Source organism: Lipophrys pholis (assembly GCF_963383615.2).
Source record: "Lipophrys pholis genome assembly, chromosome: 6".
In the NCBI taxonomy this organism is placed as follows: domain Eukaryota; kingdom Metazoa; phylum Chordata; class Actinopteri; order Blenniiformes; family Blenniidae; genus Lipophrys; species Lipophrys pholis.
In genome coordinates this window covers 21,408,317-21,552,495 of record NC_137629.1, presented here as the reverse complement: position 1 = coordinate 21,552,495, position 144,179 = coordinate 21,408,317, and the positions used below count along the sequence as shown (strand labels likewise).

At 41.6% G+C, this 144,179-nt stretch overlaps 3 protein-coding genes across 3 annotated transcripts in view; 1 reads left to right on the top strand and 2 right to left on the bottom strand.

The window, feature by feature from the left end:
* Nucleotides 1–122, bottom strand: part of mchr2b (melanin concentrating hormone receptor 2b) — a 4,442-nt gene extending 4,320 nt beyond the window's left edge. Inside the window, exon 1 of the mRNA XM_080465099.1 lies at nucleotides 1–122. This exon is cut by the window's left edge and continues 448 nt beyond it. The gene's annotated coding sequence lies outside the window, so the exon portion shown is untranslated.
* A 46,008-nt stretch (nucleotides 123–46,130) lies between these two features.
* Nucleotides 46,131–125,530, top strand: ctnna1 (catenin (cadherin-associated protein), alpha 1). The gene is made up of 18 exons (XM_080465809.1): nucleotides 46,131–46,510; nucleotides 48,132–48,249; nucleotides 49,141–49,336; nucleotides 57,921–58,087; nucleotides 58,818–58,937; nucleotides 60,775–61,044; nucleotides 68,861–69,064; nucleotides 90,843–90,923; nucleotides 91,172–91,324; nucleotides 97,297–97,389; nucleotides 98,727–98,883; nucleotides 99,582–99,782; nucleotides 102,135–102,286; nucleotides 105,594–105,704; nucleotides 107,801–107,982; nucleotides 111,955–112,060; nucleotides 122,986–123,120; nucleotides 123,905–125,530. Exons 2-18 carry the CDS (start codon nucleotides 48,145–48,147, stop codon nucleotides 124,193–124,195), a joined length of 2,724 nt encoding a protein of 907 aa, XP_080321935.1. The 5' UTR covers nucleotides 46,131–46,510; nucleotides 48,132–48,144; the 3' UTR covers nucleotides 124,196–125,530.
* Nucleotides 82,251–86,821, bottom strand: lrrtm2 (leucine rich repeat transmembrane neuronal 2). Its single transcript, XM_080466400.1, has 2 exons — nucleotides 86,056–86,821; nucleotides 82,251–85,355 (listed from the first exon to the last, which is right to left on the bottom strand). Exons 1-2 carry the CDS (start codon nucleotides 86,057–86,059, stop codon nucleotides 83,719–83,721), a joined length of 1,641 nt encoding a protein of 546 aa, XP_080322526.1. The 5' UTR covers nucleotides 86,060–86,821; the 3' UTR covers nucleotides 82,251–83,718.
* Nucleotides 125,531–144,179: the final 18,649 nt, after the last annotated feature.

Below are 144,179 nucleotides of genomic sequence, written 5' to 3'. Positions count from 1 at the left end.
GGGCGCGCCGTGCGCTCTGCTCTGCTGCCGGAGTCCGCTCTCCAAACTTGGGCGACCAACTTGCGCGCGCGTCTCTTTCTGCCTCTCTGTCTCTCCAAAAGCGCGTGTATCCTCTTGATTTGGACCAGACGCGGATCCCAACCCCCCCACACACCCCCACACACACCACCACACCCCCCTCCTCAAATGGACCGCGGCTGTGTTTTCAAACAGACAAAAGCAGAATCCAATAAAGGCAGATTATACGGGCATTGCAGCCTTCCCGGTCATGTTGATCTCTGAGGGCAAACTGTGATGTGACAATTCTCTGTGCGCATCTGCTTGCGGTTTTACCAGCCCGCTGAGCCTCGGTGTGCTGTAGTTCCCTCCCTTCAAACATCATTTGCTGCGTGGTCCTCTATAACAAGCAAATAGGTTAAAAAAAAAAAAAAATAAAAAAAAAAATAAAGCATTCTAAACTTACATCCTGACGGAAAAAAAACAAAACAAAAATAATGCAAAATATTTTTCAGACATATTCTGAAGCATCTTGATTAACACTAATTGGCACAAAGATGTTCACGTGTACTTAATTCCTGAAACTATTAAAAGCATTAGTTGCTTTTTGCCCACATTTATTTGCCCTGTCAGTATTATGCATTCAGTTCAATTGTGGAACTGAATGCATAATACTGACAGCATAATACTGACAGACAAAGAAAAAAACACATTACCTGGAAAAAAGTACATCAAAAGCCCTGAATGCTTTTTCAAATAATCTTGACAAATGGCAATTTAGATTCTAAAGATCTTTGTTGTCTCTTACACCATTCTCTTTCTGTTACATGCTTGCTCCCATTATTTACAATCACCAATTGACCCCACATGACCCCACACCAATTGATGCATGTTTCTGGACTGTGGGAGAAAGCCGCGGGTCATGAGGGAAACCCACACAGGGAGAACATGCAGACGCCACTCAGCAAGGCTTGAACCCACAACCTTGCTGTGAGGCGAGAGCACTAACCACTACACCACCGCTTTCTTATTCATTGGCGGGGAAAATTATTTGAGGACAAAATTTCAGCATGAGCATATTATAAGAGACATACTCAAATAGGCTCAGCTCCAACAGGCAGGAGCTGATCTGGCGTTTCAAGCTGCTCAGCCGAGAGGACTCCGCTGGGATCTCACTGCAGGTCACCGGGATTGGATCAAAGATTGAAGCTTCCTTCGCACTGGCTCCAGGTACTCTTTGTTCATTCCCTGCGATGCTCGCTCTCCGTGCGTCACGATGTATTCACACGGGCCTCGGCATCAAATAACTGTGTACGATCTCAGCGATTCTCTCTTGTCCAAATCACATTCCTCAGTGAGCTCCTTCCACCGAGCCCTGAAATGGTTTTTTCCAGAGCCGTGAGCTGTATTTAATAGTTCGTGATCTGCCATCTTCATGTCCTCAAATTATACCTTCTTAGAGGCAAAAGAACAAGTATAATTGGTGTCAGAGAGGTTTTAGGCAGAATCACTCCGAAGAGACAAAAGAGCAAGGAGAAAGTCTTTTGACTGAGCAGCTTCACATTCACACGCACCGAGGTCAACACATGCCAGCTTTTAAATTGGGGCTTTGCATTAGTTTTATTGTGGACATTTTCCCTTCAATGAAACCAAGGACAAATCCGTCTTTTTATTATTTTTTTAATGCATTACACTGACTGTCGATGGCTGCTCGTAGTCATGAGGGCAGCAAGTAATGATGGATGGATACTCATGCGTCGCAGAGGATGAATAAAGACTTTTCAAGTATTCCTTTAAAAAGCTTCTTTTCCACTGAATCAAATCTAAAACTTGAGTCGCCACTTCAGCATGTCAAATTTTCATATTGACCAGTACAATATTTCAGACATCAGCTAAACCATGAAACGCATAGTATCCTGAGTGACATTTATCAGTTATCAATCACTTTTAAGCTCACATTTGATTAGATTGCTCTCCCAGTATCAGGGCGAGGCCTAGGTAGTGTGTGTCTCCACATTATTTTTTTATCCTCAGAGTAAATTTAAATGGCACTGATGCTGATTAAGTCTAAATACTTTTTTTATCATCCTGATTGGTAGCATCTTAATTTACACTACTGTCTCTTAATACATTATGTGTTGAATATATAATGGCGGTTCCAATGTGCTCAACGTGTTGGTGTGGTGGTTGTTGGAAAGATTTGGGGTGCATAGTTGCGGTTAAATTGCCTGTAAGATGGATGTGAGTGTCTTGTGGTGGACTGGTGACCTGTCCAGGCCGCACCCTGCCTTTGTCTATAGTCACCTGGAATTGGCTCCGAAGTTGGATGGATGGGCAACTACTTGTCTGCCTTGTTCAACTGGCTGACCTTGACTCGAATCTGTGCGTGCTCCGACTGTTATTTCTGACTCTTGATTCACTTTATTTTTCCCCAAAAGTTCCCGCCTGAAGGCAATGCCCTCATTAAACCTCTGCGAGCCAGCTTTAGATGGTATGACTGTGTAAAGAGGAACTGACTTTGATGAATAAAATAAAGCAAAAGATGAAGTCGGAGCAGAAGCCGTGTCTCTCCATTTTTGATGTTCGGTCCAGCAGCCGCTGTGAGAGCGACGTGTTCATCCCATCGCGGCCGGGGACTTCTCTGTGAAGGATAACAATGTTGATGAAAGAGTAATGACACCAAACTGTACCACCGAGGACCCCGACGGCACCCACTCTTTAATTCCACTGACGGCACATTAAAACCCTCAGTTCTTGCCGAGCGTCACCCACAGCAACAGCTCACATGCCTTTGTGACAGTGACGTGACAATTAAGTTCCCAAAATGGCCTGTAAATGCCTTTTTGTCAGCGCGTCACATTGAGCAACCACAGCATATTTTCTTGTCATTTTCCTGCTGATTGCAACTTTGTGTAAGTAAATAACTTTGTGAACAAGCGCAGGGTATGAATTTAAAGTCATTTAGGTGAGCGACGTTGAAAATTAATGGTACGTGTTGCGTTCTAATAAGTGGGTTGAATTGTGAAAATACTGACATGAAAAAGTGTTTGTCGTGAGCGTTCGGACACAGTGGAGCTTCGCCGCAGCGTCTTCCTCCTTCCTGGCTTTTGAAAAGATTTGCCAGGTGGGTTGTTTTGTGGACTCTGGAAACTTGACACTGTTCTTTTGTTGATTCAACCCGCGTCAATTTTCTTTTATCCGTGTTTATTCTCAGACTGACTACAAGACGTCTGTACGGAGTGAGTGAGCGCTGCATCATCTGAGTTACAGGACAGAACTACTTGTTCTTCCTGCTGCTGAGGATTTACGACTTTAATGTTTTGACCTGTTGGAGCTGATCCCAACACACCCGAGGCAATGGCGGGGTGCAACTCGGAGAGGTCGCAGGTCAAACACGGAGACAGGCATGCGCACACCTTCCCTCAAATGCATGTTTTTGAACTTTAGGAGGAAATACAAGTACTGTACCTGGAAAACATGCGCAAGGTGAACCAGCAACCTCCATGCAGAAACTCCTGCGTGGCTGGATTTGATCTGGGGATACTTCTGCTGCGAGATGAAAGTGGCTCGGGATTATTATTTTTTTCAGCATTCTCTCTTCTACACCATGAGATCACATCCGTTCAGAAAGCTTATATAGGTTATTCAAAGCTGCAGCAGCGAAGAAAGACACAAATGTCACTGTTTCCCAAAGCTATCCAAACAAAGAGGAGACAAAGTGGCTCTACATTGGATAAACTGTTGTGATTCTGAAGTTCCCCAAAGCGCGAAGGGGTTAAGTTTGTGGCTTTTACAAATCTCCAAACCTTGGCAGCTCTTGTTTCTCCCCTTTGATAGCTGCCGCTGTGACTACTGATGCGGGGCGAGGTTAGTAGGGTCCTGCCTCCCATCTGCTCCCACGGCCAACAGTAGAAGATGGCGGCTGACCCGGTCAACTTCTGAGTGGGAGGGTGTGCACCTCTGTGAATGCAAAAAGGTGCACGGCTGAAAAAGAGCTGAGGAGTAAAGTGAAAGTCAAACAGGGAAGTAAATATGACTCAATGAAACGCACAATAAAGTAAGATATTTCTGGGTGGGGGAGAAAGTTTCAAAGCATCAATTAATTAGAATTTAAAAAGATATAATCAGAGTTTAGCATATGGATTGATTCATTGAAAACAGGGAGAGATTTCTTTTTCTTTTTTAAGGCATCAAAATCAATCCTTTCAACGACAACAAAAACGGAGAAGAAATAATGATGCAGATGTCAGAAACGGACAATCTTCACATGGCAGAGCAATTTACTGTATTTGATTTGTTTTTCTAAACCCCAAGTAATCGGGTAGGAATTAGCATGGCCCAGCCATGTAGACTAACGTGGATCCTCAGCATTGTGACACATGACGTTACCATTGAAAGCCCAGATGTCAATCTTGGATGGCATAAATGACTCTTCCGGTGTAAATGGTGGTTCGATACATGGGAAGTGTTTAGCGTTCCTGTAATGCTTCAGTAGTCTACATGATCGGCCACATTGACACTGTCACAGACCGTCAGCTTCCGCCACGCGAGGCCGTCACCTGGCTCAGCAGGGGGATTTACTGAAGGAGACTTTACAGGTGATCAAACCGCCAACCTTGGGACTGGAAGATGACCTATTCTCCCAATCTTAATGACAGCTGCCACAATGATATGTCAAAAGGAGAATTTACAAAGGAATCCAATCTTTGTCTGAGGGTGTGTGCCTGATGGTGTTAAGGAAGGACGGGTGGCACCAACAAGTATAAAAACACGGCTTTTTGTTGCTCTGCTCAGATACTGTGAACCCCTCACGGCTTCAGTCAGCGAGTTCATCACTCTGTGGGGTAAAATCATCCAGATCTGCCTGACATTTAAAGCAGGACTGAGATACATTGTAGAGGCAGTTCACTGCCCCACGGGGTAAATAAGAAATGTTAATGAGCACGGTGCATCTACGTGCACAACAGCGAGCTTACTCCAGGGTGGCAAGTGTGAACACTCCACGGTGCTCATGTTCCCAGGGTTGAGAAGCTTTAGCCTCAGAGCACACAGTGTGTTCATGAACACCATGGGTACAGTAAACTTCAGTAATAAGTCAAATCAATATAATGAATGTACCAGGAACACACTGAAAACCAAACAATATGCCAGAAGAGTGATAGAGAACAAAGGTGTAGACACTCACCGACTTCCAAAATAGAAATATATAGTCAGAACCCATTAGGCAATAGAGGCTAATGCTAAAGGCGCCATCGCCTCCATGGGGCGCCACAAGATCGGGAAAAAAATTATCTTCAATCAAATGAGAATCAAAGTAGTTATTAATATTACCTCTTGAAATAGAAATTCTCACATTGATTCAAAGGTAAAGCAATGCCCAGTATATTAATATACTTGTATGAGTAGGAATAACTACATTTGTAGTTTAGTCGATAGTTTAAAATCTGTTCTTGGGCGCCATATTGGGTCTGAATTCAGATGGAGCCAAGGTCAATCAGTCAGACCTTGACTGTGTGACCGTCACCAGACCCTTGCTGATAATCAATCCTCCAATTATAAAGAGGAACCTGAAACCACACCTATATGAGTTCAAGGGGAACATATAATACACCGTTGACTCAACGTACACAATAAAGTATGAATAAATGGCAGAAGAAAAGGCTTACAGATGCCAGGTGAAGATCGTATGAGTTGAAGCCAGAGTTGGCCTTCATTGAGAAGGATCAATCTCACATACATCCTTTGAGCAGGATCTTTATGAACAGTTGTATTCATTCCTGATCACAGGGTCTTAGACCGCCTGCCATACGTTAGCCCGCATTAACGAGATAACCTGCGCACAGCCCAAGGCCTGTAGGGGCTTATAAAAGCAGCAACAGATTGCATCATGTCCACATTACAGCTGCATCTGGGGGATCAGAAACAGATGCAGAACACAACAGTCAGAAACAGTAAAACTCATGAAGTTATCAGCAGACAGGGCATGAATATCAGCTGAATTTGTATTGCTAATAAAAAAAAGAAAAAAAAGAAGAAGCTTTTCCTGTCAGTAACAACCAGCTTTAATGATCTTCAACATATATATATCTATATATATAGATATATATATTTTTTTATTTTTAATTAACCAATCCACATAAAATCCACGTGACATGTACAATATTTAAAAATTATGACATGTCATTCCTTGAAAATAAAAGTTGATTTAGAACTGACATGACTCAAAAGGCATTTAAAACAATATATGAAAGAGCCTGTTTGAGATGGTCTGAGCCTGTCTGTATATTCATTTCTCTAAAACGCACCATTTATTAGATGTGTCGCTCTCATATACTTAGGGATTTGGAAAATGTCAAATGAAAACACTTTTCAGTCATTTTTAATTATTTTTTTTTTCCACGTGATTTCCTTGACTACATTGATTTTCTTAGTGCAGATGAGGCTCTAATGTCTTTTCAAAGCTTGAACATCCTCTGCGCATTTCTCTCATCATCTCTGATGCGATTTCATCACGATGAAGAGTATAATTGCAAGTGAACTTAAATCCTTTCACAGGAACACTAAGGATTAGATTTTCTAGTAGGGTCTGCACTCCATGTGTTCAGAGAGGAAAAAACAACAACTTGCTACCGCAGTAGGAAAAAAAAAGAGGAAACTGAGTGTTGCACTTGGCTGATGCTTTAACGGGTTAGTATAAAAGCCCATGAAGATAACGTAGCCATAATAACCACATTGTTTGGTTTAAAAACTCTGTACTACACATCAAAATGACAGCCAGACTGTAATATACATAAAAAAAACAACACACTTTAAAGTTGACATAAAGCCTGTGTCTGCAAACATGAGACATGAACCATTTCAATGATCATTGATGTTGTGTTTTGATCCTCATGTCTTCTTCCATCTCAACAAACTCTAAAGACAGACGAATACCTTTTCAATGAATTGCCCGAGCGAATCAATTTCAGTCACATCAAGACACGCTGGGAAAACAATGTACTTCGTGTCCATGGAGATTAGATTGGATATGAAACTGGAGATATTGAAAATGAAATGCTGCATGCATGTGGATAGTAAAACTAAAATAAGCGCCTGAAAACATTTTCCAAGAAGATCTTTAATTTAATGACGTGACATTCATCACGAGCTGTAATGAAATGAAAGAGTTGTCACAGTCATTGCTTTAATGCAATTTGTATTTAAACGTAAGACTGATTTCAATTGAAGAGAAACCCCAACTCTTCCACGTGAGTGACGGTAGAAAGACAAAAACTCCCTCTTTAGGAAGAAACCGTCGCAAAACCAGGTTCCGGGGTGGCAGTTTTCTGCAGGTCTAGTTGGGGGCAGGAGATAGAAAGAGAGGAAAGAAAAATACGTGTCAAATACATGTCATGGGAAAGACTTCCTGCAGCAAATCCTCAACACGCAGCTTAGTGTATCTTTCTCATGCAGATAGAGTCATTTGGAGGTTTCAGATATACATCTGCGCTGTGCTGCATGTTCAACCCAACCAAGTCTCAAAGTGTCTGTTGTTGTCACAACGGAACTGGACTCCAGAGAGAAAACATGAAGCCGATAAAGCGGAACAATAGGCGGCCCTGTCTGCTTCGCAGTTAACAGCATCACATGGCCGAGCTGTCATATGACTTTACAGGGCGATAAGATGAACGGATGCTCTTGGCTTTTGAAAATATTGGTTTGAAATAAAAAAATGATTTAATGAAAAATGATAGGTGAGACGACAGTGAGGGAAATCCGGGTCACTTGAGGAGGTTGGCGTGAGAGAGCCAACAAACAGGCTTAAGTGATGTTCGGCAGACGCAACAGAAGGTCCAGATGGGCGCGAGTTTTACTGCTGAATGTGTTTACACGAGTAAAAGAGGGACACAAAGAAATGAATTTGGTGAAAATGGCGCACAAGAAAAGCACATACAAGGTCTGTGTCAGTTTCTGCGGAACCAAGTCAATAAGACGACAAATTGGCTACTGGAACAAGAAAAAAAGAAAACTAATGAACTGCTACTACGAATGCAAAAAACGCGGAAACCTGTGGTTACTTTGAAGCCGACAATCAAGGCTAAAACATCTGGTGGCAGAGTGTTCTAACACCACCTACAATCACAACTAGAGGTCAATGAAATACAACAATCATGCAACGCAAGGTCAGTGTGTGTGTGTGTGTGTGTGTGTGTGTGTGTGTTGGTCTGTCCCGAGTGAGAGCGAAAGGCTTGTGGTTTCATGAAGGGTCACAGTCGCTGTCAACAGTCCTGCTCCTGCCACAGGACCTTGTGCATGTGCTGCCTTGCCCCATGTTGTTAACGCAGCTGACAAAAAGCTATGTGCCATGTTCTTTATGGATTTTTCCAAGGTTTTCGTAACAGAGGATCTGCTCATATCTTTTAATGTGAACTCTGCTGTGCGCACACTACCTACATCCTGTCCTTCTTTCTTTCGTCTCGTTCTCAAGCGTACATATTTCTATGTCGTTAAATAGCTCTGTAGCTCCACTACAATACATTGTTGTATATTTTGGTCACTACAATGCAGTTGTGACCAATTATTTCATTTGGCTCTGGGCTTCAGCGAGTGGCTGTGAATAACACAACAATGATGCAAGGAAGAAACACATCGTAGTAGAGAAAACGGTTTGAGATTGAGGCTTTATCTGATATGATTGTGGTTTCATTGTGGATGTATGTGTGTACTTTCTGCTGTCGGCACACACAGAAATAACCATGGTGAAGAGACGTTCGCTTTTCTATGTGAGGCGGCGCAATACGCGCAGAAATAATACCCGATGACACATTTATATAACTTTAAATTAATGTTCACTTTATCAAAACACTCATTTTAACGCAGAGTGCAATTTAATGTGCTGAAAACAAATGACAGTCATATAAAAGAGCAGTAGTGCAAAACCATAAGTGTTGACGGTGAATGTGGGGATTTATATATGGTTTCTTACAGAGAACTTTTTCCAAATAAAAGTCTTTTTTCAGATAGCACTGACAGTCCTCGGCAGCATATATGTACTGTGAGTTTAGACTTCATGACCGAGTTTCACTATAAGATGCGTAAAAATTGGAAGCTTTTCTCACAAAGATTATTTTTTTCTTTATCCAGGCTGCTTGGCAAAGTAGTTTCAGTCGCTTTGAGAGGAACAATCCTGACTTATTTCTCCCTGCAAATCCCACAACGGATGATGCTTCCTTGAAGGTCGATAGCTGTTTAACAGCGAGACCATCGCCTACAAAAGACACGAGTTGAATGTTAATGCTTTTTTTTATTTTGTTGTCCGTAGAGTTCACCATGTTAAACCCGATTCAAATAACGCAAAAGTTCACAATCAGTGTTATATTTCACGTTCCGTGTCCTGATAAGTTAAACAAGTTTCAGATGGTGTTATCAACATATTGCATTATTTTATCAGGGGTTTTATCAACTATTCTGATGCAAAATAACAAGAGTGGAACCAACAAATTAACAGCAATACTCACTTTATGAGTCCTTGTAGTTTCATGACTATGGAATATTTTTATTAAGAAATACACACGCACCTAAGTAGAGTAACTACTAGGTATGTCCACAATTTGAATAAATAATTCAATCTTTTTTATCTGTGTTTGTGCAGCCAATAAGTTTATACTTTTAAAAGAGTGAAATCCCTTGATATCTACATTTGTAACTATTTATATCCATTTTTGTCGGTCAGAGTATTTTATACTGGTAGATTGAAACACATGTCTGCTATTCATAATGTTACTAAATGTAGTTAAATGTCAACTTAAACAGAAATTAGTTTTTGAAGAAGATTCTTCTGTTTCAGCAACAGTAATTTAACTGTGGTAGAACAGCAATGTAATGGTTAGTGTTCAAATTCACAGTTGGAAGTCCAACACTGGGCAAACACAGAATTACAGAGAGCCACACACCCTTATATTCAATATCTACAGACTCTTCATCCTTTGAAAAAAAGAAAAAAAAGTTGTGTATTCACTTGTTTATTTTCTGTTCGTTTACATCTGATAAAATTTCCAAATTTTGAATGCATGTATTTTTCACAGTAGAAACACTGCAATGACAAAACTTGAGCTTTAAATCCCTGAAGTGCGAGACAGTGAATGTTTAGTACAAAAGACAATGCGGAGTCCCAGGCCAGGCTAAAGACATGTGATAAACACAGAGAGAAAGCCAAGAAGAGCCGAGAATGGATCAATGGCACAAATTCAGACACTGAGCTATCTGTTTTTTTTTTTTTTATTATTATTTATTTATTTATTTGTTTGGGGTGTGGGGTGGCGGGGTCAGCTGTGAAAAGACTCATTGTTCCTCAATGACTTCGTTGTATTTTATGTTGAATGTTCCTTTAGTGCCACCTCGAGACAATCCTGTGGAACAAATACGCAAAGTTGTCCACTTTTTATGACGTCATTAGTGTGAGCCTGATGTCATTAGCGTGAGCCCGATCTCTATCATATCATATAGGAATAACTTCCCCGTGGTGCCTCTTCCCACTCAAAATGTCCTTCTAATATATGAGTTACTTTGATTAAAGAGTCGATCAGATTATGATTCACTTGCAGCGGGGGCAGTTCTGTCAATATGACAGGCCAAAAGGTCGGCGGATGCCAGGAGTACTTTTCATCCCGTCGTTGGCGTTGCCAGACAGTTACTCAGCTCCAGCCCTGTACTACTTATTCTACTCCATGTTTGTTTGAGCCAGAAAACAAATGCACTTTGACAGGCGCTTCTCAGAAATGACTCTGCCAAGCATTGTTTTGTTCTCTGCCGGCTGCTGGATGACACAGAGCTTGTGGAATATCTTTGGACAATCATATGATCTCCTTCTGCATCTCCTCCAGGGCACTGGGCAGGATGAATTCACATAGGCAGTGAAGCTATTTCCTTTATAAAGCAGCCACACATTTCTTGATATCCTGCAAACACCTCACTTTACCGGAGTCTCATCGTCTACCCATTAACAATCAAAGCGGGGCTGTAGTCTCCTGCCAACTTTTGACAAAGTCTGGATTTACTGACACTTTGACTTTACAGTCCTATTCAACTGAAAATAGTAGTGTTTAGGCTGAAAATGCAAAAGAGCGTCAACACGGCATGCGTCTCTATTTAACCTCTCAGTGTTTGGATTTGACAGCAGTCTGATGCACTTCCTGTTTGACATGTAACACTTGTTAAAGCATTAGGAACATTCTGGAAATGAAAGCCCTATATTCTCTCTGGGAGGCTCATCCAATTATAGATCTGATGTGAAACAAGAACCAGGGGTACTTGCCAAGTTGTGATTTGTGGAAAAGAGGCTGCCTTTTAGCAATTTTCCAAATTGAAATTTGTCCATCCGTCCATCCATCCAACGGTCACTCCTCCAATCACCCGTGAATAAGACCCTTAAGAGATAGCTCTTCCTCTCGGCGAAAGTTTTTAAATGATCCTTGTGAGAGCGTGCTATCTTTCCCTGTGTCGTATGTTAGAGTCCCCTTGAGCAAGACACAGAAAGGCTCACTCAGTGGATCGATTGGTCATATTTGCACCATTGGTGTGTGAACGGGTGAAATTGTGCACAGTATATCCAACCCTTGTTCTAGTCAAGTGTCTCCATACTCCATTATGTTGTCATAATGCTATATAAATGGTTTGGGGCCTAACTGGTGATAATCTACTGCAATGACAATGAACCCAAAAAAGTTAGAATACAGAAGAATAAGCAGTTCTGAAACAGATGGCATGTCTCTCACTCTCAGCTCTGATGTTGAGGACAATAAAGAAATTCAAACAGGCTTAATCTGCAGAAGAACCTTTTTTAAGTCTGTCAAGATGGACGGATATCTCCATGCATCTGGACTGTAAATAAACTGCCATAACCTGATCAACCATCTGCATCTGTATTTGCGTCCACTGTCACACTGCCGTTCCAACTGCATAGTTATGTATTATGTGGCCGTAATTAAATTCACCGTTGGTATTGTTGGAGATAAAACAGGGGTCCAGAAGTTGCCAAAAATGTAGTCACTTACCCAATAACGGGTCATGTTTAGTTAACCCGTGTTTCATAAGGGTTTTAACATCTGGTTTTTAGATAAAAGTGGCATTATCTTTCAGTGACTCGGCTAGAACAGGCAAATTGTTACGAGCAATCAAGTCTGCGATCAAATCCCAAACAAACCTCCTGAGTCTGAGCTCTTTTCTGGCTGAGGTCAGGTGATTAATATTTTCTCCATTATTTGTTTTCAGTCTATCAGATGAGTTTTTGTTTTCCTTGACCCGAGCTTTCAATTTGTCAACAAGTCTCAGTCTGAGAGCGGATAAGAGCCTTATCTTTTGTCTTGCGCTTTCAAAAATATCTCAGTGTCGTTGTGTTATTATGTGTTGTTGGTCTTTGGTTCTGTTAAAGTAACTGAATTAGACTGTTGTTAGGATGATTGCGAGGTTTGAAAGAGATGGAGAGAATAAAGGAAACTCAATAGATTAGCAGGCATCAAGCGTATTGCTTTAAATAAGACATGATAACTCAAAAGAATAGGTGAAACTACACTGTATATAATGTTCATTAACATTACTTTGTCTATTCTTCTATCCTATGTATTGATAGTATATATGTTTCTTCACGGTGTATGTGTTTCTTCTTTGATGCAGCATCGTTCATCTTCTTCCCTCTCCTCTGCGTCGGTCTTTGAAGATCAAAAAGGAGAGAGTCGATTATCTTTTGTGATTCATCTATTGATGTTTCTTGTATTTCACTATTCCACATTGATAAATGCTTCAATAGTTTTTCGTTTCTGCAGGAAGAGCAGCAGCCTTGTGCTTGTTGTTAACTGGCATGAACTACTCAGGTGATGAAACCTAACAAAAACACTGTTTATTTCTTTAATGTAATGATGATTTGTTAGTTTTATTGCAGGCTAAAAAGATACGTAAGAATATGTTGATAGAATTCTAAAAAAAAGGGAAAAAATTGTCTGTATTTTTACAAATCGGAATACAAATAGTCTAAGAAACGGTTACATAAGACCTTATAAGCATATCTGAACATTTCTTTCTTACTTCATGCCAGGCAGCACAAAATGTTCTGAATGTTATATGTTGAACAGGCAATCGAGGTGTGAGAAAGCATACCTGGAAAGACAAAAACTTGAAATGAAGACATAACGCCACAGGCTTTTAACCACATGACTCGGGGTGGCGATAGCGCTGACAGTTGAGTGAGCAATCCTCCAATCTCAAGGCCCCAGTTCAGCCTGTTCACGTGTCGGTGTGTCCTCGAACAGGACACTGAACATCAAAGTGGCCCTGGCGGAGGGCGAGCACCTCGCATAGCAGCTTGGTTGCCGCTGAGATGTGAATATGTGTGGGTGATTTAATGTGATCAGCAGTGTGAAGTGCTTTGAGACTATGTCCTTTAGGAGAGGCCTTCATCACCATGGATGCTGACTGATATGGAGGAGGTCACCGCGTCACCCATCCTCCTTTCTGCAGTTCCACCTCAATATTTCCAACTTTTAAATACCCAAATACTATATTGATATCCATCCATTCATCTTGACATACTGCTTATTTGGACACTGGTTCACAGAGTGCTCGAGCCAATAGCACCTTAATTTGAATTCACCCTGGAGAGGTTGTCACTCTATCATCAGGCAATCAAAGAGACAGACAACCACAGACATTCACCTAAAGTGTGGGATGAAAACTATGATTTTACACTGAGAACTTGCAAACTCCACACATCGACGCCCACAAGGCAAACCCTGACTCGACTCAGTTCTCGCTGTTCTCTGTAACAGTAGCTGCACTCCTGAGTAGGTTTATATTTGAGAGGTTTGTGCAGAATGAGATTTGTTGCATTGGTGTGGGGAGGGAAAGAACCCCTCCTCCTGTCTACATATCCCCTTTCCTTCTGAATTATTCTTTTACCAAAGGAGGAAAAAAGAAAAATCTTCCTGCATAGTAATCAAATATACATTACAGCACACATCAGATGAATCTATTTTTTTATAATCTAAGTGAAGCAAAGATGCTCTTTCTTCAACACTGAAAGTGAAACTCGTGCAATTAACTGTAAACATACAAATCCCATGCCTAATACATTTAGATTAAAGATTTCATGTATTTCTGAAATAAAATTATCAATGGCAGGCCAATGGGCAATAAATGGCATTTGCTAAAGGTTGCTAGACCAACCTCAAAGATTCATCATGGTGTCCTGTCCCTAATCGAAAACATCCCCTGTTCGGCTCCTATGACAAATCTCACTTTAAAGATCTTCTCCGTCTGTGTTCTGCAGTCCCATGAATGGTTAGATGATTAGGATTTATTATCAGTTCCTTCATATCATGTCATGTGATTAAGTGTTTCTCCGAGCCTCGCGCCCACTTGATAAAATAATTACCACTATGTTCTGTTATGCTGATGATACACATATCTGTCTCTCTTTTCATTCCTAACACTCATCAAAACTACCCCGGAGCAATACTAATACTAATAATTTATTTTTTTTCCATTTATATAGACCCTCAGCCAAACAGAAATTCAACTTGATTGGAAAAGATATCTAAGGTATGTTATTACTGAAGCTTGAATGGTGATTTTTATTTTTTTCTGCCTAAAACGTTCCCCGAGGTAGGAAAAATTTTTTTTTATTGTAATTGATGCTTATCTAAATGAATATCCATGTAGTATTCCAAGCTTTGAATGATGTTCGCCAAACTTTCATCATGTTCCCCCCTTATTTTATTTTTTTTTTTTTTGCAAATCGTTCCTGTTTTATATCTCGGCCCACCACTGCTTCTCTTCTTTGGCTTCTGATTATTTCTGATTATTCTCAGTTAACTAATTAGGATCCATTTGCGGGGCTTTCTGGACACCTCGCAGCAAATATGTGCCAGAAACATTTCGCTGGAAGGGAAGCCTTTGGCAGAGCAAGGGCATACCTGTGTGATTTGTGATTAAGAGAAGTCTGTTTGAACATTCACAAAACCGTCCAAACTGCCACAGATTTATAGCGATGCTCTTTTCTTTTGCAAGTGTTGGTGCACAAACAAGAAAACCACAAAGTATATTAAGTCATAACCAACCAGTTTGACTTGCTAATAGGCATAAAGGTTTGTGTGGTCTTATGCTCACTGCTTGAGATTTAATCGGGAAAGGATAATTAATCTTGCCTTCTCATCAAGGATCGCAGAGAGAATAGATTGCGACTTGTTCACATGCCTTATGGAGCGAATTGATGCTTCAGCACAATGTTGGAGTTAAGCTGTAAACATGTATGACAGTGCTGGTTTCATGAAAGCCACATTTAATCCTACATTTTACTATCTATCATGATATATATATATATATACAGTATATAACAGTGTTGAACATCCTCGCCTCATAGGAATATATCCTGGTGTGAAAAATATTACCACAAAAATGATGATTTTCTCCAGGTACTCCTGTTTTATCCAGAATAACATGGAATCATGTTAATTGCCAACTGAAGGATATTCAAGTGTGTTTCTGTGATTGACTTTCTCATTGTTTCAGCTTGGAAAGGCGCCAGCTGCCCACAACTCTAACTTGGCTTAAGTGTGAGTTCAGGATGGAAGGATTGGTGGATTTACCACAGCCGCTGGAGCCCTTGTCTCTTAAAAGAACACATGTCATTTCACAAAAGTGTCTGATGACCTTGTTTGTCATGGGAGGATAGACGGTCCACATTCACAGATACGACCAATGGTGTCTGAGACACGTGTACACAATTCTGTACAACAATTATTAATCCATCTTTGGCAGCACAAACTGTTCTCAACATTACACACTGGATTTAGAGGACGCAACCAGGCCAGTAATGAGAGTCCCACTGCTGCTCCTCTCCTGATATAGAACAGCCAAATGTCAGCCACATAAAAGAGGAAACAGTAACTCACACTGAAATACAATTTTTCTTCTTGTACCAGAATTAAAGCTCTAAACTGTTTAGTACATAATGATTGTTTATGACCAGCAAAGACATAGTAAAGGCCACAGTAAACGATGATACCCATAATTTGATTTGAATAAATAGATCTAATTCGTATACAAAATGGCTAAGATGTTTTGTGCGTGTGGGGACAGTTTACTAGTGTGTACTCTCGGGGATTTTCATCGGTGAAGCCATTCCCGTTAAAGGACAAGCCAAGCAATAATAGGAGGACAGTGTGTGGTGATCATTTGGTGTCATGTCCAAATGTTTCCCAAAGTGAGAAAGCTACTGGAACACAGCATCTACCGATGGAAGTGCGCTGAAAAGATATCTGAAATGGGGAATCTCGGAGTGAGAAAAGCAAACAGATTTATTTCCGCTCATATAGGCATTCAATTTCATCTACAAAAGTGAGACAACAAACATCAACATACCAGCTACAGTATATGCAGGTACCTTCCCAAATACTCATAGCAACACTGGACAGGTTTAAGGCACAGTATGGGTCACCACGCTTTGCATCCATGCTATACTGCTTTAATAAACCGCATGTGCTGCTTATGGCCGGCTACACCCAAGACAGGCAGTCCATCAAAGGTCAAACCCAAAGAGACATGCAATCACAGACACTCAAAATAACAACCACGGGCAATTTAGAGCCATTAAAGAACCTCAATTGCATTTTTTCGCGCTGCTGAATAATACTAGAGTACCCTGAGATCCAAGCATGCACAAAGGGCCCCAAACCCTGACTCCAGCCACAGAAACATGACACATACATCTAAGTGCTAGGCACTACTCCACTGATACACAATACAACCAAACCCATTCCTACTCTTTCTATAACAACTTGCAATAATACCTTCAATGTACACTAAATGTTTACCACCAACATCACATTGTAATTGCATCTTAATAAATCACTGTGGAATCACCCTAACCCGATAGGCTTTGTTTTTGTTTAGTTTTTTGTTTTAATTCCAGATTTAGTTCTTTGAGTTATTTGACATTTCCCTCTTAGTTCCTGGACAAGTATCCTGGCGTATTATTACCTCTTACTCAGAGGTTCACACAGTGCTACTCCCCAGAACTCATTATTTCTAATGGGAGGAAACAGGGCGCCCTCTCTATCAACACTGTGTACTGTTTTCCTACATACATCCCACAGATGACCTGACCAGGATGCAACTTGCCTTCCCCTTATAGTCAGCTGAGATTAGCTCCAGCTCCTGTGACCTAGAATTGGATAAAGCCGTATAGAAGCGCGTTATACGGGTTGTTCTGTGTGGCCGAGGTCGTGAACGGAAACAGTCTTTGGGCATAACTTCTTTAGTGTGTGTTTACCTCCGGATGAAAAGCGTAGCCAGTGATTTTCATTGAATGTTCACCCAACTTCAGAGGAAGAATTCTAAAACAACATTCAGTTAAACATGCTTCTTGCGAGTGCATTAAAAGTAGAAAATGACAGTCTGTCCTTTTGTCGCGCTGCACTTCCAGAGTGCCAAATTGCTCGGCTGAACTTAAAAATGTCCGCTACACTTTTCATGTCATTTTGAGTTTCTAACGGCAGAGTTACTCCATTCTCGGGGCTTCACCCAGGGCACTAATGCTTTCTTTCTGACAGTCATCAAAGTGTTATTGGTGAGCATAAAATGCCTCCGTGCTGTGCATGCAGAGCAGCTTTATTGATGATAATGTGCAGAAGGTATGTATTTGTCAGTCAGCTTTCCAAAAATAAACAATAGTCAAACCGCTTATTTCCACCTCTGAAATGTTGGTTGAAAAAAAAAAACCAAACAAACAACAAAAATAACACGCACGATCTGTATGCCGTATGGGTCTTGCGGGGCCCCGGTGGGCTTTTTGAATTAGTGCTTGCCATCTACACAACAAGAGCTCTCTCACCTCTCTGTAGCATCGCAGGATTCATACGGCGTCTGTGGGGTTCCAGCGTATCAGTATGCAGCACACATCCCTGCAGGTCTGCAAATAACTCTGTGGCATGCCCCCCACCCACCCGCCCCTCCCCTTTGTTGATCTATACTTTATTGCTATATTTATGAGTAATACACTGGCTCCAACGCAGTCATTCCAATCATCTAGGGCTTGTGCAAATTTTTTTTTTTTTTCTCCCCACGAGCTGTAAAATTTAATGAATAATTTGAATAGGTGCTGATGCAGATGGAGCAAGTGGTCAAGGGGTTTGTTTGATTAGTTTTTTAAATATACTGTGTTGAAGTTACAAGCTAACATATACTGCCCTTGAATCTCACCAACATTATGAACCTTCCCACTATATCATCATCCTTTAAAATCAGAGATGAACATGTCAAACACAATGTAACTCAAGATAATGTTTCATCTCCCGCTGGCTTCACACAAGTGGAAACTAAGCGCAGAGCAACAACTATTGAATATAATCCTCTGTGGAGCTCAACGATTTCACCATGGAGATACAGAGAGGCACTGAGCTGATAGAGAGGGAGAAATCAATAATATAGTTTTTTACACCACAAGAGGTCAGTTTACCTGTGTGTCTGTAAAATGTCTCTTTTTGTTCTTTGAGACCTTCATTCGCCTTCAAATGTGACAATTTTCAGTCTTTCGTTTTGTATCTTGACGATTTAGGATTACACAGACAGGCGTTCTGACGCCAAAGGCCTGGTAGGATGATATTTGTTGTAACTGTTCAAAGCCCTAAATGTTGATCTGGAGGCCTCATTTTACACAGCTGACCTCCTGTCAGATACCAGGCTCGGCTGGCAGGGAAGGTTGTCTCAATTCCCCCCATTCTCTTTTGCCCCGTACATATGTCAAAGTGTTCTTGAGCATGACATCGAGTGTGTGTGATTCTGTGACGAAAAGTGCTAAGTGTTTTCACACTGCTGAAGCAGTGACAAAACAACGTGCTATTTATAAGTGAAGTACGCATAGAAAAACAAGTCTAACAAGGAACTTAAATCCAGGCTGGAGTTGATGTGTGAAAGTAAGGGTGTGTATTTGCTGCTTTTATACGTTCTCTGCTTGTGGCCTATAGGCTCTTACAGGTTCAGTTATTTCCAGCAGCAGACTTTACCGGTCAATAGATGTCATGTTAATGCCTTCATGTGAACTCTGCAATTACCTGGATGAACAGGAGAGATACACCGTTTGGCTGCTGCACTTGTATTGAAATTCAAGCCTACCATTTTCATCATTATGTGATTGAGGCTGCTATAAATGAAACCAATGTAGGATTTTTTTACAACATGTAATCTTTCAGACCAGGTCTAAAGAAAACACTCATGATGACATGATAAGGAGCTTTCATTTTGTGTCGGTGCAGATTTTATTGAAATAGAAGCAGCGGTCCTTGATGATGTCGTTTAAAGTACTGCATTTATCCATTTCCAGAAGTGTTTATTCAATCCCGCCCACTTTTCTTTCTTCAAAGACACACTCTCACTTTTACACCGCACAGAGGATTCCAGGGCCGCTGAATAAGCCCAGGTGCATGTTTTGAACTGTGTTTAAGAAGTGGCGCACCCACACAAGCACAGGGAGAACATGCAAAATCAATAAAGAAAAGCCCCCGGTGCAACCCGGAGTGTGACCTGTGACCCTCACTATGATGTGACTGCAGCACCACTGTACTGTGTGCAAGTTATTTTAGTTCTTGGATATGTTTAATCGATAATCCAGTTTGTGATAAATTCAGTCATTTAAAAATTCCCCCCCAAAAAATAAAAAAAATCACATTTTTGTTTGAATTGTTTTTTTATATATTAAAATTAATTGTAATCACTTTTATCATTTGTGCATTTGTTTAGCTTGTGTACAATTGGTTGTAATGGTCCTAATATATAATACCCCAATTTAAACTACAGTTTGCATCAGTTGGAACAATAAACACTAATGCTTTGAAACACTTTTTCTTAGTTCTTTATATCACATTGTGCGTTATTGTCAGGCACAACACTGAATTCTTGTACCCGTACCTTGATGTACCCATTTCTTGTCCCATACCCGAGACATAAAATCACCAAAACTGACTTTTGTCTTTGCACGACTTTATTTGAACCTGGAAAGCCCATGCCTGCACGGGGAGAACATGCAAACTCCACACAGAAAGGGCTGTGCCAACAATCAAGAGCTATAACAGCTTCATAACTTTACTCATATACGATATCAGAAATGTTGCTCGAGAGGTGAAATTGCACGAGGTAATAATGGCAGTTCAACAGACTGAAAACAAGCATGTTGGGTGAGCCAGTGTCACACTCCTGGTCCAAAAATACACCAGGCTAACTGTGTTTAGACCAAGTGACGTTGTAACATCACAGCATTTCTCTCCATATTGCTTGTGTTGTGCTGTATGCTTTAAAAACAAATAAAAAATTAAAAGGACGACATTCAGTGTTATTCTAAATTTTCCACTTCCAAAATTGATCTCAAACATGGTTTTCTTTCTCGCTTCAAGTGAATTTAGATGATCTGAAAACCAAACAGTTAACAACAGCACACTATCCATCTCCATGTCCCCATGGCAACTGCACAAACTCAATCTGCTCATGAAGTCCAAATGAGGCTGTTTTGTCAAATGTTACAATTCATTTTATCCAACAAACACAAATATACTGAAACTGCCTCGCCTGAACCAACATCAGTATTTTATAGTGTTTTAGGGGCACTATGACTTCATCTCTGCATTAATATTAAAGTGCTTTACACACAGTGTTTATCAAACGGGGCACAGCACACTTACTGTGATCAATGCTGTTTGTCATTTAAAAAACAAAAAGACCGGTAGCTTATGCTTGCCTTTAAACTGAAAAGGGTCTCTCTTCAGTTGGCTCTGCAGTAAAAGCTCTTTGGCACTGACTCAGTCACTTAATATGCATGTATTTCCACCTACTGGTCAAGAGATAACACTGCACGTCACTGTCCACCCCTCTACTTTTCAGCTCATGATACAAATCTAAATTACTGCTGCAAAAGAGAGATTCGGGCAGATAGTAGACATGCATGTAAAATTTGAGCATATTTATATAATGGATTGCAGTCAGTGGTGCATATCACAGGCAGCCTCAGGGGTTTATAGCGGTTATAAAAACAGGCTGGTTCAGGCTTCAGTTGATTTGTGTCTCTGTTCTCAGGTGTTCCTGCATGTAATTTGTCCAGGACATCCCTTTTTGATCCACGCTGCAAATTCTCTCTAAACAGGATGACACAGCACGCGAGCCATTCTTGCAGCGCATTTTAAATTAAGCTTGTCATCCAAAGCTTGCTTTGATGTTCAGCTATTGGGAATAAAACAGGTGGTGCCTCCCCCTCTTGTGGTTTGTTGCAATATTACATAGGTTTTGCAGTTGCAGGCGCCAAACAGTGCCCGGTCATTAGAGCCTTTAAGGCTGGAACTAAGCAGGAAGCCATGCCACCAGGATGTTCACTTCATGAGGGGAATACAGGTTCAGGGATAGTAACCACGTTCCATCTCTGCAAAACAATCATAGACACTCTGCTCCGTGAGTATAATGCAGAGTTATGTGACCGGCTGTGATTATGAAGACAATGCAAGGGGAGGAGAGAGAAAGAAATCAATGTCAGGATTGAAGTGGTTGCCTTATTTCCTTTGGAGCACAGTGTATTGCTGATTGAGCGTTCAGACCCATTCAGAACCAAGATTGCCTCTCCTCTTTATAGGCAGCTCCAGCCCGGATTGACTCTCGGTCTCATGATGCTGGTAAAAATAGCTTTATTCTCAACAGGCTAGATTTAATTTAGCAGACCCGTGTCTGCACAGTGGCAGCTGATGGGAAGAAGTGTATTCATACAGGAGGAGTAGATGGATTATAGATTTACTTCTGCATGGTTTTCGTAAAAAAAAAAAGAAAAAAAAAAGACAATTTTGCTGCCTCAGTCGTCACGACTGCAGAAAACAGCACAATAAACAGAGTATGTGGCTTCACACTGTTTGTGTGCATGCGTCTGCAACCTATGCATATATGTTCTCATTTGACAGTGAAAAACAGTGTTCAGAGTAGCAAATGTTTCCCCATGCGTTCAGAATTTTCTTCTTTAATCTCCTCCAAGGAAGCTCCGGGGCTTGGCTGCAAAGCATGGGTGCCTGTGTGAGTTATGGCATGCCAGCTCTTCTGGAGGCTTCAGAAGAATGGGTGAAAAGGAGGATTTCACCCAAGAAAGCTGATCACATCGCCGCGCGGAGCGAGAGAAGTCCTCCAAGATCCTTACCTGATGTTAAAAAGCTCTAATCTAGGGCAGACAAGCACCGTTCGCAGGGGAACATGGCTCCCAGGGTGACAGTGGAAATTCCATTTTAAAGGTGTACTTCTTGCCAGTGGAGCCGGGGTGCCTGGATCCATTCTTCTCAACCTCCCTGAAGGCTTTGAATTCACGCCTCTCTCGCGTTTTTCTTTTCCCCTCTGTGGTCGTGTGTGTTTTAACATGATTGTGCGCGCCGCACCCCTGCGTGTGCATTTGTGTGGGGATTGGGTGCGTGCACTTGTGCATCAGTCGGTTAAAGCCATGTGGGATGAAATCTATCATAGTCAGTGGAGCATTCTGATAAAGGCTTTGTGGGGGGAATTTCCGCCACGACAACAGCCCCATGCAAAGTCGTTTGTTTTCACTCGCTTTTTAATGAAAATTCTCCCCTGGCACTTCAGTTCGCGGGGTCTCGCTGCAGCGGTAACCTTTGCCGTTTATACTGTCAGCTGAATTGGCCAGTTCCATCCACAGGGAGGCCGAGTCGGCGAGAATTAGACACATTGAGAAGTTATTTAGCATGCTGAGATTCTGACCCGGGCGTCTATCTACCGACTGCCTTCACCCCCCCCCCCCCCCCCCCCCCCCCCCGGAGACACATCCTCCATATTCAATTTATATTTGTTCCATCCAGTTTTCATTTGGGTACTGATTGGCTTCCCCTCCACCATAATCACCAAATAATTTACCTTGTTGTTTATCAAGAGGCAGATAATGGAGAAGAAAAGAAATTCCAGTTTCAGCTTTGTTAGCACATCACAATCAAATGCACGGGTCGTTCGTTATACGAGGAGAAAAGAGGAAGACAACGCTGTTTATCCTTCACATATTTTTGAGATTCTGATCAGCCCTCTGTGCTCCTATGTCTAAATGGCTTCAAATACCCAAGGTCTGTCATTTATTTACAACAGCCTGGCGCATTACTGTAAATGGCATGTCTGCGAACAGCCATGGCGTCTTGTGCTCGCTACAGAGTGATCACAGCCCATTGCTTATGCATTTACAACCTCCAGGTAGAGGACACGATACACACCTGACACTAATTCACCGCAAATGGACCACGGTAAACACATTCTGCGGCGCTTCATGATTGTCTTGCGTCAGACGGTGATGGGCGATAAACCGCCTAAATGATTTTTGATGACATATTTGTTCCGACACTTTTTCATGCTTCACTTCTGACAGCGTCGAGAGGTGGATGGCAGGTTCAAAAAAGAGAGAGCGCTTGTCAGTAATGTACTCTGACCAGTCGTCTGTCAGCCACTTAATTTCTACTCATTTGAGGCCGGGTTCGATCTGCCGCTGACACACCGCCGATGCAAGGTAGCGCCTCGCGTACGCTGATGTGGAATTTCATTTTCCACGGTGAAAAGTTACAGCAGTCTGTAATTATTTTCAGAATGGTTAATCACGGCATGAGATAATGCAATTTGGTGCATAATTGCAGTTTTCATCAGTCAGCCAGAAAAACTGCTTCATGTCATACGTGCGCGCAGATCTTCTTTTATTGAACACACACAGAGACACACACACACACGCACACACACACACAAACACATCGGCACTAACAGAGCAAGCAGCATTTTCTTTCCGTAGGTTTAATATAGCACACTCATACCAGGCTCCCGACAGGTTTCACAGCGCATCATATTCTGTTGATTGAAGGCTCGGTGATATATTTTCAGATTTATGTAAGCCTTATATAACTGGAGTTGTTTTCAGTTTAAAAATATTCCACCTCATTATTTTATTCTACAAACGGGAAACGGTGTAATCACTTACTAGTCACCGTTTGTTACACAGGTTTCTCCCGCGAGCTTGAATGGAAGCCATTCCTTGAATCCAGCCGCAGATTCACATTGTCTTCACACTATTAGCACAAGCACTGACAACAGTATTACTGTTCTCCCACTCATCCCCCTGGCTATCATAGCTGTATTTGAACTCTGGGCCCCCGCTGCTCAACATTCCTGTCCACTCCGCCTTTAACAAATTTGCATTTCAGTGCCGTGCAGAGAGGAAGGTCAGAGGAAGAACATACTGTAAGCCTAGCAATGAGCAAACCAGTGTCAGAGATATTCCTTCGGCTCCTCATCCCTGTTGTCTTGCAGCTCTAATTGATTTGGGCCACTCCGTAGATGTCCACTGATTGTAATGAAATGGCAAATGTAGAATTCATTTTAGTATTAAAGTCAAAATTGCATAATCTCGCTATCGAAAACTTTTTGATATGATAAACCCGTTAAAGCACATATAGTCTATATACGGCAGGAAGAAACTTCCAAGGCTTATTAAAAGCCTGGTTACTTATTACCTCAGTTTATGCAGTCATTACAACATGCATTATTAATCACGCCTTGTTTCCACAAAACACAGGCCGAGTTAATAGCACTGCGTCATAATTAATACATGATGAGCTTGGAGACAACAGAGAAAGTGCATTTAGCCCGATGCCTCACTCCCGCTCACTTCATCAGATGTGTATGAATTCTAATCAACAGAAACACAGAAAATTGGAAAACCGAAAAGGCGAAATCAATTCCAATCAGCCAGACTCTAACCTAACGTTATCTCCAAGGCGCTGCTGCACTTGTGTTAACGGTGATACGGACTCTGTCTGCGTTACAGTGAGTATTAAACAGCACTTTTAGCTTGGCTGAACAGAAAAGCCAATCTCGGGATAAAGACTGCTACCTGGTGGCATTGATTGATAGTGATCACCATCCGCCGAGGTGTGTGTAGTACAACTAGCTCTGATTAATAACATGATGTTAAAGTAACATGTCATGCTAGGAGCTCCACCTTGAAATCCCTCCCAGTATGGATTGAACATGACAGGTCTTTGGACTGAGGGAGAAAATCAAATCATGCTGAAAAACCACCCCCCCCCCCCCCCCCCCCCCCCCCCCCACACACACACACACACACACGCACACAAACCCTGAGAGAAGATGCAGACTCTGCACAGAAACAATGCGGGTGAAACCTTTCTGCCTCGAGATCATAATTCAAACGACCTCCCGGCTATGAGAAAATTCCTCCCTGTCAATTTGGTCGCCGAGATCTGGGATTAAATTTGCGCAATAGAAACCGAACACAATGATCCAAGGATCAAATAAAAACAAGTTTCTGGTGAATAAGAATGAATCCAAAGAGGAAGAAAAACATCAGAGGCATTTTATCCAATTGTTATGTATGACGTATTTGGTTTGGGGTAGAACTAAAGTCCTCTGGAGGAGGATATTACAGAGCTGTGGCCTGATTGGTGAGTCAAGTTTGGAAGACCTTTTGTTTTTCTCTGGTAATTCTCAAGACAAAGTTCAATGTAGATAAGTCTGAATGAGTTTGAGAATTATTTGTTGTAATAAGATAAACTATATTTGGTGTGGTTTGAGCCGCCTCCCGGGTCAAATGTGTAAAATGTCAATAAAACAAGATGTCAATGATTTGCAAATCTTTTGAATGAACCATCATTCCAAAGATTCCTTCACATTCTATACATGTTGGATTCTGTAATCGTTTTTGACGTGTTTTTTTTCACAGATTGCTCAGCCTCTGAGACTGTAAAAAAAAAAAAGTTTTATAATCTCTCATGTTACTGTCCTGTTGGAAATTCCTTGCAAAAGGATCATCCAAACATTTTTCTTATATTAGTACACCTTTATTTTCCCTTTTGTTGGTCCCGTCCTAATTTTTCGGTAAGTGTTACTGTCATCTACCTAAATATTTTGTCATACTTTACCCATGTTGCCTGTGTCCTAATGTAAATATTAACTATGTTTTGTGACAGTTGCCCATCGTTGCACTTTGAGGGGGGGGGGTTTTCTGCATGTTACACATGCAAACCTTGGGTTTATGCATTTGCCTGGGCGATGTTGTGATGACAAAGGCAAACTGAGAGCTGCATCAGCAGTCATATAGCTATTAGTCTCAGTTAGCCCTTTGATAGGTTAAAGTACCTTCACTGATAAATCAGCCAACCAAGAATAAATGTGGAGTTCACATCTGAGGAGCGGTGCATTTTTCCAAACATTTGTAACATAAATTCAGTGTAATACCAATTAAAACTGAGAAGTGCATGGAGGTCATTCTTTTCAATACTTTGATGAATTTGTCCTCAGTGGGACAGTGTCAAAAAAAAAAAAAAAAAAGAAAAGAAAAATGTGACTTTCATTCTGAAAGCATAGCACGTGGTACAGATCAAAGTTGTATTGTGTTTTGGAAAAATCGTCATTAAAGCATGCAGCTGACCGTACCCCGGACAATTGCAGAACGCGTTACTTTTTGGACAACGCTTTGTAAAGACAACGTGAAATACTGTCAATGACATTTTGACGACACTTGGTTGTATTCCTGGAGTGAAGGTGAACCTGTGAGAATCCATTGCCATGCAGTCGTGAAGGAAGGCTGTCATTTTCCCTCCAAGCTGGCAAAAGGAGCTGAGGTGTGGGAGTGTGCAGCACACCTCGGGGCACTGCGCACACCACTAACAACTGGTTACAATACAACCTAAATCAGCAGCAGTTGGCGCCGATTTAACCTTCTGCTCGGCGAAAACCTCAGAACGAATGCCTTGCTTTTAGTTTTTATAAGCATTTTTGTGCATTTTCTAAGGATTAAAAGTTTAAACACCAGAGAAGGACAAAATTACAGGCACTATTAAATAACTTGAGAAGCTTTTGTCATTAGGAGCTTAAGAAGTGCCTCATCTTTTTGTACAGGGTGACATTTGCTGACGATTGAAGGACATTTATTCTGAAGAAATGTGCTGACTCACCAGCTTATAAAACACACACACACAAGCATGCAGTGCAGGTGTTTGTGCTGGAGCCGATTTCTCTTATTAAACTGCAATTAATAAAATACAAGGATCTCTACTGAATATATGCAATTTAGGATGTGACGAGACGTTTTATAGAAATTAAACTGAAGGTACCCGTGAATCTGCCAATTTCAAGCTCAGTTATCTCAGTTGTATTTAGCGCCATCCATCCATCCATCCATCCATTTTCTTCCGCTTATCCGGGGCCGGGTCGCGGGGGCAGCAGTCTAAGCAAGGAAGCCCAGACTTCCCTCGCCCCAGACACGTCCTCCAGCTCTTCCGGTGGGACCCCGAGGCGTTCCCAGGCCAGCCGAAAGACATAGTCTCTCCAGCGTGTCCTAGGTCTGCCCCGAGGCCTCCTACCGGAGGGACATGCCCGGAACACCTCCCGAGGGAGGCGTCCATGGGGCATCCGAAACAGATGCCCGAGCCACCTCAGCTGGCTCCTCTCGATGCGGAGGAGCAGCGGCTCTACTCCGAGCTCCTCCCTGGTGACTGAGCTCCTCACCCTATTTCTAAGGGTGCGCCCAGCCACCCTACGGAGGAAACTCATTTCAGCCGCTTGTATCCGGGATCTCGTTCTTTCGGTCATGACCCAAAGCTCATGACCATAGGTGAGGGTAGGAACGAAGATCGACTGGTAAATCGAGAGCCTCGCCTTTTGGCTTAGCTCCTTCTTCACCATGACGGACCGATACAGCGACCGCATAACTGCAGACGCTGCACCGATCCGCCTGTCGATCTCACGCTCCATCTTCCCCCCACTCGTGAACAAGACCCCGAGATACTTGAACTCCTCCACTTGGGACAAGGGCTCTCCACCGACCTGAAGGGGGCAAGCCACCTTTTTCCGGTCGAGAACCATGGCCTCGGATTTAGAGGTGCTGATCCTCATCCCAGTTGCGTCACACTCGGCTGCGAACCGCGCCAGTGCACGCTGAAGGTCCAGGTTTGATGAAGCCACCAGGACCACATCGTCTGCAAAAAGCAGAGACGAGATCCTGTGGTCCCCAAACCAGACCCCCTCCGGTCCCTGGCTGTGCCTAGAAATTCTGTCCATAAAAGTTATGAACAGAACCGGTGACAAAGGACAGCCCTGCCGGAGGCCAACGTGCACTGGGAACAGGTCCGACTTACTGCCGGCAATGCGAACCAAACTCCTGCTCCGGGCGTACAGGGACCGGACAGCCCTTAGCAAAGGGTCCCGGACTCCATACTCCCGGAGCACCCCCCACAGGACGTCCCGAGGGACACAGTCGAACGCCTTCTCCAGGTCCACAAAACACATGTGGACTGATTGGGCGAACTCCCATGAACCCTCGAGTAGCCGGTGGAGGGTATAGAGCTGGTCCAGTGTTCCACGACCTGGACGAAAACCGCATTGTTCCTCTTGGATCCGAGGTTCGACTAACGGCCGGATCCTCCTCTCCAGTACCCTGGAATAAACTTTCCCAGGGAGGCTGAGGAGTGTGATCCCCCTGTAGTTGGAACACACCCTCCGATCCCCCTTCTTAAAAAGAGGGACCACCACCCCGGTCTGCCACTCCAGAGGCACTGTCCCCGACCGCCACGCAATGTTGCAGAGACGTGTCAGCCACGACAGTCCCTGCACATCCAGAGACTTAAAGGGGACATATCATGCTAAATCCACTTTTTTAGCCCTTAAATGCATTTTGTTGTATATTTAGAGTGTTTAGAAGTACAGAAAAGTTCAAAGTAGTCTCTTCAGGTGCTCCGTTGATATCTTTATATTCTGTTTTGGTCATATTTTGCGATCGGTTTCGATTTTTCTATTCTCTATTACGTTTTTTGAACAATGACGTCACAGTATTCTCAGCGGAACTGCCAAATTAGGACATCGACATTTCGAGCAATCCGCCATTTTTGTTTCTCGCTGCGATTTTGTAGTCCAACCGAAGTTACGAGAGGATAAGTCGAAATGTTCGGTTGTTGGATGTAGTAACCCACAAGCTTCGTTACACCGTCTCCCACCATCAGAACCTTTTCGAAGTGCCTGGTTGAGTTTTATTTTTCACAGAAATGTACCCACATCTGTGGGTAAGGTCATTTTTGTGTGCGCGAATCACTTTAAGGATGACTGCTTCAACAACCTCCGCCAGTATAAAGAAGGATTTGCCGAAAGACTTCGTCTGATTGAGCGGTCAGTTCCTTCTATCTATGGAGACGACGAACAGAGCACTTCGGTAAGCTGTATATAACGCTAAAAAGTGTGATGATAAGACGTCCCTGTCATTGTTTTGTTAGCATTAGCAGTTGCACCGTCTTCATATGTTAGCGCTGTGTGCTCGTTTTAGATTATAATGTAACTTCTGTGTTAAATAGTCGTTGTAATACATGCAGTATTGTAGTAGTGGGCATGGATGGAGAAGTTAGTGTAAATATAGAAACACACCATTGCGTTACATCCATATGAAGACGTTGTTCTGTAGGTGCATCATCGTCATTTTCATCTCGCTCCGCCGGGTCCGACTCTGGCTCCAACATGTATGGCTGGATGGACAAATCTTCCGTTGTTGACATTTTGTAAATAATGTGTGAATATAAAGTTTCTGCGCCGCTAGATAATTGTATCTGTTCTATCAAACTACAAAGATGGCCGAACAGGGTGACGTTGAACCGAGTGTCACCTCTGCAACCTGGAGAGGAGGAGGGGTATGAAGTGTCTCATTTGCATTTGAAGAGACCGCCCCAAAACGAGTTGCTCTCAGAAGCGCATCAGAAAAGGGGTAGAAAAGGGGCCTGTGGAGCTATAATAATGAGGAATTCAGACCCAAGCATTGCAGTTTCGCGTTGTATAGACCACAACTGTATGATTTATATGTAAAAAGGAAGGATTTAAAAGCATGATATGTCTCCTTTAAGGAACTCAGGGCGAATCTCATCCACTCCCGGTGCCTTGCCACCGAGGAGCTTAGCAACTACCTCGGTGACTTCAGCCCGGGTAATGGACGAGTCTACCTCTGAGAACCCAGCCTCTGCTTCCTCAGCGGAAGACGTGATGGTGGGATTGAGGAGGTCCTCGAAGTATTCCTTCCACCGCCCGACGACATCTCCAGTTGAGGTCAACAGCTCCCCACCTCCACTGTAAACGGTGTTGGTGAAAAACTGCTTCCCCCTCCTGAGGCGCCGGACGGTTTGCCAGAATTTCCTCGGGGCCGACCGATAGTCCTCCTCCATGGCCTCCCCGAACTCCTCCCAGGCCCGAGTTTTTGCCTCCACCACGGCCCGGGCTGCGGCCCGCCTGGCCTGCCGGTACCCGTCAGCTGCCTCAGGAGTCCTATGAGCTAACAGCGCCCGATAGGACTCCTTCTTCAGCTTGACGACATCCCTTACTTCCGGTGTCCACCACCGGGTTCGGGGGTTGCCGCCACGACAGGCACCAGAGACCCTGCGACCACAGCTCCAAGTAGCAGCTTCAACAATGGAGGTGGAGAACATAGTCCACTCGGACTCAATGTCTCCAACCTCCCCCGGAATCCGTGAGAAGCTCTCCCGGAGGCGGGAGTTGAAGACTGCGCGGACAGAGGGCTCGGCCAGGCGTTCCCAACAGACCCTCGTGACACGTTTGGGCCTGCCGAGTCTGTCCGGCCTTCTCCCCGTCCAGCGCATCCAACTCACCACCAGGTGGTGATCAGTTGACAGCTCTGCCCCTCTCTTTACCCGAGTGTCCAAGACACGTGGCCGGAGGTCAGATGACACGACCACAAAGTCTATCATTGACCTCCAGCCTAGGGTGTCCTGGTGCCAAGTGCACTTATGGACACCCCTGTGCTCAAACATGGTGTTCGTTATGGCCAAACTGTGACTAGCACAGAAGTCCAATAACAGAACACCGCTCGGGTTCAGATGAGGGAGGCCGTTCCTCCCAATCACCCCTTTCCAGGTCACACTGTCGTTGCCCACGTGGGCATTGAAGTCCCCCAATAGAACAATGGAGTCTCCAGTTGGAGCACTATCCAGCACCCCTCCCAGGGACTCCAAGAAGGTCGGGTACTCTGTACTGCTGTTCGGTCCGTAGGCCGAGACAACAGTCAGAGACCTGTCCCCTACCCGAAGGCGTAGGGACGCAACCCTCTCGCTCACCGGGGTGAACTCCAACACATGGCGGCTGAGCTGTGGGGCAATAAGCAAGCCCACGCCAGCCCGCCGCCTCTCACCGCGGGCAACTCCAGAGAAGTGGAGTGTCCAGCCCCTGTCAAGGAGCTGGGTTCCAGAGTCCAAGCTGTGGGTGGAGGTGAGCCCGACTATATCTAGCCGGTATCTCTCTACCTCCCGCACAAGCTCAGGCTCCTTCCCCCCCAGCGAGGTGACGTTCCATGTCCCAAAAGCTAGGTTCCGTGTCCGGGGATCAGGTCGTCGAGGCCCCTGCCGTCGACTGCCACCCAATCCACATTGCACCCAACCCCTACGGTTGCCTCTGTGGGTGGTGAGCTCACAGGAGGAAGAGGAGGGACCCGCGTCATCCCTTCGGGCTGGGCCCGGCCGGGCCCCGCGGGCAAAGGCCCGGCCACCAGGCGCTCGCATGCGAGCCCCAACCCCAGGCCTGGCTCCAGGGTGAGGCCCCGGCTGCGCCTCGCCGGGCGACGTCACTTTCCTCTTTCGTTGTATTTTCATAGGGGGCTTGTTGAACTGCTTTTGGTCTGACTCGTCACCTAGGACCAGTTTGCCTTGGGAGACCCTACTGGGGGGCAAGCCCCCCGACAACATAGCTCCTAGGATCATTCGGGTACTCAAACTCCCCCACCGCGATAAGGTGGCAGTTCAAGGGGGAGAGCGCCATCCATAATGATGGAAACTGCATTTAGATGTCTGTGGGGTGGCAATGATTTATTTGAATTTGTTAGTATGTGACTCCACCATGAGCAGGTTGTTGAACGAACCTGTTGCCGAACAGTTATTCAGTCTTTATCACTGGAACTTCACCAACTCAGTCCAAATAACATCTTTTAGGCCACTGTCTGTGACTAAAAGAGAAAATACCATGTTGACTGTCATTTTAAGCGAGTACAGTGTTGTAATCAGGGCTGCCCTTGACTATAAACAGCCCCTAAGCAAAAGAAAATATAGGGCCTTCTTGGTCAACGGTGTCATTAATTGCAGATAAAGCGAAGAATATGAACAAACCTTCACTTCACATGCTCATTTTTAAACCATTTATGCTGAATGATCGTTCTGTCATCTTCTCCTTGCCTGCACTTATCTATGTTATGTCGACTATCAATCAACCGTTTGGGGTCCTGCAGTGTGGATGATGCTGTGTAACATTCGTAATTGGGGCTCTTTTTGTAAAGTGTGTGTGTGTGTGTGAGTGTGTGAGATGGTCTCAGCAGCCACCCACAGTGTCCCCGTCCTTCCTCCAATGTCAATGGGGATATTCTTCTCATTCAAGCAACACTTATTTGGATGAAGTGGATATAGAAGATGAATGTATCTTTAAACTGAGAACGCGTCCGTGTTTGTTTACTAGAAGGCAAAAAGTCACCAAAACAAGTTGTGAGACGTACTGTCTGTATTTTATACTCAAAGCTTTTCAACTCCACTTCACCCAAGTCCAAAACAGTACATAGTCATTGTGGAGAAACAGGGCAAGGTTAGTATTTATTTGGAGGGTTTTGGAGGATGGAATATTCGAAAACTCTGTTGTTGTGACCGAGGTTCTAACAAAAGCAGTGAACAAAATGCCAGTGTTAAGTACATTTTTCAATGGGAAATGTCTTCAGCGGGACTTTGTTTAGTTGCACGGATGCATAACCCCGGTGAAATTTGTAGTTTCACACCACACTGTAGAGGGTGAGCAACTGATATCAATGACTTGCACTCATGTCGGCCATCACTTTGTTCAAATGCAATCTGGTGCAAAGCAGCATATAAAGAAAAAATGAGTATAGATGGTTTCATAATCAGTTCTCTGTTGGCTGAAATGAGCATTACATGGCAGGGGAAGCAGACCTAGACATCTGTCGGGATAAATATTTCATGAGGAGAGCCTCCTTGTGGGCATACCCCCCTCCGATGGCGTATGAAACATTTACCACAATCAGTGAAATGAAGTTGAGAAATCACCAAGAAATTGTTTGAAGGTGCAAACTGTCGTCCTGCCTGTGAGAAAAGGGTCAAGCAAAGCTCTTTGACATACATGCGACAAGGGGGGGGGCGTGTGGGACTGCAATAAAGACGGCGGCTATGAATGTCATACATATTCCTCCAGCTTTCATCCCTCACTCCTCTTAACTCGGTTCATTCCTCATTTTATGTTTTCCTTTTCTTCTACTCCTCCAAACCCATTTTCCCCTTCTCTCTCCGCTGACGAAAAACACAGCTGGGTCACTCTTGTCGTCGCACTTGTTATTTTCATCTCTTCATGCTTCATGCTTAATGGCTTCATTGTACTTAAGAGATGACACATTTTTGGGATAAGCTGTATTGTATTTGTCACGGGCATGTTGTAGTTTTTTTTTTCATGATTTTTTTTTTTTTTTTTTTTTCAGGCTCATCTCCTGTCAGGAGATAACCTTGGCATGTTAAATGAAGCAACTACAGCTCCTTCCCAGATGAAATGGCAATGTGACAGAGTCTTTTATTATCTCTTTGTCTTCACAGGCATGTCAGTGCAATAGTCAGCTGTACTTTAACCCTGGGATTAGTCTCCACCACCATGCACTTTGTCTTACTGATGATGTGCTACTGCAGGGACCGTAGAAGTTCAGTCAACTGAAAGTGTCAAGTGACAAGGTGTGATTTATTTATTTATTTATTTTTTGTTTCCCTGCATAAATCCTTCCTCATTCGGTTTGTCCAAATCCAGGCACATTTAGTGCAGAGGATTTGAATTGTGTGCGAGGATGAGAATTCATTGCGTAGCTTGAACCACGCCCAGAAAACTTTCACGTCGCACGTGTTTGACTGACTATATATTTCTAAAACTTTATATTTCAGATACACACTTCAGAGTGTTTCCCTTCCTTTCACTTTTTTTTTATTTTTATAATCTTCTACACTGCTTTGCCCAATTCACGTGGGACCGGAACCCATCCCAGTTGACGCTGGGTGTAAACAGAGTTAATCACTGACAAATGCACACATTCACACAGAATTCAGAGTCACCAATGAACCTTAACCACATTTCTGACTGTGGGAGGAGACCAGACACTTTGACTCATAAGCAGAACATGCAAACTCCACATATAAATATCCATTCGAACAGGGAATATACTTGCCGTGAAGCACTTTCCCGTACCCACCTAATGTTTTGAAGAAAAAAAAAAAAACAATTCAGACTGAGATCTTTTTTTGATTAAAAGCCAATAAATGAAACAACCATTTTGCATGTTACAAGTGATGAGTAAAGAACCGTGGGCGGCATTGCAAAGTTTCCGCGCCGCTGTACAGCAGGAGACGTGCAATATCATAGACTGTGCCGGTTTTAATAAGGTCAGAGGAAAAGAAAGAGATATTAAAAAAAGATTGGTTTTACAGTACCATTGTTATTTCTGTACGGCTGTGGGGTCTGTGGGAACCAATGCAATGACAAAGTAATGCCATAATTTGCCCTGCAGTGAATGTTACTGAGCCCGTGTGACCTTCTGAGGCACAAGGCAGCAACAACCCACACGGTCACATGACAAATCCCAAAACACAGCTCCACAAATCCAAAACGAGAGTGTGCATTTCTTATGAAATAGTGTGTATTTCGTATGAAATACACATTGTATACCTCGGCCACCTTGCCATTTTTTTTTTTAGGAATCTTACCAGAAGATAAATCTCCTCATTAAAATCAGCATCTCAGATCTTGGACTGAGGGTTTTTTTTAATTTAGCACACCCTTGGCTTGCTATACACAAAGGGCAATTAAGCACAAAACGAAATCCATCCTCACCGACACTGAGTTTGCACAAAATCCACAAACGCTTTTCTGCAGGATGCTTCTGCTGTGTATTTTCTTACATTTCCACCTGCAGAGCACTTAATTTTTTGCACGCGCCTTCTTCCTTTTCGGTGTGAAATATACGGCGCGATCATTTATAAGGAGCGCATTCATGTAACAACAATATTTATTTATATGCCGCTCGTCTTCATTGTGTTGGTTGAATGCTCTGAGTAATCCCATCGCTTTTCTGGGATTGTTTGTGGCTTATAAAGACGTTTATTCTTTAAAGAAGTTTTTTTCACTGCACGAGCCCACCCTGGCATCATCTGAACCCTCTCGCTGTGTGCTCTTCACAGCAGATCGCAGCGTCTAAATGGAAGATTTAAAAGCAACAAATTTTTGAAATTGTGCTTTGTAGTGACAACAACGAAAAAAAAAAAATATCAAGCTGATTTTGTGTTGGAATAGAATTTATCTCCTGCTATGAAATATCGCGAAATTTTGATAACAGGCATGTGGGATTTCGCTGTTATTGGCAACATTGGTGTGTCAAAATAGAAATCCATAAACCTCTCTTGACAGTGCATTAAAATGGACACATCCTCATGATTGATTAGACATCCTGCTGACAGATACCCAGTGATTGTTTACTGAGGTGGACCCTGGCAACGACTGGGCGTTTATTGCTGTCTGGTCCAGCAGTATTTCAATGTTGCATCTCACTCCTCGGAGTCATCGGCACTCGGCTCCGAAGCAACCTCACACGCGCCTAAGCAAGCATCACTGGTTCGCTAGCGAGCTGCGGCACATCCCCGCTGTGTTTGCTTGTCATGCTCTCACTTCTGCAAACTGGTGTTTTCACTTGCAGGTATGGTGCGTTTGAATGGAGAGGAAGAAAATCAACCCTGGATAATTTGCGGGTAATTATCCATTCAATGTTCAGCATGTGCACTGAATTCCCTTTAGATTTGAGAGTACTCTTAGAGGGATTAAAAACTGCTGTTTGCCGTGTCAGTATTGGTAAAATGGGGAAAAAAAAAAACATGCAATGTGTAATCATTTCAAGCATTTATACCATGTGTACTTTTGATCCCGTATAAGATTTTTGCATGTCAGTCGCTCAACCAACCATCCTTCAGTTTTTTGTTCATTATTCAAAACAGCCACTTTCTTTGCAAGTATTGCCTCTTGAGTTTCCGAGCCCTGGAGGAAGACACCTTTTTGCTGCCATGAGGCGTCGCCTGAAATGTTTCACTCACTTCTGCACCTCATTAACCATTCAAATCACATCAGGTGAAATTGACTGACAAGAGCTCAAGACGGAGACGAAAACCACAAATAAACGACGACGCTGGTGACATCCACCCCCACCCGGGAGTCCTTACATCGGATAGAATCAATGTCACACCGACGCGGCATCGCTTTCCCCAGATGAATTTTCTGTGATGTGTGAGGATTTTATGCTTTCAATGACCCGTACTTTAAAGTGTAGCAAAAACAAGACATGGCCGAGTAGACAGAGACAGCCACATTTCTTCCCCCTTTTTACTCCCAAAGACGAATTCTGTGGATGAGGAGATGCTCTTTGAGATGGCAAGTAAACAAACAAAATGTTTTCGGGGTGATCAGCTCTGCTTCTGCTGGGGGGCGGGGGACGGGGGGGGGGCATTAAAACATGACATCAGCTGACTTATTATCAGAAGTGGGAGGAAGTGCCGACTGAATTACTACACTCCTGCTGTCGCATTCAGCAACGCGTGACTCAAGCTTTGAGAGTGGCGGGTGGTTTGATGGATTTTTATTAAAGTAAATACACGGTGAATGGGGCTGTGGGGGAGCTGTTATTCTCATCCAGCCACATGTACTCATTTCCTATAGCTCACTTGGACCCAATCAGGCCCTGATGATGTCATGGCTCTCTGCATCATTAATATTGAAAGGTCATTTCCCCTACTTGGAAGTTGTGTCTATCACATGCTGGATTCAATTTCCAATTTGCCACAAGGCTCCCGGGGTCATTCTTACTATATATCTGGGAGAAGACTACATCACAGTGTTATAAAATAAAAATAAAAAAATCCTCTCGAAAATTAACTTGCTGCTTTTTCCATCATTTCCCATAGAGCTTTAGACTCGGGTGGTTTTCGCTATAACAATCACATGATGGTTCTGATATAACAATCAAAAGATTTGATCTTTTTTTGTCAATAGAATAAATTGTAATGTTGAGAATGTCAGAAATATATTTTGACAAAAGAAATTCTATGCTGTCATGTGTCATTAAAGAAAAGAAAAACTAAAAAACTATTTCAGCCTTCGATATTAAGTGGAACTATGATTACTTGAGTCACAAACAAAAATTCAGTCGCATTCTCCTCTCTATAGGCGGCATAGGAGAAGCATAGACATATTTACATATAATCATCCATTCCTCTTTGATAGCGCTTCTTCTCTTTCAGAGCCGATCTCAATTAACCAAAGATGAATGCAGGGTACAAATATACACACAAATACAACACTTATTTTAGAGGAAACAGGATTACCTGGAGAAAACACAACCAAGGCCGTGACAACATAGAAACTTCCCAGAAAGACCGAGCAGAGCGAGCACTAACCACAACGGTGGCATGTGGCCCGCATGAAGGACTGTGCTGGGTGTATTTCAAAGACAAAAGCACACTTAAATGTTACAGATTAAAATACAAAAAAAACGAGTGGGACAGAGATTTCGTCAGGGAGCTTTAAAAGGATAAATGAATAGCATTGTACGAGCTATATTGCTGTCCTCAGTCGTCCCCTGTGCTAAACGTGCTCACATAACAAAGTGTGCATAAAATACTTTGAAGCTCACAGATATGGTTGGTTGAAACCCTCTGGAGAGCCTCTGTATGTGACTCATTACAGATTAGAGATGCATTATGTTTCATTTTGTGGCCTCCTCCACATTCTTCACCTTCCTTTTAGCCCGAATCCCCCTTGGAATCCTGGAAATTAGGCCAGCCGGTCCCGAGAGGATTTTGGAATAAAACCTGGTAACTGGAATAGTACCGTGTTCTGTGAATGACAAGTGTTTTTGTGGTTTATGGTGGTTTGCTCCTGGTAATTGCATTTCAGTCAGTAATCACTGTTTATGTAAAAAATTCTATTGCAAACAGCCTATCATCTCCTTATCTCTGGAACATAGCTCACATAGCGGATATTATGATAATATCTCACACACACACATACACAGAGAGGGAGAGAGAGAGCAGCTATTCTATTTTTAAATAAAGTCAGGTTACAATGGGTTTCGAATGACATGAAGACATTTTATTTATTGTAGAACCTGAATGCATGAAATTAGATTTAGATTCCATTTTATGAAATATATTAGCACATTCTGATTTTAATGGCAGCCACAAATTTTGGGAAATTGTAAAGAGGCAACAGAGGTAAATAAACCAGTATTTCACAACCAATCAGGTGATATGGCAACGCAAGTGACTGGGAATTAAGAAGGTTAAAGGGTATAAAATGGTAAACCAGTTATTAGAAAACTCAAAAATTGTGAAGATATTTTTATGGTCCATTTTAACACAACACTCCATGAATTTAAAGGTCTCTCAGTGACAATTGAGAGAAATATTTCTGCTTAAGGGATGAGAATAAAGGTTAATGCTGGATGTTTGAGCTCCCAGGCTTTACCGCATTAAGAAAAGACATTAACTTGTAATAGAAACCACTTGCATGAACACTTCTAGAAATCATTGTCTGGAGATGGAATTCACTCTGCAATCATGGGCAAGTTAAAGCTGCATCATGCAAAGAAGATAATGTGTGTGCACAAGCTTCCCAGAGCGAAGCCACATTTTATGTTGACTTAGGCTGAATTGGAAACAATTTTGCATTCTGATTTAAGCCTTCAGTGATTTTAGAACAACAGCTGGTCACGTCCTGAAAAGGCTTCGATATTTGAAACAGGCCATGCTTGACACTGTGCTGCCTGCAGTCCGCACTATTCACAAACATTTGAGCAGGGGTGTCAAACATAAGGCCCGTGGGTCAAAATCGGCCCACAAAAGAAAACATAGATTTTTTTTTTTTTTTAAAGAAATTTTATAGCAAAAGCGGACACAATACAATATTTAACCTGAGCTGAGATATTAGTGATTCTGCCATGAAAGTTAACAAACCATCATCAGCCCTAAATCCATCCTGTCAGGGTCAGCTTGTGAAAACATGCATAATGCAACAGCTCGGGGAGAAGTTTTTTTGAACACATCACTGTGTTTTGCACCAGAAGGTTTCCTTAAATTGGCTTTATGCTGAGATTGTAGTAACTCTCAATAGTAACTGTTTGGTTTTGCACACATATAGATATTTTCACCACGTATACTCCGCACCACAACAAAGAAATACTTAAAAGTTGAAATATAAAGGTTATTGTGGCAATATTTCACCGGTCTGGGCCACTCAAGATGAAATTGGGCTGTATGGTCTGTGTCCCATCATAACGATGTGTTTCTCGATGTGAGAGGCTCCCTGAAGATTTCATAAAAATATATGTAAATTAATTGTTTTTATTTTTGCTTTTTTTTGAATGCCAGACTCTCTTTCGACAAGACTCTTTTCTTATAGGTCAAGGTCGTCAATTGTGAAATTTAGATAAAATAAATGCTTCACTAGTTTATCAACTAAATGATGTATCATATCTTAGTATTGTCACTTGCAGGCTCCCTGTCACTCCAGGTGATAAATGCTGAGTTTGTAAATGCACCATCAAATCTAAATGAAGAGAAGTCTGATGAATAGGGTTTGCCTAAAGGCTGGATACAAGGATAGAAACAACAAAATGTTTTTTTGAAAGCATTAACACAGACCTGAAAAAGTTATAAACAGAATAAAAAGTTAAAGGAGTTATAAAAACGAAAACAGTTAACATGTCTAGAAGATTCAAATGGCTAAAACAAAACACACAAATATTCAAATGGTTAAAATCGCTGAAATCACAAGAAAATGGCCAATAAACATAATTTTTAAAAAAACACGTCACCTTCTAAATTATGTCATGAAAGTTAATAGATTATGCCTTTTATGAGCTCTGTTATCCACATTTTAATAGAATTTGTGGCTTCAAAATAAATATTTTGGTGGAAAGTGATAAAAATGACTCTTCCGGTCATGAATATTGACAGATCTCTGTTTAGACATTTACAGACTGCCATGAGAGGAGGGCAGGCCAAACAAAAGTCAGCATGGCCTTGGACCATTTCATTAAAAAATTTAAAGAAATATACATGAAGTAAATACTGAATAGTCTTATTCTCATGATCTGTTTTATTGTCTATGTTCTATTGATAGACAAATATTTGTTCATCTGTCTGGGTCCCAAAAATTAAAGGTGGACTTTTACCCGTTAGTTTCAAAAGCCACACTTGGTACACAAATGATATATTCTCAAAGGCAAGGGTTCACTTCCAGCGATGGGAAAGGTATCATTTAGTTACTTCCTACCCCTCTTTGAGGCCACAAAGAGGCAGAGAACAGAAACAAACAACAGCAAAAACAAAAAAAAGAGCCAATGGAGGTCCAGTACACACGGAGCTCAACACAATGACTGTGGATTGGCAGGAGTTGAGTCACGACCACAGTGACCTTCTGAATTGTCCATTCGGATTACCAATCAGCCCTCTGCTATCATGACATCATGCAAAACACCTCAGTGTAAACATGTCTGGTATGTCCTCCCGAGGGTTTTTTTTTGTTAATCCGCCTCAATAGTGTACGTTTGTTTTTCACCTCTACCGGGAAGCGAGTGCCGGCTATCAAAGCCGGATGACTTTGCTCTCCTCCCCTTTTGAGTGATGTCATGGAAGAGAGAGGCCTCGTTTCTAATCAGGAAGGTACAAGGTCTCATTGAGGAAGGGAAGGCCTGCAGATGACTTCATGCAGCTCCATGGACAGCTGTCAGGATGAGTCAGGTGAATGTGGGCCGGCTCAGAGTCGCTCTGTTCCTTATGTCAGGGAACAAAATCCTCCCGCCGTGAGGGAGCTTCCACATCATTCAACGTCAAAGTATGAGTTGCTCCTTTGACAGGAAGCTGTACCGATACAGTAACTCCCATATCCTCAGAACAATTCAGGGTTGCACAATATCATCTGCGGCTGTAATCGTGAGTGTTTCTTCTTATCAGTGTGGAGCAGTGCCAGGACTGCCATTCAATAAGACACTGTGTGCCTTGAATAGAAATGTCAAACTAATCTATAGTATCATAGAAAGTGCAGAGAAACGAGCAAAGAAAAATGTATAATTCTGCCATTTAGAAAAGAACATCTGACATTATATGAGCAAATGCAAAAATAATATACGTTTTCTATCTATTTTTCCCCCGTGCCAGACAGTACAGATTTGCATGTTTTCAATTATACATGCAGTGTGTGACAAACATGTGCACTTCCTCATAATGAGAAGGAATTATTTATGGCGCGCTGCGCTCTTATCGTTTGTCGGGCCCAACAGGTACAAAAAGATGAAGTTCAAGGACGCCAAAACTTGTCCTCCCAGCAAGCTGTTACTTGGACAAACATTCATCATTCAAGCACACAATTACACTTCATCTAATCCGTCTTCTGCACAGAGCATTAATTGGATAAACAAATCTCCGTTGCACTATGTATGTGGCACTTCCCTCTGTTCTCGGCTGAAATTAATATTGCAAACAAAACAGAGCTTTGCGGCATCTCTGTCCCTGGGAATCCAATGCCCCAATTTAATGCATGACCCCTGAAGTTTCCGCGTGGTCAAAACTCGATGGTGGGCACAGTTTTCTCTGCAAATTCTCATTGTGTTAAAAAAAGAAAGTAAACAAAAAGAAACCCTGTAAAGTATCTTTCCAGATGATATTTATATTCTGAGGCCTTCATTAGGAGCTTTGCGAGTAGATTTGTAGGCTCATTCTCTTCAGCACTGTAATTCACGCTGCACTGGTGGAGCTTCTTAATTAACACCTACTCAAGCCAACAAATAGAAGTGTTTTAGTTGCACTCGCCCGCAGAACAAAACACCATTGTTTTGTAGAGTTCTCGGTGTCCACTGCCTTGAATTGCTGATGAGCGACTCCTCTTATTCCAGGATTTTTCTTCTTTTTTCTTCACTGTGCAGTTGGAACCGCTACATAACTGTTGCTTTGTTATTTGTTGGTTTGCCTTTTGTACATAGATAGTTAGAGTTGGACAAGCGGCAGGAATTCACTGAACTTAATTCGCCACATTACAAGCGGCCAGTAACTCCATACAAGCAAGAATGCATGTGTGCGTATGCGTGTGCGTATGCGTGTGTGCGTGTTCCAGGTATTACCGATACCTTAATCTGCTAACACATTCTCTTAATGAGGTCGTGTCCTCCCTATGGGAAGAAAAGGCAATTTTGAACCCGACATGTTTCTCCCCAGGAGGAAACTATCCTCCCCTGAGTGTTTCCCTATACCTCAAAAGATCTCATGTCTGCATTTGCACTGCCAGTGGCTGCTCTGAATTTAACTTACTTTTATGTTCCCTTTCGTTAACCTGGAGTAACGCTGCGGCGCAAATAACACAGAAGAGCTGTTTTGAACTAAAAGTTGACCAGGAACTTTACGTAAAGGTGGATGGAAAGCCCCAGAGGATAGAGGAGAAGGACGGAAAGACAAGAAGATAGAGTGCTTGTGGGTGCGTTTATTATTTCTGTAATAATTCTAATCTGTTTACACTCATTATGGAGATTAGTCGTTTTCAGATAAGACTAATGTCACAGTTCAGTTGAGGTTATGCCAATTGGGGTCAGTCAGTAGCTGTGACTGAGTTTAAAGGAAGTCTGCTGAAGATACATGTGAGTCAATGTGATGTCGCCGTAATCCAAGAAAACATGTATATAAGTGAGACTGTGCAGTTTTAACAATGTTGTAGGTGTACGTGTGTCGCTATCCTGTGACGGAGATCTCATGATGTGATATCTGGTTTGACAGCAATTCATTGAATCAGACCTGACCACTGCTACCACAAATTGTACAATATGCAGTAACAACAGAATCATCCAGTATGTTAGCCTGGACTGCTGCTGGAAGCTGCTTTCCAGGCTAAGTGGCATCTGTGACAAAAATGCACCATGAATGGGAAAAACATATATATATATATATATATATATATATATATATATATATATATATATATATATATATATCAGTTGTGCTGTTTGGTAAGATGCATATATTTGTGCATGCCTCATAAGTTTCAGCCAGCAGCTGTTCTTCAAGAAAACCATCTGTCAATGTGTTCCTCCAGCTCTGGCCACCATGCTTTTATGGCGGTTCGAGCTGGAGGAACACATTAACAATCCACATTTAGCCGTCTTTGTTGTCTTCATCGCGGTAGCAGTTTCTTAGCTCTTCTCGGGTCCCTCAAAAGTTTCTCGGACACTGTCTTTATGCTTCTTATTTTATCATTTTCAGTTTAAATACTGCTTTCTGCTTTGATTTACTTGTGTTGTCGGTCAACTATGGTACTATGTAGTACTATATCGCTTAACTAGGAAAGCTAAAACTACACAGTGTATACCCGCCCTGAGGTTACATTAATGATAAGGTAAGGTTTAGGGTTAGAGGTAGTTTTTTTGCTTTAAGAGTACCTCGGCAAGAAATGATCAAAAGTTATCATAAAGTCCCCTGAAGGTTATTAATCCACTGTGTGTGTGCATGTGTTTCTAAACAGGGAAAGTGCTTCAGGAGTGGTCGTACCTAGCCTCTTTAGATAATCTATTTATGTCTTTCACACTTCATTACGTCGGAACCAAAAAAAAAACTTGGCTCCGGAATAAGTTTATCAAATGTCTCAGTGTTATCAGTCGCAGCTGCAACAAGCCAAAAAACGCGTGGCTGCAGCATACTAATCACAGCTTATACCGTTTGTCCTGACCTTGAAATTGGAAAATTCATAACATATACAAGCCTTTTCCTTGTTATCTGAATAAAAATCCTTATCCGCAACGTCAGTTTTGCTGTCGCGAGATGTTTGTCATACATTAATAAAATATGAGAAAACAATGCGCTTGTTGTGAATGAGATCCTGACGCTGCACAGGCTGACTTTGGAGCTCTTGTCTTTCTCCAGGGACTTGTGCTATTTGAATTTGTTAACATTTGAACCCATTGACAACGACAAATAAACAATAGACATAAACTTGGCTTTACAATGGGCGTGCGATAAATGTGAAATAATTCCTCAGACGGTCTGAAACCAATCTTCTGTGAAATTAATCAACAAATTAAAAGGAGAGACGCGGAATTACGTTTTCTGGAAAGTAGGACAACTGAATAAATACAAAAAATGTGTATCACTGGTCATGGGTTCAGGTACTTAGTTAAAAATAAATAAACGAATAAATAAACAGATAATAAATATGCAGTCTAATTACCAACTCTAGATTTAACATTTTTAATTTAGAAACTGCAATTTTAAGACATTCTGATTTAATCTGAGTTGTTTTAGGGAACATTTAAAAAAACAAAAAAGAAAGAACGGAGCAGATCAGTGCTAATCACCCAACTCTGCAGAAATCTAAATGAAGTCCGCCCACACTTTAAATTTTTTTTGTGTGAAGACACAAGTCAGCAGATTTTTCTTCATCGCCTCCTCCCATTCGATGAATGTTTTAAAGCGCGTTTTCGTTTCATATTTGTTGTTCGTCAAACGGTCACGTTTCAGGGTACACCAGGGTGTCGCGGTGCTTTGGTTAAACTGACTGAAGTGAGAGGCCCAGACTGTTTCACAGAGCAGCATTAGTATTTCATACTAAAACAGGCAATTATTGAGCTCATTAACTGATAATGCAGGCTGTGGGTTTGCATGTCAATAGAAAGCGGTGTGTCTTTGGTTTTTCCATCCCGCTTCCGTCAGAGCTCTATCTCGGCAACCCCATCAGGGTCTAATGCTAAGCTAATGAAATCTGAATATTTAACGAACAGTGAAATTCATCAAGTCAGTGCTTGCAAGGGCAAAGATATTCGCAAAAAAAGTTTCTTTAGTTCATTTAAGCAAGTGGAAAACGGATTTAGGGATGGCGTCTGTTAAGACTCTCACGGTCATCTAGGAATGGAGGTAAAGCTCTTTTCACTATTCATCTGAAATGGTTCACCAGTCTTAACTGGCGGAGTTACAAATAAGATTTCAATATTTGCACTGTTCAAAATCGTATCATTATTAATGTTTACTTCGTCGGAAGAATTCTCATATTCATGAATATTTATTATTAAAGTGGTAATTAACTCCTCCGAGTGTGCAGCTATAAAAAGATAGAATCAAACCAGTTCATTTACTGATTATGGTTTTTATTGCATCATAGAAAGCCAAATCAAATATATGCATATAACATATATACAGTAACTTAGTAAAATAAGGTCATACTTCACAGTGGGAACGTGGGAGGTTTTATTGGTCTGATGTTTCTGGACATTTCATCAGTTTTAGTGAAAGTTTGTCTTTTAATCAGTGCAGGAATAATTTTGTGCTCATACTCAAAGTCAAACATTATGACACTCATTGACACCGCTTCAGTGACAGAAACTTGTCATTTGTAATGATGAAGCTTTATAGAAACAGATGCAATAACTGCTGGGTGTGTCTAACAAAGAGAAAAAAGGAAATGTTCTTAAAGCGTTGACCCTGATTTCATCCTCTCCTGGTTGATGAATGTAAATATGAGACTTTCCTGAAGTCTGAAAGCAGCAACAAAATACGTCTGTAAACTGGTAAATGGGAGCTTCTCAAGTCATGACTATCCCACTTCTGAGCTTCATAAATAAAGGGAATGGATGGATTTAGACAGTGGGAAATATCATGTTTCTTTCTGGATCAAGAACATGAAATTATACAGATTTATTTGTTATACCACAAAGATCAAATCATTTGCAAATCATTTTTCCCCCACGCATGTATTGTGTAATACAGAGACACAGTGTGCAGACTAAACAAGCTTTTCCAGTGTGTTCTGTTGACTGCCAATATTTATCTGAAGCATCAAGACGCCACATGTCTCTTTTCTCTTTTTTTTTTTTTTGCCCTGCAAGTCCTTCCATGTCAGGAGCTGAGTGGAGGAAACTGCCTGCCTGCCTGCCTGCCTGCCTGCCTAGTGTCCCGCTACTCCAGCTCCGCGCGTGCACGCTGTAATTAAACCATATAAGGGCAGGTGCGTGCGGGAAGTGGCACGCCCGAATCAGGTCGTGGTTTCGACGGGCCTGCTGTGTCCTGTGGTCGCCCTGCCCCTCCTTCCCCCCTCCCCCTCCTCTCCTCCTCCGCTCAGCCTGCCAGGAAGTTCAGAAGCTCGGTCACCGCCCCGGCTCCAGCCCCCCCCCCCCCCCCCCCCCCCCCTCCTCCTCCTCCTCCTCCCTCATCCATTGTTAGTAGCCTGGTTCACATCGGAACGCTCAACAGAAAACTCTCCGCTCATCAAGAACCATCACAGCCACAACTTTTTTTTTTTTTCTTTTTGGGTTTTCCATTCTTTCTCCACTTCTGAGAGGAATTAACTCGCTCGGCGGTGAAGAGCGCTTCTTTCCCGGGACCGTGAGGTGAGGAACAGGGAGGAAAAGTTTTGGAGGAATTCCGTCATTCCTCCATTTTGAACTTTTAAACTTTAGCTTGTTGTCGGAGAGCTTGCGGGGACAACTTCGTTCGCACTTTATGGACGCACTCCGTTGTATGTCGACGATTTTGACACGGTTTCGACACTTTTGGTCTAAAGTTGTCCGTCGTGTTTGACGAGGGCCCGGCGTTTGTTTGTCGCTTAGCATTAGCATTAGCAAGCTGTGGGCAAACGGCTCGGCTGGCTCGGTGTCACCTGTGACCCACAAATGAGAGCAAATGAATACGCGTCGGAAACTGTTTAAATTCTCGTCACCCCGTCGCGAAGTTTGTTCGCTTGTTCCCAATTGCCGTTACTAACGTTGAGACGAGGTGACGGGGTGTGTTTATGAAGCTCGCTGTCGGAGGTTTTAAGTTGAGCTACTTAACCTGTGTTAGCATTGTTAGCACCCGATGCTAACCGACCAGGTGATCGACCCGCCCTGTCACTCCTTCACGGTCACTGTTTTCTTATACTTTATCCGGGGTCGTGTCCCGTTTAGGCAGAACTTTTCATCTCCATACAATTACAGGTGTTCGTTACGAGTAGACTCGAACCTGAGAGATTGCTTCCGATTACCTTTTGAGATGTCTGATTTAGGAGCTTGTTTTGCCACACCCAAACCGTGGGAGTAAAACCCAGTTTCACCCCTTCCTCTGCTTCTCCTGCTCCCTTGAATAATCCAGTTGTAGATCTTGTTTATAAACTAGTTTGCATGTAAATTTACCTCCACATGTCGACGTGTGGATTACCGTGAGCTAATCAACACTCTCAAGAAGGATCCGTTCCTCGGATTTACACTAATGCCATTTTGTATTTAGTTTGAGCCGGAGTAAAAATCATATCAAAACGAACACGTTTTAGAGTGATCAGTGCACTGGAGATGACAACAGTGAAATGAGTTATAACCTTGGCAGATCATCTGCAGCCAAGCGCACAAGCTGGCAATTCCTTTCGATTAAACCTTTAAAAAGTGGGATATGTCACAAGTGCAATCAATCAATATACAGACCAGAGGTGGTCTGAAGTTCAAATTGGTAGTAGATCGCATATTAAATGACGGTTAACTATAATATCAGGTTGTCATCATCCCTGTGTTCTCTCATTGCTTGTAATGTTCTCCCGACTTTGTTGACAATGTAGGCTAATGGCTCCTTCTGACAGTTTTCTCATCATACAGCTGACCAACTTTTCAGTTGAAACCCCTCAGCCCTCGGGGCTCACTGATTATCCCTGCCCCTCCATGTTTGAAAGCTAATCAATAGACTTGCAGTCAAGCCCAAAAGGAGAGATCGAAATGGGGCCACATTATTGCTATATTCTGCGAGGAATGGATCATTGCTGGCACTAACAAATGACTGCTTATATATATATATATATATATATATTATTCTGCAGACAATTTGAGACTGGTATACAAAAAAAAAAATAAAGCCCACCAATCTTGCATTTTGTATATTTTGTTCAATTTAAGAAACACTCTTTTGGAGCTGAAGAGTTGCTTACATTTTTACATAAATCTGTTGCAATGTTTTCTCTTTAACCATGTTGTTATGTCTTTCTCTTAGATAACTCGGCACCATGACAACCATCAACACAGCAAACATTAACTTCAAATGGGACCCAAAGAGCCTGGAGATCCGAACTCTGGCAGTGGAGAGGCTTTTGGAGCCACTGGTCACCCAGGTATATGAACACATTGCATTTACATGGTGCTATAGGATGGGATGCCGGTACTTATTAAATTAGGATCTCAACATTTCACCAGTTCAAGATTTTAATGTTTTGTGTTGGTGTTATTCAGCAATAAATGTTAAGAGTAAGATTTGTATCATATAATGGATAATAATGACCAGTCTGCGTGTGTTAAACTCATAATCCATGCACAAAATGTACACTTTTTCGGTTGATTATTTCTTTGTTGTAACAATATTTACGGGTAATTAGTCTTATACTATTGCAATGCCTGGTCATATTTCCACACTTGTAAGGAATATGCATTTATAGAATGGGCAGCAGAGATCAAGGTGCCATGATAAATTAAAAATAGAATAGAAAATACTTGAATAATTCCAGAGGGAAATTCTTATACAGCGTTGCTTGACACAAAATACAATATAACATATGGAATGTTAGACTATTGAATAAGTCTGAATAAAAATTAAGTAAATACTAATATGAGAAGTCTTGATCTCCATATGTCTTAGCATTGAGTTGTTCTTCAGTGACAGCATGTGCTGGGTTTCCATTGAAGCCGTGGTTGCTCCCACACATCACAGTGCTCTCACCAAAAGTGTTTACCTTGTTTTATCCACATTTTGACACTATGATGCAAGGGTGGTGGCATAATGGAGACTCATTTGGCACATTTTTCATGAAGGCAACCTGGCTAAACATCTGTGCTGCTCATTCCACAAATGCGCATTCTTCACAAATGTGAGGCACTTTAAAAAGGGAGTAAAGAGGCTATTTGACATTATAATGAGTAACAATCATTGGGGAAAGTCTCTGTTTTTCCCCCAAATACAACTAAAATCCTGAAGCATTCGTTTGTGTTGCTGAACATTCCCGCTACAGGTCACCACTTTGGTAAACTCCAGCAACAAAGGTCCATCCAACAAGAAGAAGGGGCGCTCCAAGAAGGCTCATGTTTTGGCCGCATCCGTAGAGACCGCCACGCAGAACTTCCTGGAGAAAGGAGAAAAGATTGCCAAAGAAAGTCAGTTCCTTAAGGATGAACTGACTGCTGCTGTGGAGGATGTCCGCAAGCAAGGTATATTGAAAATACATATTGCAGCAGTGTGTGACTTCTAGGCTGTACAGAGTGCTTCTTAAGATAGTATGGACGATAAATAAATCATAAGCTATGTACATATCATGTGCCCTAGTTGAAGACCTTGATATAAGAATATGATTTGAGCCTGATAGATTTCTTTTAGCTGTGGGCTTTATTTCAGGGATCCCATTAATAGACTTTTCATTTCGGCATTCAGACGGTTCACATTCATTTCACAGGAGATCCCATCATTGCCTTGCCTTCTACCTGGCTCCATTTTAATGATGTCTTAATGTAGGTGCCTTTAGCCCGCTGTGGGGTTGCTTGGCATGGATAGGGACTCGAGCATCGATGATCCTACCGCCTTCAGTTTTAATGTTATAGCATTTTTAAAAGATTATTTTTGTGCTTGTAATTATACTGCAGTTAGCCACAACCTTGTGTATGAAATGGAGCAGCCAAAACATGATCAAAGAGGATATTTGTAGTGTGACGTTCTGCTGGTTAACATGAATATGACCCGGGGGTATAGGACTTGGACAACCAATTTTTTAACTTGACTAATTTCCTCCTATTTTCATGGGCTCCAGAATGATTGGACAATTGCCACATGGTTTAATTGCCATGTTTGAGTCCTGTTCCCTTTGTTATGAAATGACAAATTACAGAGATTAAGAGGTCCAGAGTTAATTGTAAGTGAATTTTCATTTTGTGGCTTGGTACTTTCAATAAGCAGTTAAAGAGGTGTCGGCTGAAGTGATGGAGGGCATCATTAGGGCTGAAAAAATTAAACAGAACCTGTCAGGGTGACAGAAGAAGTTTTAAGAGTGGGAACAAAAAATGTGTAAAGATTTACAAAGTCAGTGATTGCTGCATTGTGTAGATTAGATTATGTGGTTAAGAAGGAAAAAAAACTGCCTCACAATATCCGGTCAAGATTATTCTCCAGAATTCGGATGCATCATTGTCCTGCCCCCTGTGGAGGCCAAGATGAATACAACAGTTTAGGCAAAATACAAACTCTGGGGATATTTAAGAACAGAAAGGCCAGATGAGATCTTGTTGGGAATCATTGGAAGAAGTCAGCCCAACTCTTTAGCAGGATTTTTTTGAGCAGAAAAAACAAACAAAGGTTTAGTTGAACCAGAATGAACAGAAGTGAAGAATGTTTGTCAGACATGGCGGAGGCATAGTTGGAACATATTGAGCTGCCAGTGCAGTTTGTGCTCTGCTGTTTATTGATATAGGGACTGAGAACAAATTCAGATGTTTAAGGAGCTGTACTTTCTGTTTAGCTTTAATCCAATGCAAAAAAATGATAGGGCAGCCTTTTTCAGCAGTGTCGATGCATAATGACCCAAAAAAAAGTGGCTTAGGAGCTTCCTAAAGCAAAGCAATGGACCATTTTAAATGCTCTGTTCAGTCACATGAGGTCCTCCAAATTGACCAAGCATTTCACTTCATAAAGACATGCAGAGTATTTAAATGTGTCTGTAGTAAAGCAACTAATAGGAAGAATGAGCATTCAGCTACAGCCGCTGGTTTCCAGACTGAAATGCAAATCCTTTACGTAAAGGACTGCTTCAATTATAGAAAGTCATCCTTGTATTTCTAATTGTGTTGAATTGTCCAATTATTTTTGACCCGGTGGAAAAAATAGCTTCTTGAAGAAATTTTTTTTTTTTAATTAATCCTTACTGCAACTCCTTCTTAAACTTAATGAATTAAATTTAAAAAAATAAGTTTCTCAAACGCATTTAGTTTCTTCTGAGATCTGTTGTGTAAGCAGTGGCCAATCATTGGCAATTTTGCCTCTCTGAAACACTTATTGATTTGACTGCATGACGGCTTCTGGAGTTTTCACTCACACACACCTGTGGTTGCAGAAAATCTTTGTCACTCTATAATGTGCAGTAATGTAACTAAAGTTTGCAGTCTATTTCTATAACAACTTGAAAACTAACTTGTTATATACTCGGAGACTTATGTGGTGAAAATGATTGAAGAATTGTATTGTTGGCTTCGGGGAATCGTCTGGCGTTTCTCTGGAAAGATAATCTACTTCATGGAGTACCAGTTCAGTTATATGGCAAAAATAACACGCATGCTGTACTCTCTCATGTTCCTGCTTTTTAATCGAAATGCTTCCCTTTTTAGCCACAGCCACGGAAATGAGAACAGCAGAGCGTACGAAGTGATGAAAAACGAGGGGGAAAAAAAGTTTGCCGATGTCGCTGATAATGTCAGATTTATTTAAATGACTATATCTACCTACCTGGTGGGAGTCCACTCACATACACTCCATTTCCAATTCAATTTCATGACTCCCACAAGTCTGGAGACAGAAATTCACTATCACATCACCAGCCAATGAAATTACTATTTGTCTTGCGATAGCAGGTTCCATAATCTAACAACCACATGAGCGAGTCTAATTTACTCCTTTCTGCTCTGTATATCTGTCTTTTGACACACTAGCAGACCACTGAGACCAGGGAGCTGCGACTGCGGGGTGGCTGTTATCACCGTCTGAAGTGACATCTGTGTCAGTGTGTCTTTTCTCCCCAGATGCCCAGCCAGCTAGACCCCCACCCCCGCCCACCCCTATGCTCGAGCTGTGCTCGAAGTAGTGTGTGTGAGGGGAGGGGAGGGGGGGGGGGGGGGGGGGGGGGGGGGGCACGGCACGGCACGGCACGGCACTGCTCAGTGCCCAGGAATGTTACTGTAGTTGTGGTAAGCTGTCACCGGGCTGGAATTCAGTGGCTGTTGTTAGCTGGTGCCTGGGCCTGGCTGTCAGCTATGCCATGCTGCTCACTGGAGCGTGCCTGGACTGATAATATGGCCATTGAGTAGGGTAAACCCCCCTCCTCCACTCTGGACTCGGAAGGCATTTTCCACCCAGCTGTGACTTACCAGCTGTTTGGGATGGGGGGGAAACTCCATGATGGTAAACGATGACTGTGCTTAAAATGCATGGTGAAGATGCTAGTGGATCAAATGTTTCTTTCTCCCTCAAATCTTTGAAGATTTAGTGCCTGTGCTGCTTTTCCATAACTTATTCAGTGAACTTTTCAGATATATTTTGTTTTAGTGACACACTAATGGCAATTCATCATACAAATTGGCAGACATTTCTTTTCTGCTTTGATGCTTTGTCTTTACTCAGCCATTTCTGTCTGCCCTTGTCCTTGTTCTTGCTGTCTTGCCCTTTTCCTCCCCCCTCGTCTGTGTCTTTGTTGTCCTGCTGTTCGGCAGCCTTATTGTGTGATATACATTTTAATCATGTCATCATGCACTTGGTGGGCTGCAGGTGAGCGTTAGATAGATGAAAGTTTATTAAAGGAGCTCTGATCACTATCTGCCCCCTGAAAATGGCCTTATTGATTTTGCTCACAGTGGGGAATAACAGCCTGCGACTGTGGACTGTTTGAGGTCTGTGTTGTCGATCATTTGCACAAACGGCTCTGGCTCTCCATCAGAGTGAAATGGAGACAATCTGCCAGAGATAGTTGTCTTTAGTTTTCTTAAATAAGCAGTGTGCCACTGAATTAGGAGCCCATCTCTGAATCTGAGAATTTTGTTACTAGAATCAATCCACCCAGGATGAAATGCCTCATTTTTAAGCTAAAAGCGATTTCATTTATTTATTTTTTCCCGTAGAGAAAGTTGCAGATTAATGTAAATGCTTGCTAGAGGGCAAATACTGAACTAAAGGTCAAGGGCAAATCCTTGTGTTTGGAAATTTGTCGGTAGGAGAGGGGTTGACATTAAAAGTTGGATTCCGAAATATACTATTATGGATGCCCTCAAACCAGACAAAGTACTTGATAAACTACATGACACAACATAGCTGCAGCTGCTTGGACGTGGACAGTATTTTCTGGTGCTTTTTAGTCAAGAAAATATATCATGTGGTCAAGATTTTTCATACACGTTATTTGATCTTTGGACAGTTTTGGAAATTTTGTGGTGTGATTGACCGTTACTGCTGATTAAGCACTGCTAAAGCCATAATCACTTCTGTGTCACACTTGGTTCACAGCTGTGTTTTGTGTCGACTCAAACATTGCCTGAATTAGATATACTGTAAATGAAGCTTTTTTTCCTTGGCAAAAAACCGTGCCTGTTTGGCTTGAATTCAATTTCTTTCAACACTTACCGAGAGTGTCTTTATATTGGGCTGTACACCTTATGAAGACCGCACATCTGAGCCAACTCTGCAGTATTGACGAAGCACGGACGGAGGCGATACGCTGACATGAGCAGAGCAGCTACTGCCTTGATTCTGAGGAGGAGAAACAATGTCAGCGTGGTTGTAAACTTCTAATTGCCAATTGAAGTGTGTATGTTAACATTTGATTTCTAGATGATTGCATTTATAAAAAAAAAAAAAGCCAAGTCTGTAGAAATGGACCAATTCATTTCTAAAAGGTAATTTCATTTGTCTGATTTCAAAAAGACAAAAACTACTTCATCCAAAATATGCTTCAGAGACTTCCAAACAACGTGCGGCTACACTCTGATCAGAACCAAATCTCTTGGGCTAATTCATATCTATTAAATATTGGCACGGACTTCTGTTAGTTCTTCAACACTTTTCAGAGTAACTGACTGTGCAATTTGAGGTAGTGATTGCTGAAGTGAACGCTCTTTCAACTCGCAGTCACTTGGGAATAGCTAGAGGATGAGTTGACTAGCACGACCTTAAAGTTACTCTACCAGAAAATAAAATAAAAAAATAAAAAAATTCTTCTCATAAAATTGAACACTCCTACACGGAGAATAAACCAATACTTGAAAACAAGACCTTTACCACTCGTTTCCACAAATTTCCAACCCACAGTTGCCTAAATCGAAATCTAAAATATCAACATTGGACCGATTCAATCCAGGAAAAAAGCCAGACTTTCTCAGAGACTATCCAAGTCACGAGGAGAGTCATAAATGTTGTGAAACTCAGTTAATTGTTTTTCCAGTGCGACCTGAGATCCCGTGAGATCAAGTGTCCAAACGTGATCTTGTGACACAGTGCCTCGGGAACTTTGGAGTTTCCCCGACCGCAAGATGTCAACACACCGGAGGATGAGCAACGAAATGTAAATGCTTAAAATACGTGTTTGAGTGTAATAACGGAACTTCCTTCAGTTAGGGTTAGTATAGTTTTGACAACCTATTAGAGATGTACATCACGTTGCTACTTTAGTTGATGATAAAAAAAAAAAAAGTGTTGATGCGTTATTGTTGAAGTTTCACTTGAGATTGCCAATATTTTCTAAAGATGGTGACATTTCGTCAAGCCTGTGGTAGTCCAGCATTATCTGACACTCACCTGGTCACCGAAGGTACGTTTTAGAGTCTGCAGCTTGTTGCCTCAGGCCATCACCTCTTGAAAATGTCTTGGTTTTGTTGCGTGTCGGTTGTAAAGACACCACCTGTATTGTTCAGTTTTATTGTACTTGGCAGCACTGATGGCAGTAAAACGAGGCGCAGTCATTGGTGTCAACAGTTTATGTTTTCAAGAACTCACACAGCCACATTTTGAATTTGAAATAATGTTCCCAGAATCTGGACTTACTTTCCAGCAATTTCGAAACATGTTTTCAACAACAACAAAAAAAAAGCCTAAGAACTTCTTATTTGGTTTGCAGATAAATTATGTGTGCATAAATGATCAATGTAGATATTTTGCTTCTGAAGTATGTTTTGATGATGAAATTTGATTGCGTGTAAACAAGCTACTAAACTGAGTTGACCTGAGAGAGCAGCAATATTCTGCTTTTCCATGTGCTTCTGCATGAACTTCCTTTTTTTTCAAAGCGCATCAATCAAACACCTGTTTCCCACAGTAAATATGCCGGTGACGTTCAGTAAGACGTTGTTATTCTGAGTGGCGCAGGTGGCATGTGTGCTCACAACATCTGGAGCTAGATTCAAAATGAGCCCTGCAAGTAAAAGAAGGCATAATTGCTGGAGTCAAAAATATTTAAGCTGAGGTAAAACCATGTGGTTATTCTGAGCTGGGTGACTCACTGTATGTAGAGAGGCAGCGGGAGAAAGGGGACTTGGTGAAGAGGAAAACAAGAAACTGAGGTGCTTGATTAGTTTGGGAATCAGCCGGTCTGAGCTGTCTCGTATTCGCCACCCTCTTGTTCAGCCTGTTGGGGAACTTATTGAATGCTTGTGGCCAAAACACTTGGACTACATTCCAGAGGTCTGAGCCAAGAATTTACTTCACCTTGTATCTAAATACAGCTTGCTTGTTATCTTGGAGTGAGAGAGTACACCAGTGCTTTGACTTTGAAAAGAAACACTGCACCACACTCTTTGCTCCACACCACCAGTTGATAGGATTTGTGTTTTTTCCAATACCTCGTCACAATATTTTGTTACAGCTCTACACATAACCCTTGCTGTTGTTGAAAGCACCTGCTGTTATCTAAACTCTTTCTGCGGTGCTGTGGTGTGTGTACCTTTTTGTTCTGTCATAATATTTTCAAGGAATGTAGCAGAACTTAAAAAAGCAGACGCTTTGATCTTTATCAAAATTAAATAGTCTTTTTGTAGAAACGAGATGATACAAGTCAGCTTTTACTTAAAAAATAATAAAATAAAAAATTTCGCTGTCGAAACTTCCAGTCAAACAACCGTTGGTGTCCTGGGAGATGTGCTTACCTCTGCATGCATGCGTCAAGTACAGCACTAGAATGTGTGCACAGCGGTGCGGGGAGCACAGCCATCCTGCAACACTCGCCTACGTAAATATGCAGGTCTCCTCTCTAAAGAAATGGGTTGATTAGGTTTGCTAGGCATATCGGCTTAACCAAAGCAGGATTTATTTCTTTTTGGCTGACTTTGTATTTGTAAGTTGAGCTTTTTCTTCAGGCAAAAACTTTTTAGCTCTTTTGTCTTATTGAATAGTCAATTTGTAAACATCGATCTGGTCTTTTTTGCAGCGTTCGCAGTTTTTCCTGAATGCATATAACATACAGCATAGAAAATCCAGCGAGGCTTTGAAAGCTCCTTCTTCTGTAACACTAATTTCATACCTACAGTTTTGAACTGTGGGAGGAAACCTACAACGGGGAACATGCAAACTCCTCACAGAAAGATGCCTAAGCAGGAGTGAAACCAGGAAGAGATTTGCATTAACATTTAACAAGTGACACAGATTGCTATTAGACATTCGCCTAGATTAATGCAGTGTCATATGTGTGACTGTGACGTCCATGTATCTTTACTGTCATTTTTCTTTCCTTTTTTTAATGTTAACTGCTTCGATAAACAGCCTCTCAAATAGCACTTTTATTTTCTTTAAAGCACTGCCGCAGAATGACTTAATCTGCTCTCTGTATGCACAGATTGTTATAGAAGAAAGTGTTTGGCAGGATGGTAACAACCAAGCAGACTATAAACTGCAAAATAATTTGTCTTTTCACAACACGTCATTGTTGTGAGAGAATAATTCATGTGGCTTGTCATTATCTAGTTTTTTTTTAATTATTTTTGCTTCAGTCTCTCTGCATCATATAAAAATAGATAAGTGTGTGTCTTTTTGTTGCCTCGGGCTCTTTAATGCAGTCGTGGTGGGTATGAGACCTTTTTGAGAATTTGAGTTTGCCTGCGACTCCACTGAAGTGAACTCTGGATTTACTGTCATGTTCATGATGCGGGTCTACAAAGTCTTTGTGTGGCCAGTCAGCTGTGCAAGCCCATCCAGCGGAGGACAAAGCCTGGTGCTGGGCAAACCAGACAGTGTGGCTTTTGTCATGGTTTTGACCTCTTTTCTTTGTAAGGGCTGCGTGTGCATGTCTGTGTGGCGGCACAAATACTCTGTGTGACACGTGCTGACCCTTCACAGGCGGGAAGAATACATCAGACTGCCGACTCTCCCACAAACTCATCTGAATCTCGGTGCCAACCTTCACTCGGACTCGGGAATGAAGTGATGCGAAATGCAGTGGTGAAATGTTGCAGTGACCTCCAACAGACACATTTGTGGCCAAATTTGGGGACGGTTGGGATTATTATCCACTTTACTATCAAATTTCACACAAATGTCTTGTAGGATAAAATAAAGTGCTGACATTTTATATTCAAAAGGTCAACGTGACTGTAACATCAGAATATTCTGCATAAAACATTTTCCGAGCCATTCTTCAACTCTCTAACTTAGGAGCAGAAGAGCACATTATGACCATATCTCATATTTTGTCAGCATGTTGATTGAGCACACTAGTCTGTGATGCTCACCTTGAGACTGTGATGTTTATGTAGATCCTCTGCTTGACTGACTTAAAAATGTATGTAAATGTTTTAGGAATAAAGTATTGCTTGAGTGATTAATGGATATTAGTAATTCAGGGGATTTATATGTCATGGTGTGTCAAATGTATGTATTTGATATTGTGGGGGGGAAATGAGTCGGCTGACCGCTGGTCACACATTTCATAGTAGTCCACAATCGATTTTCACGGCTTGTTATATATAAACGGCAAAGTAAAAGTTTGGTTTGTTCCCCCTTTTTTCTTTAAATTGTTCTTTGAAACTAATACAGATGTTTTGCTTTGTCATTCATTGCCAGGTGAGTCGATGCGACAGGCCTCAGGTGAATTTGCAGAAGACCCCTGCTCCTCTGTGAAGAGGGGCAACATGGTGCGTGCTGCCAGGGCCCTCCTTTCTGCAGTCACACATCTGCTGGTGCTGGCAGACATGTCTGATGTGTACAAGCTCCTGCTGCAGCTTAAGCTGGTGAGACATTTGCATTCTATACATTATAAATCAATGTGTGGATGATTCTACCTAGCTTGCTATCATTCTCTTAGGCTGCTATATAGACAGTTATCAAGGTATATCAGTATTTTTTTTGAATTTCAAAGCATTGCTTCAACAAAGCTAAAACAGAATAATTATAGAGTTTCCAGCGGATTGTTCTCACTCAAACATAAAGCAAAGCCAAGCTTGCTTTAATTTTTGTCTTCTCTCTTCCCTGCCACCTTGTCTTAGTAATTAGACTGCATGTCCAGGCTTGTTTAGGGACAAACGATAGATGGTGGTGTGAGCTTGAATGACGCCCCCCAGCCCCTCTATCAGAACCACCATTTTAATGAATGCATTTATTAACTCAAAGCTCCATGTGAAGATATCAAAACAGTGAAATGTGCCTTCATTTTTTATTTATTACAATTTGATATCTTTTCATCTCTGGGAACTTGAGATGATGAGAAGCAGCTTATTAAAATCACAGCTTGATTGATTGGCTTATTTTGATTGTAATTTTGAAAACTGCTCTTTGAAATCTGAAGGAGTGCAATCCTAGTGTGCAGTTCAACATTTTAATGCAAACATCTCTAATGAGTTGTAGGTTGGTGTTGTGCAAGCGGATCATTCACGTTGTGTAAATTGAACAACATGCATTAATGAGCTGTATTCCCGTTTGTCACTGTCTTTAGTAATGTCTGCTTCCCCCCCTGCATCTCAGGTGGAAGACGGTCTGGTCAAAGTGCGCGGTGCAGGAACGGAGCAGGACTTGGGAATCCAGTATAAGGCCTTGAAACCAGAAGTGGACAAGCTGAACATGATGGCTGCCAAGAGACAGCAGGTAATCTGCCGTTAGAGTGACAAGGTCAGGTCGTAGGTGCAGAGATATCCACTGGATTTAATTGACTTGGTAGAGGGAGGTCTTCAGCAACATGAATTGCTATTAGTGGTTTTGTTGCTCATCACAAAACAAGCTCTCCAACCCACACAGTTAATGTTAAGTTAAACGATGGGCTACAGCAGGCGAGACCGCCTTGCGCTTTCGTAAAGTAATTAGACACAGAAAGCATGAACAATCTCCTTATTACCAGTTGCAATGACGTTGGGTAAGAGGAAAGACCATAAAGGCTCGGCTCTAAATGTGACAAAACACATTTACTTGATGAAAGATATAAGACGGGAAACACTGGCTTTCCTCACTAAAGTCAAAGTGGTAGTAAACTGTGAGGGACATTACAACACATTGAGGTATCTGATTGAATTATGCATTTTCAGAATTTTGCAATAAGAAAATAATAAATCCAGATTTTTTAATTTGCAGTTTTTATCAGAACAGTCACCATGTAGGGTCAAGCAAGCAGTGGGTGGAGTTTAAAACGTTGTACACATATCACAGTGGCGTTTGATATCTTCATGCATTTCTGGTAAAATCGCTTGAGGTAAAAGAGGCATGTTCCAGATTGATGGAGATCTCTAATCAGGAATGCACACTGACCAGTTTAAGCTGAGATCTGAATTCGTCAATGTTGATGGTGGAGAGGCGACGCCATGCAAACATGCATGTACACCACAGGTGTGGTTGTGATTTGAAAATTGATTAATCTAAACACTTCCACTGGATGTTGAGTGAAGAAAGGACACGGAGTGCAGTTTTACATGATTATTGGCGATGACATTTATAAAGTCCCTTGAAGTAATTCTTTGACAGGAAACTGATAATTAAACATTTAACTCCTCAATTAGTAACAAACTGGTGTGTATTTAAAAATGGATGAGTTGCTGCATCAAACCAACACTTTCACCAGCATGAAGATTTGAAGGTTAACATGTCCCACGTGTGAAGCGAGCATCGAAGCATGTAAACAAAAGTGAACCATTGTCTGGAAGTCAAGTTATTGTGCACGACACTGCTTCTCCGGAGGTACAAATTTGACTCGGCTGCAGTTTTTATGAAAATGTTGTTTTCACACACGTCATAAAGTGTTTAAATAATGTAAGTGTGGCATTTCAGAGAGTCTGCTTGAGTTTCATTGGGCACCAACTCTTTGCTCTGTAAACACCTACATACCATCTTCAACTGCAGATTCCACCCTCCAGACAATTGTGCTGCACATTGACTCTGCTTCAGAAAAACAAGTGATCAATGAAAATGACAAAATGATCACTGATAATTTTGAGAGAAAATTGAGTTGTAATGACACTTTTTGTTAGGAATAGATAATGTTTAAAACGGGTGCAGGATCTAATGGGGATGAGTCGTGGTGGCAGAAACCCTGGGAGTGTTCCATTTGGAGGCCATCTTTCATTTTTGTCTATGCAAGCTGGGGTTTTTTTTTTAAGCCATAAATCTATGCCAGCGATCACTATCTCCTCTCCTCCCTCCTATGAGGATCTAATTGCAATACAATGCTGAGGTCTGAATAGTAACGCATTAAATTGCAAAGACACATTATAATGGCCTGATTATGACTGTGTTGTGTTACCGCAGGGGACAGAAATAAATCTGGGTCAACTAGAACAAACTCTGTCACACTTAGTGTCTCTGTAAGGGCATAACAAGCTCTTTCTGAATCTAATGTATACTCCCACCACGCCCCCCTGTAAGTATTCCATCTCCCGGTTTAACCCTGATTTTTTTATTTTTTTGTTCTGTCCTGCTTTCCACCTCATCCTGCCAGGAGCTAAAGGACGTCCACCACAAGGACCAAATGGCTGCTGCCCGCGGAGTGCTACAGAGGAACATCCCCATGCTGTACACAGCGTCCCGTGCCTGCCTGCAGCACCCTGACGTGGCGGCCTACAAGGCGAACCGTGACCTGATCTACAAGCAGCTCCAGCATGCAGTGTCTGGCATCTCCAATGCTGCTCAGGCCACTACCTCCGAAGACTCTGCGCTCAATCAGACAACAGGGGGTGGAGAGCTTGCCTTTGCCCTCAACAATTTTGATGTAAGTCAAATGAGTCGTTTCCAAGTCACCACTCATTTAATTTCTAATTTTATTTTATCATGCCACATATCAAAGTTATTTCCCAAATACCATATTAATGAATTGAAAGCATAATGTCTACTGAAAGTTTAAATTCTAGGTCCGAGAGAGAGAGAAAGGGAGAGAAAAATCCAAAACAAACACATTAAGGTCATGCTTGGAGATTTTGAGGTTTGATGCTATTTAGATGAACCCAACCCAGATGTAAGATGGCCACAACGTCTCCAGGGGGTTAAAGTGAGGTGAAATCAGGATGAGCTATGTGGTCAAATCAAGCAATGGCTTATGGGTACATTGAGTCTGTTCTTGCGTCACTACTGCCTCATTCTTGATTTGCTTCAAAGTCAAATGAAAGATATTTACTGAGCTGCAGCTTTCAGAGTTTACAAACACATGACATAAAATATATTACTGGTTTAACCTTTATGTAAATTTAAAAGCAGTGGGAAACACATTTGAATTTCATTAAATATCTTAAAAAATGCCAAGTTTGCTTTCTAAATGTGTTGAAATTCAAACTGCAAACACTCGTCATGTACCTCTCGCCCTTCGTGCCCTCCTTACTGTGATGTTTTGTTTTAATTGGTTTGAATCACTTCTTTAAGTTCTCTGGTGTTCAAACTCTATATTTGTAAAGTTTTAGATACTTTACTCTTTGAACTCAAACCAAATTCATGACAAGAATATTAAATATGGCCCGAAAAAAAACTTCACCAGAATATCCCACAATCACACACAATTCATAATATTGACATGAAACAACATTAAGATGACAGCTGGATAAAACAAAGAGCTCATCACCTTAATGCTACCTGTGGCGATAAATGCAAAGGTGACTTGCATTTTCCAATGTTGCTGACTTCTGTCAGACTTGCATGACTCCCAATATGCAGGCACTACTTTAACATTCTAGCAGATTCAAACAACACTTAACAGTCACAAATTGAACTTTGTAGAATTTAAAGTTTTCACTTGTGTTCTCGCAAGATGCATTACTCATCTTATTTAGTCATTTAGCAAGTAGCAATGTGTGACTTAATGTGTCGCTCCTGCTGTGCCACTGTTTATGCAAGTGATTGGTGCAATCTGCATGTTTTGCATGCCCGCGGCTATATGATGCACGATGTAGTTACTCAGTTTTAAGATGTATGGTTTGGGTCTTGGTTCAGGTCCCTTCAGTGCAGCATACAGGGGCACAACATCAATTAAATGTTTTTTTTTTAACAGGATGTGCAGTTGAGGCTTGTATATGTATGATTCCAACATGACATTGCAAAACGATGGATTGGTGAAACTGCCAGTCTATTACACAGCGCAGACACACTCACACAAACGACCTACAATCAGGAGTCGCCTATTAAACTTAGAAGTGTGGTTTCCAAGTTGAATTAACCTAAAAGTCATCTCTGTAAGTGACAAAGTGCCCAAATTGGCTAACATGAGATTTTATTTTATTTTTTTGTCAACGCCGTAGACATTCTTCATAGAGACTGTAGGCAAACAAAAGATACAGAGCGTGTGGTATTTACACTCTGTGTGAGCTCCATATGGACACCGTTAAGAGTCACACCATACATGCACCCATGTTTGCAGAGAAGTCGGGAGTCTGGCTGTGCATGAAGGCTCACATACGCTATAAATGCTCAATAATGCCAAGACATCGCCCCAGCAAACGGTACTCAACATACGACTACATGACCGGGCCCAACGAACACATGTACTGTTGCACTCAACATATGCTTATTGCAAAACATGGTTTTTCTGGTAGATGATGCAGGGCAATGGGAAGTTACTTGTTTTGTTTGCAAAGCACTTTGAGGGCTGTTAAAACGGTGGAAAAGTGCTTTATAATTGAAATCTATTCACCATTTACCATTTGTTTGATGTAGATAAGAGAGAAACAAATTGATCTGACTGAAGTTGATGACGGCTTGTCATCAGGCACTTGGTGTCCTACATGTTGATGCTATTTCACCTGTGCTACAGCCAAATACAACTTCAGCTTGTTATGGGGTTGTTTTGTGAAACACATTCTCATTTGGATTAAACTCAGGTGACTGAGTTTGCCAGTCAACAACAGTAAGCTGTCGGCACAAAAAGCTCTCCGTTTCTTTGTGATGTTACTGTGGTGACACGGGTTTGTTTTTGTATTTGTGCCACTGACTGCAGCTACAGGGGATATATTAGTTTGGCCTCAGATCACTCGACTTTGTCCTGCTCTGGATTTTTGGATGGAGCGTGGGTAAGCTATGAAAAGAATTTAATGTGCACAAAAAATTATGTACTGTAAGCTGTCACATGCCATCTGGTGCCACTAAACGGTGTTGCCCTGCACGTAATCAATATTGCTGGTACAAACCACATATCATCCAGAATTGCCTTCGCCTACACTCTTTAATAGGGTGAAGTTTGCCCTCAATAACTGTAGAAACAGTTTAGCTCCTTAGGAAATTCAGGCTTTTGACTAACAGATGTCTTTTTTCCTGTAGTAAGACATTTTACTGAAAGGGGTGCCATGCTTGACCTCATGTTTCTTGAAAAAGTTCTTTCAAATACTGTCAGGTAAAAGGCCGCTCAAACAGTCACCCCTGTCTGAAGTGCTCTTAAAGGGTTACTACACCATCTAATCCCGCCACAATCCTTTCAGCACACTTGAAAAATGCAGCAGGAGTAAAAGAGCAACATCTGCAGCATGAATAATAGACCGGAGAGTCTTGTCCATTTTGTCATGATTTAGAATGTGCTGGAGAATAGGGCAGAACCAGACCAAAGCATTCAAGCAGACACCCTGAGGCAAATTTCCAGAAGAAAATATAAGTTCTATGATCCCAACATAAGAAAAAAAAGAAAATAGCAAAATGTTATCATTTACTCGCAGATTTGTTTTAGATAAGCCATACCTGTTTAATTCAGACTCACAAGCCTTGGTTGTAGATCGACTGTCGAGACTTGGCAGGGAGCCTTTGCCTCTGCAAGAAGATCTCTAATCTAGTCTGACTGACATACAGGAGTTGATCAACTTTCATCTACATTATCTGAGGGTTTTAGTCCAACTAATGCAGTAACATTTTTTTTCCAGTATTTATGTAAAGGTGGTGCTCCACTATAGTTGGTTATTCTCTTGCAACTCAATGACAAACTTAAAATATCTTCTTTTTAAATGATAATATTGGGCTTTGCTAGTTTCATCCATCGATTGTACTGTTGTAGACTCCAGCTCTCCCACTGTCCATGATGTCTGCTCCACACACAGTCACTGCATGTGCCATTTGTTCCTTGACCCATCTTAGGTAGTTCATATCAGAATCGGAGTAAAACGGCAAACGGATGATTGACAGAGCGGAATTTATTGCTGATAAACAGTCTTGCCTGAACCTATTAAGTTAACGCAAGCATCTCCTATCGCTCAAATTTCTAGAAGTTTAAATTGTTTTCAAGTCATAAAAGTGGGTGTGCATGCTGGGAATGCAACCAGTGCGTTTTTAGACCAGAGCAAATGTACAGAAGTGGGCTTGCTGAGCAGACTTTACTTCTGCTGTTACATTTTGAAAATAGTTTATTCAGATACGATTACAGTACAGCACAGATAATGTTACACATGGTTGACGTGATCGCAATTGTCACTCAGTGTGACTTCTGCTCGTCCAGTAACAAAGGTTGTTGGCTAAAGTCAACCCTGTCATTTCTAAATCGACGCCTCACCTTTGAACCAAAGAAATATCAAAGAGTTTGAACTACCTGGACAAGTTTGTACATGATCTTGTTTGGATCCTGATTCCAAAAGGTTTCAGCCTATGACTAAGAACATTTCCCACGAAAACCGATAAGCCAGTCAAGTGTGAGCAATTTCCTTCCTCTGGGCTGTAATGCAGGCGGTAGTCATAGCTGATATTTAAAAATATCTTTACCGTCCTGTGTGGGCCAGACCTTAATGCTGTCTCATCACCATTTATACACGTACATCTATGATTACATTAGTGAAGTACAAAGTGGTCCACGGTGCCAAGTTCTTCTTTGATCTATCCTTTTTAATAGAGTTCCAATAGTGCACCACATGAATGCATTTAACATTTGAAAATTTGTCTTCTAGAGCATAGTCCAGATATCCTTTGAGAGTGACTGAGTGAAGTCTACCCCCCACTGTCTCAGTCCCGTGGGCAACACTTAATTTTCAGATTGTATTGAATTATTTCTTTTGATTTGATAGGCCTGACCAAAATTCCATAAAGATTAATGCTTTACAGTTGAAAACTGGCCCTTTTTTTTTTTTTTTTGTGTATAGGCCATCTTAATGAGTCAGCATCTTCGAGTAAGATTAATAAAAAATTTACTTGAATTAAGCTATTTTTTGTTGTTGTAGCAAACTGTGGTACTTTAGGCAGAACTCTTAAACTCTGCATCAAGTGAGCATTTCTTTTTAAAGCCGTCTCGCCTTGAGTATATTAAACCAGGCCGTTTATGCCCGTTGTGCCTATTTTTAGAACAGTAGTAGGATAATGGTTGGTGGAAGAGAAACTTTGTATGCGATATCACAGCTAACTTGACTCACTCCATTTTTTGTCTCTGCCTCTAGTGTTAAAATCCTATTTGGCGCATTTTAACTCTCCGGAATGAGCTGATTACTGGCCAATCAGAATATGGAAATTTATGTTAAGCTGTTAGAAAGTATAAAGGCGTCTCCTCCTAATGACAGATGATATGCTAAGTGATTAATCAGCATCAATCATGTGAGAACAATGCAGTCTCGTACATCTGTTGCTTCAGTGATCATTTTCCAGGTATTCATCCAGAAATCCTGTCTATTAAAAATAACATTCAGTCCTTTTTCCAAATACATCCTCTCTGATGCCCACTTTGAAGTGCAAGGCAAAATTAGCAAATGAGTCAACCCCCCCTTCTCATTCTCTCGCTCTCTCGCCGCTTCCTCCTCCATGTCTCTCTCTCGTGTGCCTGTTGCTATGGTGATATGACACGCAAGCAGAGGAGGTCAGATGAGACAGTATGGAGGGTGCTGGAGGTGGCTGTGATAGAGAGCGGGCTGCCTAATAAACCGCAACTCAAACAGCTGAATTGTTGAATATTTTGAAGCGGCAGCGCATCTGTAGGAGAGCCTAGTTCAATTGTCAAAGGTGAAGTTGGCTTGCTTTCTTCAGCTGTCTCAAATGTCATGGTGATACCTTCACCGTCCGCTGAGCCTCGCCAGCATGACAACGAGTGGTCTCTCTTAGCGAACTTGCCCCTCTGAAATAACATACTTACGAGGTCTCTCTCATCTTGTAGATATGAAGGGAGGACTGTGGGCTCCGATAGCATCTCTGATTCAGAGGAATGGTGACTTGAGCTATTAGGTAAAACTGTTTTACATAAAGGTTTTGGCAATATTGGCCAACCTCTGTGTTAATTTTAGCGGAGATAAACAGCATAGACTGAGAATTACAAGAGTGTAAGCTATGGCGACCAAACAGTGTACATTTCACCAATAAAGAACAACCTTTAATATCTGCGCTGCATCTGTTACTGAGTTTTGTTTTTGACATAAAATCTTGTCGGTGATTGTATGGTCATATTAAAAAAGTCCTGGAACCACTATAATGCCTCGTATATAAGCAGTGTTCTATTTTTTATTTCGTAAATAGATATCATGCACAGTTACTATAGTAAAGGAGTAGATTATAAATATAGCAACTTCATCTTCAAGTTCTTGATTAGGATGAATGATGGTCCAAAATCCCACTTGGGAATTATTCACAGTAAAGATTTACAGAGATTCCAACGCTTTGAATGGTCATCCAGCCTCATTTTCTTCACTGATTTAATGACATTAGTGTTGAACATACCTTGTGTATCACCCGTTTGTGCAATGTTTCCTGTTCGATGTAGAAGACAATTCCTTAATAATGAATAATTCCTTCTCTGCATTCAGTTGTACAGTTCGGCTTTGAAAAGAACAGTTCTTCATGTGGCAATGTGTGATTGCCACACGAAGATCGCCACAGGCATTATGAGGGAGAACAGAGTTTCAGAGCAGCTCGTTTTTAATGTATTTTTTAAAGGCTGCCTGAGGGCGTGTATTGGTGCTATCTATTAGCTTTAAAAATCAACAAACTGGGTAATTTTCCTAAACATTTGATCCCAACTTCTTATTGATACATAATTCCATATTCAGGGCCCGTCATTTGTCTGAAATTGATCTCACCCACTGCAAGGCAGTGATGATGCTGCTGCTGCTGCCTATTTTTGACTCATTCCAGCTTCATTCAGAGTCTTTTAAAAAGAACTCTCCTATTGCCTCTTCTGCTTTATCATTTTGACTGAATTGAGTTAATCACATGGTTGTGTCATGATTAGCAGTCGCAAGACTGTTGGTTCGATTGCTTGTCGTGCTTTTCTGTGTGGGGTGTGTATCAATGAAACTATCTGTGAATGTAAGAGACATTATAAGAAGTTGGTATGTCAGTGCTTATAAAGAAACTTTACCTTGGTCCCGCTCTCAAGTAACTACAGCAGTTTTTTTTTTTGTTTTTTTTTGAACCACCGTTTACTGCAGAAATCCTAGAAAAGGCAGTCTCCTTACAACTTCTGGAAAGTGTCTAAAATAACAGTATTTTTGAAAAATGTCTTGCCAAGCTTTTGAAGAAAGCCCCAGAAATACAAATGGCCTTCTGCACAAGGCAGATGCTGGAAACTGCTCCATTCTCATTTGACGTGGCTTGAGTGCAGCATTTGACACCGCAGATCATTGTGTCGTGATGAATGGATACATCCATGACACGAGAGCCATTTGAAGCACGTTTATGCCTCCCTCATTGGGTGATCTTGTCTTGTCTCAAGTTTAATTGACACGTGGGGTGGTCAAAGGTAAAATTTCAGAGCCAAGATGGGTTTGATTTTTCAAGCCTCCCGGTGGTCATGGCAGGCTCAATGTGCTGCTTTTTATCACAGTGCAGATGATGGTGAAATATTCTCGCCGTAGAGCCTCATAATGCCTCTGACCTTCCTTGTCCGGCTCAATGTTTGGCACACATGAAAGACTGGATATCTACAAATCATGCTTATCCAATTCTATGTGTATCATAAAACAAATCCGTGATTGAAGATGCAGACACCGCTTTTGTTTCGTATTTATCAAATCGCTTGAACGGGTAGTGACTTTAAAAAGTCACATTATGGGCTTCAGCAAGTCTATAGAAATCCTGCAGCTGGCTTTTTTTGCTTGAACATAGAAAGGAGATCACAGAACACCACTTTCATATTACGCCGGTTGATATTGGGTATTTCTAATTCTTTTCATAGTGAGAGGTAAAACTACATTTCACAGTTTCTCTCATATCTACCTGTGCACAGCCTGAGGTCTTCGGACAAGATCCTGCTGGCTGTGCCTGAATTTAAGATGGAGGGGACTGTGCTTTAACTCTTTCATGCTGGACTGATATTCCCCAAGAACTCAGACTTCACAAATCACCATTGCTTTAATCAATTTTTGAAGTAATTTTTCTGAGCAAGTCCTTCGATTTTGCCATATATGTTGTTCGAGTTAATTTTCAACCGTTTCAATTTTGTCTTTGTACAGCACACTAGTTTTTATCATACAAATATTGGGGCTGATGGTTCTTTGCTTTGGCTTTTTGAGCTGACCCGTCAGTCTGTCGAATCATCCATCCCCTTCTCTGCCAGATTTTCCTCTTTGGGCTTGGAGGAGGAGAGATTAGTGTAGCACGGTGACTCTTTGCATATTTTTGCTCCCTGTGTAATTTCCCCTCTTACCCTTTCCTTACAGAAACAAATCATCGTGGACCCCCTGGCATTCAGCGAGGAGCGCTTCCGTCCGTCCCTGGAGGAACGCCTGGAGAGCATTATCAGCGGTGCTGCCCTCATGGCCGACTCTTCATGCACACGTGATGACCGCAGGGAGCGGATCGTGGCCGAGTGCAACTCTGTGCGCCAAGCTCTTCAGGACCTTCTGTCTGAGTATATGGGCAATGTAGGTGTCTAATTTTCTTATTTCTTCTTTCCTGTGACACCTTCTTTAACTTTTCTCGAAGGTCAAAAAAGACACCACAGAATTAATTGGCTTACTTTTTTCTGTTAACTTGCTGCACATACTCTTTCAACTAAATCAGTTGCCTGCACAAGTCAGTGGAGAAAATGGTACGCGAGTTTGTCTTTGACGCCTACAATGTTGAAAAAGTTAAGTTCCTACACAATATTTACTTATGTGGTAAATTCTACTCAGTCCTAATCAGTAGTTACTTGAACTTGCCTCCAGGTAATGTGTGTGGGGAGAGGTAGTTTGCTGTTAGAAACAAAATGACTCCTAGATAGAGGAGATTGGGTATAAAGAAGAAAGCAGAAGATCTAGGTGGGAAGCTCAATCCAGGGCCCAAAATTTCCCTGGGGAGCCTTTAAGGGAAACTGAAGCCTTGGCACGCTGCTTAATTTCCTCTGTGACTTGTGCTGAAGTGGGAGCGCAGTGGTTTTGATGTGGACTGGCACATTGTTTGATCTGGTTGGACTTTAAGCTGCTGTGTTTTGGAGCTTCCTAAGCTGGATGTTGGCTGCTGCTGCTGTTGTGCTTTTATATGGTCAGTGAATCTCTGAAATGACATGGTCGGTTGGATACAGCTGGATGTCTCAATTTACACTTGTCATTTCAAGTCTTTGCATCGTGGTGAATTTCAGACGAGGTCTGAAACTCTAAAATTTTACCAAGCAATTTCTATTGGCCGGCCTACAAATTTGATGAGTCTGGATTCGTTTTGAAAGGCTTCATACGCATGACTCTATTCTACTCTTTTAGCTTTTTTAATATTAACTTATATAAGAACACAAATAAGATCTTCTCATAATTTATGAACCGCAGGCAATATGAGCGTTATCTCTCCTCCCAAATTCACACGGCTCCGTCACCCACACAGCTTAGTGTTCTCTCAGTCACACAGATCATTATGTAGTTAATCTGATCAGGGATCAGATAAATGCTACAACAGCTTAGTATGTCTCATATTTACACAAATGTGTGGAAATCACTGGGACTTTTTCCACTCGGTTTTAATGAGAGAGCACAGATACAAAAAAAAAAAAGAAAAGGTATCAGTTTTGTTGAAGCTATTATTAGGACGGAGGAGGCGGACAACAGGATCTATGCGATGATAGTTATTACAATAGAGGATCACTTCTCGAGAGGGCTTTTTTACTCGCATGCTATAGGAAAATAAAAGCTGATGTGTCTTGGTGACTGATGTCTTCACTCTAACACCAGGAATGAATCATCAGCTGTGTTCTGAGGTGTTTTTTTTTTTTATATATATATATTTCTTTACACTTTACTTTTTGGGAGTCTCATGGCTATCGACCTCCATTCAAAAAACTTACATGATAACTGAATGTGATCAGTTTATTTATTGAAGAGAGAGAAAAAAGAGCTCTTGTCTCAATAAAATCACTTCAAAGGTTACAACAACAATTGCTGCGTTATTTAAACACAGTGCTTTGTTGTGAGCACAAAATATGGCTGCAGGGCGAGTTGTCACACATTTCATCTTTTCCCACTATTCTGCCAATGCCATAAAAAATTTGGTGTCCCATGCTGACGGTAGATATCATAAATTTGGCCTGGAAAAAACAAAACCCGGTATTATCTGGTGGTTTTAGGACATAGATGAATGGCTTCAGCTGGTGATGAATTGTGTGACTGGAACATTTTTTCAATTCGATACCGATTCCAAATCCACTGAGATTTTACCTAGATATTTTTGTCACATGTGAGGCGGTTTGGAAGTAAAATCTCATTTTGAAGAAGCGGTGTTTATAGTGTAATGAAAGGATCAGTGACGTTTTGAAGGCGTTGTATCTCTTCTGCATGAAACTTCAGTTTAAACTACAGAAAAGCTTGAATGAGAATCCTGGCCTGTGGATAAAGACGCAAACATCTGAAGTTACAGAAGAAAGAGATTAAACAGTGTTTTGTTCGTTTCAAATTAACTTCTGGGTTGCTCATATATTGTAAGTAAAACTCAGAATCTGAGTGCATCTGTCTTGAAATTACAAACAGGACTTTGTTATATTAACATGTGCTCCATTGAAATGACCTTTTTGTGCGATCTGCAGCAGCCACAAAGCTCTTTCTCTTTTCTGTCTTTATGTTCAGATTTTTCTCTGCCTTGTATTCCCCCTGAGCCTCTTCCAAATCCTTGTTTTTTCATTCTTTGATGAGCCTCTCCTAAACCAGCTTCCCTAAATATCCTTGGTGTACCTGCACAGTTTCAGTGAGTCGGCTACCCAGAGAAATACCTTTGCTGCTGTACTGCCTTATTTATTACCATCTAACTTGAAGTTTATCTGTTTTTATGGCTTTGAGAGCAAAAATCATGAAGTGCTCAGCTTGTGCTTTTCATTTATGATGAGTATGGTAGTCCTGTTGCTATATCGAATGAAGAATCAGGCAGTGTAAGTTGTCGACTCAAAGTTTTGTTAGTGCGCAAATAGACTGCCAAGTTTTATTTAATTTTCTCCAACCACCAAATATTACCATGTTTTTTTTTTTTTTTTTTAAGTTGAGAAGTTTCACATCCACCACACAGCAGTTGGATGAGGACATTTACCATCAGACAATACTGGGCAATAGCCTAAGCCTGCCTGCTTAGTGATTGGGAAAATGGCCATTCTGTCTGTACACAAAAGTAGTCTGTCTTCTTGGCCCTTGGCCTAATGCTCTGTGCAATGTCTGTGAAATCTGTTAAGAAGGTTTTGAGGGATTCTACAAACAGACAAACAAAAGCACAGGACCAAAAGCACAACCTCTTGGCCAGAGATAACGGTGTTTCAACTCTGTACTAAAATATTTGACAAAACTAAATTGACATGCACTGCTTCTTAACTGCAGTGCTGCAGTGGATTATGGTAATACTGCAGGACTCGCTGACTCGGGGCAAATATTTGATGTCAAAAATGGCATAATAGATAAAGCCAGAGTTTTTGTTGGGTTTTCTATATGGAAGACACTAGACTGGAGAGTCTAGTAATCTCTTATGTTAGACTTTGTTTTGAACTGCTGTTACATCATCAGCTGAGATGGGTAATCTTTGTTAATCTGTTAACAGCAACAGTCAGTGACGGCTGACAATGGGGTTGACAACTGATCGCTTACAAAGCCCTTGTTGTGTGGTAAAACCTGTTTTCTCAGGGCTTTGCTAAACATAACAGTCATGTCTGTCAAATAAATGTACATGTTGTCCTGTCTCTATACCTTCACATTCATGCCTGGACACTAGACATGCTCCCCTCACTTTGTCCTTCCTGTCAGGTTATTTCAGGATGCAGACCATTCATGCAGCATCTCTGATTCGCTTTAAAACCACTTTTCTACTTGACTGGACTTCTGTGTCACTCAAAAAGCTCGGTCTGATTTGAGAACTTACAGGGCAACACATCTCATCCTCGCTGTGATGATGAGTGGACATGACAGGGATGGGACTACTCATTTGGCTAGACGAAGAAAACAGATGACTTGCATAATACATCATTGTCGATACTGTGCCTGGAATGGCCGTGTGTTGCCCATGAGAGCTGTGGCATGTAGTTAGTGAGGTGACGAAGGATGTGCCTTATACCAGTTGTAGACAGTGACAGGTAACCTGGCTGTGTCCGTTATCAATTGTGGCGGACTGTACAAACCCCCCAGTGGCCTGATGAGGATGTTTGGGTTGTCATTGTGCGGCAGAGCTGCAAAACTGCAGTGAAATGCGTGTTTGATGCAGGGAATTCAAAGCCCTCTTTGAGCAGATTATACACCAAAGGCCTATACTTAACAGATTTTAGAAATGAGTAATATGCTTCATGCAGCTTGGTGACCCTGGTTTTGGCTGTATATAATTCTCTCTCTAGATAGGGCAGTGCAAGTCATTAGCAGTATGTTGCCATTGCAGCATATGGGTTTACACTCATAGCTGAAGATGTTGGAAAGCGTCCTAACTCCTCCTCCTCTTCTACCCCTCATGTCTCTTCATTCCCTCCAGCTACATCTTGTGTTTACCCCCTTTCCATTTTCCTTCCTCTCCTTCTGACTGACAAAATTCTCATGTTTGAGGCCGTGATTTTCAAGGATTGCAATTTAGACTTTTCCCAAAGCCATTCGCTCACTAGTTCCTAACCCAGCATAATCTGTTTCTCAACAAGTTTGCACTAATTAAGTCTCCTGTTGCCACAAGCCTTCAGACAACTGAGATATGTAATCCAGTACTAAAGATACTGTATCTTTGCGTGTGTGTAGAATCCACAATGTTGGTCAGTCATTAAGATGGACTGTTTTGGACTAGAGAGGTCCAAATAGTTTGTGAAGTAAATGACAGAAACACAAAAACAAAACAAAAAACTGGAAGGGAACCAGATGTCCCAATTTTGTTTTGGTAATCCAACATGTGGGTAATTGATGACTGAAAGATTGGCTGTTGTTTGTGCCTTTTTGTTTCATATTTGACAAGTGACAAACTGGATGAACCACACAAGTATTGCATGCAATTAAAAATGGAAAGCTGCGAGAGAGACAAACCATTTGCTCCTTGTTTGTTTTGCCATAGCTGCTGGTGATTAAAACAAACAGAAAAAAAATTAGAAATGATCCATTTCCTTTAATTGTATATAGGTTTATTTAGTTAGACTACAAGTTTTGCTGCTGTTAAACATGATCCATCTGTGGGCGCCAACTTAAAAACTTCTCAATTATCCTTTTAAACGGTACAAAATAGAACTGAATAGCCGAATGTAGGTAGACCTGGACATTGCGGATCGTTGAAATCAAATGAAAATTATTAGACGATGCTTGTAATACAACTGCATTGTATTTACTTTAAAACTGGCACTTTCATTTGTTTCAGTGTACACAGTTCCTGCTGTTTTTTACTGTTGGCTAACAGGATGAATAAAAGTTACAAATGTGGCTTTATTGTTTAAAAACAAATGATGCAAAATGTCAACTTTTCTTTTTTTTTTAACTAGAACTTTCCACATTGGCAATTTTAACAGTAAGAGGTAAGATGTTGTGGTTGGTGTGTCGATCACTTATTTCAGGGGTACAATTTAAAGTTGCCACCGTCAGACTAAGCGAGTAGAGAAATACAAAAATTTGAACAGAAAAGTGTTTTATTAAAACCATGAAAAGTATTGACTCCTATAGAGGCCACCTATTTGTTAATAGGTGGCCCCTAACAGAAGATCCCCCCCCACATGGTCCCTCAATACAACTGTTTATCTGATGAAGCTGTGTTGAAATCTTTGTTTCTATGTTTCATTCGCGGCAATTTATTATTCTATCAAGTTGATTCAGTTCGGTCGTAACTGTTGCAATGAAATGCGTCGGTTAATTTGAACTCTTTAAAAATGTGCCACGCTCAAGTTAGTGGACAATATTGCTGGGTGAACATTAAACATTAAATACGTTTTTTTGGAAAACCTACAGTACATATCTGAGCGGTTTCTATGAGAACAGCTGAAATGTTGATGCGGCCCATTGATTAAAAATGCTGCAGTATACTATCTGCTGTTATCAGGAAAAAGAAAGCTGATGTTGCAAATTTCAAAGCAGAAATGTGCCAAATATTACCGAATACATAAATGTTGCTGTATATTTGAATGAGCACAAGTGTCCCCCCCCCCCCCCCCCCCTTAAATCCCTGGAATAGAGATTATACACACTGTCAATGATGATCATTTAACAAGTTCAGAGATGATCTCCTAAGCTGGTGAAGTGGAAACGTGGGCGGGGGTAATGTAGGCCCAGCACTGCCACATGTGACCTCAATTATTCCATATTGTCATGACAGTTTGGCATGGCACGTGTTGAGTGTAACTGCTTCTGCCATTTTTCATTAATAATGCATCCCTTGTTCCCAACATCTGTCGGGGGTTTGTTTCACGTCTGAGATTGATGTTCGGATGCTCTGACATATACAGCGACTGACATTTAAACTTCCTCAACTTGATATGATACATTATCATTTTCACCTGCATGAAAAGGCCATACCTCAGCGCCGCAGACGGACTGCTGCCTTTCACTTTGCCTGTGTGTTTCACTGTCTCAACAGTCCTTCCAGCTTGCGCTCCTGAGCATTTCCTCTTGCACTTTGCTTTCTTCTCGCTGAATCTTAATTCACATTTTCTTCTTTGCAGTCTTTCTATTTCTGTTTGTGTCCCTTTCTCTCTCGACAGCTCACTCTTTTGCTCACCCTTGCTGGCTTTTCTGCCTCAGGCATCCACAGTGAACGGCAGAATTTTGCTTTATCCCCATTTCTCTGTGTCTGCATAGCTGTTTCTCATTTTAAATAGATTTATTTTGGACTATCTACCGTCCTCACCTCATTAGCTATGTGTAACCCGCAACAAAATGTTGAATAGTTTAAATCTAAAAACAAGTTCACAGCTCCATCAATTGGCTTTTCACCTCAGTACTCATGCCCTGTCCAGCTTTATAAAACATTAGGCATGACGTCATCCCCATAGGCTCTAAATACATCATCTCTCCAGAGCTATAGAACTAACAGATACTGTAATGGATTTCTGTAATGTTATTTTCTGATTCAGCCAAACTAATGACAGCCACAGCTTGAGGCAACATGGTTTGAGGTTGTCCATCCACACAGTGCTTCCTTATGGACAGGATATGTAAGGTACACCCTGAAGGAATTTCTTCAGAATTGGGGAAAAAGTTGAAGTCTGTTCAGCGATGATCCAGATTAATTCGGTCAAAATGCCCTTTCACCATAAGAACATAAAAATAATGAGAATATGACAGCCATCATAACACAACATTGTTGTCAATGTCCATCTCGATCTTGGACACCTCTTTGTGTGAGGTAGCTGTTGTTGCTTTGACTCCAGACACAGTCCACTTCTTGTGAACCTCCTACATAACCTTTGGTGGGCTGTACTGGACAATCCTCTGAAGGCTGCAGCCATTCCTGGTGCTCGTGCACCTTTTACTGCCCTTTCCATGATTCTGCTTTGATTCAGCACTCGACAGCCATCTGTTTAAGGACTGATCTTCTTTGACTCACTGTCCTCATGTATGGTGACGGCGAGTGTCTTCTGGTCAAATGATAGGTCATCAGTCTTCCCCACAATTACCGCTGAATATACTCAACCTGATGAAAAGATCAATGGGTTACATACTGTACTCGAGACTCGACTTGTGCATGGTGCCTTAAAAAATGTATAGCATGTTTGCCTGGTTTTAACTTTTTGTTGATCCATTAAAATTTAAATGAAAAAGCCTCAAGGATTCTAGTTTACTTAAAAGAAACTGTAGCTTTGAGTTCAACCTGTGCATATAAACCTCAAGGACAATCGGTTACACAACAAAGAGGCAGCCATGGTAATTTATCAATGGTGTGAAAACAAGAAGTCACAAAGATGCACGACTTGAAGCAAGACCAATGTGAGGGGAGTTCACATTATCTCTTGGTATTCTCATCTAAATGCATAATTAAAACAAATTACATTCAATGCAATGTAACGGGGAAAAGATTTAGTGTCCCCGGGGCTTTTCCTATATTTACAGCCTCCATAAAACACTAGTCTGTCAGCAACAGCCCCTCAGGCAACATTTCCCAGACCTTGCCCTTGATGTTTTACTGGTAAATTTCAGACTTTTTGATTGGCAGATCCCCCCCACCACCATTTTTTAATTGTTTTATTATAGTCATGCCAAGTCTTGAGTCACTGTTTGTGAGATAGTGTGGTGAGTAAACGCCAATCCATACTTTCCGCATCTCCACTGGGTGCTTGTGTGAGTAGATCCACCAGTATCCCCGTCTGTACCTTTGCAATTTAAAATAATAATAAGATCGCCAGATGGCTTAGAACTCCTGGAAAGGCGTAGAATGCCGGCCACGACAAGTGGAGATATCTTCGGGCTTGTTATATTGTGTTACCTTCTGGAACGTACGAGGAAGTGAACCCAGAAGTGTAGTATGGATACAATCGTTGCACATATCAAGTTAAAGCGTTGTGCCGACACGCAATGCAGAAAATATGGATCACCCTTTAAGTGTGCCAGCAGCTGGATATTTCTTTCATGCAATTTCCATAAGAGGTACAGTGCAGTCAAATTTCATTTTCCAGTCCGTTATCAATACATTAAATGCACAAATCAATAATAGCAGCCCGTTTTTTTTTTTTTTTTTTCTGCTTGATGTCATTGCACCTTTTGGATCTGTTTATTGGGGTGATTAATCCGATAAGCAATTCTCCCACAGTCAGTGGCGCAAACGCCGTTCAACATGACGGACAGCAGGTTATGAATACTTAATTTGCAGGTGTGTTTAACCCGAGCGTTACTTTGACTTAAAGGCGAGGCAGACTGACTCAAAGTGGATTGAGCTGTGATGAATGTGTCATACTGCAAGGCAAACTGCATCAGTACATCCAGCAAATGCACACGCGTTTGCGCCTTTATTTTCATCAGACCTGCCAATAACTGTTTGTGTCTGGCAACACAGGAATACTTTGTTCACATATCTGATACTGACTCACTATGTAAGATTGGGATTTCTGTACTTATTTAAATAATTAACAAAACTAAATTACTCAGACTAGTGGTCCAGCAAAAAACCACAATACAACAACTTAATACACTCGCATTCAAACAAAGTGCAGAATACTTTGGACTGCTTTGTGCATGCGATAAACCTGAAGTATGTGCAGAAAACCCTCACAATCAAAGTACAGGCCGATTTCACACACAAAAATTCCTCCCTGGATTCCAACAAATGGCTCATTAGCTGTGAGAAACCATCATTAAACACTGATATTTGTCATCTGGTAGTTCTGGAAGACATTCACGAGTTGAATATTTGGTATGGTTCATTTATTGTCGATACAAAACTTGTTTGAACAGTTTGCCTTATGGCTCCACAGAAGACCGGCAACGATGTTGCTCTGATGTTTAATAGTGGTCGCTTATTAACTTTGCAGTTCATCAGGAAGAAGCACAAGTTAAATTGTTGCTAGATCTCTGGCTTTGACAGCTGATATTGGTCAGCAAGCTACATAATGAAGATATAACAGAGCTTTGGAACCAAGTTTTTAGCCTTCATGTGTTTATGCTCCAATGCTGTTCAGCTGAATAACTCCTCTCCTGCACTTTGTGGCATTAATCTTTTACGTTGTGCTAATTTGCGGTTGCTTTAAGGACTGTGTAGTTTGCAAATTCCATGTCTGTCTGTCCTGGATTTAATAGTACTCGTATCAACTGCTCCTAAATTGCATATACAAATATAGTTGTTTGCAATGCATAACAAATTGGGTCATGGTTTTAAAATTTATGCTGTGGTGTTCAGTAGATTTGTGCCTGAGCCCCCCCCGACTTTGACTTAGGAAAAAAAGCAACCTAAAAATATCTTGCACCAAGTACAAGACGTTGCTCTCACTTCTCGACATATTAACAGGAAGTTTCACCCATTTGCAAGTTTGTTCATTCAAACTGGGACTTTTGATCTGCAGGTCTTTCTATGTTTACACTCAGTGATCAGATAATGGCTTTAAATTTGTTTTGCTATTAATACATTAAAGGTGGTATTTGCTGATGAAAGTCCAGATCAATATGTCCTTCTAAGTAAGCATTTTGCTGCATTATTGGATGCTTCATAATGAAAATGTGAAGCATCCATAGGTACTGGGTCCTTGAACCCTGCAGGCTACTGAGGCCATGTAGTCTGTCTCATCAGTTTAGTGCCTCCCCCACTTGGGTACACTCTGCAGGTTAATTACTGGCACTTACTTTCTGTAGACCTCATCAGAAAAGAGCAGGTAAAATTGAAGTGGCTCATACAGATGAACGTCCTTGTTAGACTTCAGTTCTTTATGATGTCTGAAGGTTTTTTTTTTTTTTTTTAAACAAATGTGTTCGCTTCCTTATTTACATATCTGAACAGTCTCTGTTGTCCTTAAAAGAAACATTCTTTCTTGACGCCACACACAATTTTTGTTGAACATTTTTTTTTTTTTCAAATAATCTGTGAGTCATAAAGTTGATCCAGTCAATCCAGTGGACAATTTGTTTGGCAAAAGAGTCGGTCTGCAACTGCACATTAATTGATCAGAATATTCAACACAGAATAAAATCTATTCTTCCAGAATTTTTACTCTGCTTGTACAGATTATGTGTGAGGTTTTTAAGGAGCCGGTCAAACATTAGTTGTTTTTTTAATCCAATCAATGAGATCAGTCAAATTAATTATTAATTAGCCTGTTTTAATGACTCGTTGCTGCTCTGTAGTGGATTGTGGTTGTGCTGAGAGTAGGTTATCAGGAATGACACAAAGAAAATGATTTGACCATCCAGCTTAATACATAAATTACAACATAAGTTATGAGTCTGTTAACCTGTGAAACAGAGGGTAAGTTAAAAAGCATGTCGTTTTTTTTTTTTTAAATGTGATGCACAAAGGCGATCAGATCTATAACATCCCAATTATTTGAAAATAAATGAACCTAGAACCTCAGAGATGATTCCCATTTCAGCAAAGAACCTGAAACTTGCTATGTATAGCTATGATTTTATGTAATGGAGACTTAAAGCTTTAAAAACAACATTTAGTTAAATAGAATTATATCAAACATGTGTTCAATTGGTTAAAAAACTCAAATTAGCCTGCCAATTATTTCTGCTGTGCCCACTCTGCATCACGCCAGCTTTTAAAATATCCTTTTACTGCTCTCTGTTCTAAAACCCAATGGGCAATGAATGTCCTCTGACTCATTTTTTCAAATGTTTTTTCTTAATCTTACTTGATTGCTGGGACTGTTCGCTCATCTGTAGGTGTTACTGTGCTTGCATTGCTACCCTTGGATCTGATAAATCCAGTTTTAAGTAGTTTAAATCCTTTAGTTATTTTAATGTATTCAAATGTAAGCGTGTCTCCTTCAAGGTCAAATTGTCCATTTGTCGTTGAGCAAGAAATTGAACATTTAAGCAATCATCCCAAATAATATTGAGCTTCTGAAATAAATGTTGAACACAAACACAAAATGAAGTTAATTGGTTGTAATTGGTTATTCATTAAAAAAGTAGGGAGGAGATGTTATATTCTGTTTCTGGTATGTGAAATGTAGTCTCCGCATTTATTTTGTTTGAAATCTTAAAATTGTAATTTTAAAGAATTGCCTTTGATTCTTCAAACTCGGATGGGCAATTTCTCTCGATTTTAAGTTTTCAACAAGCCAAAATCCGAACATAACCTGGACAAATGGTAGAGGTTTTCATCTTCCTTTTCATTATGTAACCCGAAAAGTTGTTTTAAATATCAACCATATTAGAAAATGTATCTCATTGACATGTTAAGCAATTTCCTTCATTCATCGGGATTCCACCAATCCCTCATGCTTTGACACATTCATCTATACATATAAAATGAGACTCTTCCCTATACAAACGGGATATACATTGCAATATATCACAATGTTCTGATACATTAATTGGATTAATTTTGTTTGCCGAAAGATTTTTTTTGTTTTGTTTAGAACAAACCATGTATGTATTGAACCAAAATGTAATAAATGAGCAAAACAAGTTGTGGTCACCCATCAGTTAGCAAACACTTCATAGATTATAACCATTTTATTTAAAAAATATATGTTTTGAGGGGACAATGTTTTTTTTTTTTTTTTTTCAGTTTGGCACATCTTATCCACTATACAGATATGAAATTGTACATATTACAATACAAAAGGAAAATGGGAAGAAAAGCATTCATTTTGCACAAAGAAGTTGGGTAAGGGGATTGGTCCTTTTTTTTTTCTTTTTAGTTTTATTTGTTTTGTCTTTTTTTTTTTTTATCTTTTAATTATTTTTAGGCAGAGTTGGACAAGGGCCAGAGGATGACAAGAGGAAACAGAAACAATTTACAAAGAGCCAGAGTGCAAAGGGATGCATATTTCTACAAATTTTGTGGATTTTCAGTCACTTAAGTACAACCGTAGTCTTGAACAGTGAAATGTCAAATGATTGACACAACTTAATAGGAATTTCATAGACATCCCCATTCTCTGTGTTTTCAAAAATGAGGTCCCGCCATAATGTTTGCTGAATGACATTAAGAAATAGTCAACTCAATTTTGATTTTTGAACATGCAAAGACAGATTAGAAGGGCAAGTAGTAAAAAGCAGTGCGGCGCTGGAAAGAAACTAACCTGGAAAGTGGAGGTGCTTGGCTTTGGAAATATGATCACTATATGCAATGTTTAATAGAGTTCAAACAAAAAAGTGTAGCGATTTTTGGTTTACATAAGCACTTTCTTAAGTTGGTGTAGGCATCCTATGAGCATGTGCTGAACCACATTGACACACAAGCATTCTTTAAAAAAAAAAAAAAAAAAAAAAAATTTACGCCAATTTTGAGAGAGGGAGAGACAAATGGTACCTCGGACCTCCATTACTGGAGGCATCAGCAATTGACCTTCATCCAAATTGCTTAAAACCAGACAAGTCACTGAAAGGCGCTGTGCTTTCTGACGCATCTGGTTATCACGAGGACTGACTTTGATTAAAGCTAATTGCTAAAATTGAGAGGAGAAAAAAAAAAAAAAGAGGGAAAGGAATGTGATAAATCCACATATTCCAGTGTTCAATTCATTTTTCATTTTCAGTCGTCGGATGGCTAGTTCTGAAATTGTTGCTGCTGGGTAGTCACTGTGTATTTCAAGCCCAAGGTGCAGCCTTTCAGTCATTCCATTCGCCTCTACCTTTACTTGATCAAAAGACGTTCATTGGTTTTAATAAACTGAGGCATTATCTCATAGATGCCCCTCTTCATCGTCCCATCAATTCCTTCAATCCCTCTTTCTTTCACCCTGCCCCCACCTCCAAATTGAACACAAAGAAGTGCGAAGCTGCGGCAGCAGCTTTAGTCTGATGCTAATGCACATCCTCTCCCTGCTGCATACAAATGTGTCCTGACCCAGGCTCGCTGTTTGCTTATCACTGGATCTCCATTTGCTCTGAGGGTATTGACCACAGTTTAACTTGACACTCGAGTGTTAACCTAGGAACTGTTGCATTTATTATTGAACATAAATGCATGTAACCACTGTAAATGACAATTTCCCTGACATGAATATTGTCTTTGGGTAAAAAAAAAAAAAAAGATTGACTTTTTTTTTTTTTTTTTTTTTTTTTTAAATGTGTGAGTGTGGAACAGAGGAAAAATATATACTCAGAACTATTTTTGTGTGGTTAAACAGCTAAATGTTGCTGGATCACTGGCGTGGGTGACAGAATATTAGATTCCTTTAGCCTTGTCCTAATTGGTTCAATCTTGAGCCTGCCAGTCCTGATTAGTGTGTAAGCAGTAAGGAGCATGGGCTACCGTGAAAGGTTTTATTTCCAGAATGAAATGCTCTCCTATATGGACTCTGCGCTGTTCAATACCCTTTCAGTTGCCATCCTCACACTTCCCTCTGCGAACACACAGTGAAATGTACTCGAGTAGGTTAAGATCTAGGAAAATTGTAGCCGGTGTCTGGAATGATTGTGGACATAGTGTTCATTAAACTTTTAAAGGTCCAATCATTTCACTTATGTCTGAGGTGATATAGACATGCACGGGTTTGTGCCCAGCTGTGTAGTTTATAGGAGAATAACCACATTTTAAAGTTGCTCCATGTATCCCTCAGGTTGAGAATCTGTGTGGTGGTTTGCCCTCGTGGGCGGGAGCTCAAACATCCAACGACTTTCATCAGCCGCACAACTGCTATTTTGAGCGAATGTCTGATTGAAGAGGTCATTTTTCTCCCGATTCATATAGGTGAACATCATTTTTTGTTGTATTTCCTTCCAGAAAAGATTTTGGAATTGATTTAAAGTTCAGAAGACAGAAAATAAATCTCTTTTTGGCTAACAGTAGATTTCTTTTGGGTTTGTTGAGTCATTCTGATATGATAAAAGGAATTATCATATACGGTGTACTGGATATGATTCGTTGGTCTTCCCTCACCACGTGAGAATTTCTCTTTATTTGTAGCATGTTGACAATAATGACATTTATTTTACAAATATGTCAGAATTTGATATTGGTCTTGATGCCCTTTGATCCATCATATTTGTCCAAAACAATAAAACCATGAAACAAAACATTATGGTAATTGAACCAATTCATTTGCCCCAGTGATTGAGTAATGGGCTTACAGTGCCAGTGGTGCAGTTAGAAACATGATTTCATATATTTACTTTTCAAAAAGAAACACGACATAAATCACATTTCTTTACTTAATCTATTCTGTTAGCAGAGGGCCATTTGGCGAAGTAGTTTCTCTGTGCTGCAGAATATAGAGACAATGTGGAGACAAATCTCACAGTTTACAATTTTTTTTTCTTCAAAATGATTGCCCCTGCCTGTTATGAACAACCTTGCATTCATAGAAAAATAAATTTGTGACTATCTCTACACCATCCCTAAACTGTTTGACCTCTGTCATTGTAGCAGTCAGTGTTTCTCACATATTCTCATATCTCACTTGTAGAAATGATGCTTTTTTTTTCTCTTCTTTTTTATACAGAAACTGGGGGGGAAAAAAGCAAAAAAGCAAACCCTGTATCATCTGAAATGGTCAAATGACAAACCATATGCTCTAGGAATAAATACGAGTTCATACTTCACACTCTTTGTAAGGCAGCTGCTGACACTTGCACTGCCCATAACCGTTGATGATCACGAGTGCCCCTTCCTCATGGCTGGGCTCATACTCATTATAGGGTACCTGTGTGGCTAGATCTGCCATAGGCTGCCTCTGCTGGGTCCTCATCTGTCTGCGGTTCTGAATTGCCGAACAGTGGCGTATTCGACGCAGGGTGGGAGGGCAGCACTTCCGTGAGATATACACAATGAAAATGATGAAAAAGAATGAAAACAGAAGGGCCATAGTTCCAATGATGACCCTATGAGTCATAACAGTGTTGTCCATAGTGGAGAAGTCATCTGTTACAGCTGCCTCTTCCAACGGAGCAGTAGTTGCTTGAGCAGTGCGTGGCGTTTGTGTTGTAGTTGATGTGGTAGTGACTGTGGTAAAGCTCCCAAAATCCTCTGCATAGTCCTGCGTGGGGGTCGACTGTATAATTCCAAACAAGGAGCTTGTGATCTCTGCAGCTGTTGTAGCGTCTGAGGTTGTACTGATGGTCTGAACAACTGGTGCTGAAAAATTCTGGCAAAGCTGGAATCCATAAACGGCATCAAGTATTTCCTCACCCTGGGCATATTCAGGACTATGGCAGAGTATCGAATGTTCCCACCTTCCTTTGAAGGTGCTCAGCCAAGTAGCCAGGGAGCAAATCCGTTTGGTACATTCCCAAAGGTTACTAGACAGCCCAACGGTACCCAGAGACTGCCACATATCCATAACCTGGGGATCCAGACTGTTAAGTTTATTGTTATCCAGCAGCAAAATTTTTAAATTTGGCAGCGTTTGAAACACGTCAGGTGTCAGTACACGAATTTCATTTCCTGTGAGGTCCAGCTTCTCTAAAGTGGTCCAGGTCCATTCCATACCACATGTTAGGTTGCTGATCTTATTCCACTGCAGATATAGAAACTGGAGGGCGACAAGGCGAGGGAAATGGGCCAAGTTAATCTTGGTCAGCTGATTGTGCTCCAAGTGGAGCTCTTTAAGCTTAATGAGCCCAGCAAATCCATTCCGGGCCAGACTCCTCAGACGGTTGCTGCTGAGGCCCAGATATTCCAGGCTACGGCAGTCCCAAAATGCCCGGACAGGTGTGGTGCGAAGTAAATTGGAGCGGAGGTGGAGTATCTGGAGCTTCCTCAGTCCGTGAAACAGTTCTGGTTCCAACGCAGTCATCTGATTGAAGGACAGGTCCAGTATCTGGAGATTAATGAGGTGGATGAAGGTTGTGTTGGGCAACTTGGTGATTCGATTGGAGCTCAGATTGAGGTCCTTCAGTTTGTAGAGCCCCTGAAAGGCATCCTCTTGTACTGTCGTAATCTGGTTGTGGTCAAGGTGGAGCCAGGTGAGCTGGCTGAAGCCATAGAATTGATCAGGACTGAGCTCAGTGATGCTATTGTGGCGTAGTGACAACCCCAGGGCTCCCTTGTCCACACCATCTGGGGGTGCCTTTAGCCCCTGGGTGTCGCAGTAGAACTGCAGGTCCTCACAGCGGCATTTTTGAGGGCAGGTTGTGCACGATGCAGGAGACAGCAGGCACGCTAGGAGCATGCTGATCACACACAGAGCCGCTGGTGCAGGTCCCACCAATGGCCACCTTGAATGGAAACCTGGGAGGGTTTAAAAACAAGAAAATAAACTGTGGGGCGGGAAAGCTAATCTCTGCAGAGCACTTATTACTAATTCATGGTGGGGATTGTGCTCCGTGTGTACGCTCAGGGTCGGTCCCATACATGTAGCAGTCCGGATATTTTACACGGACAACTTTCACAATGCATGTAAACAATGAAATCTTAAGGCTTAGCTGAAGTGGGGATGTAATTTAGTCGGGCATCAAATCGCTTTTATGCATGTGCTGGACTTTGTTTCATCTACCGAACTGTTTATATTTAGCTCATTTTTGCTCTGCAGTTGGACCCGAATACTAATGTCCTCCTGATTACTGCCATTTGTCAGTTCTTGCTGCAAGTGGATTATTTTTTTTTTTTTTAATTCATATACATTTTTGAGTGTCTCAGATGTGCTGTCACCTTTTATTTATACAAAAAAAGCAAAAAACAGAATTGGTTAGTTGATTAAATTATCCTGCTAAAGACTTTCAGCACTTCAAAGATTTTTTCTATGAAACAAAAATGGTATTTGAAATGTCGGCTCCGTCTTCCCAACCGGTGTGTGTCGGTGAAGAGAGAAAATGAAAGACCGTTGCAGTAAATAGAATAAGCAGAAGAGCTTTTAGTCCTCAGCCTCCCTCACTCCTTACTTGTATTCCCTATTCATGCTCAGACCTGCCATATAAAGAGGCTAACTTACCCATTCTTTTGTGCACATCGGAGGCTGCATTCAACTGTCCTTTTCCACAGACTCTTGGAGCAACCAGATGGAAGAAAAATCCAAAGGGAAAAAGCCCTTTTGAATAAGCACAAAAGGAATCAGCCTCTTTGGAAATAAAGCAATTCTGAAGCCACCCAATTGAGGGAAAATATGAAATTCCATGTCCCGAGATTATGTTTATTCCGGACGTTTTGCTTGAGTCTTTTAAATTCCAAGAGCAAAGAAGAGGTTGAATCTTTTCCCTTCAACCCACGAATCCTTGAAATAAATAATTATATGTATTTTTTTTAAGTTGATCAGTTGCATCCAGAGCGACTCCAGCGAACCGACTCCCCCCCCTCCCTTTTTCTTCTTCTTCTTTTTTTTGCCCTTTTGTTTCCCTTCCACCGCAATGATGTCAGCTCAGATGACTAATTGAAGATCAAGCGTTTCTGTTTCATGGCCGTGGTCCTCCGATCCTAACTTGTTGATGGCAGCCAGAGATCCTGCTTCCGACGCCGGCTCAGTCTCGGCATAGCCTCTGCAGAGCTGTGAGCGGAGCCCTCGTCTGCTAGCTGAGACGCAGGGAGAGAGAAAAAAGCAGCGCAGGGAGTCGGGGATGTTATTCTCTGCTTTTTGTTGCAGCCACTCACTGCTACAGAGTGGTGGCAGCCTGGCGTCGATCATCACTACTGTTTCTCTCTCTCTTTTCCTCTCCCACACACACAAACACCCTCTCGCTCTCTTGCTCAGTCGCTTGCTCTCTGCCTCATACACAGTGCTTGTGCACCTTAGTCTTCCTCCACCTCCCTCTTGCATCCCCCTTCCCTCCCACTGGCTCGTCACCATCCGAATATTGATATCTTGAACGTGTTGCGGCAGCTTGCTGTTGAAATTAACCACAACTGTAAATCTCTGCCTCCCTTTCCTGTTGCTCTGTAGCCACTATATATGAATGTATATTGGAGACATAAACAAAATAACATAACAAAGCAACATATAGTTTGTAACTCGTAGCTCCCGTCAACAACAACAAAAAAAAAAAAAAAGAGTGAAGGTGTTGCAGCATTGTCAACTCCGTTTAGATGAGAATATACCATGGCGGTACTAACATATGATGACTTTCTGATATTCATAATTTACATACCTTGAGTGCAGTGCTTTAATTTTTGAGCATGGACATGTGATGTATGGCCAGCTGCTCTGGAGTTAAATTAAGCTGGCTTTTAAATGTAATAGACGAGACCAGAGACTTGTTTGAAGATATGAAACGCAAGCTGGGATCAAAGTAACTGAAATGTTGTGAACATGATTTTCTCTATGACTTTGAGCAAGTGGATTTGATTTGTGGTTTTGTTTGAAAAAGGCGTTATTTCACAACCATTTAGAGTGCTGTGTTTAATTCTTAGTCCTTATACTCTTCAATTATTTAATGTGGGTGGAGATGGTTGTGAGGGCAATTGCATAAAATTAGATTGGAAGCAGTCAGAGACTCTGGAAGAAATAATATTAAGCGCAGATGATATTTACTTTAACTTGTCATCTTCTTTTTTACTGGGGCGTCTCAGATTTAAACTGAACCACCAGTAACTGGAGCGTGGCACCACCGTATCAGCTTCATCCTAACGTATTCATTTGATTACATATCAGTAAAGTTGTTTAATGGGCTTTCTCAAGTATGGTTGGAGCAGTTAAAACTGATTGCATTAACTGAACACAAAGGATAACATTTCCATTGTGTCTTTGGTAGCTGATGGTAGTGAATAGTATCAACATTTTCATAGTTCACATTTGAATACTGCAAAGCTTATTTGAATTCAAAGTCACTGAATATGGGCAGAACTTGGAAAATGGCATTACAACCAGTTTTACTTTCAATGATGACGATTTGTCTGCGCAGGTCTTGGGGCCTGTTGCATTCTTTCTTACTGTGTGATTTGAACCTAACAGTTGGACTCTTAGAGTTGGAGAGTAGGAGAAAAGCATGAAAAAATACATGGACCTTTCTTTCTCTCTTTCTTTCTCTCTCTTCTTTTTCTTTCAATTTTTCTCTCTCTCCTTTTTTTGTTCTTTCTCCTGCTTTTGATCTTTTTCTTTCTTTCTATTTTCTTTCTCTTTCTTTCTTCCTGTCTCTTTCTTTGTAGTGTTTAAGTTGAAATTCAGGATAATAATAAAAAAAGGTAACATGAAAAATTATGACTTCAGACCCAATTATTTGTTGAGCTTGGATCATTTCACATTTGTATTTCCTCAGAATTTTCCAAATAATTAAGCAGACTAGTGCTTTTGTAGAAAACTACTGTTCCTCAATCTGTCCGATAGGAGATGCATTGAAACTCACCTGAGTATCATAAAAGATGCTGCAGAGAAACTGCCTTCATAATAAGCACCTGAAGAGGTGCTTTAGAACGCTCTGGTGTGGAAACGAAATGTACGCTAAGCATGAATGAAATAGGATTGAAAGAGTAGGGGCAGAACTCGCTGTAGCCCTCCCACAGCACTGCATCCAGCCGGCACAAAATCACAGGGGATTAGTGCTTTTGGAGCTCCTTGGCCCCTAACTATGTGCACAACCCCCCAATGGGCAAAGGGCAGTGGGGGATGGGGAAGGTCACTACCATAACCATGCATGGTGTTTTGTTCCACTTGATTTACACATTACAAGGGGCACGGGCAAACCCCCCTTTTGCCTTTCCTGCTCATCTAGATTTGCTCAAACGTTATGATTCTTCTGTATTGAGGCGTCCCTCACTCTTGTGTTCTGACTCAGTTCGTCTCTCCATCCTTCCTGAAACTTTCAGACTTTCCACTCGTGCTTGAGCGGTTTGCAGAATGTGACTGAACATCTATCTCAGCTGGGTGCAGTGGTTAGGGTTTTGTCTACTGCAAAGCACTTTGCTGTGCAAGTGCTGCTATGTGACAGTACAACGGTACATAATTTACACAGTTAACCAAGTGCAGCAAATTGTAACCTTTAATCAGCACACTTTCCCTTTCAACTATGAAAATGACCGACCGCACTTGCCCAGAAGAGAGGCGAGAATATTGTTTTCTTTTAGTTTTTTTTACTTGTCTTTTCTTCTTGGGCCATTTTTGCAGTTGTCTTTCACAAATTCGACTAGTTGGTGAATTCAACTGTGTTTATTTTGTTGTTTGTTCCCCCTGCCTGAGAAAATGCAGATCTCTGATGTTCTATAATGGCACGAGATCTTGACACAGATTGAAATTGTTTCACAATCTACAATTCAAAACACACCTTTATAGGCCTGACAATTGGCTAATGAATTGAAATGAATCAAATATCTGAAGTAATTTCATTCTATGCACAATTTGTTACTGTAAAGTCAAGTTGGTTAAAATGCCAATAAAAATGCAGCATTGCCACAAGTTGAATTTTTCTGCACCTGCTTCAAAAGCTGGTGTCAGAGTGGTTCAATGCAAGATATTGTAGCATGTTGAACAGGACATCCATGAAATGAACTGTATGTGATAGCGTGGGCATTCAAGATAGCCTTTCTTCATCTCGGTATGAATAGAATTCAGTATTTATATATAGATTGATATCAAACGTCCCAATAAAGACCATTTTCTTCCCCCAACACCCACCCCTCTTTATTTTTCATCTATTATCTTTCCCCCCCCCCATTGTGTATATTACTGGTTGAAAACTGTAGACTCCTGTTATGTGTCCTCCGTGGATCTCTGTTGTGAGTCAGGAAATGAATCCAGTGTTTGTCAGAGGGCAGTAGGGCACTTTTGACAGCTGGTCCATGTAGACTACAGCAGCTTCCAGTAAATAAAAGGATCAACTGAGGATCAGCCCGGGTATCTGTAGAACACTAGCTGGGCTAAAAATTACAGATTACTTTTACTCTCAGCAACTTCCAGCATACATATGAATGAGTAGCTGTTTGTGCCCGTCTGGTTTACATAATACACCCCTCATGGGGTTTTTCCATGCACATTCATCAGCAACAAAGCAAAAAGTCCAGTAATGCTTACCCACCGACACGTCACTGCTTTACATCTTCACCATCTTAAGGATGTTCTCAAACCAGACCTGATTTATGTTTTTAGTTAAGCTGGATGCAAAACTAGACCCAAATTAACCAAGGAGGGTACAGTTGAGGTCACAACTCATATGTAGCCTAAAAATATCATCCAAATAGTGGACTAATTCTCCAGGTTTTTTATTTATTTTTTTATTTTTTTATTAATATAATCCCTCAACTCTGAATTGTATTGATTGTGTAAATAATTCAGGTTGGAATACAGGCTGACTTAAATGAAACATCATTCTCCTATTTAACAGGATGAACAGATGCATGACAAATTAAAGGAAAAACCTTCTGGTATTATGGCTAAGGGGGGCATGTTTCTGATTTGGTCTTGGTGATGAAGCGTTGCTAGATTGTAATATTCCATCCTGATGGAGGAGAGCTCTCTCCAGAAGAGACCACCTCGGTCAGGCATGAAGGGCCACTGAAGGGTGTGAAATGATGTCCATCATATGCTATAGTGTCCTTCCAACACCCGAGGAAGAGTTTAGACGTGCTTGTTTGAAGCTCCTTCCACTACCATCATCTAAACGCCAAATGAGAAAATAACTTTCAGAATAATGCCGGTCAACCTTCTATCAGACCTGTATCAAGCTTGTTATGGTTCCATGTTTTAACCTAATGCTTTCCCATAAACATGTTTTTTTCTTTCCTCCAGTCTGTATGTGTTGCAAAGATTGGTGTGACTGTGTCATATGACTCATTTCTTCTTCATTTTGTTTGTTTTAGGCTGGAAGAAAGGACCGAAGCGATGCTTTGAACACAGCCATCGACAGGATGACGAAGAAGACCCGAGACCTTCGCAGACAGGTTTGTTTTTTTACCAAGCTATGTTTTATTAATTCACACCATCGACCACTTGTTCATCCGTTTGTGCGCCCTGAAACTTGATGTTAAAAACGAATTCCACATATTGTCTGCTGTTCTAAATGTAAATGAAAATGTTTGCATTCCTTCTGAGGCTGGTGTCCATCTAGTGTATGCAGGTTGTAAGGTCAACAGTCTCGGCTCACGTGCACAAGATTAAATGTTTTCTTTTTTAATTTCTCATTTCACAGCTGCGCAAAGCAGTGATGGACCACGTCTCTGACTCATTCCTGGAGACCAACGTTCCCCTCCTGGTCCTGATTGAAGCTGCCAAAAATGGCAACGAGAAAGAAGTGAAGGAGTACGCACAGGTGTTTCGTGAGCACGCCAACAAATTGATCGAGGTAATGTCAGCCATTTAGTGCATTTAGTCTGAATCTACTACATTTATCCGTTTTCTAATCTCGATGGTTTCTCTTATAGAAAGCATCACTCTGTTCTCAGATATACCCTTGTTAGGCAAATTGAGAACATCAACGCCTCGAAAAAAGAGGGGCGAAATAAGTAGCATCTCTGTCTCTAACGAAATCACAGCCATTAACTTATCAATTATTTTTCACAGTGGTTGTCTTCGTGCTTTGTAGTGTGTTCGTCTCAGGTGTACACACAGAATTCTTTTAAGCAATGCTCGCTCTCATCTGACGAAGTGATCTAATAGTCATTTAGAACAATGAGGGGAAGCAGTCTTTAAAGCTGCCTCTGGGGGGTCCATGACTACAGCTTACACACAGTAGCATGTCGCAACTATCTGGCGTTTCTATATCATCAGCAATGTATGCATGGCAACTACATTTAAGTGGCAAAAGAAGGTAATGGATTTTGGTTTGGCAGCAAGGTAACTGCAGCACAGGCAGTGCTCATTAGTGGTCTTGCCTTTAATTTATCCCAGGCCTGTGTCAGAGCTTCATATGCTGACATTTGAAAGGGACTTTTCCCCAATGGGCAGATGACCACAAGTGTAGCTGGATCAGTTAGTGCAGCCAGGCTAGGGCAGGATACGCAGTCACCGGGGAAACTGCTGAAGCATCAGAGGGAAACGGGAAATCACGGTGGGGAGTGCACCCTTCAGTATTTCCTGAAGGTCTGAGTGTCAGATCTGCCATTAGAAGCATGTCATTGGTGGGCTTTGCAAATGCTAGAGACCTGCGTCAGCTTCCAGTAGTTGGGCAGAATTAGTGAAGAGCAGAATGCACAGCTCCAGTTCAAAATGACTCACGTTTTTGAAGCATTTTGCATGTTAGATTAATTTTCTTTTCACTTTCAATTCCTCGAATGCAGTTGCATGTGATGGTGTTCTTTAACCCATGAACCTGGAAGATATTAGCATTTAAATATGCATGTTGTGTGACGTCCAGCCAAGCATAGAAGATGGACCTTAAAATTGCTTTGCAGCAGAAACAAACAGACCAAACTGCACTCAATCAACCAGATACATCGTAGCTATACAACTGAAGCTAAATGAACTGCAAGAAATCTTCCCATGCCATTTTAATAGTGACTGATTGGAAGCGTCACGATCACGACTTGAACAGGTATATTTTACCCTCGTGTTCTCCATGTCTTCATATCCGTAGAGCTGAACTGCTTCTTCAGTTTAGCGCTTCCTTAAATATTTATCTGTGGTCATATTTCATCACATTAAATCAGAACTGCATTTCTGAGCAGATTCACAGTATAAGAGCATGTGAGTGGCTTGTTGCCAAAATTTGTTAGCATTAGATTTGATGCCTAAATAGGGCTCACTTTGCTGTTAAGTTAAACGATCACAAATGAATGTTGTCTCACAATCACTTGAGGTAACTAACCATCACAGATATTGGCAGAGCAAACTGAAAACAGTAGTGTCAAGATAACCGAACAAAGCAGCTTCACCTCTTTCAAGATGTCAACCTGAAAGTACAGTTCAGCCTTGATTATGTTCAAATCTTCCTGGTAGCTCGGTGTGATTGTACCAAACTCGGTTGCATCTAATAAAACGCTGCATGTTTGAGCCTGTGTCATTCACTGTAGCCAGGTGAAACCTTAATTTTTCTAAATCCTGAAAGCTTTTGTTCCTTTTAAAACACTTAGATGTGCAGTCGCTACACGAAAGCACTTTTAAATGACATAAAATTTATGGCCACCTTGTGCATGTTCTATTGAAAGCTGCAGATTATAATGAGGCAGACAAGACATGGATGAAGACGGAAAGAAATACTTTAGATGCCTCTACAATGTGACTGAATAGACATGGAAGGATTAAAATGTAATGTGATGCGGAGATGGAAGCAGGAGGAAACTTACTCAGGTGAAAGAATTATTGATCCCCTAAATTGGGGCAAGTAAGAGTTTTTGTGATGTGTATACATCCCCTCGTTCATCTTTTATTCCATTAGGAGTCACCAATGTTGCAGTTTGTGTTTTCCGACCATCTCTGTTTTGCTGCTTTACCTGATTATGATGCCCTAAAATACGCAGGGAAATGCGATGTCATTTCTCGGAAGAAAATATAATTGTAGAGCAAGCCGACATGGCTGCAGCCAGCTGAGCAAAAAAGCAATTTTGCAGTGGAAGTTGTGGCTTTCACCTCTAGCTGAAATGTTTGACATTTTACTGCACAAGCGTTGTGCAACAAGGATACTATAAGCTGCCCTGCCAAGTCTCTGCTGAACGCTACAGATGCAAATGAGCGGAGTCGAGGCGTCCAGAGTGAGAACATGTTCAGTACTATGGCATGTAAGAAATAAATGTCCTGTACATGCAGAACGCTCCCTTTTCATAGTGGTAGGAGCAGCAAAAAGCCACGAACCTGAAGCTTTGTCCATGACATCATGAGTTGTACAAGTGTAGACTGCTTTAAGGCAAATGGCCCATTAGCTCACACACTTGTTTGAAGGCCACGTTATGACTGACCCATATTCACAGAATGAAGAGAAGAAAGAAATGGATTCAATTTGACATGCACCGAGTTGGGAGGCTCTCAGCCAAGCAAAGAGATGGCCGTGACATTAGATAAGGTTGTAGTCCGATGTTTGTTTGGAGAACACATTCTGTTTTGATTATGAGCTTCAGAGTGAAAAGTCTCAGTAAGTCATAGAGATGTGCAACATGACAAGTAAAGAGGCAGGGCTCTACCGCCGTGGACCACTGATCCAACTGAATAATATAATTTCCACAATTTACCTTGAGCAGACTACTTTAGTTTTATGTTTGATTGTTCTAATACTGTTCTAATACTGTTAATACAGTCTGGTAATGGCTCTTAAACTATTATCACATGAACATACATCCTCATTTAGCAAACATTAAGCCTTTTTGCTAAATAACTGGATAGAATAGATAGATGCGTTCCATGTAGCAATACGATGAAGAGAAGATTTTCTAATAGAATCAGACATGTCAATGCAATTTACTCACACAGATACTACTTTAGCATATCATCTTGGCTAGTTTTTAGTCAGTGGGCTGATGCAATGCAAAATAAAAGGATACAGGTTTGTAAAGCGCAATCAGATTTTCTTTCCTTACTCTGATCGGTTTAATTGTGATCCTCACTTGTTGCGTAGACCGGGTGATATTGGATTATGAGATATCCCCATGAATGCATGACATGTATTTTCTAAAATTAATATAATAAAGATGCATGGAATTAATCCACTGTTGCCATGGAGACAGACGCAAACATGAGCAAGCACACACAGACATAACAATCGACGCTCTCCAGTGTACTCAAGAAGATCTGTGTCAGAAATATCCTATTTGCTAGACGTAGCATATATGGCCTTGAGTGGGTGCTGTTTGTTTTTGTAATAATATCGCACATAAGCACGGTGAACAATACACTACATTAACAATGGTGCGTACACTGACATTCGTATGGACAGACGACCAAATTGGACTCTAGTTCCGTGACTATGAACTATAAAACTACCAAATTCCAGGAGAATATGGACAGTCGTGACACTCTGGAGGCTGCTATTGCTGTTATTGTCTATCTACTCACGTAGACTACACTGGGGCGGAGTCGGGGCGTTTTTGGAAAGTCCTGCCATATCCAAAAAGTTGTCTTTTCAGTGGCTCCAATCACCATTGTCGTGTGAATAGAGAATGAAAAACTCAACAAAAGGTTTGCATTTTCACTTGGAAACGTTTTTGTGTAAATGGTACCTCATACTCTGATTCGTCCCGCTCCAAAGTCTTTGTGATGCTGCATTTTAAAACTTTTTAATGACTTATTGGTACTTGCTTGTCACTGTTTGTTACATCTGACATTTTATTATCATAGTCAAGTGCCTGTACACTCTCTATAGTTTCTGAACCTCCTGATGGGCCAATACAGTTATTTGAAATCTTTATCATCAAATGAAATGTACATCATCGATCACAAAGACTGACTTTGTTTCATCAAACTATTACTCTGTCTGACTCTGTAGGCTTATGAAGCTGTTGCTGTATTCCTCTGCAGAAAGTGAGAGTTAAACTGCATTATGGTAATTGTTTGCATAGACTCGGTGGTCTGATTCCCTTGACACTTTAAATGGCATGTACACTGCATTGCAAGTGGAGTGGTGTCTCTTGACTTGGACAACCCCCCCCCCACACACACACACACACACCGTCCATTTATGCTGAAATGGCCGCTTTCCCAGTGGTTTTCACACAGAGTTTGTAAAAGCTTATGTGAAATATCATGAAAGTAAAATTGCACATTTCTCGATAAAGTGCCAGTTTTGCTTTATGTAACCGCGGCTCTCACCCCTCCTCATGGATTACTGAATATTCTCCCTGTGGTCCCTGCATGTGTTTGCATAGTGATGTAGGATATGTTTATATCAATGTTTCAGTGCTTCACCATCACAGTGGAATAAGTGCTTCTCATCAGCAAAACTGCTCAGGAATTTGAGGTGGGGGGCAGGCATCTTCTTCAAGAGCTGAGGCTGAGGAGAAGATCTCTCATACACTCATCCACTCAAGCACCCAGTGAGGCGTTCCAGCACCTTAATAGAAAAAGCTCTTTTTTTCCCTCTTTTTTTTTTTTTTTCTTCAAACAAGTGTTACTTACATAGGTTTGTCCCACATTTCTGTGCTTTTATATTTACTTTCTGAGACCTCCCTATCCCAGAAAAGCCAGACCATCACGTAGCCTGGCAATAAACCTGTTTTCCATCCCTGTTTCATAGAAAATATAACCGTGGTCTCTTTGGCAATAAACTTTAATAAGGGTTCCCATTTTCTGCATTTATCGTCCACATTCTGCTTTGGTGTTTGACTTCTGCAAGCCAGTCCCCGTCCAAGCTTCGCTGTGAATGTGTTTGGCGTCAAAACTGACCACGACCATATGTTTTAAATACGATGGTTAAACTAGACTTTTGTTTACAGAATGTGCTAGTTTCACCGGTTCTGTTGCTTTGTGACCCAGATCTCATTAATCACTTTGACATATATAATATTACAGACTGACAGCTGAAATATGCATATATAACCAAAGAGATTAAAAGGACAATCTTGTTTCTGTGTTAGCACATTTTTTTCCCCTTTTGTAATTGATTATGTTTCAGCACATATTCTGTCCATTGGATAATCCCACTTTGGCACAGCTCCTCGTATCCCAGGCATTCTGTTTCAACATTGTTGCCAGCACATCCCAACCAACAAATGGGAATCTTCAAAGTCTCTGACCTAAATTTGAGTGAATATGAGTTGGATGCATATTTTTACTCTGGGAGATGAAAGAATATATTTCCAAATAATTGTAGGGGAGCTTGATTTGTTGGTCAGTATGGGAAAATATACTCACAAACCATAAATGTTGGCAGCTGCATGCAAGACTTGCTTAGCTCAGCACCCCAGTTCTCATTCTGCTGCTCAGTTTCTGAAAGTGTCAGGGATATTTGCCTCCCTGGAAGCGTAATGGCAATCTGGCAGCCCAGTGATTTAGTCACTGAGAGTCGCCACATCTTTTCATTTACCAGCCACTATTTACATGTGATGAAACCTGCTATTTTGAAGGGGGGCACAATAACTGAACTTTTCTTTTATCGCTTCATTTACAGTTTGTTTTCCCCCCCTACATTTTTGGTCTCCCCCTTTCTGTGGCATCATATTGAATCATTTTAGCAGCTTTATAAATTAATCCTCAGCAGTGGGGTTGTATTCCTCTGGGATTAGTTGTGTTGCAGAGCTGCTCTATTTCTGATGGAGAATTCCTAAACCAGGCTACTATAATGAAGTTATGAGTTTAATTATGTATTCATGTATAACTTTTTTTGTTTACTGAATAAGTCTGAGTCCCTGTTTGTGGCTGAAAAATAGCTTTGTGTGTGTGTTTCTTGTTTAGGTGGCGAACCTGGCATGTTCCATTTCCAACAATGAGGAGGGAGTGAAGCTGGTCCGAATGGCAGCATCTCAACTGGAAGCTCTATGCCCCCAGGTACTTAGCGGTTTGCCTTCTACTTCCACCCAGCTCACTGATGAGGAACATCTTCTGAGCTCCTACCACTGTCCTCACACAGTGAACATTTATATATTCATGCATGTTGTTTTTTTTTTCCTGCACCTAATGGATCAATAAAATCAACTCTTCAATTTTCATTATTGCTCAGGCCTGTGAACAGAACAATGGAGAACAATGTTGCTCAAACACATGTATTAGTGGTGGAATCAACTGAATATTTAATCAAATTAAGGGCTTTATAAATAATCAGTTGGATTCTAAATGTGTCTCGGTGTTTGATGCAAGCTATTTCAGTTCAAACGGATTTTAGTAGACAAATGAGTCAATGAATGGACATGTGTTCACACTACAAAATCATGTTTGTTTATGCCTTGTATTTATTTATTTATTTCTTCATTTATTTATTTTTAATGACGACTGTTGCATGTTTAATTATAACAGTAGGTCTAAACTTGACGTTAGCTTGGGCACCCAGGCTTACTGCTACTCGTTTAGCATTGAGGTGGTTCAAAAGACTTGAATTATATTCTTTGACAAGAAACTTATTTGTTTCTCGTTGTGTACACAGTCATAGTCTCACACTTTCCCCCATCTAAAATAAAAAAAAAAAACCTGAAACTCTCTATTTACCTGGCCGAGCAACGCCTGATTCTCTGCATTTAACACTGGGGTTGCTTGTTTGATACATCTGCACCAGTATGTTGGCTACTTGGAAGGAAACGTCCTCAGATGCACTAAGAAATGGTATATGTATAAGTAAAGTGTTATTAAATGTGTTAACAGGTGTTATTTTTCGCTGTGATTAGATAATCAAAATCAACTTGTTAAAGCCTCGGTATTTAAAGAAATCGCCCCATTTTGAACATGCAATGAAATCGAAAAGTTTAATTTGTACTTATGCACTTACTAGAGCCGGTTTTGCTTGCGATTCTTTTGATCTTTGAACCACCTTTTCACACATGTTGCCACACCAACTATCAGGCCCTCATCTGTACTTCAGGGCTACGCCAGCTCTTTCCACCATGCTGCTGCTACTGCGGCTCCTTTTAATCTCATCTAATGACTCCCATTCATCCTGAGCTTTGATACTCACAGCTGTTCCTTCCTCCCAAAAACAAGCAGCTCTTAGTTTTGTTCCATTCACTTCTTCAAAACACACCGTGTCTATAATCACTCCAAGGAGAGGGGTTTACTTCCTGATGCAATTTTAACATTAACGGGGGGGGGGGGTGGAGTGCTTCATGCAATCAACCTATGCTAATGTTGTGGCTGAAGGCTGAGTTGTAATTGAGCTTTAATGGTTGTGATTGCAGGTGATTAATGCAGCGTTGGCCCTTGCTGCCAAGCCCAATAGTAAGGTGGCCCAGGACAATATGGATCTGTTCAAGGAGCAGTGGGAGAAGCAAGTCCGAGTTCTCACTGATGCTGTTGATGACATAACATCAATTGACGACTTCCTTTGTGTGTCTGGTAAGTGTTGCCCGTCATTCATATAAGAACAAGTTTAGGGTTTTATACCTTTGTTCAGTTTCAAAATGTAAAAGTTGACGTTTGTCAATAACTCGTAAAGAATTTAATGCTAATCTTTAGAGGAAGTAAAGCATTTAAGGATCGGTGGTTTGAGTACTTTCTTCGAAGCCATATGTCCCCTGCCTGATTGGGCTCCACAGATTAAAACCGAGAGGAATCAGCAGAACTACATCTGAAATTGACATCCTGTCATGTGTTAAAGCGCACAAATGGTTTGTCAGGCATACCCTTAAAGAGTTCTCATTAAGCATTAAGCAGAGTGACTTCTCTCACCTCCAGCCAAGGACAGACTGTAATTTACACAGTGGACATTTGCATTTTACAGGCGCCCCATTAATAAGCAGTCTGAGAATTTGTCTTCGGCCCTCCCCACTCTCTACTCCAGCTTCCTAGTGGCCTATTTAATTTTAGGAGTGTGCAAACACAGATTGAAGGCTGAGAAATTCCTGGCTGTGTTAGTACTTTAATAAACATGCTTTTTTTTCTTTTGATTAAAGCATTTTGAGAATTTTAAAGAAACATCTTCAGTTAAAAAAAAAAAAAAAGTGTCCCTCTACTGCCGAGCTGCTCGCATGATTTCAATCACGTGTGACTAATAACGTGTACTCAGCTAATTGCACATCACTTCATGTGTTCAGAGAACCACATCCTGGAGGATGTAAATAAGTGTGTCATCGCGCTGCAAGAGAAAGATGTTGACGGTCTGGACCGCACCGCCGGGGCGATTCGAGGCCGTGCTGCCAGAGTTGTGCATGTGGTCACATCTGAAATGGACAATTATGAACCTGGAGTCTACACAGAGAAGGTCCTGGAGGCCACCAAGCTCCTCACTAATACAGGTATGTGCTGGACGAAAGAGTTATCCAACATGCTGCTAATAAACTTGACAACTGGTATTGAAACTTAAAATATTAAGAAGTTCGACTTGCATACTTTAATTACTATTATAACAATTATTGCATTTCGTTATTTATTCAGAAGAATCTGGGCTTCTATTTATCCATGTAAACATTGGTTTGAGGTATTATTCCCCATAAAAGGTAAAAACCCTGCTGCTGCTCCATGTTGTTTTCCAGTGAGGCGTTAAAAGGTTTCACCATCAGTGTTACTCAGGCTGACAAGATGTACGCATCTAATTGTTTTGGAACTTTTTTTTTTCATTAGTAATTTTGGTCGATTACGCATTGTGAATCAGCATGTATTCCATTTATTTTAACACCTTTTTCTTTGAGAGTGCAGTATTATGATCATTTCTTGCCTACATTGTCCACTGAAATATGCCTTTTCTGTTTGTCAAAAGGCGGCCCTTTACACCTACACTCATGTCACTTGAAGTTTCATTCTATAAAGCCAGCACTAGTATCAAATGCAATTTTCATTCAGTGGAAGCCAGGGGAGATTCGGGTCTCTATTCAGTATGCTGCATTATGCAATCTCACATCACTTGTCTGCACAGGGATCATTGTTCAGTTGACGGATATAAATAAACATTGTAATCATGGTTTTATCACATTTAAATGACTTGTTCTGTCCAAGTATACCATTAGCCAGCAAAGATAATGTATGAGCTGTGCTCGCTTACATCACTGGCAGGCTAATATGTCAAAATAATTTGTCTATTGTCAGATTTTTAAATGTCTCTGGGCTCGACTGTCCACACATTACATACCAGTGTTAAAGCATCGTGTCAATAGAGGCCGACAGTTTGGCAACTTTTGGAGAGCAACATTGTGTATTATTGTAGATGAAGCCATTTAAAAAAACAAAAGAAAAATGTTTTCAGTGCTTGTTTTTAATTCTTATTTTATATAAAATGTATTTGGAAGAATTGCATTTTTAAGTAAATGCATGTCTGTTTTACGTCTTCAAATAACGACTCCATTTCACAACACTCCAGCCTCTTGCTGCTCGAAGCAAAAAATATTGATCAATGTAAATCCAAAAGTTCTCTCCAACAGTTTTACAAGTTCAATGTTTTATTAATGTATACGGTGTTTGTTTATAACACTGCTGCACATTAGAAAATACATGTTATGTTGCAGACATAAATGGTAAATGGACTTCACTTGTATATCGCTTCAACTCCATGAGCTGTCCCAAAACGCTTTACGCCGTTAACCACATTCACACACTAATGGAGGCTGAGGCCATGCAAGGCGCCGTCACTCCAATGAAAGCACTTTGGGGTTCAGTGTCTTGCTCAAGGCTTGTGGAGATGGGACTCGAACCTGCAACATTCTGATTGGGAGACGACCACTCTACCAACCGAGCCATGCCGCGCCATAATACTAAAAAATACAATTTCATAGCTTCTTAAGTTTTTACTTACAAATTGAACAGATAGATTTATTATTTAGGTCGAGCAAAGTAATCGCTGTGACTTTAAAAATCCCACTATGTGCAGATTCACCCAATTATTTTTACCGTCGTTTTCATCCAGACGCCTGCAGGTTATAAACAGTTGGTAAGCAGAAAACGAAATCCCCCATTTTTCTTTTTCTTTCTTTCTTAATACTGCCTCTTCCTCGCTTATTTGCATCCTGGCGTCCATTCTGCTCCCATGAATTGTCGGCCCAGTTCTAAATACTGAATTTAGAGGCGCTTAACAAGCTTTCATTGCACTTATCACAATGTCAAAAGGCCAAAATACAAGCCTTCTGGGTCAACTGTTTGAAACCCTCTATTCGATATCGCTGTACTACAAAGTAAGAGATTAGTTTCCTTCAACATTTTTTTCCCATGCTTTTTTTTTTAAAGGCCGTTAATGGAGCAATTCAATATGTGGAATTTAATTGTTCTTTCAGAAACCAATATTATCTTTTCCTCAACTAATCACAGGTCAGCCCTATGAATATTTTTAAGGAGATTATTGATAAATTTTTTTTTTTTTTTTTTTAAATCACAAATATAATGACTTGGACAGGCCTGACTCACTTTTGATAACATCAACCTTAAAAAAAAAAAAAAAAAAAAGGTGTTGATTGTTGGCGATGCTGCACAGTGTCTACACAGCAAGTAGTTCTATCTTTTACAAATATTGATGGAGTCTAACAATGTTCACATCACACTTCCTTGAGTTCTGGTTGTTTTCGCTCTACCCTTTCGGTGTGTGTGGGGGTGACGTGACTTCTCATTGACTTTTATTTCTTTCCCCTCTTCTTCCCCTTCCCCCTGATCTCTCCTTCCTTCAGTCATGCCACGGTTCACAGAGCAAGTGGAGTCTGCAGTGGAGGCCTTGAGTTCAAACCCCACACAGCCTGTGGATGAGAATGAGTTCATTGATGCCTCCCGTCTGGTGTATGATGGCATTCGGGACATTCGTAAGGCTGTCCTCATGATCAGGGTAAATTCCTTATATAAATATAAATGTATTTTTTTTTGTTTGTTTTTTACTACTTAATGTTCTTGCTTCGACATTTATTTCTTATATATCTTGAAATTCACCACAATAATAATGACTTTCTTTGTCTCTTGTGAAATTTCAGTTAACCGACTGAAAAGCCAGACAAATTCCAGATCTAATACTATTCGCTGTAAACTCCCATTATTGCGTGCACTCTCAAATGTACATTGTTTTTATAGTTTACAGCATCGTGAGAGTAGTCGCTGTACTGTAATGTATTCTCAGAAATCTCTACACCAGATGCTGTTTTTAATGGTATGTGAGAAACTGGCTACATACTGTTAAGGGAAGACTGTGATTAACTTGTCTCAGGCAACATTCGACCTAATTGACCAGACTTGCAATCTAGTGTAACAGCCTTAGTTGTCTGTGGGTTAATGGCGTTTGCTTGAGCAGAACCATAACGAAGACAGATGGTAGTAGGCTACCATCGAAGCGTTACCTAATTGACTGACAATGAGCTGAAATCAAAACCCATCACAGCTGTAAAGGCAAAGAAATGGATAGTTCCTAAATATTTGTAGTATTACTCGCTTTGTATTGCTAGATTTCTCCTACAAGTAGTAAGTTGATTTGTTTATATTACCTCACTTATGCAATAGTATCCAATTATGCATTTACATCATTGAGTTGCAATGTGCCAGTTGGTTGTATTATGCCATCTTCTATTATTTTCAACACTTTAATCTTTTGAATTGGAATCATTAGTCTTGACAGCACATTTTGTTTTGACAGTGGTGCTCCAAAAGTGTTCCTTGGCTCTCATTAATAATGCCGCTCTGACATAGACAAAAACCAAATGAAAGATGGTCCATTATGTTATATTAGCATTATAATAAGCAGCTGATTTAAGAAGGTTTTAATTAGCATTCTTTAGTTGGACTGCAAGCCTGAGAACTACATTCAATTTCCAGCTGCCCCAGCTCCACTCTTGTTATCCAGATTGATTAAGCTGTTAACACTGGGCCTATGGGTTTGGCTGAGCACTACCTGGCAGATGAGTGTGTGTGAGTAGATGTGCACGTGTGTTAAAACCAACACAGGATTTGCAAAGTGGTTGCTTTATCTGTCATAGTGATTCTGTCATTAACTACTGGCTGCAGAGAGCGGAGAGATTTAACTCAAATTACATCTCTTATCTTAAAAAAAAAAGAATTGGGTTCCCATGGGTTTACCGGGATTTCTTTCTCAGTTGTGAATACTATTCATCTCGGGTTTTGTGGTGATTATTCAGCAGGGAATGGCTTAGCGCTTCAGCCTTGTCGTTATGGTATTTTCTGCATCAATTTGCCGCAGTCTCATTAAGCTTCCTGTTAAAAGCTGTTGTTCATAATGAGATTACAAGTGTATCAAAAACATTGCCGTTGCAATCGAAAAAAGCCATTTTCTTGTTGAACTGTCCGTCCAGGGAACAGTTTGTATGTGAAACCAAGCAGTTTGTACTCTTAAGTGCAAAGAAAAACCAAATACTTGAAAAACAGTTGAGTTGAGATGGCTTTAAAACAACTTGTCTTGAGGGCATGTCCACTCTCATGCTCAAGCACACAATCCAGTTTTTTTTGTTTTTTTTCTTTTCCCCTTTCTTTTCCATAAAGCCTTACATGCAAGCACAACACAGTGGCTGAGTCTTAAATCAGAGCAGACAGGTGTGTGTGGTCGGGGCTCCCTAAGATAGACACATCTTTAACCTCTATAAGTGGTGCATGGTCTCTGTTGGACATCCCTTGGATATTTGACAGGTGGACAGAGCCCTCTGCCCACCTACAGCGACATCAGAGAATATGCCCCCCAGACATGAAACTGTCTCAAAGTCAGGGAGCCGCTGACAGTTAGATACAGGGGCAGCTGTCGTTACCTATGATTTGTGCAGTGCAACATAGCCCCAAGGTGATTTTGCTATCTCTATCCTGAGAGAGAAAAAAAAAAATCTGGTCGCCTCACAAAGGCTTTTAGCAGAATGTGAAAAATAACGGTGAGGGGTTTTGCTGTTGACGTTGCCTATCCATATTTACGACCACTGATATAAATGCTTGATAGGACTAGCCCCGTGAGATACTGTCTTTTAGGCGCTCCCCTTGTCTTCTCTTAATTATTGCACTTCACAGGCCATCTGCTCAATTATTCCCGGTAGAGGTGACTCGGGTCGCTTCCCTTTCGCTGGAGATGTCAGGCTTTATTAAATTAAATATTGATTGGTATTTTTTATTTTTTTTTCCACCACAGTATAGAACACAAAATAAAATTTTCATTTACTCTGACAGCAGTGAATTTGATGCACCTTGCTATTGTTGTCACTTCCCTGGTAGTATCCCCATTGGGCGCTCGTTTCTGAGCCTCCCACATTCGCAGGTTATCTGTTGCACAGGCCACAGCAGGTGATATCTCTGCCCCACTGAACAGCTTTGTCTGGGTTGAAAGAGATGCCTGTGAGTCACTACAGCTTTGTATCTGAAACCATACGCGTAGTCCCTTGAGAACAAGAGCATCTCTACATTCCATAAAACAGTGTAAGGTTGTTCAGAGACCTTCAGCTATTTTTAGATGTGAGGGCTCCAAATCCATCACAGAAGGGAGGTATGAGACAGCTGGATAAGCACAAGTAGGGGCACAGGCGTGATAATGCACCTTTATCTGTCCACATCATCTCCCCTCCGCTTATATCACTACCAAATACATTTTCCTGCCCGTCAGTATTGTATTTTGCCTTGAGCGTGACCTGTTGTGATAGAAATTCTTTTGAATATTAATATGGACGGCGGAAGAAATGTTTCTTATTGCTTGTTCTGTATTCAATGAAATGGAAAGAGGTAAAAGATCAGAGATGAAGCGGAGGTATTCCAGAAGAACACAATTCATGCCTTGAGCCGGCTTTCCACAGATAGCAGCGACAGATGGGCCTCTGAAGCGTTCCACTCCCAATATGTTTCTTACCAGCTCGTACCTTCATATTCTCTCTCAAAATGCACCGGCAGCACATTACGCTTGATTTACAAATTCATTTGGAGTTTAGAGTTTCTGTACCAAGCTGTGAAGGAGCATTTATCTGATGCAGTCCTGGCAGGCAGCATCAAGGCATTTCTCATAGATAGTAAGCAGGCTTGTTATTTAATAGTGCTCACGATGCTGTAGCATGCCAATATTATTTTATGTTCTCCACTTAGTTTTCTTACCTCATTCTGCTTCACCTACAGTTTCTCTTGTTGCCTTTCTCTCATTCATTTTGCTTTGCTCTCTTGTCCCATGGAAGACTCCAGAGGAGCTGGATGACTCTGACTTTGAGACGGAGGACTTCGACGTTCGCAGCAGGACCAGCGTGCAGACGGAGGATGACCAGCTCATCGCTGGTCAAAGTGCCCGTGTAAGTTACAAACATTGCTTCTGAGACATGCATCATGTGCGCCACGGCATCATCTCTCGCCTCTAAAGTCTTTGGTTGATAAACGGGGCAAAGTATACCTTGTGAGACTGTTCAAAGCAAAAGTACACACAGGATCCACATTTATCCGTCATATTGCAAATTGTATTCACCTGAGTTCCTCTGAACCAGAGAGCTCTTGAAGATGATTAAATATTGACTGTACACGCTTGTGTTTGGTGTTTCAGCTCTTAAGTTGAGTAAATGTACACTACCGGTCAAACCTTAGGACACACCTTCTCATTCAATGTTGTTGGTTTTTTTTTCCATGACTACGTTGTGTGTTTTCTCTGAAGGCATCAAAACCACATACATGTAGTAAACAGAAAGATTCAGTGGGCCTTCTGTTGTGAATAAATCCTCATTAGTGTCACCATTAAAGCCCCCACACTATCAAACCTCCTCCTCCATGCTCCATGCTTCATGGTGGGAACCATGCATGTAGAAACCATCCGTTCATCTTTTCCATGCCGCACAAACACACGGCGGGTGGAACCTAAGAGCTCAAATTTGGACTCGTCGGACCAAAGCACAGATTTCCACTGGTTTAATGTCCGTTCCTTGTGTTTCTTGACCCAAACAAATCTCTTTTGCTTGTTACTTTTCCTGAGTCGTGGTTTCCTAGCAGCTATTGTTGAGCTGCTTATCTGCTCTGAACAGTTGACGTAGAGATGTATCTGCTACTAGAACTCAGTGTGGCTCTTATCTGAGCTGCTGTTAACTTGCAATTTCTGAGGCTTGTAACTTGGATGAACTTAACCTCGGCAACAGAGGAGACTTGGCCTTCCTTTCCTGGGACAGTCGTCATGTCACCCAGTTTCGTCGTAGTGCTTAATGGTCTTCGCGATTGCACTTTTGGACACATTCAAAAATTTGGGAAGTTTTCTGAACGGCCTGACCCTGCTTAAAATGAACCAGAAGTTTGGAAAAATATGGCTTAATTTAAAATAACTCTTTAAGTGTTCATTACATCCTCCAGGTTTGTTTTTTGAACATTTCAGTTGACGATGCCATCAGGTTTTCAGATGTCTTATCCTTGGCTGAACCAGTAAAGTTTTGTTAGTGTTTTATATGTTGAATTTCGAGGTCTCATGTTCTTGGACTGTTGCTTCAAGTTTCCTTTCTCCTTGAGTCATTACACTGCACGTTACTCTGCTAGAAAGGCCAGGACTGCCATTGTGTGTGCTGTCGTACCTCAAACCACTTAAGTTCATTTTACGCTCAACCTGATTATAACTTTAGAGGCTAACGGCATTAAAGTAATAAGTTAATCTCAAGAATCCCTTATGGGAGAGTGATCCATCAGTACCTTTTAGGCCATTTGTTTTGATCACCAAAGCTTACTGTTTTGTTATGGGTGGTCTTTTCAATCTTAAGTGGCCTTAACAGCTTTATACAAGCTTATGTGAAGAGAGAGGAAGGGAGCTCCATTCATCAGTAATCAAATGACCATTTGTGTGATGATATTCAATCTCCCTTTTGTTGAGCATCTGCCGACTTGGACTTGACACGCTCTTTCACTGAATTTGTGGTTACCTATTTGATAGTTGCCCTTTTAACTGCCCTGCCCAAAATGAGAGACTCTGTGTAAAACGCATTCACACGTGGCGTCAAGCTCTGTTAAACAAACGTCCTTGAATTGATCTGGCTTCTCAGCTGCCAGAAGTGAACGGTCAGATCAAATATTGCTCTGTTGTTCTGATCACTGGTTTAAGCCTGGCTTTAAAAAAGAGAAGTCTGGACATTTCTATCTTGAAGCTGCATTTTCACATTTAAGTTCAAGATAGCTTTTCTGAATTTGTTTTAATATACACGCACTTAAAAATAAATTCCAGCTTTCTTCAATATAAAGAACATTTATCAAAACATAGGCAAAATTATTCAGTGTTTTGAAGCTGTACCAGCACAGATATCTCTGCTGTGATCTTAAACATTGCTTTGTTTCTATCTGCCAAGAAAACTTGTGTGCATGGCCTCAGCAACCGTATGCTAAAGTCCAGTGTGCTAACCCCTCACACTTTCCATAATTCCCCCTCCAGGCTATCATGGCCCAGTTGCCCCAGGAGCAGAAGGCAAAGATTGCAGAGCAGGTGGCTAGTTTCCAGGAAGAGAAGAGCAAGCTGGATGCGGAGGTGTCCAAGTGGGATGACAGCGGAAACGACATCATTGTGTTGGCTAAGCAGATGTGCATGATCATGATGGAGATGACTGACTTCACCAGGTGAGCATGAACTAACAACTTGGCTCTCGGCCAGCATCATCGCGTGCAGGTACATTAGTGCCAAAGTTCTTTTTGTGCTCATCAGTCTCATTTCAAAGACCAACTGGTTTAGAATATTTATTTTGAAGGACAGTTCATGCTGTCAGATTCATTTGTGTATTTGTCATTTGACTGTTAGTCATCCCTTCTACATTCACATGGTCAGCCATGTTTTCTCACATTAATATTCCAGTAGCAGCCCACTTGAAGCAAAATGCCTCAGAGACACAGTGCATGTTTCAGTTAAGCCCTTCAAAATGCAATCTTCACGTCTGCAAAGCAGCACACAGAGTTTCACAGTGCTGTTCGTGCATCAACGACACACATAATTTTCCTTTGAAATCTCTTTCTTTTTTAAATCTTGTAATTTCACTATAAACTTTTTCCTCTTTTTCTGGTACACCAACAGAGATGTGTGTTCTGAATAATCCTCAGTGGACAGAGCTGATGCAGGGTAGTCATTTTCTATCCACAATAAAGTAGGCAGATGGTCAAAACAATCATAAAAAACCTTTAATCATCTGGATGCATCGTAACATCTATTAAACATTTTTGTTGTAAGTACTGTCTCAAAAATATTCTGCTACCTAAAACTGTTTGAAAGTGTAGCTGTTGCAGAACTTTGATTTTAAAACGACTCTTGCAGAAAAGTTGTTTGGCAAATGTCTCCAGCATAAATGGTGCATTTGATTTTCATCAGCATCATACAGGTTTTCCAACTGGATATTCAGTGATCTGCATGTAAACACAGGCTTGCCACCATCACCAGAATGAAAACAAAAGACAGATGTTCTTGTTAGCCTCCCTTTTTAACCACCGTCTGTATGCAAGAGTTCAATGTTTTCTGATTCTGTGTGATCGAAATTCTTCCAGACTGAATCAATACGTGGGAATTGATTGTTTTTTTTCTTAAGTTAAAAAAAAAAATTATAATTTTTATGGATTTGAATTCTTTGCTTGGTGTTGATAGAAAAGGCATGATGAACCCTTTCACAACCATTTACAATAGGAGCTCATCTATCAGGCAATTCACTGTCTACTGAAGCAGGGACCATCGAGAAACCTCTTCCATCTCTTCTATGTGGTGCACGTTTGTGGGAATTCAACTGGGCGTGGTGACACTCTGAGTAGGATCAGACAGTGATTTTTATCTCAAGCCCACACTGTGTGAGCAGAATAGTGTGTTTGTGTGTGTGTGTGTTAGGGGACATTCTGACTTAATACCTTGTGTTTGTGTCTGACTGTATTTGTATGACTTTGCCTTTTATAAATTTCAACTGAATTAATCAGAGGACATTTTGTGCTCAGCTCTGACTCACGTTTATGACGACGACCCAGGCTGCCTCTCTATTTTCAACCTTGAATAGGTTAAAAAACCTTGGCTGAAGGGTCATCATCACCAGAACAATGAAATAAAAGAACTGCAACTTTATGTTCCATTTGATCTATATCCTCCACTTTCTTATTACATTCTGTTAAATAGCATCAAATGATTGAACATATAGTTTGAGCACATCTCTATGATTTATGATATTAGTGTGTTTTCTATGATGGAGTTCATCTCTCACTGAGCCAAAACTAAATTGCAAACTTAATTTATTAGCCAATATGCCCTGACCTCTGTACATTATCTTGATGTGAAATTCATTGAATGCCAAATGATCATATGCTTCCAACTGTTTTAGTGCCTCTTTTTGTTTCCTCATTCACTTTTTGCATTCATTCATTGAATATAGCTGTATAATTAACTATTTTCTGCTTTGCCATGATTTGGTACCAGACAATGCAAAGGGATTATGTCCTCAGATACTGTGTTAAGAGCAGTTGTAGCATCATTGGCAATTGTGTTGACAACTGGCACTTTATGAATTCTATTGAATCTTATCACTTTTCCTATTAGAGTGCAGTCCAATGTCCCAGAGCATCCAAGTAACTCTTGTGAAACACACATGGACATTTGTCAGGGAAAATATATAGGTTCACATTATGCCCTCACTCCTGCATGCAGGGGTAGCACACAGAAGGTCAGGAGCAGGCTAATTCAAATTATTGCCCCCTCAACCTTGAGCTGGCACAAAGCAATGCCAAGGTTAATGCTGTATGAGGTAATTGATCTGGACCTCTCTCCTGACAAATCTGCAGAGAGCATGAGGCATTCTTGTAGACTCCTGCATCACTTACGGCTGCATGGCAGCTCTCATGAATAAAGCATGTGTGGCTCAGAAACATGCAACATATTTGGAAGCCACCTGTCACTGTTCCGTGTTGCAGAGGGCTTTGCTCACACACATCTGGAGGCCGGCAGCTGTCACCAAACATGAAGTGCTCTGCCTGGTCTTCTTGTGTAAACCCAATATGAGAAATTTTACAGGAATGTCCTCTTGCTTGGAGTTATTGTGTGTTTAGTTTCCTCTGTTGCTTCGGTCATTCTCCAACTTATTACTTGTTCAGAAATGCAGAGCTCAAGAAAACCTTTTTGCCCTGAGGATGGACATGAGCACAAGTAGGAAGTTGCTGCTTTATTAATTGAGGCGTGTGTGTGTATATATATATATATATATAACTGATTTACCACTCTGAACGTAAGTAAAATACTTTTTTCCAGAACTGATCATAATACCTACAACGCTGCTTTCAAGGCTTGAATTGTCTTCACAGAAATTCTAGCATGTGCTCTGATGTGTGTCCTCTTCCATGAGTACTCTGGTTTGGTTTACATCAGAGCAGCAGAGGGAGAGCAGGAGAAAGGAAGGGTTTTGCGACGGGAGGGGAGGAAAGAGGAAGTGAGAGAACGGAACACAAAATTCCATCTGTTCTGGGTTGGATGGCTCATTTTTTAGCCTAGAGAGAGCAGCTTTGAATCCAATGTGTGCCTCTTGCCAACTGTGTCCCTGAGTCTCTTGGGGGAGCAGAGAAATGGTGAAAAGCTGACAAGCTTTACAGTGGGTCAGTTCAGGGCTGGACTGACCCATGTTCGGACTGCACTCCGTAAGGTCATGGATAGATGTGTAAGGCTTGGACAATCGGTTACTTCTTGTCTTTTCTTCATCAGTTGTTTCAAACGTGGATTGAAACAGTCATACAAATGAAGATCTGCTCTGTGTGTGTGTGTGTGTGTGTGTGTGTGTGTGTGTGTGTGTGTGTGTGTGTGTGTGTGTGTGTGTGTGTGTGTGTGTGTGTGTGTGTGTGTGTGTGTGTGTGTGTGTGTGTGTGTGTGTGTGTGTGTGTGTGTGTGTGTGTGTGTGTGTGTGTGTGTGTGTGTGTGTGTGTGTGTGTGTGTGTGTGTGTGTGTGTGTGTGTGTGTGTGTGTGTGTGTGTGTGTGTGTGTGTGTGTGTGTGTGTGTGTGTTTTGTTGGGCCCATCTAATATTTTTCTTTAAGCACACATCAAACCAGTTTGCTGCAAATCTTAGCCTTCTAATAAACGCTTCAAATGTGCTTAAAAGGAGTCCAAACAGATTGATGAGAAAAATGGACTAGAGTTTGTGTCCCGATAGAAAGCACGTAGTACTGGTGACTGCTGTACACTGGCCTCTTGAATCTGGGTTTCCCTACAATGCCTGAGAATAAAAGTGCTGCCAAATTCAGTTTTGAGCCCAATATTGATTCATTCTGCCAAAGGGAGGCAAATAACCTTTTTGTTAGAGAGGCGGTGCAGCAAGAGTGTGATGGTAATGCATCAGAAAAGGATTCTAACCACAAACTTAAATGAACCCTCTCCCTTTGCATTTATTGCTTTACAACATGTTTTGAGCTCAGTGCTCTTATTGAGGTGGTGTTTTCATGACCAGGTCCTGGAGAGCCTTGCTTCTGACCGCAAAACACTCCTCCAAAACAAACAGTCGTTTCATGACTGTGATACTGCTCCTGCATATTGAATGAATCAAGAGTAGATCAAAAATGGTGACTGATCTTTTCCACATTCTCTTCTCAGGGGAAAAGGGCCACTGAAAAACACGTCTGATGTCATCAGCGCTGCCAAGAAGATCGCAGAGGCCGGATCAAGAATGGACAAGCTGGGTCGCACCATTGCTGACAATGTAAGTCATAATGAACCTTCCTCTCCCATGGGTTTGATATAGACTATGCCTTTGTGCTACCCATCCCCATGACATAATTAGTCTTGTAGAAATGTAGCACAGTGACATTGTCAAGGCCTGATGATTTAGAAACAAGGGCAGTAACAAATAAAATAATTCTTCAGATGCTTATGAAATCTGCAACCGTACATTTCTATATATGGGGAAGATATGAGTTATGTTATGAGCTATGAGAAAGTAAGCAGTGCAGCATGTAGAACATGCTCCATTCATCATTTTAACTATTAACTACGGTAGTTTTTACAATGTATAGCTGCACAATATACCTTCTAAATGAGACCTTTGTCTGACTGCGGACCGATGCACGTACATACATCACAAACGCTACGCTGCTTTCACAAGAATATATACCAATAAGAGTGGATTCAATTACTGTCGTCTGAGGAGTTTGCTGCTATTTATTAATTCATGAATATTCTGACTGTGGTTCACAAGTTACTCTATGTTGGTGGTGTTTTGGCAAGTTTTTCATTACCCGAATGCCAATTGATTCTGTGCTGGCACTCCATCCTGCAGTACTCGCACTGAGTTAGAAAAAACTTAACTTTTCATTCCGATTGTTCTTTGATACTTCTCCCATTTGCCTTTTCTCGTTATCAACAGCGCTGTGCGGAAGATTTAAAGACTGAAATCGGAGACAAACTTTTCGTTTAGATTATTTCAAGTGCTTAAAAAAGAAAAGAAAAAAGACAACTTTTATTTAAAAATCCACATCCTTTATTTTTGCACGTATGCATTTCATCTCATGCTGTTTAACCGATCAGGAGTAAATCCATGAAGTACACACACAGTGCTGCTCCTAAGGTGTTATCAAAGGTTCTGGCTTGTGTTTTTCATAAAAAAAAAACATTACCCGTCTTTGCCAGCTTCTTTTCATGATCAAACCCATTCATTCTTCCATCTCCCACTCCCCAACTCCCAGTTCCATCATCTCTCCACATCCCCTCCTTACCGCAGAGACTATGGTCCTTGACATCAGGAAACACGCATTCAATTATCCATGGCCTCATATTTCACTTAAATACTTACACTGTACCGCTCTTCAGGGAGACACTGTACATGATTTATCCCCCAACTTATTCATGTGCCATCTCTTAGGCAGAGACTTATGGCATTGGTGTCTGCAGTATGTATACATTTTGTTGTTAAATCATGAAAGACTTAAGTTGTGATGTTTGCTACAAGACCGACTTGTCAGATTGAGGCCTCCTTCTGGAAAGACATGACTTGTCTCTGTGTACCAGCTGTAGCTTTTACTTGCAACCAAGAATACACATTTAAGTAGGAAAGTACCCACAGACATTAGATTTGCCTCAGTCTTTCCTTTAGTCTGGTAGATATAAAGTGACGAGAAGGAGGATGTGCAGGTGGTTTTAAAAACATCGAAACACTTGTAGACTGAGATTAAAGATTATATGTGCAAAGTGAAGTACTTTTACTTTTTACCTTTTCCCACACAGGATGTAATCTCATTGGAAGGGGCTCTGATCTGTTGTATAAGATGGTGTTTTTGTTATCCAATCCTACACCGGAAACTTGTGAAATTAGCTTTCTGCAGAGTCCGCTCCCCTGTAGTCAGACATAATGAGCTTCTGGCCTCCTAGAGCCCTGTACATCTGATATTTTATTCAATGAGAACTTATATTTTTCTGGTATTACATACTGACGTCTATCACAAAGTAACAGTCTTACCTGTACTGACCTAATTGCATTTGAATCATCTGAATAGGGAATAAGCTGCTCTGGAGAGTGACTCTTCTATGCATCACTGCTGCTTTTGAAGATGCTTATTCACTTTAATGAAAACAGTGCTATCCCCCAAAGAAAACAGATGGGCAACCGTGCAGGTGTGTGACTCTGAGTGTGTGTGCGTGTGTGTTGACGGGAGTGTGTGTGTCTGGGTATGAGCGTGTCTGTTGACAGGAGTGCCTCTCCACAGGCACATGTGTATGGATGTTTTAGATTTAGGTGACTATTACCCATGCACGCTTGAAGGTACTAGTGTCTTTATCTCTTTTGTGTACATGCAGTTTGTGTGTTTGTACACATGAGATGAGGATTTGGGGGTTTGAAGCACTCAAAGTATGAATAAATGAAGAGCTTTGGCTGTTGAAACAGAAGCCTTTGCCAAGAGTTAGGACCCCTTAAGCCTGTGAACCCATCCAGCTGTCCCTCTTAGCCTTTCTCTCTCAGCAGAGACCAAAACACTAGCAGACCAGGCGACACTCACCCACAACACATCAGCCCGGGTGCCCAGGGATGGACACGGGGCAGAGGGGTTGGAGAATGATGGAGAGATAGGAAAGGGAGAGAGAAGGGCCAGTGCATTTGTGTGGAGAGAGGCAGATCCCTCCTGAGAAATGAATCCATTAAGAGTGCTTCGCCTTTTAATTAGCGGCATAATTGCCAGGTGGCAGTGTTTTTTTAAAATGTATTTACACAGGCAGTTTATATTTAGGGCCACATCTCTAACAAAGCAGGAGATGCCACAGGCCGAGCCAGAGCAGTGACACGGTATGTTGGGATGGTCTACATTCTTCAGCAGCATTGCTTAAGTGAATCACCACCAGGATGCACACATACTGTTGGAGTCAGAGGAGGTAAGGCATTGCTGGGACTGCTCATTAACCTAGGCATATTAATCACTTGTGCTCTGTGCCTCTGGCCTCTGAGGCCTGTGAGGGTTTGCTCCTCATATAAAATACATTGGCAGATGGTCCCAGACTGCATCTCACCCTACATATTTCAGGGTGGGTTTTGGATGCTGTGTTTACATGCAGGTAGACATGGTTTATTTGTGGACTTCTCGTAATCTGATAAATATCTGTAATAGACTCCTATATAATTTTTAGGAAATGAGTAGTGCAGAGATGAGCTGCAGGATTTAGGTCATTGCTGTACAAAGGTCTGCACTGCAGTTTATTAAGAATTTATGACCTTCTTCTGCAGGGCACCTTATGAGAATTCCATCTGAGTGGGGTGGTAAACAAATAATGCTATGTAATTGAGATTTATAATGCAAATGTGTTAGCCACTATGTAGCCCATAAATTTCTGCGGTTTGCCTCCTCGCCACATAAACACTTGCATGTAGACATACAAACGCGTCCACATAAAACAAGGCTTGCATATTTAGAGAATGGGCATGTGTGTGTGTTTGTTGTGCAAGCTTTATTCTCATGATGTATACTGACATACAGAGTATAGTTTTCCAATTTGCATTCAATCAGTGGAGATTTATGATGATCCGTGGACTCTGTTGCTGGTCACAGTCTAATCCCGGCTCGGGCCCTAGACGCTTTACAGCGGACAGGCTTGTAAATTACCTACTGCAGCAGAGAAGTAAAATTACCCAGGGAGCCCACAAATTCTCAGCTCAGCAGTTCAAGGGTCAGCCCCACAGAAAACTACAGTTCAGCTCAACCAAAGTCATGCTAGTTGACTCTTATCAACTCTCAATCGATTGTCTTAAAAGGCATTTAACCTCATTAATTAGTATTTTTAATGATCTTTCTGTTGGTCCTGAAACTCCTCCGAGGTGAGCCTCGGAGTTTATAGTTAAAAAAACTGTTTGTACAGAGGTGAGGACTTGATTCCTGCTGACAGCAAGTCAACAGTAAAAGTAAACACCATGCTGAGACAAAAGAGAGAGAGAACTAGCAAACTGTCCAAACAAGTCATGTTGCAGTTGTACCTCATCTGGAGAAACTTGTCTTTGGGGTACAATTTCAAATGTGCCGTCTAATGCACACAAAGTCTAACATTAGAGCCGGATGCGAGGTTGTCTGTGTACTCGTGTTGTAACGTTGCATTACAGTGTACAGTTTAGGCCAGGGGGCTGTTTTTCACATATGTTAAGACAGCAGTTTACATGAACACCTTTGTTAATGTGGGTAAGTAGGTTAACACCATCCACTTCTAAATGTTCACATATGTGATCCACACAAACCTTTGTGCATATATTTTAGACACATTTTGAAATGCCGGGGAAAGCTGTCACAGTTTTAATATCATTTGTTGTACATTCCGTCTTCCATAGCATTAGAGATCCATTTTGCTTACAAGTACAACGATAAAATGCCTGAGTGACAGGTGGAGCATGAACGTAAAACATTTATAAAGGCAATATAATGGGTTCCCGTGGTTACCTTGACAGGTTTTTTTTCCCCTCCCCTTTTCGCACTTTTTTTTTTTTTTTTTTTTTGGCTTGCTCCCAGCTTGATTTTCTCCTGTCATACCCAAACGCTCCGTCTGCTTCAATGTCATATTAACGGTCCCAAGTGCCCGTGTGATTGAATTGGCCTCATCCAAGGATGGAGCATCTTTTTAGCAGATACTGTGAGCAGATCTGGCTATCATCCTTTGGCATGGACTAAAACGGTGGTGGGTAAAAGGTACTCGGTCGCAGATGTATCTTTAACCTTCAACAAAAGTGAAGTCTGCTTCACACAGATTGTGAGAAATAAGACATTACGGTTTTTCTTGGCTGTACGAACTGTTAATCAGGTTCTGTACACTAATAAGGAGCAACCCATTGGTTTCATTCAGCAATAAGACGCTGTTACATTTCTTACAGCACGAAGCTCGCATTCCTCACTGCATTGGAAAGTCAGTTTGCCGATCAGTGTTTTTCTAATTTCTGTCAATCCAGTCAACACTTTTCCTTTAGCTGCCACAGCCCTGCCTCTTTACCCAAACACTGAACATGAGGTGTTAAGGGTTCAGCGTACTGTACATTGTTTGTCTGTGCAGTTTGTTCACGCCATATATCGTGTATATTTTTTGCATTCTTGCAACTTCTGGCAGTTTTTAAGTGTCATGGTGAATAAACGGCTGTGGATTTGTTGGGCTATATAAATAAAGTTTAATTGAATAAAAGTGGCTGTTCGTCATAAAGGTCGTTTCTCACAAAAAAGCTTAGTTAATTACCCACAACTCTCCACCACTACTTTTGCTTGTATTCTTTTCCCCTTCTTTCTCCGATCCTCACTTCTGCTACACGTTTTACACTTGTGAGCAAAAGTTTGTAAAGTGGCACATTTTGTCCGTTTTCAAGTGAAGTGTGACGGTGAAATAACTTTTTCATGTCTCACTGCTGCGGGGCTTGGATTTACTTATTTTCACTTCAAAAATCAACAGAATAGCATTTTGCCCAGGGGTGGCCGAACCTTTGTATACAGCTGTATATGTCACAGGCTCAAAAGCTGCTTGGAGGAGCTTGCTTGCTGCTCTGAGGTGTCGGATTTCTTTTCTTCCCTTTAAGCTTCTAGAATCCATTCACAAACCCGCAAAGACACGCTCACCTGAATGAAAGTTTTTGTGTTTTACGTCTCTTAACTGTGGCAGGAAAACAAATTGTGCTGTCGGTATGCCATGAAATGAGGAGATTTATAGCTTGGAAACGGCGCTTATCAGTCGTTTGACCATTTTATTTGCTTACTGTACTTGTCGTTGTTAGCCTTTGTCTAAATTTATAAGACTAATAAATATATTTAATAGAATAAGAGATCATCGCAATGCTCTGAATGACATTTAGGTTGTTCCTACATTTTGCGCAGCTGTGAGGAGTACACAAAGATACAGCAACTAGGCATTCCATTAAATACAGTGGGGAAAAAACCCCTCAAAATCATCTTCCTTGGATCTGAGGGCAGCGGTTATGTAAATTCTGTCGTGACGGACAGTGAATGAAAAGCAAACATATGATAAAACACTCCTCAGGTCCAGAGCCTGGTGCCACTTCCCAACAGGTTGCAGACAGTGACACATTAGAATGCTGTCCCGTCTGTAAATATTGGAAATTGCCGTTTCCTGTGGGTGATTCGCCCTCAAAGGTCAGAGCCGTATGGCTCTGCCTCTGTCCCTGCTCCGCATAATGAAATTCGGTGGAACTGCATGGCATTTGCAATGATGCAACCTGACCATCCCAATCATCCTTCCTCTCCTCGATTGTTCCTCGGCACAAAGCACAGTGAGATAGTTTAGTTCAACATCTTGCACTGTCATTCTTAATGCCTCATTTTTCTCCCCCCACCACTGGTGCACTGTGGAATTCTTTTCTCTCTGCTACCAAGCCCCTGTAGGGCAGCAGCTTAATTGTTAGGGAATGCAAATAAAGGAAGAGCTTCTCAGTCACTTCCCAAGTGAAGTCCTCATAAATATGCAGCTTGCTAAAAGTCATGCAAGGCATTCTTACTGAGATTGAATTGGCAAATTGCAACAGTAATCATTGCACTCTGATCTGACTTTACCTTTTGTTTCACCTTTAATTTACTAAGAAAGGTTCTTAAAAGCAACAGATGATACAGCTGCAAGAACAGCTGAACAACAGTTGTTGACATTTCTGCTTGTGCTGCGCACCTCTGAAAGATGGTGACTCACCTTTTCTATTACTTTGCCTGGAAGAGATCTCCAGACTTGCGTGATGAAGTCTCGAGTGCACCTCTTCCTACTTCTGCTCTCTGAATAGTAGCTGACCAAGCAAGGTTACCTGTCCTGGTCCGTAACAGACCACACAGCCTGCAATAAAAGCAAAGAGGCGATTTGAACTGAGTTTGAGAGAAGGTTTTACAGCAGCACTCAGACCAGACACAAAAAGAAGGCAGTGATGTGTTCTAACATTTGAGGTCACCAAGTCTTTTTCACGCTAGAGCAGACTTTGTCTTGTGAAACGGAAATGAATTGTTTAAATACTGAGGTTAGGTTTTCAACTTGACTGCTGAGTTGTGGAATTTGCACAGCCTGCAGATACAATGGCGCACAGATCAGACAGAAACACATGTGATTTATTTGTATTATTATTGACTCATACCTGTAAGTGTTGGACACCCCAAATGCTCCTGGGTGAAATCCGACTTGCCCTTTAATGCACGAGTTTGTGGAAATCCTCAAGTAGCAGAGAGAGTGCAGTCTGTGGAGGTATTTGTGCTAAGCCCTTTGAAACGGCGCTCACATTGAGGCTGCTGCCTGTGTCTAATCACGCACAGGCTTCTATTTGCATTACTAAAACAATCCAAGGTGTTTTTGTCTCCTCCCCTGTGCGACTTATGTATTCACATGTCACAGTCGGAGCAGCCTTGCAGAGTTTCCTGAGTGCTGAGTGAAGCCAGCAGCTGAGCTGAGTATGAGCACAAGTGATGCTTTCACAGTGCCCTGCTCTCAGCCGTCTGAATACTTCCCCAAGCCTTCATTAGCATGGCTGCTGCATTCAGCCTCATCCCAGGTCTTTGCTATTGCATGTGTGCATCTGTGCGCACACACAGACACACACTCATCCTCTCCCTTGCTCCCTGACTTCCCTCCCAACTACAGTCGGATCCTCTTGTCTGCGTTCCTTTTCCCCAGTTGGATTTCTCCCCCTTATTTACTCCTCCGCATTGCCCCCTCCCCCCCAGCTCTCTCTTCATCCTTGTCTTTTACTCCTACTTATTTTTCTCTGGTTCTTTCCCCTCCTTTTTAACCTTCCTCCCTCCCCCACTTTCTCTGCTCTAACAGCCATGCATTAGTCCTCTCCTGTATGATGATCTTCCCCTCCAGCTCTCTTTCCCCTCTTCTCCTCCTGCATACCTTCCTTTTAATAGATTGTCAATCCTTACATCTCATGCCTCTCTATTTAGCCGGTCTTTCTGGTAATCAGAAATGAATAGTGGTGGTGAGAAAGACATTTGAAATGAAATTTTCATGGGGCGCCTACAGAACGATATAGTGCTTTTTGTGACATCATTTAATTCATATATGTAGGTGAATGTTTGCGTTTTTTGTTTCCATGAATCCATTACCCAGATGAGTAGGGTGTATGAATGTGCAGCTGTGCCAGCCGGGCTGCTGGGTAAATGCATGCATGTGTGGCTGTATGTCTGGGAAACGGTCCACCATATCCACTAGAGCTCTCTGTACTCCCACGATGGACACTGATGCACTCAGCAGGATTAGATGCATCAGAAGTCCTCATCTATTTGAAGTGTCCAAAAATCACTGGCATCCCAGTCTCATGTCTCTTTTCCTCCCGTGGTGGAGGAAAACCAAGTAAAGTTTTTTTTCTTGGTCACCCTCTTGTTTCTCATTAATGCACTAATGTAGTAATAAACAATTAAGAGCCCCACTAATTGTCTCTTTGTTGTATCTGGAGATTTTGATAATTTTTTTTCCATAGTGCTGACCTCTCCAGCACAGTCCTGCCGAGATTCCATCAATTAAAAGATTGGCTGCTATTACCTCCCTCTCACCTTTTCCCTGCGCACAGAATCAACAGCTGCCAAAGGACTCCTCCTTCAGACAGCCAAGCACCTGCAAATTCTCCAAGTCTGTATTTAAGCCTGCATTTTCTCTTGATCTCCCTATTCATACGCGCAGCCCTCCTCTCCTTTATGACAGAATTAGCTCGGAAGGTGATGTGAAAGGCTGCCAGCCGCTGATTATTTGTTACAGAGCCAGTCTGCTGATCATTGTTGACACACAATTTGTTCCATAGGTCACTGCAATGATTTGACGTAAAGCCTCAGAGCCCCAACAGAGTGTTTACAGCCTTCATTTGATGAGCAGCTAAGAAGAATGCTGTGGCCTAATTACAATGCTGGCAAGGGGCTTGTTGAGCAAACCAGGAAAGCGGATGGAAATGGTTTTTCCAAGGTACAGCCCGAGTCTAATTATGACGAGATGAAATAATTCAAAAAGATTGGCAATGCTAAATGAGATGCATTTTTGTGGAGCTCTTCACATCGGGCCACTTTCAAGTGGGCTTTATGATAATTTATTGGCTTTCTTGAAGTTGATGGATTTTTCGTGGCTCCAGTATATTATTTCATGTTGCTTGCAGACTTTTGACAATATTGTTCTGCCTTGTTGGGAACAAAACTGAGGCTTTCTCAGCTTAGTATTGAATCTATGATGCCTAAATTGTTTGGCCACACATCGTAAGCCTTTTTTATCCATCACATGCTCTCTGTCACAATTAATTGTATTTACTGAAGCCTGTCTGAATGTTTTTCTGACCCCGGGCAGTTAATTTGCACCTTCATACTCGAGGTCATTGCTTTAACACCTCGGCTGGAGGAGTCTCCCAACTTTCTTTGTTCTAAGACCGCAGATTAGTGACAGACGGAGCGAAGCTTTTGCAAACATTACTTTGTGTGCTCGCTGCGCACTGTTTCAATCAAGCATTTTGTTTCCAGATAGACTTCACACAAGATTATTACCGCTGCCGCTTGATTGACGGCAGTGTTTGCCTCTGAATTGAATTTGCATTCAGCGCGACTTGATCACGCTTAACCTCGTGAAGATGGGTTGGCAATCTAACAGGTGGTGGGCGTGTGTTTGTCATTTTGGCTCCGAGCACGTCTCTCATGTGGGTGTCTACCTTACCTGTCACACTGCTACTAGCTGATCCTGATAGAGTGGGGGATCTCTGCCTCCCGAGGAGTACACACACACATTCAGATTGAGTTGTGCCGGCGAGTGACAAAATTAAATTTTCTGTCCCACCTGCAAGCAGGTACCATTACATTCAGAAACCTGCCCATGATCGTAAACAGATGTGTACATTAGACTCGGAGCAGTATCGGCACGCTGTGTTTGCATCACAGACTTTGCATTTCATGGTATTGCAACTGATGTTACCATTTAATCTTTATACTTGTCATAATTACTGTTAAATACACTCATTTACATTGCTGTGAACCTGGAGCTATCGCGCTATAGGCCAAATAAACTCTTATGTGTCGTGATTTTGACACAAGCAGGAAACAAATGAATATTTGCCCTCGTATTTAAGGGTGCTGCTACTGGGATGGAACTTCAAATGTCATGAACTGAACTTTTTTCATCCCATCTGTAGAATTTCGTGCAGCAGTTGAGTTTTCCTTTACTATTGCAATAAGACGTTATCAGTAGGGTAAAACTAACCTGTAAAGAGAAGAGCATTCTTGTATCCAAAACAGGGAATTTTCTGAGCTGTTGTATAAAATCTAGTCCTTGTCAATGTTTTCCCGTCCACTGTGGGATGCGCAAACTGTTAAATAATGTGGCTGGTAAGTCGTTTGCTCATGTATGATGTCCACTCTGTCACTTTAGTTTGCCATAAGGCGGAACGCGGCCCGCACAATGTCAGCTTCCAGAGTGCCGTGACTCCCTGTCCATATCCTCCTGGGACTTGATGGACTTGGGGTTAAATCACCTGCAATAGCAATCCGACCTCATCGTCTGACCATACAAATGTCTGTGTGCTCGCCATTGTTAATGTTTATACCTTATTGTTCTCTGTGCATTTCTGTGTCATCTCAGTATAAAAGCCAACAGCAACCACTAGTGGCCCAACATGAAAACGACGTCACGTTTGTGAATCGTTTTCAAAATGTCGCAGTGTAAACGTGAAACTTTTCTGTAAAAAAAAAAAAAAAACTTGAAACGTTGTCATGCAAACGAGTCCTTAGAGTCACTGGTTCATCTCAACTGCAGTGTTTTCTTGATTGCTTCTTTTGAATTGTAGAAAGTAAAAGATAACATTTCCCACGCACAGTGTGAACTTTTAGTCAAAAACAAGGGTTTGTACTTTGAGATGGAATTTGTAGCATCTGGCCAAACAATCAGCAGAGGGATTGTTCCTTTCGATGCAGTTTATTTCTGCATCTTCAGCAGAAAGGTCATTTGTTTATTCACTTGCTGTGAAAATCTAATTAGAAGCACACTTCAGACCTGTCCTCAGATGGGCAAATCTCTGGAGCATTACGGTTTCCTGGAGCCCAAAACAAAACTTGTTTCGCATCCTGCAGCTTTTTTTTGTTCTTTTTTGATGCAATGGAATGTTGACTGAGTGTATTTCAAACAGAAACTGAGCCGTTTCATTCCTAATGGACACGTGTTGTTTTTTAGTGCCCGGACTCCACCTGTAAGCAGGACCTGCTGGCCTACCTGCAGCGTATCGCCCTGTACTGCCACCAGCTCAACATCTGCAGCAAAGTCAAGGCTGAAGTTCAGAACCTGGGAGGAGAGCTGGTCGTCTCCGGGGTGAGTTGAGCTTCACTTTCAAAACAGCCTCACCAGAGTCTTTATGGTGATCAGGACGAACCTCAACAAAATGTGACATTTCATTTCCAAATTGAAAAATTAAACGAGATCGAGCTTGTAGATTACTTCCTAAAGTTCTACCATCTACTGTCTCACAGATAAATTAAAAATACTTAATGACATCAGTGGTTGGTCGTGATTAATTAATGATTTATTCTCTGAACTGCAATTTGCAGCTTATATTTTGAATCAAATAAACAGAAAAGAGAATTAATGACTTTCTCTGTGTTGGAAACAGCCAGTGTTACCAGCACGTTACCCGCTGTGATAAAACCATGCCAGGCCGCCACTGTTTACAGACCCCCTTTAAGCATTAATTAACTACTTACTGGCCGGTGAAATTAATTATAATGCTCTGTGTCGGTGTGAGGGAAATATTGAGTTCCTGCTTCCTTCCTGTGCGGCTGAAATGAGAAATGGTCCCAACACTTCCACTCAAGTGTCACCAGTGTCTCTGGGGCTACTCCAGTGTGGAGATTAAATTAATGTGACCTTTTTAGGTATTCTAAGATTTGTCACATATGTTTGTATGCCAGACAAGGCGGGGGTTGTTAAAGCTCCAGAATAAACACTCCGGTCATAGTCAGAAAAAAAAACATGCAATGAAAAGCTGGGAAACGTCAGAGGGGCAGAACCGAAAGAAAGATGGAGCTAATTAAGAGTAAGCAGCTCAGGGGTTTTCACTCCACTGACCCACTTCCTCGTGTCTCCTTCACGCCTGCAGCTGGACAGCGCCATGTCCCTCATTCAGGCCGCCAAGAACCTGATGAACACGGTGGTGTCCACCGTCAAGGCGTCCTACGTGGCCTCCACCAAGTACCAGAAGAGCAAAAACATGGAGTCCCTGAACATGCCGGCCATCTCCTGGAGGATGAAAGCTCCCGAGAAGAAGCCGCTGGTGAAGCGGGAGAAGCAGGACGACGGCCAGACCAACAGAGTCAAGAGGTCGTCCCACAAGAAGCACGTGAACCCCGTGCAGGCTCTGAGCGAGTTCAAAGCCATGGATAGCATTTAGAGCGCCGCAGCAATCAGATTATCACTTTATATAGAGATCCAGCTCGTTGTTGTTAAAGAGAGAAAAAAAGGTTTTAACATATTTCTTCTATCTTTCTGTTGACAGCTTGTCTCTTTGACCCAATATAATCCTACACAACCGCTTCTATTCTACACGTTCACATGGACTCTCCTCTGGTAAAGGTATTTAGAGGGAAATCAACTGGACAAAGTCTTTTTTAAATGTATATTTCTCCCTTTTGTGTAAGAGACAAGAGTGGCTTTATTAGATAAGAGAACTAATTCCAGGATGCTTTTTGATTTATTAGTTCTAACCAGTGAAGCTGTGGGTCTCTGGGGCTTTCCCACTATGATGATTGATCCTGGCAGGATACCTTTTGTACTGCAAATATCAGCTATGCAAATGTTCAGCTGCCTTATTATAACTAGCTAATGTGGACATGCCGCGCTCGCCGGGCCCATTTAAACGTGTTTTGGTTCCGACATAATGAACCAAAGTTGAGATTTTTCTCCACGTGCCTCCATTTTTATACCTTCACGCCACCGTAAACATTCTCGGTGTGTGTCTGTGTGACTTTTGACTTGTACTCGTTTTATGATTTTTCCATTGCAAGTGTTTTTTTTTTTTTTTTTGTTCTGTTGACAAACCAAAGGTGGCAGATTCCTGTTTGGCTCCATGAAAGCTGCATTCGCTCGATGGTGCACATGCACCCAATTTCAAACTTTGTGAATTAGCCCCCCGGCTCGCCGTGCTCGCGTGAGCCCAGCGGGCCAAAGAGCGAGCGAAGCGTGCGTCAGTCCTGTCCAAAGCCGGCAAGCTTCATTAACTGTCAATGAGACCAAACGCCTCCACTTTCCTAATGTTTCCAAACAGAGCGATCAATACGGTCTCCCTCCTTTTGGCTGAAGACTTTTGCCCTCCTCGTCTTTCAGCCTGTACACTAATCGAGACTTTACGTCATGTACAATCTTTATAAAAACCTAGAAACCACCTTCCAGACGTAGAGCTTTAAGATGCATGCTTATGTTTTTATTTTACTGGTGCGGAGCCTCCAGGGTGGAGTGCTGCGGTGTGGCGGTCGCCAGCGAGGCTTTGAAACCTTCCTGTTGTTTGAGCGTCTGTGAGCTGCAGCAGGACTTGTGGAGTCGGTTTTTTCATCTTGCCGTTTTGTTTGGATTTAAATCCTGAGTGATATCAAACTACTTTGCAGTGGATTTTTTTGTTTTTGTTATTGAGAGCTGACTTATTAGTGCACACATTTCTGATATTAATGTGCTTGCTTTATATCTTAATAAAGATGAAAAAGAATAAAAAGCATCGTCTGTCCTGCTTGAGCTCTGGTGTGTCGTTTTGCCATTCCACCACATCCATAGTCAACTTGCATGTTTTAGTTTAAACCCTGAAGACTCATTCACAGTATAATCGCCGCGTGCTGCAGTACATAACGGCTTCCTGTGTTTTATATGCACCTCCTATATCGTGCAGTTTTCAGTGCAGACCTGGGGGTTTTATACACCACGCTCCTGTTAAATGTATAATTAGGCTGCACTTTTATTGTGGGTTATTTTCTCTGTATAGGGAAAATACATTAGTGCCGTTCTGAACAACAAGCATTTTTATTGTGGCGCCGCATCCTGAACAACAACCTGTGAAGCAGCAGCAGCAGCAGCAGCAGCGAGGGACCGGTGGAAGAAGACTCTGTGAAGCAACATGTTTGGTTTGTGTGTGTGGTTTTTTCCCCAAAGTGCTGCAGTAATCACTCATCAGTCGGTCTGAGCCACCGCCGAGAACACAAATCCACCTTTCATAGTCTTAAACACGCAGGTCACTCTTAACGTGGTCTGGCTGGCAGCTCCTCGATGATTGTTGTTTACGGACTTTTGCTTCGGGAGGGCGTCTTCCCTTTAACTCGTCGACATCCGCTTTAAATTAATATGTTAAATAAGAACTGGATGCAATGAGAATATTTTCATCTCCCTTCGACCTGTCAAACTTCTAGGACGCTGCCTCAGTAGCAGATTGACTGTTTAAAGAATACATTGATAACAGGTGTCCAAAATAAAGCCTGCGGGCCCACTGCAGACCACGATCCAGTTTGAAACGTTCCCCCACTGATAATCAAACATGGCTGACCTACATCCTATTAACACGGTATCCCAGATGGGAAGCAGTGAAAAGGCCTCCCCTTCACCTACTTCATCTTCTGCTGCGTCCCATCCTGATGCTCGGTGGTTGGACATAACAAATGTCTTCAGGGAGGACTTAAAAAAAAATAAAATAATCCCCCTGAGCAGGATTATAGGTCACACCATCCTGTGTGACCCACTTCTGTGTTAAAGCGCAGAATGAGGTGGTTTTATCCAACTAGAACACACAATTGGTGGCGAGGTCACACGGAAGCCACGCTTCTCATGTGTTGATGAATTGTCTCGACGCTGAAGGAGTTTGCTCTCCGTCTTGACCTCCGGGCTGCAGAGGTTCAGGTGGAACATGGAGACGTAACGCCGCTTGGTGAATCGCAAGCTTTGAAGGTGAAATGACGGCAGAAACGCCACCTCTGACCGCAGAGTAAAAGCGTATCTCTCTCTATATATATATATACACTGTATCATGACTAATATAATTAATTTAGCTGCGCGCCATATCGGTTTCACTTGATAATGAAGTGCTACGAGCACATAACGGCAGCGGCTAATTAAGCCCGTTTACTGGTGTGACTGCAGCAACTTTAGCACCTCGAAATAACGTGTGAACATTCCCATGATGGAACAATGGAAGTGTTTCCCCGCCGCTCACCGTTCCCATTTCAAGTCATGGCATGAATGTAACGATATCAGCAAACATGAGGTTTGTGTTTGTCACTTCCTCATGTCAGAGTCTTGACGATGCATTTCAATGATTTTATCTCCCCCCCCCCCCCCCCCCCCCCGTGAGCATGAAAGCAGTCATCACTCATGGTAAGTTTACTTCCTCGGTCAGAATAAGGGAAAATGGTCTTTCATTTACAGCAGAGGTGTCAAACTCATTTTAGTTCAGGGGGCCACATCCAGCTGAGTTTGAACTCCGCTGTGCCCTACCAGTAAAATGAAAGCATAAAACATAAAAGTTTATTTTTTTCCCCCCTGAGATTGAGTGTGTGACAAGGGTCACTTTTAATGCACTTTTTCTCAGAAAAGTAAAGTTCGAGGCTGACCTGCCTCAAAGTTTCCCTTCAAACTTCAAGTTAAGCACGGCTTCACAAACTAAACTTCATGGTATCGCCAAGTGGATTTTACGCATGTATGCACAATTTTCAGACACGAATTTTATCACTAAATTAGAAAAGAAGAGTTATTCGGGACTATCAATATGATCTAAAACTTTCACTTTCTAGAGTGGATTGTTTGAAGTCACTGAAATATAAAGAGGACGTTTAAAAAGTCGGGTATAATCAGGAGTGTCGAATTAAATAGTGTGTACAGACTCAAGTTTACATCAACTGATCTATAAGAGTTATTCAGACATAAACATGCTCTATGTGTATTTATGTACTCGTTTCACATCTTTAATAATAAGGAAACGTTCCTGATCACAAAACTGACATGTAGTCTGGGATACGTCGGCAGCATCAACGGTTCTTTAAAGACATTTGTGGTAATTTCATCAACTAATGTGATATAAGCCCCCTTTGTAAGAAGTAAATCAATTCCCTGTGGAGTAAAATAAAATAAGAAGACATCAGGAATCGATGCGGACACCTGAAAAGACGTACATTAACGAGTTGTTTTCTACCTTCTTACGCCTCACCTCTGCTGTCGCCGCAGGACAAACTGTGAAACGAGGCTGATGTGAGCAGGTGGAGCCACAGAAAGCCCGTGTGCACTCATGTCACACTGTAGCTTGAGAGCTACATCTGGTACATTTAACATGTCATCTGGCAGCATTTTGTGTTGGATGTCCCGTCCTGTCCCGTCCCGTCCCGTCCTGTCTCGTCCCGGGCACGAGAGGCTGAGCCTGCAGTGTCTGCATCTGTGATTTACACTTAGAGGTGCAGCCAGAAGCAGCGGAATAAAAATCGAAACGAGCCCCAGAAGCAGATTATTGAAATCAACTAATTAGCCGGGTGTCTGCTTCATGTTTTGTCCTCGGCGTGGTGCGGGAGGATTTGGGGGCTCTAAATGTCTGCTCAAGAAAAAAGAAAAAAAATGCTCCATCGGTTGATGTATAATCTGAGCTGCTCTAATCCAGACCTTTCTTTTCCAGACATGTTGAATAAATAATGTTCCCTGTTGGGAGTGTTTGTAGTTCATGTTTGACGGAGAGCTCCCCTCTGTGCTGCGACTGTCAGGAGACCCCGACCTTATTCATGTTCCGCCGTACAAAGACGAGACGCGGCCCAGAGCCGGGGAATTTCAGTTCGATAACACCACATCTAGTTGTTTTAACTGATGTATCGGAGTCATTATTTACACCCTGAAACTAGTGTTCTGGCTTCACGTGTCTGGATGTGGTTCAGGTTCCATTCTGATTCCAAGGACGACGGTTCAACCCCTCCGTCGGTGTGTCAACTAACCGTGTCAGGCACTCTCAGACTGCTGAAATGGTAAAATGTACTTTATCAATAAGTAAAAGTCCATTAGTATTCCCAAAGTAAAAAAAAAAAGGATTTTAGGCATAACTTTTATTAGACTGTAACTCAGATGATAATGTCAGCTGTCATCCGGAATCAATTTTCACAAGGTCACGAAAGATGAAATGTTACGGTAATCAGCCTCAGAATCATATCACCAAACCTTTATGTGAAAAAAGCCAAAAGCGACCTTTAAAAGAATCTCATCAAATTAAAGTCCATTTTGAATTTATTTGGAAACTTTACGGAGCACAAAATGTTACAGCGGGGCTTTTCTTTTACAAAAAAAAAAAAAAAAGGGCTTGTATATATTTGTATTTATGGATCGTACCGGCATAATTCTTAATGTGAGACAAGCCAAAAGGCTGCATCCTTGTAAAAGCTGCGCGATGTTCTTCACATATATCTGGAAACTTGAAGGTTTAAGGTTGCCGCTTCGCCTCGACAACAAAACCTTTTCAGTCACGCTGCTCAGGACAAGTGAAAAACGGAGGAAGCAAAATATTCCACTGAGACAAATGCAGCAGAGCGTTGTTTAACAGTGTGTGACTCACTAAGCAAACGTATCAACTGGCTTTATGGCTTCCTTTGAAATGGTGAGGAACCATTTTTTTTTTCTACTTTTGTTTTTTTTTCTAAAATACCTTGTCACACTACTTAGGATGAATAAAGCCTTTTTTTCTTTTTTTTTTTCTTTTAACAGAATCGCAGGTATAAAAAGTGGTTTTTGAATGATTTAATATACAAATATTAGAGTAACTTTGTCTGACTAATTTACTTCCATGTCAAGTTTCAAGCTCTCCGTACCCGGATTTCTTTGTCTGTTGGGAACAAAGACCAGATTCCCTAAAATAGCTTGTTAGTTTGTTCCTTACAGCTCTGATAGTATGTTCCGTTATATTTGATATTTCAACATATAAGCCACTACTTAATGTAAATCACATGCTTTTATAATCTGAGAAGTACAGTGATTGTCGAACTAACCGAATAGTATGTGTAATGGTAATGGGACTGCGGGGTCCCAGAACCTCCCGTCTCACAGTGGTGCCTTGCCCGTCGGGAGGACGAGGCGCTGCGGTTCTGACCTTCTATGTAAATGTGGAGCCTTCTGAGCTCGGACTCCAGCGGACCCGCTCAGCCGTGGTCGCGTGCCGCAGAAACAGCCTGGCCTTTCACGCCTCCACCTCCCGCCAGGCGGAATCTCCTCTTGAAGTTCCTCCCCGAACATCAGCAAGTCGCACTTTTACACGCCGGGAGAACGGCTAGTTATGTGCCCGGCCTGACGTCCACTCAACCTTTGAGGGAAGCGTTTACCTGCGGGAGCACGAATGACTGCGGGGATGTTATCCTCTGACAGCTCAACCCTCACTCTGCACGCCACTTATCTCAGCGCTGAGCGAAAGTGTATTTTTACCAGTGCTATTATTTTGATTTTCTTGCGTGTGCATTAATTTGCACACGAGCTGTGGTCCGCCTCTCCGAATGCTTTGTGACTGGTGTATCAATGCCACGCAATGGCCTTGAAGTGTGGTTGTTCCTCCTTTGTTCGGCAGCCTTGAAGCCTGCCTATAAATCTTGTTCCTTTGAGACGCGCGACGAGAGCCAACATGCAGTTTTAGAGGCACGGCAACATTAAGGCACGGCTCTCAGACTTAAGAGCTGTTTTCTCTCCGAGAAGCCGGGCTGCTTTTTTAGCAGTCAAGCGTTGTGTAAGTTTAGCTTCAAGTGAAACTTTAAATGTGTGACTCGCTGCTTTAAGACTGTTGTGTTGCTTCTTACATTCAAGTGGAGGATCTGAACAATATTCGCAGCAACAGCAGACAAAAAGTAAAAAAAAACAAAAAACAACTCACTCCTGAAATGTGGCTGACATCTTCTTGGAACTTCATAAAGTTTGGCGTTTCAACCCCACAGTGTTGACTAACAGACCGAAAAAGACCGAGAAGGTTCAAAAATCACACTTCTCAAAAGCGGAGCTGAGCTCCATAAAGAGCCAGTTGGTAATATCCAAATTCATAATCCTGAATAGAAGCCCAAGATATAAATCCTGCATTTCATTTGAGAATGGGGCCATCACTGACTATTATGAGGAGCCATGTTGGGAGTAAATCTGCCCCCTACTCGCGCTCATATATCTACTGCCGTTTGAATCTGAGTCTGCCTGCAGGAAGAAACAGTAAAGTCTGAAACTGTAAAGACTCCACACGTCACTTTATGGTAATAATAAATCTCACGTGTGTTTCTGCTTCTCCTCCGTGCTGATGATGCTTTTGGCACCGGCGGACAAGACTGGCGAGGCATGTTAAAAAGAAAAACCCAGAAACAAACACAATGATTCCAGTAGTTTGGAAGTAATTTAACAGGATGATAAAAGTTTTAGGGGTAGACTCGTACAAAAACGCTCATTAGTGTCAGGGACTGCCTCCGCCTGTTCTGACGCTTCCTCCAAGTGGCTCTCCGTGGAGCAAAGCTGGAAGCAGATTCAAAGCGGGACATGCAGGTGAAGGGATTTCTTTCGCACGATCCACCGAGTGGCCCATTAAACAGCGCCAGTGAACCAACACCCACAGCACCAGGACTGGCTCCCTTACAAGGAGTACAGTTGTTTTTAATGGTAGTAATTTACCCCGGTCTGTCGTACCTTTTTGCCCGAGGTGGAGCTGTCCGGTCTCATGTGGTGCTGAAAACGGTGAGGCCACTATAGTTTTGCTTTGCCTCCTTTAAATCAGCTTCAATCCCTTACAGACACAGCAATATTTGACAAAAACTATTTTTTGGGGGTTTTTTTTCAAATGAAATATAAATGATGTATTTAAAATAGTGTCAAATATGGATCAATAACCATGAAGGAGCCTATCGTGGATTAAGGGCCAGCAATGAGCCTCAGATGCACGTGAATCGCTCACAGGCACAGGGACAACACACAGTTTTCACACATAAAGACGAGGTGAGACAGCCAAGCACGACTCCACCCTTCACGTTTGTAACTTTAAAAAGATTCCATTATCCTGACCTGCATAGCAACTACTTCCAAATATTTACTTCAAAACACTTTAAGATATATATCTGTCTGTGCTCTAATTAATTTACAGTCTTGTGATGGATTCATTCATGAATTCTCTGGCAGCCCACACAGCGATCCATTCTCTGACCGCCCCCACCCCAAATTTTTGCTTGAACTTTTATGTTTATTGTTGCACCTCTGCCCCTGGAATAATTGAATCTGCACCTTTATAACTCTGTGAGCATCGGTCAGTTAATGGATTAGATCACCGACTGAAAAGTAATTATCGACCGCTGTAAATACCAGAACATACGTAGATCAGTTTTTTCCACGTCCATCGGGTCCTCTGAGCTCGGCGATTGTCCGATCTCACGAGACACGCTCGACGATCAGTCCAGTCCGGTTCAACACACACAAAACATGTCTTCAGAGGATGTTTAACTGTGCTCTCATATTCTGGGAGGATTTTTTTTTTTTCAATAATTGTTCTATCACTGCCATCTTATTGACCACACAGTTAAAAAAATTTTTTATGAGAAAATCTAGATCAAGAATTGTTAATATTTTAATCTGAAGTCAAACTGTTGTCAGATAAACTACTGCACGTAGGGATTTCATTCAAACGCTAGCTATGAGAGATGCTATTAAACAGAAGGATTGCAATGTGGTGCGCACATAAGTGGAGCTAATTGTGGCTGATTTGAGCAGCATGAAAACATAAAAGAAGACACGATCAATTTTGTCACCACCAAAGTGGTCTATTTAGACTGTAGTAATTGTCAGTTTTATACCGGAGGATGGTGGTCTGACATTTCGTTCAGTTTCTAAGGGTTTTTAGTTTTTTTTTTCCTCAGGAAAAAATGAGTGTATCGAGGGAGATATATGGGTAGCTGTTCAAATCAACGTATAGATGAAGGGAGAGTTTTCAAAGACAAACACATAAAGGTCTTCTTTCTCCAATGCCATGTTGCAGGAGCGGAACCATATTTAAGTGGTCATACAATAAGAGAAAACACATACACAGTTTTTATAAAACGGGGAATTATAATGATATCCATCCATCCGTCCATCCTGGAAACAGAGAGACAGACACTTCACAGACACTCGCATACATACAATTTTAGAGACACCAATTAGCCACAAGCGCGTGTTTTCAGACTGCGGGAAGAAAACCGCAGAGACATCCACGCAGGCACATAAAAAATATCATGCAATCTCACACACATTGACGTGATGTCATGTCTGCAGACTGAGAGCCTGAGTGGAAGCTGATAAATCTGAACCCGGTTCAGCCTTCCTTCGCTCTCACCGCACGTTGTGTTGAAGGCAGAAGCCGCCAATAAGTCGTCTCCGGGTGCATAGGTCTGTAAATATGGCGGCCCCCAGGAGACGGCTGCAGCACTGACAGTTAATAAGGGGTCGGCTTTTCCTTCCATGAGGAGGCCTGAATCCAGCGAGGTGGATGAAACGGCAAGGTGCCGTGGCACGAGGCGATTGAATGCAGATATGATGCAAAGATGACAACACAGAACAGCCCCTCATGTATAAAGCTCTCCCCCGGCTGCTGCCCCTCCCTCCCCTCACATTCATGTTTTGCAGTATCACTCAAACTGCTGTCATCTCATGACACGTTTGAATGAAGCTTTATCAGTCACAGTGGTCAAGTGTGACAGTTTAATCAATAGGCTAAGTTTTATAAGTGATTCACATTATTTTAAAATCGGAGGCGCGCGCGCGCAGCGGAGGGGGGGGAGGGGTTACGGGGGAGAGGAGCGCAGGCTGTTGGCAAAGAGCTGGTGTGCACAAACAGAGGAAGAGAGAGGGCTTCTGAAGTATTAGTCCGGAACCAAGTGGGAGAGAACTGGCAATAAACGCAGGCTGCTGGACTGTCAATCTGTCAGTGCATGTCTCACATTTAGCTCTGGTCTATCTGGAGTGTAAATGTTAAATATGACTGGTTGAAAGGACCAGTGAACCACACCGTACATATGGCAGAGTGCAATCACACCAAATAAGGTAGTCCTCACTAAAAATGTCAATAGCTTTGCACAAGAGTCCCATACGTCCTGCAGGACACCCCGGGGAGACTGTCGTTTACCGAGGGCTTTTAATGCTCCCCGATGCCTGCAAAGTCACACAGAGGCTCATTTATTTGGAGCCTTGTTACTTTAGAGTGAAATCACATGACAGGTGAAGACTTCAGATGTACAACATGAACCTATAGAACAGTGCAATCTCGGCATCTTTATTCAGATGAGGTCAACCGGTGTGAAACCAGCAGAAGCCTCCTGATTAAATGAGCGGGATCTGGTCTGCTGAAGTGTCGACATTTCAGAACTAGTCTTGTCAAATATTTTACAATTGTACACATTTTTCTGCATGAGCGACTCTTTCTTTCTAATATTTTACTCCAACTGAAATATTTCTTCAGTCAAATCCCCCCCCCCCCCACACACACACACACACACACACCACGTTTAAAAAGCCTGAAACAACAAACCAATAGACTGATTAAACAAACACAACTTCTTTAGAGTTACTTTGCATGGTAATGCATTTTTAAGCGTACTTTCCTACAGGACACTGATCCGTCCATCCGTCCATCCGTCCATCGCAACTGTATTAATATTGTATATTTTTCTGAACTATGATTGATAATATTTACTCCCACATACTGTTTGAAATGCTCTGAAATGCTACAGTTGTTCCAATTCCTGCACAGATTGCCTCAGAGAGAGGCCGCGGACCCCCTCTCACATCTCTGATTTGTCGAAACACTCCAAAAAGTGAGGACATGCCCGCTCTCACCAACGTATAAACATTTTCTTTGACATGGGCAAATCGAATTCAGACAACCTCTGAGCTGCCAAAGCACCCCCCCCCCCCCCCCCCCCCCTTTGTTTCCTCCACATCGGGGTCTTCAACCTCAGTTTGAAAACCGCTGCTTTAAAGTACCAAAGGTCGGAGTCCCTCTTTAGGGAAACAAGGTTCAACATTGCCGAACCACTTGAAACACAATGTCAGTTCAAGGTATTTAGCACAGACAGCATGAACAGGTTCAAATAATTTCCTTTATTACATTTCAATATTCCTTTTTTTTTTTTTTTTTTTAAGCTTAAGACTGAACCAGAACATTTTGCTCACTAGCTGCTGACTGAAATGACTTTATTTACTTTGAGCATGATGCATATCCATGATGGTGAGTTGAAGAAGTTTTCAAAAAATCTGTTGATCTGGCGTGAAATTAACCGTGAGTCACTTTGCTGTCAGAGCACAGACGGAGGAATATCTATCCCCCCCCCCTGCCTAACAAACAATAGAGGTTACTGAGCAAAGTCAAAACTTAGTAGTAAATGAGGCATGTTTAATCCAGTTTCAAGGTCCTCCCCGAGCTTCCCTGACCTTATGAGTTTAACCTTTATAGGGCGCCATTAATAATAACATCTTCACATTAATAAAAAAAAAATGTTCCCCCTCAGTCGTCTGGAGGAAAAAAGGCTACAGAAGCCCTAGAAGCCCCAGAAAGTCCTGGCTCGAGGCTGGGACAGGGTTGGGAATTTGGGAGAACATTGATTACCTCATGGGCCAGCAGGAAAAATGGGAAGCTGTTCGAAGTTACTGCGCTGTATATCGTGACTGCTGTGTCAGGTTTATAGTGGCACAGTAACACACTTATCATGTTTAATGTAAGCATTGTCCTCAGGGGGAGTTTGATTTTGCTTTTCTTTGTCGAAGCGTAATTAGTGATGTGGCGTGAGGCCCTCAATCTTCTATGCACTCATCTCATAAAGTTGAAATGAAAGCTGTGAAGATTCCCCCCTGTAGGCTGGTCAGAGGTTTTTATTGGGACTGCTGAGTCTCGTGGCCTTTTTTTCTTTCTTCTTTTTAATAGGTATGAGCCTGCCAATACTGAGCCATGTTAGCCAAAGACAAGAAGGAGTTCAGGCAGAATTACAGGCATCTCAGCCTGTCAGGACCAGTTATAAGAGCAGACCTGCCACTGAACTCTGCAGCATGAAATGAATACTCAGCTTTTCATAGCTGATGTTTGTGATGATTATATAAATGTTGACTGCAGCTCGGATATCACAATTCTTAAGTGCTACATACAGAGGAATGTCTGGTCAGGCTGAAAAATCCATTACTGTCTCTCTCACATTTGCAAGGGCGTCTGAGACCAGCTACATCAAACCTATATCCTAAAATAACCTCTTTTTAATGGGAGTCTGGAATCCGGGCTATTTGTTAATACTATAATCAGCAGCCGTCGGTTGCTATGTTAAAAACTTGATTCACATCGAGAACTTTGGATGAGGAAAAAAAAAGAAAAGAAAAGGGGGCTCCTGCTGTGGGGCCTGCAGTGAGGGTCGCTGTCAGTGTATAGCGAATAAATGGCCGTGGCGAACATGTGTGTGCTGTCGGGGACGATTTGTGCGATGTAATTAGATGTAAAATGCTTTTTAGCAGGCTCTTTAATTGACTTTGGGCTCCAGTGATTTGTGGCTACCAGGTTTTCCCTCATGGCACGGTGTTGTCTCCAGTCAAGGCCAGTGGATTATTTGCAAACACCTAAATCCAGCATCTCAAGCGGGACCGGTTCGATCCGCTCTCCGGCCCTCTCTTGTGTGGAAGTGATTTCTATAACCTCATGGAAGAGCTGCTTTAAATATACATTTCTTACTCGTGGTGTTAAGATTCCCTGGGCAAAACTTTGAAATACATCCTGACAGCTATTTTAACAGATCCACATATTAAACATTCAGTTGAACACCTTTGCATAAGGTAATCCAGCAGTGTCATACAGCATTGCTGACTACCAATCATCTCATATGTATTCCGGGTGCCCACTTTAGCCGGCACTGTATTTTAATGGCTGACATCTCAGGGCTGCAATTCAAGTGTGATTTATATCTTCTCAAGTCATCAGTTACAATCGTAACCAAGGATCTGACTCCGTACTCGCTGGACAAGCATGGCTAATACAAAAAGCTGTGTCACATTTCCAATTTTGAGCAAAAATCGGAATCAAAGGTGCCGCAGTAAAGAGAGGAGAGGTAGAGAGAGGTAGAGAGGGGTGACAGCCTCCGCATTGGTACGCAAGCCTGTGTCTCATCCTTAAACCAATTTCCTTCCTCAATACTCTGGGGAGTGGTCTGATTTGCACCGTTTCCTTTCTCTGAGTAAGTGTTTATCCTGCTTTTACAATTAGATCTCGCTCCCAGCTGCAGCATTAATCAAATAGCCAGACATATTCTCTGCATTTGGAGATTGAGGGAATGTGTCCTACATGTCTTCCTCAGTGCTAACAGGCTGTGAAGCAGCACGCTTATTTGTTTAGTAAGCGTCTCACACGTACAGTACACAGATTGGAGAGGTCATGTGGATTGCAGAGAGCTGCGGAAGGGAGCCCCAGTGAAGGTTATTTGAATATATTGTGTTGGGAATCATGCTCGTGACCTATTGATTAGACTAATGTTGTTTATCTTGGTTTGGGTTTCTGCTGCGTGACAGTGCTGGAAAGCACAGAGATGATGTCCTCACGCTGTGCAGGAACACAATATAGTCCCTTTGAAGTGCAATCACTTTGTAAGTGATTAGTGCTCCTTAAAGTAGAAATCTTTTCCTGGACCTTGAAGCGTTAAAAGGACGGTAAAAAAAAATATCCTCCAATTGGGAGTTTTCTTTTTCATGATAAAGAGCCCCATCACTACATAATAGAGTGATTTAGCAGAGAAATCATGCAGCTCATAGTTCATGGTTGCAGTATTGTGTGTGTGTGTGTGTGTGTGTGTGTGTGTGTGTGTGTGTGTGTGGGGGGGGGGGGGGGGGGGGGGGGGGGGGGGGGCATTGCTCTCCTTTCATAGCATAATGTCAATAGAAATCCTCTACAATCACTTAATGTACTCTACTGCCCCACTCTACATATGGGCTTTAAATGCTTTAATCGAAGACCAGGCCATTTTTATTGGGGTTCTTTATAGGTAAAGGTTAGCGATGATTCTCAAATGTGCGGTGATTTGTGGCTAATTAGGTCGAGAGTTAGTTAGGCCACAAAAATGTATGTTTGCTCGGGGGCAGCAAGTTGGCTGGTGGGCAAACAAAGAGTGCACAGCAATGCCAAATCATCTCTGTGGAAATATAGCGAGGAGCATCTAATGTACGGAGGGAGGATAAAAAAAGACCAGCATGCTGTGTCGTTATTACGATACCAGAGGTGTGAGAGACATTGTGATCGGTCTGAGAAAGAGATGATATACCAATCAGGTGGCTGCCTCTGTCGCCATGGTTACCTATAAAAATGGTCACATTCAGTCAGGATTATGCACGACGTCCAATGCATTAGTCCACTATTAGTTTGATGGGGCCAGAATAAGGAGCGATAGAGAAAGAAAGTCGAGATATAAATCACTAATTGGCCGTTTTCTTCTTCTGTGTTCCTCGTGTCACATGTTGATTATCAGAGGTGAGACCTGCAGCAACAACTCCAGCAGCAACAACTCCAGCAGCAATGCACGATGCTTATTTTTGACTTATTAATCCTCACCAGCATTATCTGCAGTAAATCCCGTCCCTTTACGCCACTGGAATTGTTTATTCTGGGTTTCTCTAGACTAAAGAGCGCTTTGCCTGCCAACTCTATATGAAACCATTCTGCTGTGTTGGCTGATGCAGCCCTCAGGTAGGAAGTTAATACATTATATGTAGTTCAATATTTAATGAACTAAATGCCAATGCCTCCAAAAGGGTATACATAAAATTCTGTGAAATGAGCAAAAATGCGGCGATGCGGTGACAGGAATTATGTGCAGATAACGTCGCTGCAAATTGGATTGTGGCAACAACACAAATTGGACAAGTAATTTCTACCTGCATGTCACGTGGAAGTGTGAGCTTGTTGTCATGTGTAGGTGGGAAGAACAGCCACGGTTGTGGTAACTGTTCCTCTGTGTGAGACTAAGGAACAATGACCTTTGTTTGGGAACGTTTCTTTTTCTCACATGTGAGAAAAAGCCAATAACAAAATTGACCTAATATTCATTCATCCATCCATTCGATTCAAGGCACTTTCACAAAGAGACACCCACAGTATGACATGGGCAGGCATACGTGGTGGTGAAAAGGAAGAACTTCTTTTTACCCGGACAAAACCCAGAGTCAAGGATACAACACAGAGTGACATACCAATAACAAGTTGATATCATACAGCAAGATAATCCACTGCATTGATGGGGGCACAAATCTCACATCACAAACTTCCAGTTCTACTGGGAGAGGAGAGAGCACAGAATACAGAGGAGGGAACGGATGTTAGTGGGTATGAATGCAACATGTGAATGTATTAAGAGTGAGCAAAAGAAAAACCCCAGAAAGAAACAAGCAGGACGGTCCCTCAGCAGTTTAAAATTACAGCAGCGTGACTAGAAAATAGTCTTGAGTGGCAAAGTGTTTTGCTGGAGGAATATGAGATAAACAGCTTTTTAACACTTTTTGATGATGTGTGGTTGGTAAGAACGTTCTAAGATAAAGGAAGTATTTCAAATGTTATGCTAGATTTGATAGGACACCAATAAAGACAAACCCTCATGGAGACGATGAGATCTTCCCTGCTGGTTCCTGTCAGGAGGCTCGCTGCAGCATTTTGAAACTTCTATAGAATCTTTATACAGTCAAGTCTTTGCAGTTTTAACATGAGACTCCAAGGATAAACCCTGGTCACAGATGAACCCCAAAACACCCAGGTTAGGGTTTACACAACCTTTTTTTATATGAAAACTGCAAATGTTGTTGTGTTTTGTGTGTTCGTTAACACAATAGTACTCGAAATCAGTGAAAACAGAATTTTATGAAAACACTCCGGCTCTGTCTTCGTGTGAACGGGTAAAACTGAACTTTTCTGAAACGCTGGCACTGCACATGCACGCTACGATCGCAGTAAAAGTTCTGCTCATACACAAGAAGTGTGTGCAAACACAGAATTTAACAGCGTTTCTTCAATTAAGTGTACATTTATTACACCATCATCTGAATCACATGGAGAAGCATTTTATATCCATTCTTTTTTTACAACTGATACTGAGTGGGCCGACGAAGAAAGACAGTTTAAATGCGCTTGAATATTTAGAGCACTCTGTTTTCTGTGTGCATACAAAGGTGATTTTATTACAAAAACACAGCACCAACTCGTTGCCCTTCAGGAATATTATTTAACTTTCAAAGTTTCTGCTGTTTCACTGTGTACGGTGATTATTTTTCAATTGTTGCAAAACTTTTCTGACCTGAAAATGTAAATGCTTAAAACTCTGTCATATAAACAGGGTTCTTGTCAAAGTGATACCAAATCAGTGTGGTTATATGTTCAGCTTGTTTGTGTCTGAAGTGTTTGGAACCAAGTATGTTGGCAGATGTTCTATTTGAGATCAGGAGAAAAAAAAAAAAATCGAACTAAGCCAGGCTTTTATGTCTTTAAGACAAGCCTCCAGTTTCATAGAGAAATAGATTTGTGCATCATCTGCGTAACAATTGCAGTTCATACAGTGTGTCCTAATATTTCCTATTGTGAGAACGTGTGCCTCCTACCACAAAACGTCTTGGAATTTCACTTTAGTCTGAGCTGAAGAATCATCACTTACATGAACTAAGTGGAATCTGTGATAAAAATGATTGAAACCAGTTTTGATCCTGATGATGTATTCCACTCTCTTTAATAGGATGTTATGATCAATGGTATCGAATGCAGCACTGGGATCTAACAGGACCGGAACAGAGACCAGTTCTTTGTCTGAGGCCATGAGAAGATCATTAGGGACTTTGACTAGAGCAGTCTCTGTGCGATGATGAGCTGTAAAACCCGACTGAAAAGACTCGAATAGATCATTTGTGCATAATTGCTCACATACTGACTGGCAACACATTTTCCCAGGATTTGATAAATGAAGGGGAGGTTGTGTATTGACCTGTAAATTGTTAAAACACCGGGATGACAGGCGGGCTTTTAAAGAAGAGGCTTAATAAAAGACAACCTTGAAGGCCTGTTGTAAATTTTGATTTTATTTTTCATGTGACTTTTATTTACCCAATTTACCTCATTTCGACCGGGGTCTCATTTTCCAGAGGCCTAGTATTCACGTGCTAATGTCTTTGAACTATCCTGTGGAGAATAGATCTAACAGATATGATGTTGTCTGCAATGAAGCAACAATTGAGGATAACTGAAAGCGAACACCATGATGTAAGCGGTTTAACTGTAAACCATGTTTTACAGACATTTCTGAAGAACACATACTGATAGATTTCTGACAGCCTTTGGGAGTACAACTTCAGTTCTTTACTCAAACAGTTACAATTTTGTCAATAAAGCAGTTTACAATGTCATTACTGCTAAGAGCTGAAGGGATGCAGCTCCAGACCACTCTATAGTGGTGGTTACCATATTGTCTCCCCTTGGAGCCAACATGTTTCCCCATAAGGAGGATTTTAAAACTATATATATTTGTACAAAGAATTTGCACCCTTTACTTAAGCCTCGGGCAATAACACCAGCCTGTAAATGTGTCGTATCCATCTAGAAGCTGTGAGTCAGATCTGCCAGGCCTGGTAGAGTTGAGCTTTTTTGTCTTTATACTCACGCTAAGAACTGGTTTGCTGACATATTTCTTATTGAAAGGAGTTTTCACATGGAATAACATGGAACAAAATGTGTGTGTATATATATATATATATATATATATATATATATGTGTGTGTGTGTGTGTGTGTGTCTGTGTGTGTGTGCGTCTTTATTTCTGTAAGTTGGCCATGTTTCAGATACCGATTTTACTCCAGCACCTCGGGAGCCAGGGAGGTAGCTCCACAGCATGACGCTGTCGCCACCATGCATTGCTATACGAAGCCCCTATTTTTCATTGGGAGCTTCAAGCTTCATTCCCAGCATTTCCTAACCCTATGAATACATTCATACACTGAATTCCCTGGGAGCTCCACTTTCTTTTCATCTGTGGGAACATCATCACAGAAAGATTGAAACTATCAGTGTGTTTGTGTTTCTTTTGGTTGATATACTACTCCCTTTTTAAAGTTGGCATATGAAGCAATTCAGCCTGAAGCTCTTTCGATAGTTTCCCCTCTTTGATGGTTTTCCCACAATGCACATCACCTTTCACCATTTCCTCTTAACAACTAATCCAATGTTTGTCCGGGTATTGATAACATCATAAACTGTTGAAGCAGGGATTAAAAGATATTGCTCTGGAGACTTTTGAAATGGCTGGATGTTTCAAAACAAAAGCATTTCTGATGCTCTCTTTGATGTCCCCCCCCCCCATTCTCAGGCAGTCCAGCCATCAATCGTTGGTTAATTGAGTTCATATGAACACTACAAATACACTTAATTTAAATGCACTCAGTATGTGCCAATAACTGTGTCTGCAATACATTTATACCTGGATTTGTGTTGTTTTTGCTTTTAATATATTTTGGACGTTATGAAATGCCAAAATTTAACTCCATTAATTTCAGAGAACTCGTGACAGTCTGAGGTCAGTGAAAGTACAAATCAAAGGCTCGTGTTCATCATATACAGAATAGCACCGACTCCAGTTCAACTGAGGTGAAATGAGGGTTTTGGTCAGAGTTAAATAAGTAAAAACAAAGAAAGCGAAAACGCTGTAGGCATGATGAAATACTTATGGTCGAGGCTGGGAGTTGAACCCAGGTCGTAAATCCCTACATATCTACTCCTTTTGTTTTGCAGCAGGGATTTCTTCTCTCTCGTTGTGCTTTGGATGCATACCATCCCTATTTAACAGCGTTTCAGAGGTTCAGGCTGACGCATTCAGGTTGAATTGGCTCCACGCAGGTCGGGTTTAACCTTCAGAAACACTGTGCATGTGCTGGATGCCTGCGCTGCCTTGATTTGCTATCTCTATGGAGGTCATTTAAATTAATGCATGGCAAAGCCCCGTGCTATTCTTATTCTGCTGTCGGTTCCCATATTACTGCTGCCGTACGTGTTCTCCCATCGCATGGGCCTCCGGTAACACCAGCGAGCACAGCTTGACTGGACGCTGGCATGGGCGCGAACGCCACTGAACTGAACTGAACTCGAAATACTCCGAGTAAATCAACCTTCAATTGTAATGAGCCGCTGTATTGGCTGACTTAATTAAAAGTGATGTTAAATAATTTCTCTGTGGTGATGGTGCCATGAACCCGGCTCAGCCTGACAGCGCGACCTGGTGCTCTTCTCCACGCCTGATTTCAGCCATCATGCACACTTGAGGGGGTTACATTTAGCAGAGGGGGAATGATTGTCTTGTCTAACATCACATCTGGATGTGAGAGTGTCAGCCCTTTTCAATGGTCGACTCTGCGATTCAGTGGGAATGGTAGAATGTTTATGTGTTGAAGCTGGAAGCCAAACGACACACACACAGAAAAGAAAAAAAGGAGGCTCCGCTTTGGAACTGTGACTCCGGAGTGTCTGCTTCTTTGCCTTGATTGCGCCGTGTTTCTCGAAAGGCTCTGTAATATGAACGCGAGTTCGGTACGAAAGCAGAGGGGGGAGGGGGCGCTATTAAAATTTGTCGAGGGGGTAGAGTGAACTTGTCACAGCGTCACGCAGACACAGACAGACATTCCTCCCTTTTCTTTTTCTTTTTTTTCTTTCTAGAGATCGCCTCCACCCAATGGAAATAAGCCCAAGAAGTCATACATAACAACATGATTCAGCCTCATTAAAACGTCTTCTCACTCGTTTAAGGATGACGCTGCAGACAAATGTTGAATTTAAAAGCCATCAGTGGGATTTTTAAGCATAGTTGTGATACACATTTGCGATGACACGTCTGTCTGTCATGCAAAAGGATCAGCAAATTCTCAAAGGGCTTTCCTGGTACCATTTTAGTCCCACTGGAAATATGAATCACTTTTAGAATGGCCATTAACCGCAAAATTCCTGAAAACAAAAAAACCTCTCAAATTCAGAAATGGTGTAATTAGAGCGTTTAAATACCAGAGAGAGAAAAAAAGGAAGTTGTGTCCAGAGAATAATTATAAATTAACAAATATTCAGTAATACGTAGATGTTTAATTTATAACGTAATTATTGTTGGGAGTGTGTAATTTAATATTCCTTATCTTGTCATATCCTCCGTCAGCCGGTTCTCAATCAGCCCCCAGCCTCCCATCAGCCCGCAGAACAGCAGAATGCTGACAACGCAGCTGCCATCACACTGCTTTTATAATAACATACATCAAACCTTAAACGCATCGGAGAAACACTCAAACATCTGCGAGTGGGTAATTTGTGTTGCTCTATGGATTCTGCCCTCACAGGCAGAGTTCAGCTCAGAAGGAGAAGGGGGCAAAGGGAA

Coding starts and splice junctions, on each gene's coding strand:
- ctnna1 (XM_080465809.1), top strand. CDS start 48,145: ATGACAACCATCAACACAGCAAACATTAACTTCAAATGGGACCCAAAG. Junction 58,938..60,774: donor TGGCTGCCAAGAGACAGCAG/GTAATCTGCCGT, acceptor TCATCCTGCCAG/GAGCTAAAGGACGTCCACCA. Junction 91,325..97,296: donor ACGCCAACAAATTGATCGAG/GTAATGTCAGCC, acceptor TTTCTTGTTTAG/GTGGCGAACCTGGCATGTTC.